Source organism: Muscardinus avellanarius (genome assembly GCF_963383645.1).
Source record: "Muscardinus avellanarius genome assembly, chromosome: 4".
Lineage (NCBI taxonomy): Eukaryota > Metazoa > Chordata > Mammalia > Rodentia > Gliridae > Muscardinus > Muscardinus avellanarius.
In genome coordinates, this window is record NC_137789.1 from 249,907 (window position 1) to 370,885 (window position 120,979).

The window sequence follows — 120,979 nt, forward strand, 5'->3', positions numbered from 1 at the left end:
AGTAGCTGAGGCTGGCCACAAACCTGTGATCCTCCTGTCTCGGATTCTGAGGTACTGGGATTACAAGCATGTGACACCACGCCTGGCACCCAGCCCTGTTTTATTTTTTATTATTTATTTATTTATTTATTTATTTATTTATTTATTTATTTGTAGTATTAGGGATGGAACCCAGGGTCATTCTACCTCTGAGCTACAATCCCAGCTCTATTTTTTATTCTTTATTTTGAAACACGGTCTCACTGAGTTGCAAAGGGCCTCACTAAGTAGTAGCTGAGGTTGTCTGTGAACCATGATCTTCCTGTCTCAGCCTCCAAGTGTGTGCCACCACGCCCGGCTTATTTTTTATGTTATTTATTTATTTATTTTGGTGGTACTAGGAGGGGTGGAACCCAGAGGCTTTCTACCTCCGAGCTATACTCCCAGACCTTTTTTATATTTTATTTGGAAACAGTGTCTCGCTAAGTTGCTGAAAGCCTCACTAAGTAGCTGAGGCTGGCTTCAAACCTGTGCGATCCTCCTGTCTCAGCCTCCCAAGCGCGGGGATTACAAGCGTGCGCCACCACGCCCAGCCCTTATTTTTTTATTTTGAAACAGGGTCTAGCTAAGTTTCAGAGGGCCTCACAAGTTGCTGAGGCTAGATGCAAACCTACAATCCTCCTGGTTCATCCTCCCAAGTACTGGGATTACAAGCATGCACTACCATCCATGTTTAAGATTTTTAGCTTTCTCAGAAACTTGGGTGTGACTGCTAAAGGAAAAAACAGGCCTCGTGAGTAAGCCTGGCTTTAGGGCTTTTAGATATACAGCTGAAGCCTCTGTTTTCTCTCCTTCTGTCTCCTTTCTGCCTCTCTCTATCTTTTCTGTTCTACCTGAGTGCAGTGCTTGTTTGCTCTTTACCAGAGGGCAGAGGAAGCTATCTAGTTCCATTCTGACAGAATACAAGTGTCAATCCAAAAGCATTTATTTTATTTATTTTTATTTTTGCGGGTTTGGGGGTAGAACCCCTTATTATTATTAATAGTAGTAGTCTGGGATGGAACCCGAGTGCATTTGGAACTACACCCCTGCCCTATTTTTTATTCTTTATTTTGAAACTGGGTCTCACTGTGTTGGAGAGGGCCTCACTAAGTAGCTGAGGCTGTCTACGAACCGCCGCGATCCTCCAGTCTCAGCCTCCCGAATGCTGGGATTACAGGCGTGCGCCACCACGCCCGGCTTATCCAAAAGCATTTACTCCTGGCTAGGCTGGTCTCTAGGCTGAATGCAGTGTGGCTCCTCGCCAGGGCTGACTTCTGTCCTGGAGGATCCATCTCTGGACACAGCCCTTTCAGTGCCTCCCAGTGGGTTGTGGTAGAGTTCTAGCATTTCTCCAAGTCTCCTCAGCTTCTGTTACTTCATGTGATTCAACTTGGACTGGCCTACAGGCTTCATGGAAGAATGCCTCTCAACAGGGGGGCTTCTGAGAGTGAGGTTCCCTGTGGGTTGTAAAGACACATCTCAAGTCCATTTAGCCATTTTCTGGAACCGCCATCGAGTGACTGGAAATGAAGGCCCAGAGGCAGCATGGCAATGAAGGCCCAGAGGCAGCATGGCATGGGTCCCTGGCCCCGGGGACCCTGGGAGGAGGCAGCTACAGGTGTGTGGCTGGAGCTCACGGGCCTCTGTCTTATCATCATCTGTGGTCTGTGCTGTAATATAAAGTTTCTTCTTTCTTTTACTTTTCCCGCGGAGTTGATTATTTCTTTGATGCCCCTTAATGTTACATCATATACTGTCAGTCCTCCTGACCAAATAGTCCTAATTCAGGACTCCTAAGAAGCCGGGCGTGGTGGCGCACGCTTGTAATCCCAGCATTCTGGAGGCTGAAACCTGGAGGATCACGGTTCGCAGACAGCCTCAGCTACTTAGTGAGGCCCTCTGCAACTCAGTGAGACCCGGTTTCAAAATAAAGAATAAAAAATAGGGCAGGGGGTGTAGCTCAGAGGTCAAATGCCCCTGGGTTCCATCCCCAGACCCGCAAAAAAAAAAAAAAAAAGGACTCCTAAGAAGGGCTAGAGCACACTGGTCCATTCCCTGAATTCACCCTGCCATGATTTTACCTAAGACTATATGTTTTTCCCTTGTGCGAAATAAAAATGAGTTTTCAGCTGATTGTCAGTCACATTTACCCAGGACATCTTCCAGTGTCGGGGGCCTGCTGAGGGCCTGTGGCTGGAGGTCTGCTATTACTTGTGTGCCCAAAGATGACTGATCTCTCTCCCACATTTGTGCGTGGGGGGGGGCGCTGGGGATTGAACCAGGGTGGTTCAACCTCTGAGCTACGTGCCTAGCCCTCTTGAATTATTCTGTGTGTCTGGTACCGGAGAGTGAACCCAGGGGCATTTTACCTATGACCTACACCCAGACCAGCCCTTTTTTCTTTTTTTTTTTTTTTGGGGGGGGTGGTACTGAAGGAACCCAGAGGCTTTCTACCTCCGGGCTATAGACTTTTTTTTATATATTTTTTGGAAACAGGGTCTCACTAAGTTGCTGAAAGCCTCACTAAGTAGCTGAGGCTGGCTTCGAACCCGTGTGATCCTCCTGTCTCAGCCTCCCAAGCGCGGGGATTACAAGCGTGCGCCACCACGCCCGGTCACCAGCCCGATTTTCTTTTCTTTTCTTTCTTTCTTTCTTTCTTTCTTTTTCTTTCTTTCTTTCTTTCTTTCTTTTTCTCTTCTTTTCTTTTCTTTCCTTTTTTTTTTTTTTTTTGTGTGTGTGTGTGTGTTACTGAGGGTGGAACCCAAGGGCTTTTCTACCTCCGGGCTATACTCCCAGACCTATTTTACACTTTATTTGGAAACAGGGTCTCACTAAGTTGCTGAGAGCCTAAGTAGCTGAGGCTGGCTTCGAACCTGTGCGATCCTCCTGTCTCAGCCTCCCAAGCATAGGGATTATAAGCGTGTGCCACCATGCCCAGCTTCTATTTTCATTTTTAAACAGTGTCTCACTAGGTTAATGAGACTACTTACTGTGACTGCTCAAACCTGCTCAAATCCTCCTGTCTCCGCCTCCCAAATACTAGGATTGCAAGTGTGCACCACCATACCCAGCCTAATTTTTTTTTTTTTTCAAACCGGTCTCACTAAGTTGCAGAGGCTGTCCTTGAACCTGTGATTCTTCTTTCTCAGCCTCCCAAGTACTGGTATTATAGCATATGCCACCATGCCTGCTCGATCTCTTCCCTTTTTGAAAGCAGTCTGGCTAACCTTGGAATTCTCATGGTAGCTGTTTTCTCTTGGTGCCTGTCTCTGGTGTCCTCCCCAAGGTGACATGCATGGGTTTTTCTGCTTCTGGGAATTGGAGAATTTTGCAGTTGAGAAACCGTTGGCTCTGAGCCCTGGGGACACAGAGGCACTTGGAGGTGGTCGTTCCTATTGGAGAGTGGGGAGAGGCCGACTAGGGAGACATGGGCACGATGTGGCCCTACCTAGCGCCATGTTTAGATGCACTGCAGGCTCCTGCTTGAAGGCAGGAAGGCTGTGCCGAGGGTACCACAGAGCAGGCTGCCCAGGTGGTGGGACCCAGGGCATCATGGGGAAAGGGACAGCCAGTAGGGGCTTTTGGTAGCAAGTCGGCTCCTCCTCTGACTATACAAAGCAGGCCTGAATGCTCTGGATGGAGTTTCCTTGGGGTGGCATTTTCAGGTGCTGTTCAGTTTCCCAGGTTCTCCCCTGGAGAGTGGAAAGGGCCGCAGCAGTGGCCTTGTTTTTGTTGTGGCCTCCTCCTGGCTCGGGGTCACAGGGCTTCCTGCTGGTCAATACCAGGGCTCTTTTCTTCTCCTTATAGTCACCACTCAGAGTCCACCTCTTCTGTACAGCACCTGTGAGAGTCAGTGCTGGAAGGTGTGTATGGTGCAAGGGGAGTGGGCTGCAGCTGGGGGCCAGCCTGGCCTGAATCTGCTAAGATGCATGGCTTGCCCTGTGGTGGGCGCCTTCACAGTGGTGTTTCAAACCCACATGCTTAGACACGCATGCACATGCACTTACATGTGCTTATAAATGGCCCTCCAGCCCTGGAGACAGACTGGGAAATGCTCAGGTTTGTTACTGGGAAATGCTCAAGTTTGTTGCGTGAAGGGCCCAGTCTGCATGAGGGTGCTGCCAGCAGCAGAAGCAGATTGTTGTTTCCTGGGGCTAAGGCTCTAAACAGACCCCATCAGGAGCCAGCACAGAGCGTCCTCTGTTCCAGAACTCTGCGTAGGAAGTTGGAATCAAGAACCTTCTCACCCACTCATGACCGGAACCTAACTGCACTGAGGGGTAGGATGAGGAGCAGCCATGGGGGGGTGGCAGGACACTCTGGTGACATCATACATGGCACCTGTGCTGCTTCCTGTGTGTCTTAGGCCCTGGTTTGTACTGTGGTCCAGCCTGTCCTGCACCTAGAAATTAGACCAGTGTGGCTGTGGGCAGTACCCTCCTGGGTCAAGCCCCAGCCCTGGGTGTGGCTTGTTGCTGGCTGCCAGCTGTCTTGGCATCCACACAGGCCAATGATGCTGGCTGCCCTCTTTGTTCATCTGTGAGCTGGGGACAGAGTAGGTCTGCTCTAGGACCATGCCCTGCACAGTTATGCACAATGTGACAGCCACCCATCTGAGGGCAGCCATGTCACATTGGTACAAATTGTCTCTGCCTATGTGTTACCCTTGCTGTGTGCCAGCTGCCCTCTAAGAAGCTGTGTATCGGGGAGCAGCAAGACACAGGCATTGCCTTCTTGGGCAGGCGTCCATGCATTATGGGGAGGCCCAAACCAGTAAACGAAAGATAGCATGCTGGGCGCTGGGGCCTGGGATTTCCCTCTGAGTAAGCTCCCTGTTCCTTCTAACAGGAAACGAGAGTCAGGGTTCTTTGGCCACTGCCCACCCTGATAGGTACCAGTCACTGAAGGGCTTCACCTCTGCAGTGTCTATCTTTGTCTCTGCCGAGTAAGGCACAGCCATCTGCAGATGTGAAGCAAAGTGGAGGGGCCAGTCCCCAGGTGATGCTGACGGGGTGCTTCCAGCCTTGCTCAGGGCAGGGCCACTGAGTAGTCAGGCCCAGGGAGGCCTTAGCTTGTGCTAAAGTTAATCCCTGTATTGCCACAGGGTATCTGTCTGCACTTCCCTGAGGTGGCACAGGTAACAGATCCCATTCCAGGGCTGGGCTGGGTGGAGCATTTTGGTGGAAATCTGTGAGGACAAAGTCAGTGGTGCTTCCCATAGGGTACATCTACTTCTTTCCAACCTCCCAGTATATTTCCCATGAAGAGAGGCAAAGAGCAGAATCCACATCAGTAGTCTAAAGTAGATGCTTGTTTTGTTTCTTTTGTAATGCTGGGAATTGAACTCAGGAGTACTTCACCACTGAACTATATCTCTAGTCTTTGTTATTTTATTTTGAGACGGGTCTTCCTAATTTACTCAGGCTGGCCTGGCACTTGCCATCTTTCTGCCTCAATCTCCCAAGCACTGGGATCACAGGCATGTGTCACCATTCTCATGAAGACTAGACAGAAAATAAGGGGCAGGAAAAGGGGAAATGGTAGTGCCAGACTCTTCCCAGTGTGAGTGGGAACTGACCTTTCTCTGGCGGCTTCTACACTATTCCCCAAGAAGAGCCCCCATAGGGACTATAGCCGAATGGGAGAGGGAATGTGCTAAGGCTGGACCCTGAGCCTCACTTCCCAGACCAGTAGGTGAGAAGCTCCTTAGAGGTCAGGTGAGAAGGGATGAACCCAGTAGTCAGAGAATTTGAGAAATGTCATAACCACTAATAAAATTAACACATTTCATTCTGTTGAAAACAGTCTTAAACAAGACAAGAGCAGAGGACAAAACTGAACAGAAAGGAATAAACCGTATGGTAAGATTTCAGCCTGAGTGTGTGAGAGAAATCTTCAAATTCTATCAAGAAAACAAGGAGTCAGCTAGGTGCACCCATGATGCTTGCCTGTAATCTGAGTACCTGAGAGGCCAAAACAGGAGGAACGCAGGTTCAAGGCCAGCCTCAGTAATTTAGTGAGACCCGGTTTTCCCTTCCTCCCCCTCCTTCCCTTCCTTCCTTTCTTTTGTGGTACTGGGGATGGAATCTAGGGGCATTCTATCTCTGAGCTACATACACCTCCAGCCCTGTTTTTATTCTTTATTTTAAAACAGGGTCAGCCGGGTGTGGTGGCGAACGCTTATAATCCCAACACTTGGGAGGCTGAGACAGGAGGATCGCACAGGTTCAAACCCAGCCTCAGCCACTTAGGCTCTCAGCAACTTAGCGAGACCCTGTTTCCAAATAAAATATAAATAAAAAATAAAATAAAACAGGGTCTCACTAAGATGCAGAGGGCTTCACTAAGTAGCTGAGGCAGGGTACAAACTGGTGATCCTCCTGCTTCAGCCTCCCAAATACTGGGATTACAAGTATATGCCACCATGCCTGGCTGAGGCCCTGTTTCAAAATAATTTTTTTTTTTTTTGGGGTATTACTGGGGATGGAACCCAGGGGCATTCTACCTCCTAGTTACACTCCCAGCCCAATTTTTTTTTTAATTCTTTATTTTGAAACAGGGTCTCATTGAGTTGCAAAGGGCTTCACTAAATAGCCAAGGCTGTTCGCAAACTGCGATCCTCTGGTCTCAGCCTCCCAAATACTGGGATTATAAGAGTGCCACCACGCCTGGCAGCTTTTTTTTTTTTTTTTCAGGCTTGGGGATGGAACCCAGGGGCATTTGATCTCTGAGCTACACCCCCTGCCCTATTTTTTATTCTTTATTTTGAAACAGGGTCTCTCACTAAGTTGCCGAGGGCCTCACTAAGTAGCTGAGGCTGTCTGCAAATGCTGGGATTATAAGGGTGAGCTCCCACGCCCAGCTTCTTCTTCTTTTTTTTTTTTTTTAATTCTTTATTTTGAAACAGGATCTCAGTTGCAAAGGGCCTCACTAAGTAGCCAAGGTTACCTGTGAACTGAGATCCTCCTGTCTTGGCCTCCCAAATGCTGAGATTACAAGATTACAGGCATGGTGGCCCACACTTGTAATACCAGCATTCAGGAGGTGGAGACCGAAGGATCAGTTTCCCTACAGCTTCAGCTACTTAGTGAGGCTCTTTGCAACTCAGTGAGACTCTGTTTCAAAAATAAAAAGACTGAAAAATAGGATTGGGGTGTAGCTCAGAGGTAAAATGCTCCTGGGTTCTATACCCAGTACCACACACACACACACACACACACACACACACACACCCAAAAAAATAAATAAATAAAAAATAAAAAGGGCCGAGCCAGGCGTGGTGATGCACGCTTGTAATCCCAGCATTCTGGAGGCTGAGACTGGAGGATTACACAGGTTCGAAGCCAGCCACGCTGGCTTAAGAGACCCTGTTTCCAAATAAAAATACAAAAATAGGTCTGGGAGTGTAGCCCGGAGGTAGAAGAGCTTCCAGGAACCCCAGTACCACCAAAAAAGAAAAAAGAAAAAAGAAAAATTTGTACACTGTAATGAGGAAGCTACCAAACACATTTCTCTCTGTGTGAGGGGTGGCAGGACGTCCCCCTTTATCCTTCCTAGTTTTATTTATTTATTTATTTATTTATTTATTTATTTATTTATTTTTAGTGGTACTGGGGTCCCTGGAAACCCTTCACCTCCGGGCTATACTCCCTGACCTATTTTTATACTTTTTTAAAATTTGGAAAGAGGGTCTCTTAAGCCAGCACGGCTGGCTTCGAACCTGCGTCATCCTCCTGTCTCTACCTCCCAAGCGCGGGGATTACAAGCGTGAGCCACCACGCCCGGCTTCCTAGTAGTTTTAAAGGCTGGTCCTGACCTACAATGTTTTCATGATGTGCTGACTTGCTGGATCACAAGTTGTAAAACTGTGTGTTGTCCACAGTTAGGGCTGGGTAGAGCAGCTGCCGTAGGCAGTGGACACTAGGAGCGCAAAGCTCCTTCTTGGGCTGCACTGGGCCAGAGCCAGTTGCAGGCTCAGCCTGGGAGAATAGGGTATTGTACCCTACACACAGTCACTCTTTAAGAATGTGAACAGTTCGTTGTGCAGGATTCAGAAACCATCTTATAGACGGCCTTGAGAATGGAACTTAGGCCTTTTGGAAACACTGGCTGAGCAATGACTTCTTCATCCTAATTCCTGCTTGAAGCTCACTGAAAAAAGCAAACAGAATGAAGAGCAGGAAACAAGATCTCATCTTACAGTGGGCTTGAGAGCAGCCACAGTGCTTTAAGGATGCCAGATAGACAAGAAGAGCGTGGCTAGCGGGTCGTACAGGGCTGGGTTCTTGTTGTGCAGGAATGATCGCAAGGACAGCACTGGTGAACAATAGCCTAGAAGAAAGAGGTTTTGGTTCTGGTGGGTGTACACTAGGCGGTGGTGTTTAGTGAACAAGGGAGGCTGAGATGCTCCGCCTAACAGAAGGGAATGGGGGAAAATAGGAGTGGATTGCCAATGGCCATGGAGCTGCCCATCTGGGCACCTATATACCCGCACTGTGGGCCAAGAAGAGTCATCTTCTCCTGGGCCTGGGCTGCCTTGAGCCACAGGAGCTGATAAGCAGTCACCAGCTGGCAAGCGTTATCACTCTAAAGTGAAGCTGTCAGTCCCGTCACCTGCAGCTGAAGAGGAGGCTTCATGCAGCCCATCCCCTTCCCCTGGTAACAGGAGCCCATTCTTCATGGTCTGCGTGGATTTGTGTCTGTGCTGTATCAGGTGAGGACAGGGGCTATGTGTTATAGGAGGGGATGGCGGCTTAGAAGTCTTCTTTAGCTTTCTTGCTGTAACCATTGGAAAGAAGCTTCTTGGTGTGGCCGCAGTGTTGCTATGCAGCAGGTTTAAGTCTCAAGCTGCTAATGGCACACAGAGTCCGCCTAAAAGTGCGGCTAACTCTGAGCAAGGACAAGCCCTGACAAGAGGGTCCTGAAACCCTCCCAAGGGTCCCTCCACACAGTTTGTGGAGCCCAGGCAGCTGTGGGCAAGACTGCAGGTAAGTCTCTTGGTCCAAGTTGGAGGCCTGTGACTTGCCACCCAAACACCTACTAATACCAGAAACTCACTTCCAGACAAAGCCTGTAAGAAAGTTGGGTAGAAAGTTCTTGGATGATGCCCAATTTGAGTCCACCCCACCCCTGCCTTTTTGGTACTGGGAATTAAAGGCAGGCAGGGGCGGTCTAACTCCAAGCTATACCCTCAGCCCTTTTTATCTTTGAGATAAAGGTCTTGCTAACTTGTTGAGGGTCTTGTCATGTTGCTGAAGCTGTCCACAAACTCACCTTCCTCCTATCTTAGCCTCCCTAGTACTAGGATTATATCTGGCTGGTCCTGTCCTTTCCTTGTTTAACAATATGGGGGCTAGGGAAGTGGCTCAGTGGTAGAGCACTTGCCTAAAATATGTGAGGTCCTGGTTTGATCCCTAGCCCCACAAAAGGAAAGATGGAAAGAAGAAAAAGGAAGGATGATAAGAAAACAAGGGCTAACCCAGAGCCCTCATGTAGACACTAGTGGTGGAGGAAGAGTAAGGGAAAGGGCACAGTTAGCTGAAGAAGAAAAACCACCAACCCAGGAAGCAGAAGGAGATTTTAGATGGAATCCTATCCATACTAAAAAACAAAACACAACAAAATTTAAAATACATAGATAGGAGCTGGGTCTGGTGCCACATGCTTGGGTGCATTGGGGAGACAGGAGGATCCGGGTTCGGGACAGCCTCAGCTACACAGTGAGGTCCTTTGCAACTCCATGAGAACCTGTTTCAAAATAGAGATAAAAAATAGGACTGGGGGTGTAGCTCGGAGGTAGAATGTCCCTGGGTTCCATCCCCAACACCGCTACATACATACATACATACATACATACATACATACATACATACGGAAAAAAGAGCAAAACAATAAAACAACGCAGTTGGTGTGGCGGTGCATTCCTGTAATCCCAGCACTTGGGAGCCTGAGACAGGAGGATCACAAATTTGTTGACAGCCTCAGCAATTAGCAAGACCCTCTGCAACTTGGTGAGACCCTGTTTCAAAATAATAAAGCCAGGCATGGTGGCACACACTTGCAATCCCAGCATTTGGGAGGCTGAGACAGGATCACGGTTCGCGGACAGCCTCAGCTACGTAGTGAGGCCCTTTGCAACTCAGACCCTATTTCAAAAGAAAGAATAAAAAATAGGGCTGGAGTTGTAACTCGGAGGTAGAATGCCCCTAGGTTCCATCCCCAGTACTGCAAAATAAAGTAAAATAAAACAGGACTGAGAGTGTAGCTTGGAGGTAGAATGCCCCTAGGTTCCATCCCCAGTACTGCAAAATAAAGTAAAATAAAACAGGACTGAGAGTGTAGCTTGGAGGTAGAATGCCCCTAGGTTCCATCCCCAGTACTACAAAATAAAGTAAAATAAAACAGGACTGAGAGTGTAGCTTGGAGGTAGAATGCCCCTAGGTTCCATCCCCAGTACTACAAAATAAAGTAAAATAAAACAGGACTGAGAGTGTAGCTTGGAGGTAGAATGCCCCTAGGTTCCATCCCCAGTACTGCAAAATAAAGTAAAATAAAACAGGACTGAGAGTGTAGCTTGGAGGTAGAATGCCCCTAGGTTCCATCCCCAGTACTGCAAAATAAAGTAAAATAAATCAGGACTGAGAGTGTAGCTTGGAGGTAGAATGCCCCTAGGTTCCATCCCCAGTACTGCAAAATAAAGTAAAATAAAACAGGACTGAGAGTGTAGCTTGGAGGTAGAATGCCCCTAGGTTCCATCCCCAGTACTGCAAAATAAAGTAAAATAAATCAGGACTGAGAGTGTAGCTTGGAGGTAGAATGCCCCTAGGTTCCATCCCCAGTACTGCAAAATAAAGTAAAATAAAACAGGACTGAGAGTGTAGCTTGGAGGTAGAATGCCCCTAGGTTCCATCCCCAGTACTGCAAAATAAAGTAAAATAAATCAGGACTGAGAGTGTAGCTTGGAGGTAGAATGCCCCTAGGTTCCATCCCCAGTACTGCAAAATAAAGTAAAATAAAACAGGACTGAGAGTGTAGCTTGGAGGTAGAATGCCCCTAGGTTCCATCCCCAGTACTGCAAAATAAAGTAAAATAAAACAGGACTGAGAGTGTAGCTTGGAGGTAGAATGCCCCTAGGTTCCATCCCCAGTACTGCCCAAAAAAGAGAGAGTGAGCCAACAAGCACACAGTAAAACCATTAAAATAGAACTCCCCACCCCATTAGCAAGAGCAAGAAGCAGATGGTGCCTTGGAAGAAGAATTAGCCCCCTGGAGAAGAGCTGTGGGGGAAACATGCCACGGGGGGGGGGGGGGGGGGGGTTGGAAAGAATGTGGGGCGGAAGGGCTGGCAGGAAGCACTGGGTTGCAGCCAGGCATTCCTGTCCAGGTGCAGAGCTGAGATGCGAGAAAGGGAAAGCAAGAGCTCTCTGGTGACATAAGGGGAGAGCTGGAAAGGCGGATCCTATCCCTGGAGGGACCAGGGCTGACTTAAGCTGGTATGTCCTGCGTATTGAAGAAGGGTCCTCCGTGCAAACCATCTCACTCACAGCCCTCGGTTTGTTCCAGGAGGCTGTAGAGCAAACCCACATAGTTCTGAGGGGAAAGTGTCATTTCAGAATTCATATGGAGCGCCAGGCGTGGTGGTGCACACTTGTAATCCCCGTGCTTGGGGGGCAGAGACAGGAGGATCGCGCAGGTTCGAAACCAGCCGCGCGCGCTGGCTTAGGAGACCCTGTTTCCAAATAAAAATGTAAAAATGGGTCTGGGAGTGTAGCCCGGAGGTAGAAGGGCTTCCAGGAACCCCAGCACCACCAAAAAAAAAAAAAAAAAAAAAAAAAAAAAAAAAAATTCATATGGAGCCAAGACCATTTGTGGACACAATGAACTCAGGACAGTGCCTGCAGGGCCAGTATAGAAAACTACCAAAGACCCCCATGTTTGAAGACAGCAAACACTGGGTTCCAAGGCTGAACAACTAAAAGCTGTGTTTACAGAAGAGAATGTGATAATTCAAGACACTGATAATGTAAAAGTAAAACAAATTGATGTTAGTAATGGAAGCCAGGCGTGGTGGCGCACGCTTGTAATCCCAGTATTTGGGCGGCGGAGACAGGAGGATCATGGGTTCACAGACAGTCTCAGCTACTTAGTGAGGCCCTTTGCAACTCAGTGAGACCCTGTTTCAAAATAAAGAATAAAAATAGGGCTGGGGGTGTGGCTCAGAGGTAGAATGCCCCTGGGTTCCATCCCCAGTACTGCAAAAAAAAAGAAAAAAAGAAAAAAAGAAATGGAAGTAAGTGTAAGTATACTGACCTCAATTTTTTATTATTTATTTATTTACTTATTTTTACCGTGATCCTCTGGTCTCAGCCTCCCGAATGCTGGGAATACAAGCATGCGCCATCACGCCCAGCTCCACTGACCTCAGTTTTCAAAGTCATGCATTTGTGGATAAATATATAAAGTGAATAAAATGGAAATAAAACAAAGACTAGGCAGTAGTCATTTTGACTAAAATGGGAAACAAAACACTACCTACTATTTTGATTTTAGTGTCATACTTTTTTTTTTTTTTTTTTTTTTTTGTGGGTCTGGGGATGGAACCCAGGGGCATTTGACCTCCGAGCCACATCCCCTGTCCTAATTTTATTCTTTATTTTGAAACTAGGATCTCACTGAGTTGCAGAGGCCTCACTAAGTAGCTGAGGCTGTCCGCGAACTGCGATCCTCTGGTCTCAGCCTCCCGAATGCTGGGATTACAAGCTGCACCACCACACCTGGCTAGTGTCATTCTTAACATTTTTGTCATGCATTTAAGTATGAAGCAGCAATAACGGTTATAAATGTGAGAAAATTTTCCCGGCAAAATAAACTGCGCATAAGTGATAACCTGCGTTGTTAAAGTTGATTCCCATGGGAGTGGGATCAGCCTGCTTGAGGGTAAGGTGCCTTGGCTCATGTGGTGGGTCAGTGTTGGAGACAGCAATATGAACTCACCTGTGGCATAATACAGATACAGGTCGCTGCACCAGAAATAGTTGGGGATATATATGTGTGTGTGTATATTTTATATATGTACATATATATACATACACACATACATACATATACTCAGGTTAACTTACAAAAACATATGGCAACTCTGTTACCTACAGTCCATGGGAACAAACAAATGTCCAGAACCTTGGTTTAAAACTGTTCCACAAGCCGGGCGTGGTGGCGCAGCTTGTAATCCCAGCATTCGGGAGGCTGAGACTGGAGGATCGCGGTTCGCGGACAGCCTCAGCTACTTAGTGAGGCCCTCTGCAACTCAGTGAGGCCCGGTTTCAAAATAAAGAATAAAAAATTGGGCAGGGGGTGTAGCTCAGAGGTCGAATGCCCCTGGGTTCCATCCCCAGAGCTGCAAACACACACACACACACACACACACACACACACACTAAAGGGGAACCAGTCCTTGGGGAAATGGTGGAAGTGATGGGGGCAAGAAATGCTCAAGATGAGCCTGGAGCATCTTGCAGAAGCAGAAAATCAGGAAAAGCTAAAAATGCAAAACATTTTAATGACAGGGGACCGTCATTAGAATCCCGGCCATCGCTGGAGCGATGTGAGCAGGAACAGTCACACTGGATTATAACCCACGTGGTGGTGCATGCCTGTGATCCCTGTACTGGGGAGGCTGAGACAGGAGGACTGCAGGTTTGCAATCAGCCTCAGCAACTTAGCAAGACCCTCTGCAAATTAGTGAGACCTCGCTTCAAACTAAAAATAGGGCTGGAGCTTTAGCTCAGTGGTAGAATGCCCCTGTTCCAAAACAAACAACAACAAAAAAAACTTGTAGCAGAGTGAGGGAAATGATACATGTATAGAAATATTTGAGGAAAAGGCCAGCAGAAGAGAAACGATAACCTCCTATCTGAAGTGGTGTAATTTCACGTGAAGGATGAATGTGATAGATATGAACTACAAACCCAAAGGCATTTACTGAGAGAACAAAGGAATGACTGACTGCTGATGACATGGAGACTCAGCTGATCACATGAAACGTGGATCCGAGTCAGCAGTGAGAGGAACGGAGACCAAGAACAGCTGAGGCGGAGCTGGGTATTATGATGGAGCTGGTTGCACACCTTTAATTCCAGTACTGAGACTGAGGCAGGAGGATCTCAAGTTTGTGGTCAGCTTCAGCCACTTAGTGAGGTCTTCCTCAACTTAGTTATTTTATATTAAACAAAATATAAAATAGGTTTGGGAGTATAGCCTGGAGTTAGAAAGCCTCTGGGTTCCGCCCCCAGTACCACAAAAAAATAAAAAATTTAAAGGCATAAATCAATATGCCAGGCATGGTGGCGCAGGCCTGTAATCTCAGTACTTTTTTTGTTTGTTTGGTACTTGGGATTGAACCCAGGGGCAGTCTACCTCCAAGCTAAACCCTAGCTCTATTTTATTTTTATTTTGAAGCAAAATCTCTCTTGGTTGTTGAGAGTCTCACTATTTGCTAAGGCTGGCTGAGAAACTATGATCCTCCTGTCTCAGCCTCCCATGTACTGGGATTTCAAGTGTGTGTCACCATGACTGGCTAATAATCTCAGGATTTGAGAGGCTGAGACAGGAGGATTGGAGTTTCTTAGCCAGCCTCAGCAATTTAGCAAAGCCTTCCACAACTTAGTGAGATCCTGTTACAAGATAAAAAATAAAGATAGGCCTGGGGGTGGAGCTCAGAGGTAGAATTTGAGTTCATTCTCTACACACACACACACACACACACACACACACACACACACACAGGCATAAGCAGGCTAACAGTGAAGGGATAAAAGACACACCATTCTAACACTAGTGGAAAGCAAGCTGGAATTGCTCTAATAACATCCAACATACTGATTTCAAAGCAAAGAAAACTACCAGGATAATATTTCATAGCAATAAAGGGGTTAATTTGTCAGTGAGACACCATAAATGTCCATGCACCTAAATAACAGAGATGGGAACATGAAGCAAAACCTGATAAACTGGGCATGGTGGCACACACTTGTAATCCCAGTACTTGGGAGGCTGAGACAGGAGGATTGGAGTTTTGAGGACAGCCTCAACAACTTAGGCTCATAGCAACATAGTGAGACCCTGTTTCCAAATAAAAATTAAAACAGGGCTAGGAGTATGCCCCAGAGGTAGAATGCCCCCGAGGTCCGCCCCCAGTACCACACATCACACTCAATAGAACTGCAAGGAGAAATGGACAAGACACACTTATGTTGTTGGAGCTCACAGTACTCCCTCAGTGATGGAAGAACAAGAGGCAGAAAACCTGTATCACGGGGAGGGGGGGGGGCTCGTATCAGTACTAAACCAGCTTGAACTAACCGACTTGGTAATGATCTCCACCCAACAACACATTCATCCCAGTGCATATGGGAAAGAATACGGATATTCTTGTGCATATGAATATTCAACGAGTATTTACCAAAATAGATTTTCTGTAAACTTGAATAAATTGATTTAGAATAAGTTTTCTGACAAAATGGAATTAAACTGGAAACCAATAAAAATATCTAGAAAATTGGCAGTTATGTATTGGATAACATTTCTATATAATCCATGAGTCAAAGAAAAAAAATGAAAAGAAAATCAGAATGCTTTCTGGACTGAATAAAAATGAAAATACAACACATGGAAATTTATAGGTCTTCTAAAAGCTGTACCCAGTGGAAACTTTATTTTTTTATTTTTTTGTGCGGTACTAGGGATGGAACCCAAGAGGCATTTTACTCTGAGCTACATTCCCAGGCCTATTTTTTATTTTTATTTTAAATTTTTTGCAATCCGGGGATGGAACCCAGGGGCATCTGACCTCCGAGCTACACCCCTTGCCCTATTTTTATTCTTTATTTTGAAACAGGGTCTCACTAAATTACGGAGTGCCACACTAAGTAACTGAGGCTGTCTGTGAACTGAGATCCTCCTGTCTCAGCCTCCCATATGCTGGGATTATAACCATGTCCAGCTTTACAAGGTATCTTTTTGAGCTTTGAAAAATGAGCTTCTAGCAGCAGTGATGAGGAAAGAGAGTGAGCGGATGTAAGTTCCCGTCCCTGCAGAGTGTGGACGGTGTGGATAGCGAGGGCTAAACAGCAGCTCTGGACCAGGCACAGTGACGACCTGTGTGAAATGGACAGGTTCCTTGAGAGACATGACCACTGCAGCTCAGGGAGAAGAAATGTAAAAGCCTGCCTATCACTTGTTATACTTTGGATTTAAATGTTCTCCCAAGCCTCATGTATGAGCAGGACGGCCTTGCTGGGAGTCAGGGCTGGAGGAGGTGGGTCTCCATGGGCAAGGCTAGGCACTGTATCTGTTTCTGGATGCTTCCTCTCGGTACCAGAGGCAGGAGCTGAGGGCGGCTTTTCCCCCTCCACCCGCTCCGAAAGCGCTCCCCTGCAGTCGCTTCTGCCACCAGCGGGCTGAGAAGAAGCTGGCCTCTGAAGTCATGGGCCCTAAAGGGAACCTTTCTTTCTCCAACTCATGCTTCCTAGCTATTTTGGTCATAGAGATTTTTAAAAAAGCTAAAACCGCAACATTTATTAAATTCAATTTGTGATAGAATCCTTCCCACATAGAACACTATATGCTCAGGTGGCTTGGCTGCTACAGTCTCCCAAACACTTAAGGAAGAAATAGTTGAAATAGTTATACACACACTCTCCAAGGAAGTTGATGAGAAGGGCTACTTTCTTTCTTTTTTTTTCCTTTGGTGGTACTGGGTTCCTGGAACCCCTTCAACCTCCGGGCTGCACTCCCAGACCTATTTTGTATTTTTGATTTGGAAACAGGGTCTCCTAAGCCAGCACGTGCGGCTGGCTTCTTCGAACCTGCGCGATCCTCCTGTCTCTGCCTCCCAAGTGCTGGGATCACAAGCGTGCGTCACCACGCCTGGCCTACTTGTTCTTATTTCTTTATTTTCACAGTACTGGGGATTGAACCCAGGGGCATTCTACCTCTGAGCTTCACCCTAGCCCTATTTTTTTATTCTTTTTTTTTTTTTTTTTTTTTTTTTTGGTGGTACTGGGGGTGGCACCCAGGGGCTTTTCTACCTCCGGGCTGTATTCCCAAAACTTTTTTTTATACCTTATTTGGAAACAGGGTCTCACTAAGTTGCTGAGAGCTTCACTAAGTAGTTGAGGCTGGCTTCAAACCTGCGCGATCCTCCTATCTCAGCCTCCCAAGCGCTGGGATTACAAGCGTGCGCCACCATGCCTGGTTTAAACATGGATATAAATATATCACTACAGTACTCCAACTTTATTTCTTTGTAAAGATACTGAGCTGGATGTGGTGATGCATACGTTCTCGTACATGGGAGGTTGATACAGGGGATTGCAGGTTCGAGGTCAGCCTTTGCAAATTAATGAGACTCTTAGCAACCTAATACCCTGTTTTGAAAAAAAAAATAGGGCAGAAGTTTAGCTCAAAGGAAAGAAACCAAGGAGTGCACACCTGAGTCATATGGTGGTTTTCTAGTCTTTTAAGGAACTTCCAGGCTGAGATAATACTGACTGTTCAATCCCACCAACAGCATTTAAGAGTTCCTATTTCCCCATAGCCTCACCACCATTTGTTATTCTTTGTATTTTGTGTGTGTGTGTAGGGGGGGGGGGTACTTGGGGTTCCTGGAAACCCTTCTACCTCCGGGCTACCCTCCCAGACCTATTTTATATTTTTATTTGGAAACAGGGTCTCTTAAATCAGTGAGGCTGGCTTTGAACCTGCTTGATCCTCCTGTCTCCGCCTCCCAAGCACGAGGGATTACAAGCTTGCGCCACCACACCCGGCTTCTTTGCATTCTTGATGAATTTTTTTGGAACTGGGGATCGAGTCGAGGGGTGTTCTATCTCTGAGCTACACCTCCAGACTTGTTTTGCTTTTTGTTTTGAAATAGATTCTCTTCAGGCATTGTGGCACATAACTTTAATTCCAGCATTTGGGATCGCAGGTTCAAGGACAGCCTCAGCAAGTAGTGAGACTGTCAGCAACCTAACAAGAACTTGTTTCAAAAATAAAAATAAAGCCGGGCGTGGTGGTGCATGCATGCTTGTAATCCCCGCGCTTGGGAGGCAGAGACAGGAGGATCGCGCAGGTTCGAAGCCAGCCGCGCGCTGGCTTAGGAGACCCTGTTTCCAAATAAAAATGTAAACATAGGTCTGGGAGTGTAGCCCGGAGGTAGAAGGGCTTCCAGGAACCCCAGTACCACCAAAAAATAAAATAAAATAAAATAAAAAATAAAAATAAAGCCGGGTGTGGTGGCTCACACTTGTAATCCCAGCTTTTGGGAGGCTGAGACTGGAGGATTGTGGTTCTCGGACAGCCTCAGCTACTTAGGCCCTCCGCAACTTAGTGAGACCCTGTTTGAAAATAATACATAATACATAATACATAATAGGGCATGGGGTGTAGCTCAGAGATTAAATGCCCTTAGGTACCATCCCAAGACCCGTAAAAAAAAAAAAAATATATATATATATATATATATATATATATATATATATATATATAAATAAAAAAGAATAAAAATATGCCGGGCATGGTGGCCCACGCTTGTAATCCCCGTGTTTGGGAGGTGGAGACCGGAGGATCGTGCAGGTTCGAAGCCAGTCGCACTGGCCTAAGAGACCCTGTTTCCAAATAAAAAAGTATATAAAAATAGGTCTGGGAGTGTAGCCCAGAAGTAGAAGGGTTTGTAGGAACCCCAGTACCACCAAAAAAGAATTAAAATAAGCTGGGCATGGTGGCACACACTTGTAAACCCAGCATTCGGGAGGCTGAGACAGGAGGACTGCAATTTACGGAGAGCCTCAGCTACTCAGTGAGGCCCTCTGCGACTCAGACTGTTTCAAAATAATAAGCCGGGTGTAGTGGCCGACACATGCTTGTAATCTCAGCATTTGAGAGGCTGAGACGGGAGGATCACTGATCACGGTTCACTGACAGCCTCAGCTACTTAGGCCCTTTGCAGTGAGACTCTGTTTCAAAATGAAGAACAAAAAATAGGACTAGGGGTGTAGTTCAGAGGTAGAATGCCCCTGGGTTCCATTCTCAGTACCGGAAAATAAATAAATAAATAAATAAATAAATAAATAAATAAATAATAGGGCCGTGGGTTTAACTTGGAGGTAGAATACCTCTATTTTCCATCCCCAGTACTGCAAAAAATAAATACATAAATAATAAATATAAAATAGGGCTGGAGTGTAGCTTGGAGGTAGATTCAATCCATAGTACTGTGTGTGTGTGTGTGCGCGCGCACACATAAGCACACACAGAAAAAGAAATAGGGTTTCTTTTGTTTTTTTTCTTTGCGGGTCTGGGGTCTGGAACCCAGGGGCATTAGACCTCCGAACTACACCCCCTGCCTGATTTTTTATTCTTTATTTTGAAACCAGGTCTCACTGAGTTGCAGAGGGCCTCACTAAGTAGCTGAGGCTGTCTGTGAACCACTATCCTCTGGTCTCATCCTCCCAAATGCTGGGATTACAAACATGCACCACCACGCCCGGCTTGAAGTAGGGTTTCTAATATACCCTAACCTCAAACATGCAATCCTACGGTCTGCGTCTCCCAAGTACTGGGATTACAGGCATTGTGGCTTCTGGCTGCTAGTTCTGGTTTTTTTTTTTTTTTCCGGTACTGGGGATTGAACCCATGGTCATTTGACCTCCGAGCTACACCCCCTGCCCTATTTTTTTATTCTTTATTTTGAAACCGGGTCTCACTGAGTTGCAGAGGGCCTCGCTAAGTAGCTGAGGCTGTCCGTGAACCACGATCCTCTGGTCTCAGCCTCCCGAATGCTGGGATTACAAGCATGCGCCACCATGCCCGGCCCCCAGCCCTATTTTTTATTCTTTATTTTGAAGTAGAGTTTTGCTAAGTAGTGGAGGGCCTCACTAAGTAGCTGAGACTGGCTGGGAACCTGTGATCCTCCTGTCTCCGTCTTCCAAATACTGGGATTACAAGTGTGTGCCACGCGCCCAGCTGCTAGTTCTGGTTTCTAATTGTGGTGGTGGCTTTGTGTATGATTGTATGCGGATGATTGTAAACTTTATGAAAGGGGACCACATAGTGTGTGTTGTATTGCATCTGACTCCCTTCTCTCCCTCTGGGAGTCATGGCAGTCGTGGGTGGGCTGGTGGTACTCAGTGCTCAATCATAGACAGGGCATGCGCCCTCCATAACAAGGGATTCTGGGGGGGGGGGGCAGGTGGGTTCAGCTTCGGGAAATACTGCCAGGCCTCCTCTGGAGACGTGAGCAGAGTACAAGTGCTCTTTTCCTTGTCAGCACTTGGTAGTTTTTGTCTTTTCCATTTTAGCTATTTTGTTGGGTGTATTAATAACACATTACATATTTAGTATCTCCATGATGACGAGTAACATTTGGTGTCTCCTTGACTTTTGTCTGGTAGGTGTTCTGGATGGTTCTCTATCAGATTCCACATGCCTAGCATGCCCATGGCCACATGTGTTTTTGTTGTTGTGTTTTGCTGTACTTGGGATGGAACCCAGGGGCATTCTCCCTCTGAGCTACACCCCCGCCCTATTTTTTATTCTTCATTTTGAAACATGGTCTCACTGAGTTGCAGAGGGCTTCACTAAGCTGAAGCTGCCTGAGAACCACGATCCTGAGACCCAATCCCAGCCCCCAAATGCTGGGATTCCAAGCGTGCGCCACCACGCCCGGCTGCCACATGTGCTCTGTGTAGCAAATGCTTCCCGCTTTGTCCATTTTACTCCCAGTGGTTCCTCCTCCTCCTCCTCCTCCTCTTCTCTTCTTTCTTCCTTCTCCTTCACGTGTGTATATGTGTGATACTCTGAGTTACACCTCCATCCTATTTTATTTTTTGGTGTGAAACAAGGTCTCCCTGAGTTGCTGAGGCTGGCTTAGTCTCTCAATTACTGGAATTACAAATGTGCACCACATGCCCAGCTTGTCAAGAGTTTTTTTTGTTTTTTTTTTTTTGTTTTGTTTTCAGGTCCGGGGATGGAACCCAGGGACATTTGACCTCTGAGCTACACCCACTGCCCTATTTTTTTTTTTTAATTCTTTATTTTGAAACAGGACCTCACTAAGTAGCTGAGACTGTCCGTGAACCGCCATCCTACGATCTCAGCCTCCTGAATGCTATTCAATAGTTTTTTGATAAATAGATATTTTATATTTTATTATAGTCCAGTTCATTAATTTCTCTTTTGTGTGCTATTTTTTCCGATTCACATACTGCAACACCAGAAGATTTTCTCTTTTTTTTCTAAAAGCTGTATTTTTACCTAAGTGCACACTCTCAGCTTCTGGAGAGGCTGAAGCAAGAGAATCATGAGTGTTGGGCCAGCCTGGGCATCTTGAGGGGACACTGCCTCAGAAAGAAAATAAAAGGGCTGAGGATGCAGTTCAGATGTAGAATGCCTCTGGGTTTGATCCCCAGTACCTACCTACCTACCTATCTATCTATATATTTATTTATATATTGGTGTTTTTGTTGTCGTTGTTTTTGTTGTTGTTGTTGTTTTGGTGGTAATGGGAGTGGAACCCAAAGGCTTTCTACCTCCAGGCTATAGTCCCAGACCTATGTTATATTTTATTTGGAAACAGGGTCTCACTAAGTTGCTGAGAGCCTCACTAAGTAGCTGAGGCTGGCTTCCAACCTGCGCGATCCTCCTGTCTCAGCCTCCCAAGCGCGGGGATTACAAGCATGCACCACCACGCCCGGCCTTATATTGGGGTTTTTTGTTTGTTTGTTTGTTTTTCAGTACTGGGGATTGGACCTGGGGGCATTCTACCTCCAAGCTACATCCCCCCAGTCCTACACCCCCCTGGCCCTATTTTTCTTTTTCTTTTTTTTTTTTTTTTTTTTTTTTTTTGTGTGTGTGTGTGGTACTGTGGTTCCTAGAAATCCTTCTACCTCCAGGCTACACTTCCAGACGTATTTTATATTTTTTTTATTTGGAAACAGGGTCTCTTAAACCAGTGAGGCTGGCTTCGAACCTACGCCATCCTCCTGTCTCCACCTCCCAAGCGCAGGGATTACAAGCGTGCGCCACCACACCCAGCTTTTATTCTTTATTTTGAAACAGGACCTCATTAAATTGCAGAGGGCCTCACTATATAGCTGAGGCTGGCTGCAAACATGCAATCCTCCTGTCTCAGCCTCTTGAGTACTGGGATTACAAGTGTGTGCCAAGGCTGAGACAGGAGGATCATGCAGGTTCGAAGCCAGCCTCACCTATATAATGAGTCCCTTTGCAACTCAGTGAGACCCTGTTTCAAAATAAAGAATAAAAAATAGGGCTGGGGGGTGTCACTCAGAGATAGAATGCCCCTGGGTTCCATCACCAGTACCACAAAAAAAAAAAGTGTAAGCCGGGCGTGGTGGCACACACTTGTAATCCCAGCATTGGGGAGGCTGAGACTGGAGGATCGTGGTTTGCGGACAGCCTCAGCTACTTAGTGAGGACCTCTGCAACTCAGTGAGACCCAGTTTCAAAATAAAGAAAAATAGGGCAGGGGGTATAGCTCGGAGGTTGAATGCCCCTGGGTTCCATCCCCAGACCCGCAAAAAAAAAAAAAAAAAGTGTGTGCTACCATTCAGTCTGAATATTTATTTTGCTTTTAACGTTCCTATTTACTATTTATCCAGAGTGGGTTTTGTATCTTGGATGAGTGCAGGTTAAAGACTCCCATTTTGCATGTCTATCTGCCCACAGAGTACTGTGAGAGATATTTCTTCATCACAAACCAGAGCTCTGTGTGTGCCTGGCACACTTGTGAGTGCCACCGTGTTCAGAAGTAGGCTGTGTGCTTTGCGCATGCTGTCTTGTTCTGTCTGCGAGGTGGCTGCCAGAGGAGCGGTGGATTTCATATTGACAACTGCAGACACCAAAGCTTCGGCATACTGCAAGCCATGCGCCCTGGCCCCAGTGCAGCATTGGGAGTCGTCTTGGGGCCACACAGGAGGAGCCGGCACAAGAAGGGCCCCAAGGAGTTGGCTGCTGGGGAGCTCAGGGCTCTGGGGCTAGGCTGGGCTGTTACTGTGATCCAGTATTTTTTATATCAGTGCTTAGAAGTTTCTCTCTTATAGTGTGGCCTCTTCCCTTCTGATGCTGGAGAAAGCTCCTGATGACCATCTGACATCTGCCCACCTTACTTTCGACACAACACGATGTCCCAGACACAGGACTACGAGTGCCGGAGCCACCATGTCGACGCGCAGGAGTCCAGGATTCCAGGATCAAGCACCAGGTAAGAAGGCACCATCCACACCAAGCCTAGGGAAGGTGGGAGGGAGGACTCTTGGGAGACAGGTGCGCCAAAGCAGGACGTGCATGAGGAACAGCTTCCTTTGGAAGTACCTGTTCTCTGCCTCCCCCATTGCCGTGGAGCTCGCTAGGTTTGCTGCCGAGGCAGCACGCCCTCACGTGAGCGTTCGTGCAGCCCAGTTCTCCAGCCCTCAGTCCAGTTCACGCCAGTGCACACAGCCACAGCTTTCTGTGGTGGTGGTGGTGGTACTGGGGATTGAACCCAGAGGTACACTACCTCTGAGCTACACCCCCAGCCCTTTTTTTTTTTTGGTCTGGGGATGGAACCCAGGGGCATTCAACCTCTGATCTATACCCCCTGCCCTGTTTTTTTTTATTCTTTTTTAAAATTTTTTATTGGTGCATTATATTCATACATCATATTGGGGTAAAAAATGTGTGTGGACATACATGTACACATCACCCAGTTAGCCCTACCCAATTCCCAGCCCATTCCCTCCCCATCCCTCCTTCCCATGCTGGGCTTAGTGGTTGACTTCAATATGTTTAAGTACATTGTGTATTTTAGAGAATTCCCCCCCCCCATCCTCTCATTTAGGTTGTCATGTTTGCTTATTCTTTATTTTGAAATCGGGTCTCACTAAGTTGCAGAGGTCCTAAGTAGCTGAGTTCGTCCGCAAACCGCGATCCTCTCGTCTCAGCCTCCTGAATACTGGGATTACAAGTGTGCGCCACCACACCCGGCTGCCTAACCCTTCTTTATTTTCTATTTTTTATTTTATTTTATCTTGTTTGTTTTTGTTTGTTTATTATGGTACTGGGAATTGAACCTAGAACCGTGCTACCTCTGAGCTACATTCCCAGTCCTATTTTTTTATTCTTTACTTTGAAACAGAGTCTCACTAAGTTGCAAAGGGACTAAGTAGTTAAGACTGGCTGTGAACCTGTGATCCTCCTGTCTCAGCCTCCCAAATACTGAGATTACAAGCATGCACCACCATGCCTGGCTTATTTTTTATTTTTATTTAATTAATTAATTTATTTATTTATTTATTTTATGGGTCTAGGAGATGGAACCCAGGGGCATTCGACCTCCGAGCTACACCCCCTGCCCTATTTCTTATTCTTTATTTTTTGAAACTGGGTCTCACTGATTTGCAGAGGGCCTCACTAAGTAGCTGAGGCTGTCCACAAACCGCGATCCTCCAGTCTCAGCCTCACCAATGCTGGGATTACAAGCGTGCGCCACCACACTTATTTATTTATTTTTTTTTTTTTTTTATTTTTTATTTTTTTTTTTATTTGGTGGTACTGGGGTTCCTGGAAGCCCTTCTACCTCCGGGCTACACTCCCAGACCTATTTTTACATTTTTATTTGGAAACAGGGTCTCTTAAGCCAGCTCGCGCGGCTGGCTTCAAACCTGCGTGATCCTCCTGTCTCTGCCTCCCAAGAGCTGGGATTACAAGCGTGCGCCACCACACCCGGCTATTTTTTTGAAACAGAATCTTGCTAGGATTCTTACTAGAAACACAAACATGTGCTTCATTATTTTTTTTCCTAATATTTGACTTTTTTAAGAAAATGTTTATTGGTGCATTATACTCATACATCATACAGGGGGAAAAACTTTTGTGTACGTACATGTACACATCACTGATTTAGCCCCAATTTTTGACTTTTTATTCAGAAATAATTTTACACTTTAAGAAAGGGTACAAGAATAAGAACACTCGTGTCCCATTGCCCAGCTTCACCTGCTGTTAGCATCAGTCATTCAATTCCTTTCCTGACCATTGTGGAACAGGTTACATATGTCCTGTCATAACCCCTGACCCCTGAGTGTGTATCTGTCAGGCAAGCTCCCCTGTAACCAGGAGACTCGTCAGGATAAGTAGATTCGGCGCTGAGGCAGAGCTTTGGCCTTCCACTACCTTTCCCAGTCGTGCTAACCAGTCCTCGGCCTTCCACAGCCCTGGATCTCTCAGCCAGCACTGCCTGCCTAAAGGGTGATGCTCCACGTGTCCTTCAGCCTGCCTGCCTTTTTTCAGTGGTCTGTGGATTGAACGGGGGGTGGGGGGGTTGTACCACTGAGTTTTAACACCAACCCCCCCTTTTTTTGTAGTACTAGGGATGGAACCCAGGGGCATTCTACCTCCGAGCTACACCCCCAGCCTTGTCTTATATTCTTTATTTTGAAATAGGGTCTTACTGAGTTGCAGAGAGCCTCACTAAGTAGATGAGGTTGCCCGGAACCGTGATCCTCTGGTGTCAGACTTCCAAATGCTGGGATTACAAGCGTGCACCACCTTGCTTGGCTTATTTTTTATTTTTGCCCAAGCCCCACCCCTATTTTTTTAATCCGTGTGTGTGTGTGTGTGTGTGTGTGTGTGTGTGTGTGTGTATGTGTGTTACTGGGGGTTGAACCCAGGGACATTCTACTTTCGAGTTATATCCTTAGTTCTATTTTTAATTCTTGATTTTGAAACGGGGTTTCACTGAGTTATAGAGGGCCTAAGTAGCTTAGGCTGGCCTCAAACCTGCAATCCTCCCGTTTCGGCCTCCCAGGTACTGAGATTATAGGTGTGTGCCAGCACACCCAGCTTCTTTGCAGTTTATTTTAAATACTATAATCAAATAAATTTTCCTCAAACCTAGTAGAGTCATCAGGAAGCTGCCAAACCTCAGCAACTCCCCACTTCCTGCAGGGTCAAGTCCCAGTTGGTAGCAAAGCCCCACAGGCAGTTCTCAGCTGCCAGCTGCCTCTCACTTGCCCGATGTAGCATAGCTTATCTGGCTCAGGTCTGGTCATGGTTCCCTGGGAGACTAGTAGCCCCCACTTTTGGGGTGCTCAGTCTGACAGATTCCAGCCCCTGGGGTGCCGTGTGCTCTCCTCCACGGCGCTGACCCCTCGTGAGGAGGGCTGGGGCCAGGCCAGACACCATGAGGGTCTCACCCATGCCTGGCTCTGGGCAGCAGCTCCTGGGGCTCAGCACTCCTAGGGCTCAGCACTCCTAGGGCTCAGCACTCCTAGGGCTCAGCAGCTCCTAGGGCTCAGCAGCTCCTAGGGCTCAGCAGCTCCTAGGGCTCAGCAGCTCCTAGGGCTCAGCAGCTCCTAGGGCTCAGCAGCTCCTAGGGCTCAGCAGCTCCTAGGGCTCAGCACTCCTAGGGCTCAGCAGCTCCTAGGGCTCAGCAGCTCCTAGGGCTCAGCAGCTCCTAGGGCTCAGCAGCTCCTAGGGCTCAGCAGCTCCTAGGGCTCAGCACTCCTAGGGCTCAGCAGCTCCTAGGGCTCAGCACTCCTAGGGCTCAGCAGCTCCTAGGGCTCAGCAGCTCCTAGGGCTCAGCAGCTCCTAGGGCTCAGCAGCTCCTAGGGCTCAGCAGCTCCTAGGGCTCAGCACTCCTAGGGCTCAGCACTCCTAGGGCTCAGCACTCCTAGGGCTCAGCAGCTCCTAGGGCTCAGCAGCTCCTAGGGCTCAGCAGCTCCTAGGGCTCAGCAGCTCCTAGGGCTCAGCAGCTCCTAGGGCTCAGCAGCTCCTAGGGCTCAGCAGCTCCTAGGGCTCAGCAGCTCCTAGGGCTCAGCAGCTCCTAGGGCTCAGCAGCTCCTAGGGCTCAGCAGCTCCTAGGGCTCAGCAGCTCCTAGGGCTCAGCACTCCTAGGGCTCAGCACTCCTAGGGCTCAGCACTCCTAGGGCTCAGCAGCTCCTAGGGCTCAGCAGCTCCTAGGGCTCAGCAGCTCCTAGGGCTCAGCGTCCTCCATACCCTTGTCTGCCCTCTGTATTCTGAGGGTCCTGGTTGAATGCCATCCTCCAGGAGGTGCCAAGGACATTCTCAAAAGGCTGGGCTCCTGCCCACATGCACACAGGAGTGTGCTAAAAAGGGAACAAGACCCTATTCTTTGTTGAGTGAGAATTATCGCATTACATTCTTTTGAAAGTACATTTTAAACAGAAATAAGAATTGGTTTTGCTTCTTTTAGGACTCGGAATGTTTAGTTCTGTGCTTTTTAAGCTTTTCTGTGCCCAGCTTCTCTGGGAGCATCTGAATGTTGTTCTCTGCCATTAGCTAGGAGAAAAGGTAAGAGCAGTGGCCCTAAAAGCAATGTGACCAGGGCATGGCTTAGCGCAGGCTGGAGGAACCACATCCTGTGGTGGGCACCCCGTCCCCATAGATGTTCCCTCAGTTCATGTCCACAGTGTATACTCTAAGTGCTGGCCCCAGACCCTTGCTCTCCTGCCACCTGCAAATGCTCAGGCCAGCAGCCTGGCTTCCCCCATACCCCCTCACCTCTGGCCTCTTCTCTCCTGAAAACATTTTACCCATCCTCTTCAGACCAGCCAAGAGGATCCAGTCACCTGGGTAAGATCAGGTCAGCCATGTTGCCAGGGTGACCCTGGCTCCCTTCAGAGCTGTGCCACAGATAGCCTAGAGCGCTGCTGTACCTGTCTTCACACCGACACTCTGGTATTCCTTTTTATTGCTTGCTCAGTTAGTCTGCCATGCTGGCTAGTGCTGGCGGGGCAGAGGGCAGCTATCTCACGTAGCCTCTGCAGGGGAAGAAGACATCTGGGTGGCAGGAGGTGACCAGTGACGGCCGGATGACTCTGCACCCTGGGCACACCACCTGTGTCAGGTGCTCAGAGAGGCTGAGGAAGCAGATGTACACAAAGCCCCTGATGGAGGAGCGAGCAAACGGGAGCTTGGCTGGAGTTTGCCCTGGGTCCTGGCCCCCTGAGGAGGGCAGTTTCCTCCATCTCTGTGTAGAGAACAACAGGGACACGTGAGGTGAGGAGAGCAGCCAGAAGCTGCACCCTTCATGCTGCTGGCCAGGAGTCTTGGAGGCTCCATCACCACTCAGTGCTGGGCAGCAGGGCTGTGGTCACTGTGGCCCGTGAGTATCCAGAGGCAAAGAGTACCCCAGTGGGCATGCTAGGACTCTGCACATTAACCACTTCCACCTCAGCCTTTGGCAAAATTGGCCTTGTGATCCAAGTGATTGGAAAACTTGAATGACCTATCAAAGCCACCACTTGAGTAAAGGTCACAGGAGATAGCCCTGCCTTGATGGCATTTCTTGGTGGCATCTTTTACCACTGACCTGTCTTGCAGTCAGGAAGGCCTCCCCCCATTCTATGTTTTGCACCATGGCCAGTGACAGAGGCCCTCAGTGGCCTCACTGGATAGTTAGGGACACTGAAGGGGGACACATGATGTGCAGGGTAGGGCCTCATGGACAGTGGCCAACATGTGTGGACACCAAGTGAATGCAGTTTGCAGGCAGGACAAAGAAAAGGCAGGTGGTCAGTGGTAATGGGGACTAGCCTGTTAGGAAGAGCTCCAGCACGTCCTGGCCTCTCTGGGCTCTGCATGCGTCTCCATCCACAGCACCTATTCTTTTCAGGATTTCAAGTTCATACTACCAACTGGGGGAACCAGCCAGTGTGACCCCTGCTCCAGATGGAAATTGAAGCAGATTGTCCTCGTTATATAATTCACAGGATATAAAAGTTTTTAAAGTTTTAAAGTATGGAGACAGCCAGATGTGGTGGCACATGCCTGTAATCCCAATATTTGGGAGGCTGAGACAAGCAGATTGGAGGTATGAGAACAGCCTAAGCAATTAGGACTCTCAGCAACCTGTTGAGACCCTGAGACCCTGTTTCCAAACAAAAAATAGCTTGGAGGCAAAATGCCCCTGGGTTCAATCCCTAGTAAAACACACACACACACACACACACACACACACACACACACACACACGCACGCACGCACACACACACACACACAGTCGTGCACATGGAGACTGCTTACTTTTGGTTTTTTATTTACTTATTTATTTTTGCAGTGTTAGGGATTGAACTCAGGGGAATTGTACCTCTGAGCTATACCCCCAGTCCTACTTTTTATTCTTTATTTTGAAACAAGGTCTTACTACCTTGTAAAGGACCTCACTAAGTAGTTGCGGCTGGCCTCAAACCTGTGATACTCCTGTCTCAGCCTCCCAAGTTACTGGGATTATAAGTGTGTACCACCATTCCCAGCTGACTGCTTACTTTTAAAAGTAGGCCTTTTATTTTAGAAGTTCTAGATCTAGCAGCATTTGCAGAGGTGTGCAGAGGGACCTTTGTACCCTGCGCTACCCTGACTGCCTGCCTCTTTGTGGGTGTGCTGCCTCGTGGCAGACCCTCAGCTCAACTCAGCCTGTTATCTAACTGAAACTCATACTCTGTTCAGTTTTCCTAGTTCTCACCCAACATCCCTTTTGTCTCAGGATCCTACATAACATATACTCATCTTGTCTCTTTGGACCTTTTGGGCTGTTACAATTCCGTGGACTTTCTGGGTTTTTTGTTGTGTTTATTTGTTTTGCCCTACTGGGAATTGGTCTCAAGGGTGCTCCACCACTGAGCTACACCCTCAGCCCTTCTTATTTTATCTATTTAGTGGTTTTGGGGATCAAACCCAGGGGCATTATATCCAAGTTATACCCCAGCCCAATTTTATTATTTGGAAATAGGGTCTCACTAAGCTGTGGAGGGCATTGCTAAACTACTGAGGCTGGCATGGAACCTGCGATCCTCCTCTCAGCCTTCCAAAGACTGGGATTACAAGCATACGCCACTATTTCCAGCTTTAATTTTTTTTTTTTTTAAATAGGGTGTGGCTAGATTGATGAGTGTCTCACTACTTGCTGGACTGTCCTCCTGCCTCAGCCCAAGTATTGGGATTACAGGCATGTGCTGCCACACCTGTCTTATTTTATTCTTTGTTTTGAAACAGGTTCTAACTAAGTTGTGTCAGGTCTCACTAACTTGTGGAGGCTGGCCACAAATCTGCAATCCTCCTGTCTTGGTCTCCCAAATACTAGGATTTGCCACCATGCTCAGCTCCTGACCATGGGAGCTGATCTTAATGGGCTAGCTGAGATACTGTTGTCAGATGTCTCTGCTGCTAATCCCCTCACCTTGATACTGCATATTTGGGAAGGAGCCCACATTTCAGGGGTGGGGACTGATAAAGGAGGACAGGCCCAGTGCATGTATTACCTGGTATTCCTCTGCAAGATTGGCCTGTCTATTTATTTATTTATTTATTTATTTATTTAATTTATTTTTGTGCGTTTGGGGATGGAACCCAGAGGCATTTGACCTCCAAGCTACACCCCCTGCCCTATTTTTTATACTTTATTTTGAAATAGGGTCTCACTAAGTTGCACAGGGCCTCACTAAATAGCTGAGGCTGTCCATGAACCGCGATCCTCCAATCTCAGCCTCCCGAATGCTGGGATTACAAGTGTGCACCACCATGCCCGTCATTCCATCTTTACTTAAATATTTATTTATTTATTTGTTGGTTGGTTGGTTGGTTGGTTGGTGGTGCTATTGACTGAACCCAGGGGCATTCTTCCTCTGAGCTACACCCCTATGACCAATTTTTATTTTTATTTTTTAGAAACAGGGTCTCGATAAGTTTCTGAGAGCCTTGCTAAGTTGGTGAGGCCAGCTTGGAACCTATGGTCCTCCTGTCTCAGCCCCCAAGTACTGGGATTATAGGCATATGCCACCACATCCAGCCCTGTCTCCATCTTTCCATGACTCTACTCTGACTCTTCTGCCTCTAGAGGTCCTCCTATATCTTGACTCAGGCCTCTGGGGCTCCCGTGACCTGGGCATGCCCCTTCTCTGGGGTACACACCCACTTTCTGGTGCCAGCACTCCTTTGCATTTCTCACTCCAGTCTTGGAAGGGTCTAATTCTCTGAGGAGCACTGGCCCTCCATAGGAGGAACCCTGCTTAGATGAAGGCTGTGTGCGCCCTCTGTGGTCCAGGCCTCTCATTCAAGACCCTCCCACCTGGAATCTACTTGGCCCAGTGTGTGATTCATAGCTGATTTTGAAGCGAGGCTTGCAGAGCTGAGTGCCTCACAGAGCCGCCTGGGTTCTGCACTGGGTGTAGGCACTCCTGGGGTGAGCATGGCTCTGCCTCCACCCTCTCTGGCTGTAGTTGATGAGAGTCTCACCTCCTGCTAGGTGGTATCCCAACAGAGGGCAGTTGGCTTGGGTACCGTAGCCAGCCCTACTGGAAGGGTCGTGCTTGCCTCTTCCCCCTGCGTGGATGGGCCCTGGAGCACTCACTATGCCCTGCATACAGAGCATCCTGTGGCCCTCCATCCTGGATCCTCACAGCCCTTCTCATGGCTGCCGACCCTGAAGGCGAAGACTGCTCTTCAAACCTGTTATCCTCCTGTCTCGGTTCCAAATACTGGGGTCACAGGCCTGTGCCACTACACAGCTTGCAGCTCCCTTATGGTGCGCAGTGCATTTTCCTGGCTCTGCCCTGATGGCCAGGAGCATTTTTTACCTCAAGGGACTGTGCAGTGCTTGTAGTCTGTGGCACTTCTTCCCAGTCATTGTGTGAATACAGCAGTTTACCCTCTCTTCCTCCGTAGACAGTGACTTTTGTGCAGGTCCCAAGTCCCAGCTGCTCACCTCTGCTCTCAGGTTCCCTCTATCTGCTTTTCCTCTTTGTGCTGAGTCAGAGCATCACATTCCTCTATTGATTTGCCTTTAGCCCTATGCAGCACGTTAATTTCAGTGATTTTTTTTCCTTTGTGGTACATGGGATTGAACCGTGAAGCATTCTACCTCTGAGCCACACCGCCAGTCCTTTTTATTTTCTTTTTGTTTTGAAACAGGGTCTTGTTAGGTTGCTGAGAACCTCACTAAGTTGCTGAAGCTGTTCTCGAACCTGCAATCTTCCTGTCTCAGCCTCCTAAGAACTGGGGTTACAGGCATTCACCACCATGCCCACCTAATTTCAGTAATTTATTTATTTATTTATTTATTTTTGTCATATGTTCCAGTTAATCCTCTCTACATTTTCCTTCTCAGTGAACATCCCCATCTCTGGGTGGTTTCTCACAAAGTCAGTGTCGGATCCCTGATGAGAATGCCTGTGGGTCTGTTCTATACTGATTCCTTCCTTCCCTCCTGGTTTTCATTTTTGTTTTGTGGCACCTGGGATTGAGCCCAGGGGCATTCTACCACTGAGCTATGTCTCCAGCTCTTTTTATTTCCTTATCTTGAGATAAGGTCTTACTAGGTTGCCCATACTGGCCTTGAACTTGAGGCCCTCTTGCCTTAGCTTGGATTATGGGCCTATACCACAGTGCCAGGCTCCTCCAGGTTTGTTTTGTTGTTGTTATTTTTGTTTGTTTTTGGTGGTATTGGAGATTGAACCAAGAGGCATTCTACCTCCAAGCTATCCCCAACCCTGTTTTTTATTCTTTATTTTGAAACAGGGTCTCACTAAGCTGCCAAGGGCCTCACAAAGTAGCTAAAGCTGTCTGCAAACCTGTGATTCTCCTGTCTTGGCCTCCCAAGTACTGGGATTACAAGCGTGCACCACCACACCCAGCTTTTTATTCTTTATTTTGAAACAGGGTCTCACTAAGTTGTAAAGGGCCTCACAATGTAGCTGGAGCTGGCTGCGAACCTGCGATTCTTCTGCCTAAGCCTCACAAGTACTGGGATCACAATTGTGTGCCGCCATGCCCGGGTTTCCTCCAGGTTTTTGGTCAGCTGTTACCTTCCACGTGCCTGGTTATGATGTTGTCGAATGCCTATCCATAGAGAGAAGCAGCAGCGCTGACTGCAGCTGTCTTAGTAGGGACCTACTCAGGGTCACTGTCTGCTCTGCCACGAGAGGGCCATCTGTTCTCCTTGCTCTTACTCGGAGTTGTTACTCAGAACCTTTCCATGGTAAGCTCTGAACTATATTCCTCTCGCCTGTGTGTCAAGGAGGAACCGGGCTCCTGGAACAAGCTCAGTGTGAGGGAATTGGTTTCACGAGGGGGCATTGTCATCAGTGTCAGTGAGAATTTTTCAGGCTGTCGTCTGTTGAAGGAACAGTGCTCCAGGTCTGGAAAACCCTGTCTGCTGTGGCCCAGGGTGAGGGCCAACAGCCATGCTCTGCACGGGAAGCTGTGGTGGCCTCACCCTGTGAGCAGGGGAGGCCAGGACTCCACATGGGCTCTAGGCTTCTGGTGAGAGCAGCATCTCCCACACTGTGGCCACAGGCGGGGCGTCTGAGTGATACATGTGGCAGGGTGGGCCAAGGAGCTCCTGTGGTGGGGAGGAAGGCATTGACCTGGGCTCTCTATGCAGATGCTTATGGGATGTGCTTGGAGGGAGGATGGGAGGCAAAGAGATGGCAGCACTCCCCAAGAATGGTGGGCATTGTGTTGTGTTTGCAGTGTGCAGCAGAGAGGGACATGGAACACTGCAGGGACTGAACACATAAGGAGAAGAGGCATCATGAGTGGCTCCCAGAAATGGGCACACAGAAATGCCTGCGTCTGAATGCCAGGCACAAATAGCTACATTCAAGAAATGTGGCCGCTGTGCGTGGTGGCACACGCTTGTAATCCCAGCATTCAGGTGGCTGAGACCGGAGGAGCGCGGTTCACTAACAGCCTCAGCTACTTAGTGAGGCCTCCCGCAACTCAGTGAGACCCGGTTTCAACATAAAGAATAAAAATTAGGGCAGGGGGTGTAGCTTGGAGGTCGAATGCCCCGGGTTCCATCCCCAGACCTGAAATAAAGAAACAAACAAACAAACAAACAAATGTGGCAGTACTGGGCATGGTGGCGCACGCTTGTAATCCCAGCATTCAGGAGTCTGAGATGGGAGGATCACAGTTCGTGGATAGCTTCAGCTACTACTTAGTGAGGCCCTTTGCAACTCAGTGAGACCCTGTTTCAAAAATAGACTTAAAAAAAAAAAAAGAAGCCGGATGTGGTGGCGCACACTTGTAATCCCCATGCTTGGGAGACAGAGACAGGAGGATCGCTCAGGTTCAAAGCGAGCTGCGCTGGCTTAAGAGACCTTGTTTCCAAATAAAAAGTATAAAATAGGTTTGGGAGTATAGCCCAGAGATAGAAGGGCTTCCAGGAACCCCAGTACCACCAAAAAAAAGACTAAAAAATAGGGCTGGGATGTAGTTCAGAGGTAGAATGACCCTGGCTTTCGTCCCCAGTACTGCAAAAAAAAAAAAAAAAAGAGAGAGAGAGAGAGAAAGAAAAGACATGTGGCAGGTGTACAAATGTGACCAGAGGACAGGGGCTTCTTTTTTTTTTTTTGGTGGTACAGGGGGTGGAACCCAGAGGCTTTCTACCTCTGGGCTATACTCCCAGACCTTTTTTATATTTTATTTGGAAACAGGGTCTCACTAAGTTGCTGGAAGCCTCAATGAGTAGCTGAGGCTGGCTTCGAACCCGTGCGATCCTCCTGTTTTAGCCTCCCAAGCGCGGTGATTACAAGCGTGCGCCACCACGCCCGGCGAGGACAGGGGCTTCTAAGAATGACCACGGAGATTTGGACAGGCACCAGCAGGTGGGCTAGAGCCAAAGAGAGGTGTGCTAAAAGCACACAGTGCTCACATCCTTAGACCAGGATGGTGGGAGATGAGAGCACCACTGAGTGCCTCTGCTCTTTCTTCCTGACGATTGACAGACTTGAGGCAGATCTGACACAGATGCTAAAGGGCTGTGTATGGATACACAAGAGCCAGGAGCCAGAATGCACCCGTGGTCCCTGCTTCTCATGAGGCTGAGGCAGGAGTATCACAATTCAAAGCTAGCCCAGGCACCCTGTCTCTTAAGATATATATATATATATGCCAGGTGTGGAGTGGAGGCATATGCCTCTAATAATCCCAGTACTTGGAGTACTCGGGAGGCTTAGACAGTAGGGTCACAGGCTTAAGGCCAGCCTCAGCAACTTAATGAGGCCCTCTGTAACTTTGTGAGACCCTATTTCAAAAGACAAAATAGAACAGGGCTGGGGTATGGTTCTGAGGCAGAATGACCCTGGGTTCAATCCCCAGTACCACACACACAAAAAAAAGTAGGGAATAGAGATGTGGCTCAGTGGTCAGTCATTTACATGGCTTGCACATAGCCCTACTAGGTGCCATTCTTAGCACGCACACACACACACAAAGTCAAGAAATATCTGAAGGAGCTGGGCGTGGTAGCGCACACTTGTAATCCCAGCATTTGGGAGGGTGAGACTGTAGGATCGTGGTTCGCAGACAGCCTCACCTACTTAGTGGGGCCCTTTGCAACTCACTGAGACCCTGTCTCTACTCTCCTGGCAGCACTGTAGGCAGGCCTCCCCACAGGCCAGCCTCTAGCCTCCCATCATGCCTCCCCTTTTCTCCTAAGCCCTTTCCCTGGAAACTCACCAGCCATGATGGAGAGACAGCCACCAAAGGTGATGGAAGAGCCCAGATGCAATGAGGCAGTGACCACAGGAGAGGTTGTTCTCAAGCAGTCTAAAAATTTCCAGATATTACCCCGAGCACCCTGATGTCAAACATATCTGCATTCAAATTGTCTTGTCCTGCTGGGCGTGGTGGTGCACGTTTATAATCCCCACGCTTGGGAGGCAAAGACAGGAGGATCGCGCAGGTTTGAAGCCAGCCGCGCTGGCTTCAGAGACCCTCTTTCAAAAAAAAAAAAAAAATATATATATATATAGTAGGTCTGGGAGTATAGCCCATAGGTAGAAGGGCTTCCAGGAATCCCAGTACCACCAAAAAAAAAAAAAAAAAAAAAAACAAATTATCTTGTCCTGTGCCAGGCGTGGTGGCGCACACTTGTAATCCCAGCATTTGGGAGGCTGAGACTGGAGGATCGCGGTTCATGGACAGCCTCAGCTACTTAGTGAGGCCCTCTGCAACTTAATGAGATCTGTTTCAAAATAAAGAATAAAAAATAGGGCGGGGGGTGTAGCTCAGAAGTCAAATGTCCCTGGGTTCCATTCCCAAACCCGAAAAAAAAAATTGTCTGGTCCTGGATGCTTTAATTTACATTGACTTCCAAGTTATCTTTTTTTTCCCAGTCCTGGGGATTGACCCAGGGGCATTCTACTTCCAATCTACACCCCCAGCCTTATTTTTTATTCTTTATTTTGAAACAGGGTCTCACTGAGTTGCAAAGGGCCTCGCTAAATAGCTGAGGCTATCCTCAAACCTCCATCCTCCTGTCTTAGCCTCCCAAATGCTGGGATCATAAGCATGTATCACCATGCCTGGCTTGACTTCCAGGTTATCTTTTTAATAATAAAAAAAAAGTGTTATAAGCCAGGTGCAGTGGCCAGTTGCATTCCTGTAATCCCAGTACTTGTGAGGCTGAGACAGGAGTAAGCAGGTTTGAGGCCAGTGTGTGGCAACTTGGCGAGACCCCCATCCCCAGCAACTTAGACCCTGCTTCAAAATGAAAAAAAAGCCTGGCGTGGTGGCACAGGCTTGTAATCCCCATGCTTGGGAGGCAGAGACAGGAGGATCCACAGGTTTGAAGCCAGCCTCTCTGGCTTAAGAGACCCTGTTTCTAAATAAAAAATATAAAATAGGTCTGAGAGTGTAGCCCGGAGGTAGAAGGGTTTCCAGGAACCCCAGTACCACAAAAAAGAAAAAAAAAGAAATTTAAAAGGCTGGGGCCAGCGCTTAGGTAGAATGCCCCTGGGATCAATCCCCAGTACCAAAAGAGCATTGCAAGGCTGGAGGCTGTAGTCCCCAGATGGGGTTAGGGGCCATCTGGGTTGGTATTTCTGCAGGTCACCAGGTGCCAAAAGCTACAGACCCAGAAGCCTGATCCAGCCCAAGCCCCTGCCCTCATCCTGCAGCACAGAAGGGGCTCAGAGTGGCTCTCGGAATGCCACCAGGGCCCTGGCTGACTTATGTGTTCCCGCAGGTTGGAATGGGTGGAGATCATCGAGCCCCGCACTCGGGAGCGAATGTACGCCAACCTGGTCACCGGCGAGTGCGTGTGGGACCCCCCGGCGGGTGTGCGCATCAAGCGCACCAGTGAGGACCAGTGGTGGGAGCTCTTCGACCCCAACACGTCGCGCTTCTACTACTACAGCGCCGCCTCGCAGCGCACCGTGTGGCACCGCCCGCAGAACTGCGACATCATCCCGCTGGCCAAGCTGCAGACACTGAAGCAGAACACGGAGTCCCCTCGCGCCTCGGCAGACAGCAGCCCCGGGCGCGGTAGCCGCGACGGCAGCACTGGCTCCTCACTGGAGCCCGAGCCGGATGCTGCCGAGCGGGGGCAGGACCTGCAGGCCAGGGCTGGGCGTCCCGCGGCGCTGGGCACCACCAAGGAGGAGAGCTGCAGGTGAGGGGTGCAACCGAGGTGGCCGTGTGCGGCGCTGGTCCCAGCACAGGCTCTGCTGCCTCTGCTGTGTCTACTAATAAAGAGGATTTCAGGTCTTTGTTGGGCTCTGCCCTTGCAGCTGGGCAGCCTCTGGTGGGAAAGGGGACAGCCCTGACCCAGCTGGTTTGTGAGACTGGGCTCTCCTCCCTCTACCCAGGAGCTGTTCCTTGTTGACCCTGTCATCAGTCACCTGGATTCCTAGGACTAGATGCTCATTAAGAGAATTGTACCTGAGCCGGGCATGGTGGCGCACGCTTGGAATCCCAGCATTTGGGCGGCTGAGACTGGAGGATCGCGGTTCGATGACAGCCTCAGCTACTTAGTGAGGCCCTCCACAACTTAGTGAGACCCTGTTTCAAAATAAAGAATAAAGCCGGGTGTGGTGGCGCACGCTTGTAATCCCAGTACTTGGGAGGTTGAGACAGGAGGATCACACAGGTTTGAAGCCAGTGTCAGCTAATTAGTGAGGCCCTCAGCAACTTAGTGAGATTCTGTTTCCAAATAAAATACAAAATAGGTCTGGGAATGTAGCCCAAAGGTAGAAAGCCTCTGGGTTTCATCCCCAGCACCACAAAAAAATAATAATAATAAAAAACAGGCAGGGGTGTAGCTTGGAGGTTGAATGCCCTGAGTTTCATCCCCAGACCCACAATTAAAAAAAAAAAAAAATTGTACCTGCTGAGACACATGAGAGAACTGGGCATTCAGGGGGTGCCTCCAGCAGGGGTTTTCTGGTTTAAGAGCCCTGACTTTGGTGCTTGTATGGTTCCATCTGTTTATGGGGAACAAAGAGGAGTCCTTACACTCTTTACAGAAAGTGCCAGGGACAGAAGGGTTACCTCCCTGGGCAACGCCTGGGGTCCACAGGGTCATGGTATGGCTGGCACTGCCTATGTCCGAGCTGCCCTCACTCCTGGATCTCAAAAGTGAGTTGCTGCGGTTAGCCTCATTATGGGAGTGATGAAACTGAGGCTCTGCCCAGGCCACCAGCAAGGTGAGGCGCCAGGCTGCAGTAGGAGCCTGTGGGCAGCCGGCTGCCAGGTGCAGGGGAACTGAATGTGTCTGCTCAGTCACGGATATCTCTGCAGTGTCTGTGTGCAGGGCCACATCCTTGTATCCCTGGTGACAGTAGGGCTGATGTGCACCTGGCCTTGGCTCTCTGCTTCATCCTGGTGTGATTGGGGGTCTTCCTGTGGAGTCGGTACAGAGAGCCTGATTGTTTCAGTGGCAGGATCTGGCCTGTCACTGAGGGTAGTGTGTCTGAGCACCTGTGTGGAGACGGGAGGGAGGGGCTCAGGGAGTCCTGGTGAAAACCAAGCATGCAGGAGATGGAAAATGAGTCCAGGAAAATGCAGTGACAGTACTGAGCTGGTATCAAATGTGGTGGCACACATTTATAATCCCAGTACTTGGGAGGCTTGAGATAGGAGGATCACAGGTTGGAGGGCAACTCAGTGAGGCCCTCAGCAACTTAGTAAGAGCCTGTTTCAAAGTAAAAAATAAAGCCTGAGGGCCAGGCGTGGTGGCGCACGCTTGTAATCCCCGTGCTTGGGAGGCTGAGACAGGAGGATCGCACAGGTTTGAAGCCAGCCTCCACTGGCTTTAGAGACCCTGTTTCCAAGTAAAAAAAAATATAAAATAGGTCTGGGAGTGTAGCCCAGAGGTAGAAGGCCCCTGGGTTCCATCACCAATACCACCAAAAAAATAAATGAATAAAAAATAAAGCCTGAGGGTATAACTCAGAGGTAGAATGCTCCTGGGTTGTTCAATCTCCAGTATCCCTCACCAAAAAAAAAAAAAAAAAAAAATACACACACACACACACACACACACACACACACGAGGAGCTGTCCTGCGGAGGAGCTTCCTAGGAACGCCACTGCGTGTTAGGGTTCCTGAAGGTGCCCGGTGGTGGGGTCATTTTGTCCAGTTGTAGTGGGAACTCTGAAAGTGACTGAACCTGATTCACACCTTTGGGTTCATTCTTTTCCTGCTGAGAACAATGGGCAAGGGGCCCAAAGGGTGAGCGGACGAGTTGAGTGGCACTATGGGTGTGGGAGTGGCTGTTCTGTGCAGTACAGTGGGGTTGGGCAGGCAGATTTGGGTCACTCCTGCACAGGGTGGGTTCCATGTCTGCAGAGGGTAGAGCAGTTGTTGGTGGGAGCTGAACCCAGGAGCATTCTGCCTCTGAGCTATACCCCTGGCCCTATTTCATCTTTTTTTTTTTTTTTTTTTTTTCAGTACTGGGATGGAATCTGGAGGCATTCTATCTCCAAGCGACACCCCCAGCCCTATATTTTATTTTTTATTTTTTGAAACAGGGTCTCACTGAATTGCAAAGGGCCTCGCTAAGTAGCTAAGCCTGGCTTCAAACCTGTGCAATCCTCCTGTCTCAGCCTCCCAAGTGCTGGGATTAAAAGTATGTGCCACCACATCTAGCTCTGCTTATATTAATATGGGCTCTCTGGTTTTGTTTCTTTTCTTTTTTTGGTACTGGGGATTATACTCAGGGACATTTTACCTCCAAGCTACATCCCCAGCCCTTTGTTTTGTTTAATTTTGTTTTGAAACATGGTCTCACTAGGTTCCTGAGAGTCCCCTGCATTGCTGAGGCCGACCTTCAGCCTATGAACTTCCTTGTCTCAGCCTCCCAAGTGCTAGGATTACAAGTGTATGCCACCACGCCCAGCTTCCCTGGTTTTCTTTTTATCAGTGTTAGAATGGTTAACTCCTTTTCCTTTTTTTTCTTTTCTTTTCTTTTTTTTTTTGGTCCGGTACTGGGGGTGGAACCCAGAGGCATTCTACCTCTCAGCTACACCCCCAGCCCTGATTTTAGTCTTTATTTTGAAACAGGGCTGGGGGGTGTAGCTCAGAGGTAGAATGCCTGAGTTCAATCCCCAGTACCGCTCTCACACACACAAAAGGGCTGGGGTATAGGTTGGAGGGTCTCACTAAGTAGCTGAGGCTGGCTTTGAACCTGTGCAATCCTCCTGTCTCAGCCTCCTGAATGCTGGGATTACAAGCTTGCTCCACCATGCCCGGCTTCTTTCCCTTTTATAAAAACAGAACTGTTTCGTAATCAGCCCTATCGATCCTTTCGCAGTGCTCCTCTTACATAGATACAGACATCCATCCGGCCTCACTGCCTCCCCTGGAACGGCCATGGTGACATCTCTTACATAGATACAGATATCCATCCGGCCTCATTGCCTCCCCTGGAACGGCCATGGTGACATTCTTAAAATGTAAATGCTGGTCATTCGGGAGGCTGAGACTGGAGGACAGCCTCAGCTACTTAGTGAGGCCCTCTGCAACTCAGTGAGACCTGGTTTCAAAATAAAGAATAAAAACCAGAGCAAGGGGTATAGCTTGGAGGTTGAATGCCCCTGGGTTCCATCCTCAGACCCGCAAAAAAAAAAAAAAAAAAAAAAAAAGTAAATGCTGGTGATGACGTGTTTCCTTTTTGTATTTTTGAGAAAGTCTTTATCCTTTTTCTTTCTTTTTTGGTACCAGGGGGTTGAACATTCTACCTCCAACCTACACCCCAGCCCCTTTTTGTGTATGAGAGTGGTACTGGGGATTGAATTCAGAAATTCTACCTCCGAGCTATACCCCCAGCCCTATTTTTCATTTTTTATTTTGAAACAAAGTCTCACTAAGTTAAGGAGGGCCTCAAAAGTTGCTCAGGATAACCCATGATGCTCCTGTCTCCGCCTCCCAGGTACTGGGGTTGTAAAGCACGCAGCCCCATGCCCAGCTACCCCCAGCCCTTTTTATGAGACAGTCTTGCTGAGTTGCTGAGGGTCTTCCTAAATTTCTGAGACTGGCATCAAACCTGCAATCCTGTGTTTCAACCTCCCAATTACTGGAATTATAAGCCTGTGCCCCTGCTCCAGCCCCAACGTTTTTTATTTTGGCATAAGGTCTAAGTTGCCCAGCCTGGCCTCAATCTTGCATCTTCCTGTTTCAGCCTCTCCCATAGCTAGGATTATGTGTGTGCATCACCACACCTGCTTCATCTTAAATTTTTTCTTTTCTTTTTCCTTTCCCACTTATTTATTTATTTATTTATTTATTTATTTATTTATTTTGGCACTGGGGATTGAATGCAAGGGTATTCTATCTCTGAATTACCCCTCAGCCCTTTTTATTTTTTATTTTGACATAGGTTTTCACTAAATTGCCCAGGCTGGCCTTAAACCTATCTCAGCCTCCCAGGTGCATTACAGGCATGCATCACCGTGAGTGTATGATTTTAATTGAGCATATTCATCACTTGGAGGGCATTTATCAAGTTCTGTTAGATTCTTCTTATGATATTTGTCTGCCAGTAAGCCATTACCTTGTAAGTTGATCATACTTAACTGAAAGTTAGGTAGAAGCTTCTCAGCTGCAATGAAATGGGTCTTGAAATAAAAGTTTCCTTGGCACTTTCATCAGGTCTGAAAAAGTCTGCTAAGAGTAGTTGAACTCAGAATATATACCTGCTAGCCAGTAGTGGTGATGCATGCTTGTAATCCCAGTATTTAGGAGGCTGAAACAGGAGGATCACAGATTCAAGGACAGCATGTAGTGAAGCTCTCATCAACCTAGTGAGACCTTGTTTCAAAATAAAATAAAATAGGGGTTGGGAGTATCTTGGAGATAGAATGCCCCTAGGTTCAATTCCTAGTACCACACAAAAAATAAATAAAATAAATTTTTTAAAGACTACATACCTGCTGCAAATGTATGTAGCAATGGCGATCTTGCCTCTTGTCATTTTGATGCCAAGGGAAATAGATCAGGCAGCTTGACACGGCTCGTGACCCAGACATGAGCTATCTCTGAAATGAGTCTGCTGCCTATTTCACATATAGGCACTGTTTACCTTGTAATTTTAGGTTGGATTCATTATGAAACATTATCAAGTCTGCAACAAAAATTATATTCCAAATCATTCGGTATTTCATAGTGCTTGAAAGGTTTTTCTTATTCAGAAACTTTCAGTATTGGCCCTAAGTTTTACAAAATTATAATAAAATATCACTAAGCCAGGTGTGATAACACATGCTTATAATCCCAGTACTTGGAAGACTGAAATAGAAGGATCACAAGTTCACAGCCAGCCTCTGCAACTTTATTTCAAAATAAAAAATAAGATAGAGCTCGAAGTGTAGCTCAGAGATAGAATGTCCCTAGGTTCAATTCCCATTACCAAGAGAAAGAAAGAAAGAAGAAAGAAAGAAAGAAAGAAAGAAAGAAAGAAAGAAAGAAAGAAAGGAAAAAAAGTATGGCTGCTCAGCTGTTGAATTGCTGTGTGTTGTGTTAGATTTGGTCAGGATGTTCAATTCAGCTCCTATTCTTCTGGGATTCCTGGAAGCCCATCTACTTCCGGGCTACACTCCCAGACCTATTTTATATTTTTATTTGGAAACAGGGTCTCTTAAGCCAGCATGGCTGGCTTCGAACCTGCGCGATCCTCCTGTCTCCGCCTCCCAAGCATGAGGATTACAAGCGTGCACCCAGCTGCTGCTTCCTCCTCCTCCTCCTCCTCCTCCTCCTCCTCCTCCTCCTCCTCCTCCTCCTTTTCTTATATTTTTATGTGTGTGTGTGTGTGTGTGTGTGTGTGCACATGTGTGTGTGTGTGTTTGCGTATGTGTTACTGGAGATTGAACCCAGGGCCATTCTACCACTGAGTTACACCCATAGCCGTGTGTGTGTGTGTGTGTGTGTGTGTGTGTGTTTGCATATGTGTTACTAGAGATTGAATCCAGGTCCATTCTACCTCTAAGCTACACCTATAACCCTTTGGTGTTTGTTTGTTTGTTTGTTTGTTTGTTTGTTTGTTTGATTGCAGTACTGCGGATGGAACCCTGGGGCATTCTACCTCCAAGCTACACCCCCAGCCCTATTTTTAAATCTTTTTATAAAGTTTTGAAACAGGGTCTCACTGAGTTTTGAAGGGCCTCGCTAAGTAGCTGAGGCTGTCTGTGAGCTGTGATCCTCTGGTCTCTGCCTCCCAAATACCAGGATTACAAGCATGCACCACCATGCCTGGCTATTTTTTATTCTTTATTTTGAAACAGAGTCTGAGTTGCAAAGAGCCTTACCAAGTAACTGAAGCTGTCCTCCAACTGTGATCCTCCTGTCTCAGCCTCCCAAATGCTGGATTATAAGCGTGCACCAACACACCTGCTCTGGATATTTTATTCTTTTTTTTTTTCAATACTGATGATGGAACCCAAGGGCATTCTATCTCCAAGCTATACTCCAGCCCTATTTTTTTTTTTTTAATTCTGTATTTTGAAACAAAGTCTTACTAAGTTACAGAGGGCCTCATTAAGTAGCTGAGGCTGTCTCCAAACTACAATCCTCCTGTCTAAGCCTCCCAAGTACTGGGATTATAAGCATGCACCTTCATGCCCAGCTCAACAAGAGTTCTTTTTAATCATAAGTAGTTATTAGTTTGATCACATGGCCTTTGAATTTCCATCAAGATAATGGCCTACTCATGCACCTCCTCAATTATCAATGAGTGTCTGTGCATTCCAAGCCTGGGCTTCAGACAGTTACTTCTCCCTGAGGCTCTCTCTCCAGCTGTACTCCTGCTGAGCCCATCCTGTGAAAGCTGTGACTCTCACTAACCCATCTCTGGCCCTAAGAATACCAGCTCCTGTCCCATCGTCCCTAAACACAGGATAAGACTGGTTTCCTGCCTACCCCATGGCTGGGCAAGCAGCCTGGAGGAGGTGGGTGCAGGGCAGACGAAATGCCTGCTGGACTCAGGGCAGAAAACCCTTCTGGGCAGTGACTGAGCAGGCCGCCCACATTTACACCTAAATTACTGCACTTACGTTCATATCCTTTTCATTCTGCTCTTTCAGTTCATCACCACCAGGCGTGCTACTGGAGAAGGACTATGAAATCTACCGGGATTACAGTGTGGAGGGCCAGCTCCTTCACTACAGGTAGGGCCTCCGCATACCAGCACTTAGCCCCTGGGTCGACGCCTAGGTGGTCCAGCCCTGGGGCCTGGAGAAGAGTCTGGGTCAGCAGGAAGCAGGGGAATAGCACAGAGGAGGCCACCAGCATCCATGTAGAGGCTACTCACTGTGCAGCTCCCACCCTAGAAGACATTCAGCCTGGTGTGGTGGTCCACACCCATAACCCCAGTACTCAGGAGCCTGAGACGGGAGGATCTCAGGTCAAGGCTAGCATGTTGTAATTTAAAAAGACACTATCTCAAAAATGCCTGCAGGTATAACTTAGGGATAGAAAGCCCCTGGGTTCAATCCTCAGAACCACACACACACACCTACAACAACATCACAACCCCTTGTCAAGGCCCAACTGAGGCAGCTAAGGGCCTCTGGTGCTGCCTCTAACCCTGGCAGAAGACTGAGGTTTGGGGTCCTCAGCATGTGGTCCACCTGGGCAGCACTGGCCACTCACATCAGAGTGCCTACCTGGCTCAGTCAAGAAGACTGTGGTAGTCATTGGGAAGCAGGTGGGTTTTTATCACTTGGCCCTGGGTCATCTGAGAGAAACTGAGGGTCCAGAGACCACTCTCAGAAGCCAGGGGGCATCCCTCAGCCAGCTGAATTTTCCTTCCTTGTGACTCATTTGATGTGGGGATGCAGGGCCAGAATGGAGTGCTCTTCCTGGAGGTAGCCAGGAGCCTCATCATGGGCCACCTGGGAGTAGCATTGGTGTCGGAAGGCTGGAAAACGGGAGAAGCCTTGGTGTTTGCTCACACAGTTGCCTGGTGCTTCACAATCTGTGTTATGTGGCATGAGAGCCAAGCCTACCCTGGCCTCACGGAGCGGCATGTCATCTGGGCCTGCCCTAGCCCCACTGAGTGATGTGTGACTGTACTGTAGTCTGTGCCTCTGGTCATCCTTTCCCTCAGTGAGACAGGTCTGGCACTGGCCTTGTGGTCACAGAGACCTGAGAGGGCTTGAGGTAGAGGTTCATTTGAGGCAAGCTGGATTTCGGCTCTGTCTACTAGGTTTGGAGTTCCCTGTGAAAGCCTGTGGTAGTCAGCTTTTGTGTCGCCGTGACCAGAACAAATACACACTTAGAGGAGGGAATGTGTAATTGGGCTCATGGTGTCAGAGCTTCAGCCTATGGTTGGCTGGACACAAGGCAGAAACATCGTGGTGGTAGGACGTGGTAGTGGCATATTCTCAGCAGCTGGAAGGAGAGAATGAGAGAAAGGTACAGATAAAGTCCCCAAGGCCCTACCCCAGTTACCTTCATCCTCCAGCCATGTTCCACATGCCTGCAGTTTCTACTCAGTAAATCCATTCAATTTATTAAGCCATCAGTGCATTTGTCCATGGATGAAATTGGGCCCTGATTCAGTTATTTCAACTCCGAACATTTTTACATTGCCAATACATGAGTTTTTCTGGGGGGTTATTTTATATCCAAACCATTAATATCCCTACAGTGCTTTAGTGGGCCAAGGAGCCACACCCTTTGTGGTGAACATTCCTTCCTGGCCTTTGGTGGCTCAGAGTTGCCACAACACTGCAACCCCTGGAGAGACTGGCTCCCTGAAACACCCCCCATTATCATCATGGGCACCTGCAATTCTTTAGGGAAACAGGTACCCCTCATAGTTACAGGTCCCAGGAGGGCCAAACAGGATTTTCTGGGCCTTTTAGGCATCACAGGGCTGGGTGGCTCACACAGAAGTGAACCTCTGGCAGCTCAGCCACTCTCAGCCCCATGGAACTTCCCCCAGCCACACAAGCTGGCATGCTTGGTCTCTGTAGAGACTCCAGGTCCCCAGAGCCCCTTGTCCCCAGGCTTCCACCCTCTGGTGGCTCTTTCTGCAGCCTCTGCTCCATGACACCTGTGCCCTCCTGGCAGCTCACTGCCTCTCACCATGCTAACCTACTGCCTGCCAGAGGCCCTACCCAGATCTCTGGTCAGTAGCTGCATTTCTGGTCATCCAGCAACTGGAGGAGGAAACCATTGCCTGTATTGAGCTCTGCCTGGGACACGGCGGAGACTCTCTGGGTTTAGATGGCTGCAGAAGCCACTCAGCACATCTGCCTCGATGGTGCTGCCTCCTGGGTGCCCTATCCCTTGGCCAGTATGGCACCATCATCTGGCATTATCTGTAACATAGTGGGGATTGCTCCAGGAATCCAGCCATACCCTCTTGCTTCCTCTGTTATTAATTCCCACATTATTTAGACCTGGGGCAGAGGCCTAGTGATCTCTGAGAGAAAAGACAGGTCCATGGGCTTGCCTCAGTGGGGTCTCTGTGTCCTGGAGTTTTGTGTGTTTTACCAGGAGGGATGGAGCAGGTTGGGAGGAGGATGGTCAGACACCATCCTGAGGCATCCTACATTCTTTCCTCTGATAATCTGTAATCTCTATGTCACCTGAGCAGGCCTCAGACTGGCAGTCACAAATCCTAATCTGCTCGACAGCAGGCCTGTGTGCACCTGTGCTGATCCTTCCTGTCACCTACATCCCATTGTCCTGGCTTCTGGAGAGATGGGAGACTTGTTTACCTGGGGGAATAGAGCTATGGGGTGACACACAGTGTGGGCCAAGCCAAGCTCGGTTTAGAAGGTAAGGAGAGCTCCCACCAGGAGGAGCCTTATCCCTGTCAGACACCCTGGACGCTGTGTGAGCTTCCATGGTCATTCCATGGGAGTGCTTCCATACCCTGAGGGACAAGGGTAGCATCCAGCCCACTACCAGCCCCCACTTGCCAGGGAGTCACTGTGGAGGGAGGCCAGCACTTCCTCTCTCAAGCCGTCCTCAGTGGTATAGACAGCAGACATTTAATGGGACAAAAATCACAGTTCTGTGAAACAGGTCATAAAAGGAAGCCAGGGCCAGGCATGGTGGCACACATTTGTGATCCCAGTACTTGGGAGACTGAGACAGGAGGATCACAGGTTCACAGCCAGCCTCAGCAACTTAGTATGACCCTGTTTAAACATAAAAAATAAAATATGACTAGGGTTGTAGCTCAGAGGTAGAATCTTCCTCGGTTCAATTTCCACTACCACAGACGGGCGTGGTGGTGCACACTTGTAATCCCCGCGCTTGGGAGGCGGAGACAGGAGGATCGCACAGGTTCAAAGCCAGCCTCAGCTACTTAGTGAGGCTCTGAGCAACTGAGACCCTGTTTCCAAATAAAATATAAAATAGGTCTGGGAGTGCCACCCAGAGGTAGAAAGCCCCTGGGCTCCATCCCCAGTACCACACACACACACAAAAAAAAAAAAAAATCAATTTCTAGTACCACAAACAAACCCAAAGGAAGCCCAAGCCCACCAAGCCATGAGGCAGAGTACAGCTCTGCTGCCATCCCAGCCTGCTGGGAGGAAGCACTCTCGTGTTTCCTGCTTCCTGGAAGACAAAAGACCTGCCAACTTGATCCCATCTGGAGGAACTGCCTGTGCACAGCACCACCTTGGTCTCTTTACAGCCGTATGTCTTGTGTGGTGCTGGTGTTCAGAGTTCCTACGCTGAGACCAGCTTTGATTTTGTGTGGAGAAGGGAAGTTTCAATAGCAGAGCCCAGGAGAACCTACTCAGGCCTGGGTTGGGGATGTTCTTGGAGAGAAGAATAGCAATCCAAGGAAGACCTGGAAGGTAAGGTTGGCAGTACGTGGGGAAAGTGTGGGGCCTAGACCTCTGTCCAGCAAGAGCATCCAGACAGGGTGATGGGCGGTGGCACAGCTGGAGCTCAGCCTCCAGCAGGATCGCTAGCTGCCTCTGCATCGGATGCATTCCCCAGAGAGCAGAGAAAACAGGAGCCGCTACTGCTGCAGACAGGGCTGAGGAAGAGGGGAAGGAGGAAGGAACTGGTCCAGGACCAGGCTTGGGGCACTGCCGAGGTTGTATGCCAAGCGGAACCCTCATCAGAGCAAAAACTCTGCTTGGTGAGGCGGCTCTGTCCCTAAAACACATTAGTCTGGCCACTGTCAGGGAACTGAAGTTGTTCTCTCCCTTGCCCTTTCCAGGCACTCACACACAGCACACCCATTGCCCTGAGCTTGGCAGTGAAGAGGCTTTGGTTTTGTTTCTGCTTTGGTTTTGTGCAGGGCTCTCAATTCTTCCTTTGAAATAGGCCCTAGGGAAAATGCCCTGCAGGACCCTGAACAGAATGAGCCCTTTGTCAGGGTCTGCCTGCCTGCCTGTGCCTTCTGGCATTTCTTAGGCAGTGGCCCTGCCAGGGTTTCCTGCTGCCTCATGGTTCAAACGATGTTGTGCAGAGAGAGGGGCCTTTCTGCCCTGGTGTGTCCACCCCACTGAGTTGTCACAGGCAGGAAAGAGTTCAGAAGGATGTGAGGAGAGAGAAGAGAGTTCACCCACCACCAGAGAGATGGGGACCGATGGGATTCAAGGGGAACAGCTGTGATGCACCCCAGGGGGATGGGCTGCAAAGTGGCCCCAGGGAGGGGGAGGCAAGGTCAGGAGACATGAACATCACAGTTGAAGTTGGCAGGGCCTGGAAACTGGGCATGAGGCTGGCAGCTACAGAGAGCAGAGTTGGGGTAGGGTGCAGGGCGGAGGGCTGTGGAGAAGACTGGCTAGTCTTGGGAACCACTGTGGGGTGGGCTTAGAGCTGCTTGGACAGTGGGGGAGGCCTGAAGGAAGTCGGGCTGAGTCTCCTCAGAACAAGATAAGCTGGATACCCGCAGGGTGGTCTTCATCTCTCCTGTACTTCCAAGGGAGGCCTCCCCGTCTGTGCCATGGAACCTGCAGCCAGGCACCTGTGAGGATCCAGCAAGGCTCTGTGGAGGTGTTCAGCCCAGATGCAGTGCTTGCTGCCTGCCCCCTTGGCCTGGCTGTGCCCCTGAGTTGGCAGAGGGCAGGTCACAAGGTCCACCTGCCTCATTCTCTCCCACTCTTGCCCTAACTGGACAGAACTAATCCCAGTTCCTGAAACAAAGCATATTTTCAACCAGTAGCCCTTTTTCATGTCCCTGCCTCTCCAGGTACCTGCTCCTACCTGTAGCAATCAGGAGCAGAAACCCCAGGAATGGGAATCTTCTCACTAGGAGGGCCTACAGGGCTGAACTGTGGATGTGCTGAGTGGGCCCACGCCTGGCACTCCGGAGCAGGCCAGGCCCCATCTCCCCTGCCCCAGGGAATTGGGCATCATGGCCTTGCCCAGAAGGGCCCACATCAGAGGGACAGAGCCTGAACCAGATTCACAGCTGGTTCTCAATGATGCTTCAGGCTTTACTTTCCCAGCTTTTCCAGGACAGCTGAAAAAGCTGACAAAACGACAGACTCACTCTGAAGTCTTTAGAGATGTGCTGAGCAATGAGGTTTGGAGACCTGGCCTCAGCACATGTGTGCACTATCTCTTGGGCAATCTCCAAGGCCAAAAACTAAGCAGACCCTTGGTAGCTCCTAGGGCAGAAGTTCCATGTAGCCAATCTAGTTAACGATCCTCGCTTTCTCTTGGACTCATCAAGGGCCACAGGAAGAGGAGGTAGACCATGAGTATGAGCCTGGCCTCCAGTCGACTCAGTTTCAGGTGGGACTCAGGTCACTTGCCCTTTTTCCTGCCTGCCAGAAACTAAAATAATCCCAAAACTCAAATTACCTCTACAGTTTTTTATACACAGCAACCAGAATTTAGCCTGAAATATCAGCATCGATCAAAAAACAGAAATAGATCCATAGATCTTATGTGCTGAAGTTACCAGAAAATAATTCTGATAAGTACTCAAATGTGCAAGATATTAAATGGTCACGTATTTGTGGCACTGGGTATAGAATGCAGGAGTTTTCTACCTCAGAGCTAAATCCCCAGCCCTATTTTTTTTCTCCAGTACTGGGGATTGAACCCAGGGGCATTCTCCCTCTGAGTTTCATCCCCAGCCCTATTTCTTATTCTTTATTTTGAAAGAGTCTCCCTGAGTTGCAGAGGGCCTCACTAAGTAGCTGAGGTTGTTTGTGAACCTACAATCCTCCTGTGTCTGCCTCCCAAGTACTGGAATTACACGTGTACACCACCTTGTCCAGTTTAAGAGGCATTTTAAAGCCAGGCATGATGGTGCAAACATGTAATCCCAGCATTTGGGAGGTGGAGGTTGGAGGATTGTGGTTCGAGAACAGCCTCAGCTACTTAGTGAGGCCCTTGGCAACTCATTAAGACCCTCTTTCAAAAATTAAAAAACTAAAAAATAGAGCTGGGGGTGTAGCTCATGGGTTCTATCCTCAGTGCTGGGGGGAAAAAAAGCAAATTAAAAGAATCAAAGGCTAGGCGTGGTGGCACATGCTTGTAATCCCTATACTTGGGAGGCTGAGACAGGAGGATCACACAGGTTCAAGCCAGCCTCAGCTACTTAGTGAGGCTCTCAGCAACTTAGTGTGACCCTGTTTCCAAATAAAATAAGAAAGAGGTCTGTATAGCCCGGAGGTAGAAAGCCCCTGAATTCCACCCTCAGTACCACAAAAATAAATAAATAAATAAATAAATAAATAAATAAATAAATAAATAATAAAATAGCTGGGCACAGTGGCAGATGCCTGTAGTCCCAGTATTTGAGTGGCTATGACAGGAGAATTGCAGGTTTGCGACCAGCCTCAGCATTTTAACAAGGCCCTCAGCAACTTAGTGATCCTGTATAAAATAAAGAATCCAGGCATGGTAGCACACTTGTAATCCCAGCTCTTGGGAGGCTGAGACAGGAGGATCATGATTCAATGACAGCCTCAGCTACTTACTGAGGCCCTTTGCAACTCAATGAGACCTTATTTCAAAGTAAAGAATAAAAAACATAGGGCTGGAAGTGTAGCTCAGAGGTAGAATGCCCCTGGGTTCTTATCCCCAGTACCACAAAAAAATAAATAAATAAATAAATAAATAAAGAAGAATAAGGTTAGGAGTGTAGCTCAGAGGTAGAATGTCCCTGGTTCCATCCCCAATACAGGAAGGTAGGCAGATATGTGTGGTGACGCACACTTGTAATCCCAGGACTTGGGAGGCTGAAACCGGAGGAGAGCAGGTTCATGCCAGCTGCAGCTATTTAGGTCCTCTACAATTCAGTGAGATCCTGTTTCAAAATAAAGGATAAAGCCGGGCGTGGTGGCGCACGCTTGCAATCCCCGCACTTGGGAGGCTGAGACAGGAGGATCGCACAGGTTCGAAGCCAGCCTCAGCTACTTAGTGAGGCTCTCAGCAACTTAGTGAGACCCTGTTTCCAAATAAAATATAAAATAGGTCTGGGAGTATAGCCCAGAAGTAGAAAGCCTCTGGGTTCCACCCCCAGTATCACCAATAAATAAATAAATAAATAAATAAATGATAAAAAAATAGACCTGGGGTATAGCTTGGAAGGAGAATGCCCCTGAGTTCAATCCCCAATAGCATAAAAAAACAAGAAAGATAGAAAAAAAGTGGGCCCTGAGATGCTGGCCTAATATTGTTCTGGCCTCCCCTGGATGCCTGGGTCCATTGGCATCTCCCAGAACCTCTACGGGGGCTCTTGTGCTCAACTGAGAGGTCCCTGGCAAGAACTCCTCTTCTCAGTCAGAGCAGCAGGTCTGCCCCTGAGGAAGGCCACACAGATTGTCCACAGGAGCACCCTCCTGGCAGAGGGCATGCTGGGAAGCCACCAGACTTCCATCTCCAGTAACTGCCTGTCTCTTCTCTCTCACAGGACCTCCTCACTCCGGTGGAACTCTGGCTCCAAGGAACGCATGCTCATCAAGGTTGCAGACAGGGAGCCCAGCTTCCTTGCCCCCCAGGGCAATGGCTACTCCCCTGATGGCCAGCCTGGGGGCCGTCCCCGCAGACCCTCTGGCAGCCAACACTCACCCAACCTGCAGACATTCACACCCGACACAGATGGCACTGTCTTCTTCCCGGAGAGGCGGCCCTCGCCCTTTCTGAGGAGGACAGAGCTCTCTGGGAGCTGCTCACCACTGTTGGCCCAGCCCCGAAAGCCCTCCAGTGACTCTCAACCCTCCTCCCCGCGCTACGGCTACGAGCCCCCACTCTATGAGGAACCCCCTGTGGAGTATCAGGCCCCTATCTATGACGAACCCCCCATGGATGTGCAGTTTGAGGCCAGCGGCTCCTACCAGGCAGGCTCTCCGCAGAGGTCCCCCAGCCGCAAGCCCCGCCCATTCCTGCCTGCTACCAAGCAGACCCCCACCTCTCCCTGTCAGCAGCTGGTACGTACCAAGCAGAAGTGCCCAGAGCGCTTCATGAGCCTGGAGTACAGCCCCGCGGGCAAAGAGTATGTGCGGCAGTTGGTGTATGTGGAACAGGCGGGCTCAGGCCCCAAGCTACACACAGGACCCCGGCACAAGTACACTCCTAATCCTGGCGGTGGCTCCTACTCACTGCAGCCCAGCCCCTGCCTGCTGAGGGACCAGCGCCTGGGGGTCAGGTCAGGAGACTACAGCACCATGGAGGGACCTGAGCCACGGCACAGCCAGCCGCCCACACCACTGCCCCAGGCCCAGGAGGACGCCATGTCTTGGTCCAGCCAGCAGGACACCATGTCTTCCACAGGTTACTCCCCAGGCACGCGCAAGAGGAAGAGCAGAAAACCTTCTCTGTGCCAAGTCCCCAGCGCTTCCTCCACTGATGCCCCGGCAGATCTGCCAGGCGAGCAGCCCCTGGTGGAAGAGCGATCCCCGTGTGGGCCCAGCCTCACACAGATGAAGCGTGCAGAGGCAGACGTGGACACCGTGCGGGGCATGGCAGAGCCTTTCCTGGCACAGGCGCGCCTGGCTTGGGAGGCACAGCAGGCCCACTTCCACATGAAGCAGAGGGGCAGCTGGGACTCACAGCAGGATGGCTCGGGCTATGAGAGTGATGGCGCCGTTCCGCTGCCCATGCCTGGGCCCGTGGTGCGTGCCTTCAGCGAAGACGAGGCACTGGCCCAGCAGAATGGCAAGCACTGGAAACGGAGCACTTTCGAGAAGCTGGGCTTTCCCCAGATCCTGCTGGAGAAGAGCGTCTCTGTGCAGACTAACCTGGCCTCGCCAGAGCCTTACCTCCACCCCTCACAGGTGAGCAAACAGTGGAGTGATGGGGTCCCTGGGTCCGGCAGCCCCCAGGCTCAGTCCAAGAGTCTGGGGTCAGCAAGCAGGCAGAGTGGTCAGGGTGTGGCTGGTACCCACAATGTGAGTACAACACTTAGTGTTCAAATGTAGGCCTCAAAGCTCAGGCACACCAGTGGGCAGAGGGTACAGCTGAGGGATGCCACAGTGAGGCCTTCTCCAAGCATGTGGCTTCCTTGGCCTTGTGCCATTTGAGAGCTGGATACTGCACCCTGACACCAGGCCATAGCAACTGTGGGCAGCCCCCACCAACACAGTGACCAGGGTGCCTCTGAGGAGCTGGACTGGTACTCTGTGCTGGCTCTCAGAGTGGTCCCCAGTTGAGGCTCCCTTGGGCAAAAGAGCTTCTGTGAGGCAGTGGCCTGGTGGTTCTCAGATGTTACAACCATAGCTGAAGCCCAAGCCAAGGCCCCACCTGCTGTGTTCTCTCCATGTAGGGCCAGGTGCATGCCTGTTGGTCCCTGTAGACCCCATGTACACCTCTGTCCAAAAGTTTGATACCTGAGCATTCTGCCTAGACCTCCCCTCTGGAGACTCGGTCCCCCAGATTCCAGGGCTCCAATGTCCTTATCCCCACTTCCCAGCCCCTGCCTCGCATGCTCTCCACTGCAGACACAGCAAGCCCAGGCTGAGGGTAGCCTGTCGTCTCTGGTTGGCCCAGGGAGGATACAGTGAGAACCTAAATGTCTCTTGGAGACAGCTTGGCAGGTCGATTTCTGCCATGCTGAGAAGGCCTCAGTGAACCTGGCAGCTAGCATCCTGGACCCTCTGTGCCACCTGTGACACCCCTCCTAGGCTGGTGAGCTCAGAGCCACTCCCATCCAGTGTTTCTACCCACTCCTCAAATGAAGAAGGATAACAGGACAGATGGAAGAGGCCACTTGGGAAACACAGATGAAAAGACAGAAAGGTGCCCCTAGTGGGGTTAGGGACACAGGGTCAGGTCCCAGAGCAATTCAGAGGGAGGGGTCTGCAGGGTCCAGGCTTGCAGGAGCCTCTCTGGGTCCCCTATCCCTGAGCCATCACTGGGGTATCTCAGAAATTAATACAGGGACAGAGCACCTCATTTGGGGGGTTGGAACATTAGTGCTTCCTTGGAGGCAGCAGAATGAGTCAGGTGCCCCACCTGGGACTGTGCTTGCCTTTCCTCACCCCAGCCAGGTAGCCTGGGCACTGATTGTGGCTGTTACCTGGCTTCTCGTCCAGGAATGCAGACTCAGCTGCTTGGTGTATCTGCTGGGCTGGCCTCGCCTTGCCTGGCTGGCTCACATTTCCTGGGGCTGTAATCCAGGTGGGACCAGCTACCCATCCCACCCCTACCTCTTGATGGCCCGTCCTTCTGTTCTTCCCAGTCTGAGGACCTCGGTGCCTGTGCCCAGTTTGAAAGCAGCCGGCAAAACCGCAGTGCAGTGCCCGGCTCCAGCTGTGTGTTCCCTACCTTCACGCTACGCAAGCCCTCCTCAGAGACGGACATCGAGAACTGGGCCTCCAAGCACTTCAACAAGCACACCCAGGGCCTCTTCCGGCGGAAGGTATCCATTGCCAACATGCTGGCCTGGAGCAGCGAGTCCATCAAGAAACCCATGATCGTGACCAATGACCGGCATGTGAAGAAGGAGGCTTGTGAGATCTTCAAACTGATCCAGATGTACATGGGTGATCGGCGGGCCAAGGCAGACCCACTGCATGTGGCTCTGGAGATTGCCACCAAAGGCTGGAGCGTGCAGGGCCTGCGAGATGAGCTGTACATCCAGCTCTGCCGGCAGACCACGGAGAACTTCCGCCTCGAGAGCCTGGCCCGTGGCTGGGAGCTCATGGCCATCTGCCTGGCCTTCTTCCCACCCACACCCAAGTTCCACTCCTACCTGGAGGGCTACATCTACCGGCATATGGACCCTGTCAATGACACCAAAGGTAAGGCCCAGTGTGCAGGGCCGTTGGCACTCTTGGGCCCTGCTGCAGCAAGGTAAAGGCCACAGAGATGGTTCCCAGCCACATGGGATAGCACCTGCTCAGTAGTTCACAGGCCATATGCCTACCAGGCCTGGCACTGCAAAGCAGTGCCACCTTCAAGGAAGGTTCCTGAAAGTGACCCCAGCTTTATCCGGGAGGTGGGTACCCTTAGGGACTCCCACCTTGGTCCTGAGGCAGTCCCTCTCCTGGCCCTGAGATGAGCCACAGGCATTCCTGGCAGATGAGGCTCATGTCTCAGCCAGTTGGTGTCTACTGTGCTGATTACCCTCCCTAACAAAGGAAGTCATGGTCAGGCCCCTGACTGCTTATTGCCTTTGGTTTCTTCATCCTGTAGTCCAAGGGAGCTGAACAGGGAGGAACACAGTGCGACAGCTGTGCCCTCCACTCACAATTTCTCGTGTACAAGCCTAGCAAGACCAGCCAGACTCTGGGCACTGTAGAAGCTGCCCGAGAAGCCAGAAGGTGGGGCCAACAAGGCAGTCAGTTGCTGAGGGCCGCCTGGAGTCAAACACAAGGCCCTCAGAGGTGATGTGCAGGTCTGTCTGGGCCCAGGCTATGGTCCTCTCAGCCAGGCAGCGCCCATGTGGTCAATCTAGCAACCAGCCTGACCCCTGGGCTGGGCAGAGTGAACACAGGGCCAGGGCATAGCCAGCCCTGAGTGCAGCAGGCCATCCTCCCCGAGACAGTCCTGAGCTCATGAGTTGACATGTACAAATGTGTTCAGATATATGCACACATGCATGCACATGTGCACCTACCAGGTCAGACACATAAAGGACACACCGCAGGAATGAGAATCCAGCCTAGTCTGTTCTGGCCTTTGCCTGTGTGGAACCTGAGCTCCTGTCAGGGCGTCCTAGGCCTTGCCCCCAGCTCAGCTGCCGGGGAGGCAACTCTCATGCTGCCATGGCCAGAGCGTGTACACACAAAGATTAGGTGGAGGCTGTAGTACAGAGGTGGGTTCCCGGGGACAGGATCAGACACGGGCACCTCCCAACACTGCAGACGCCCGTGGGGCATATGGGAAGGCCTGAGACTTCTGCCCAGGCTTGCTCTTTCAGCACACATTCCGGTGGATGCCAAGCCTGGCCTGGGGCCTGGGCTCTGCCTTCACCAAAGACCACAGCCTGGAACAAGCTGCCTGGGGCTGGTCCTGTGCCTCAGTGGGGTCAGGACCCTAGTCGCTGGTCTTCTTGGACTTTTCTAGCAGCAGGTGGAGTGCCTGTTGGCTTCATGGGTTAGCTCCTTACATTTTCCCAGGGGGGCCTTGAAATCTGCCTTGAGCTGGGGTCTGTGGAGTGCATCTCCAGTGCTCAACACAGCACTTGTCCTCTGGTGGGCACCTGAGAGTGTGCTGAGTGGAAATGTAGCAAGCAAGGGACTAGTTGGGAGACAGTCAGGGACTGATGTCCCCCGGCCCAACCTGAGCCAGCTGACCAGCAAGTATATGGTTAAGCCCTTAGATTCCCAGGGAGTTTGTGCTCCAGACCCCAAAGAGGCTGCCAGGACACGGCCCTTCTCACAAAGGTCTGTGCTTTTTCCTAGCATCTCACACCCACAGGGTCCTTTCTCTCATGCACAAGGAAAATGGGTTCAGCCTGGGGACCGTGGCTTCAAGCTCCCCCACGTAAGGCCCACGAAGTCTCAGAGCACCACATAGACCATAGTAGGGGCAAAGGCCCTTTGTGGTTCTGCCAGCAGGTGCTTGACTACCTCACAGCTAGACCCCAGCCCCAGCCCCAGGACCCAATCCTAGATTTGCACACCTGATGCTCTGCTCAGACTTGAGCCTGGAAAACACCTCAGGATGCTAGGTGGCCATCCCCTCTTCTACAGGCCTCATGCTCATTCCAACCAGCTCACAGTTGCTGGAAAGTGCCACCTTTCATGTGCAAGGAACACCGATCGAATTTGGGTGTTGACTGCTGGCCAGGAAGACAGGCCTGGCCACCAGGAAGATAGAGTGAGTCTGTGCTCTGGAGGACCAGGTGGTCAGCTATCTATCACTTAAGTAAAGGAAACTAAGAGGAACAAGATCCCTGTTGAGGGGCACATGATGAGGACAGAGTTCTGCCTGGCTTTGTGCTTGATGCATCGCCCTAAGCTGCCCGCCTTGGCCTCCGGCGCCTTTAGTTGATTCATGTACCAGCAACTGTGTGACCTCCACTGTGCAGTCACCGCCTCAGGACCAAGGCACGAGGTGATCCAGCTTAGCCCTGTTCCTTGCATCATAGTACTTTCACTCCAGGCACTAGCAAGTGTCTTCTGGATGACCCCCTGGGCCCTCTCAAATGGGCTGAGACATCAAGGGGCACTTGACCTGGGATACAAAAAGGTGGCACACACTTGTAATTCCAGCACTTGGGAGGCTGAGTCAGCAGGATCACAGGTTTGAGGCCAGCCTCAGCAACTTAGTGAGCCCTATGTAACTTAGTTTCAAAATGAAAAAAAAAAAATAGGGCTGGGGGTATACCTCAGAGGTAGAGTGCCCCTGGGTTCAATCCCCAGTATTGAGGGGAAAAAAAGTTACTGGAGAAGTCCCACAGGGGCTCCCTGGAAGACACAGCCCTAGGGGCTCACTGCTGCTCAAGTTTCATGCTTTCAGCATCCAGTTAAGGATGGGAGACTGAACACCTGTATTACTGTATTTGCTTCAACTCTACCTTAAACACTAAGAAAACAGTGAAGAAAATTTTAAGAAGCTAAAACAAACAAACACACAGAGAGAGAAAACAACATGACAATTCCTCAGATAATTAAAAATAGAATGATTTTTTTTTTTTTTGTAGTACTGGGGATGGAACCCTTCTACCTCCGGGCTACACTATCAGACCTATTTTATATTTTATTTGGAAACAGAGTCTCTTAAGCCAGCAAGGCTGGCTTCAAACCTGCACAATACTCCTGTCTCCACCTCCCAAGCGCACAAGCGCAGGGATTACAAACGTGTGCCACCACGCCCGGCTATTTTTAATTATTTTTAATTAATTTATTTTAAATGAGATCAGCATTTCTACTTCTGGGTCTGTACCCAAAAAATGAAAGGACCCAAGCAGATGTACAGTACATCTATGTTCATAATGACCAAAAGACAGGAATACTACAAGTATATACAGACATATGGATGGATAACAATATATGGTATCAAAATACAGTGAGATATTATTGAACCATTTTTTTATTCGGTACTGGGGGTGGAACCTAAGGGCATTCTACCTCTGAGCTATACTGCCACCCTATGTTTTATTGGGTCTAAGTTGCCAAGGGCCTCACTAAGTAGCTGAGGCTGTCTGCAAAACCAGATCTTCTAGTCTCAACCTCCCAAATGCTGGGATTACAAGCGTGCACCATCATGCCAGGTTTCACCCTTTTTTTAAATTAATCAATTAATTGATTAACTTTTTTGTGGTACTGAGGGTGGAACCCAGGGGCTTTCTAGCTCTGGGCTATAATCCCAGACCTGTTTTATATTTTATTTGGAAACAGGGTCTCACTAAGTTGTTGAGATTCAACTTTTTTTTTTTTTTTTTTTTTTTTGGTGGTACTGGGGGTGGAACCCAGGGGCCTTCTACCTCTGGGCTACACTCCCAGACCTATTTTTTTTTATATTTTATTTGGAAATGGTCTCTTAAGCCAGCATGGCTGGCTTCGAACATGTGCAGTCCTTCTGTCTCCGCCTCCCAAGCGCGGGGATTACAAGCATGAGCCACCACGCCCAGCTCCCAGACTTTTTTTTTTAAACAGTGTTTCAGCCGGGCGTGGTGGCGCACGCTTGTAATCCCCGCGCTTGAGAGGCAGAGACAGGAGGATCGCGCAGGTTCGAAGCCAGCCGTGCGCGCTGGCTTAGGAGACCCTGTTTCCAAATAAAAATATATAAAAAATAGGTCTGGGAGTGTAGCCTGGAGGTAGAAGGGCTTCCAGGAACCCCAGTACCACCAAAAATATAAAAATACAAAATAATAAAAAATAAATAAAACAGGGTTTCACTAAATTGCTGAGAGCCTCACTTAGTTGCTAAGGCTGGCTTTGAACCTGTGATCCTCCTGTCTCAGCCTCCCAAGCACTAGGATTACAAGTGTGTGCCACCATGCCCAGCTTGTTTGTTATTTTTTAAATAGAGTCTTGTTAGGTTGTTAAGCAGGTTCTCACTAAGTTCTTTTGGGTGTTCTGAAACCTCTGACCCTCCTGTCTTGGCCTCAGAAGTACTGGGATTACAGTTGCGCGCTGCTGCCCCGCTGGTACTCAGCCTTTCATTCTGATGACACACGCTACAAGTGTGGATGAGCCTGGGAGGCGTCATGCTAAGTAGAAGTCAGTAGCAGAAGAACAGAGACCGTACGATTCTACTTCTGTGCCATCTCTAGAGTTGTTATATCATAAAGCCAGAGAATAGAATACTGGGTGCCAAGAGCTGGGGAGAGGATGGAGAATTAGTGTTTAGTAAGGATAGCTTCAGTCTGGAAGGTGAGAAAGTCTTCCAGAAGCTGGGCGTGGTGGTTCACACTTTTGTAATCCCAGGATTTGGGAGGCTGAGATGGGAGGATTGCAGTTTCGAGGCCAGCCTCAGGTTCTTAGTGAAGCCCTTTGCAACTTAGTGACATCCGATTTCAAAATAAAGAATTGAGGCCGGACATGGTGTCACGCGCTTGTAAATCCCAGCATTTGGGAGGCTGAGACAGAAAGATTCCAAGTCACGGACAGCCTCAGCTACTTAATAAGGTCCCTCAGAGGTAGAATTCCCCTGTGTTCCATTCCCAGTACAAAAAAAAGGGAATGAAATAATGAAATATAGGGCTGGAGCCGGGCAAAGTAGTACACGCTTGTCATCCCAGCATTTGGGAGGCTGAGACCAGAGGATCGTGGTTCATGGACGGCCTCAGCTACTTAGGCCTTACGCAAGTTAGTGAGACGCTGTTTCAAAAATAAAGAATAAAAAATTGGGCTAGGGGTGTAGCTCGGAGGTAGAATGCCCCTGGGTTCTATCCCCAGACCCTGAAAAAAAAATAGTGCTGGGAGTATAGCTTGGAGTTAGAATGCCCCTGGAGTTCAACCCCTATACCACACATATACAAAAAAATTAAAATGGCAAAGTTTAAGCCGGGCGTGGTGGCGCACGCTTGTAATCCCTGCGCTTGGCAGGCTGAGACAGGAGGATCGCACAGGTTCGAAGCCAGCCTCAGCTACTTAGTGAGGCTCTCGGCAACTTAGTGAGACCCTGTTTCCAAATAAAATATAAAAAAGGTCTGGGAGTATAGCTCAGAGGTAGAAAGCCCCTGGGTTCCACCCCCAGTACCACAAAAATATATATATAAAATGGCAAATTTTATGTCATATATATTTTACTCTGTGTGTGTGTGTGTGTGTGTGTGTGTGTGTGTGTGTGTGTGTGTGTATTACTGAGGATTGAACCCAGGGTCATTCCACATCTGAGCTATACCTCCAACCCTGTTTTTTTTTTTTTGAAGCAGGGTCTCACTAAGTTGCAGAGTACCTTGCTGAATTGCTAAGACTAGCCATGAACCTGTGATTCTACTCTCTCACCCTCCCAAGTACTGGGATTACAGGCATGTGCCACCATGCCGGGATTCAATACAATGTGTTAAAAACTTACAAACAAGCCAGGCGTGGTGGTGCACACTTATAATCCTAGCATTTGGGAGGCTGATACAGGAGGATTGCAGTTCGTGGACAGTCTCAGCTACTAAATGATGCCCTTTGCAACTCAGTGAGACCCTGTTTCAAAATAAAGAATAAAAAAAAATAGGGCTGGGGGTGTAGCTCGGAGGTAGAATGCCCCTGGGTTCCATCCTCGGTACCAAAAAAAAAAAAAAATGCTGGGAAGCTGGGTGTGGTGCTGCAGGATTGTAATCCCAGTATTTGGGAAGCTGAGACAGAAAGATCACAGGTTCAAGGACAGCCTCAGCAAGTAGTGAGTCTCATCAACCTACTGAGACCCTGTTTCCAAATAAATAAAAAATCAGAGCCGGGCATGGTGGCGCACGCTTGTAATCCCAGCATTCGGGAGGCTGAGACAGGAGGATCGCGGTTCATGGACAGCCTCAGCTACTTAGTGAGGCCCTCCACAACTTAGTGAGACCCTGTTTCAAAATAAGGAATAAAAAATAGGGCAGGGGTGTAGCTCAGAGGATGAATGGATTTCATCCCCAGACACGCCAAAATAAAAATAAATAAAAGGATAAAAAAAATAGGGCTGGGGGTGTATCTCGGAGGTCTCCAGTACTGAAAAAAAAAAAAAAAATCAAACTAGGAGTGTAGCTTGAAGGTAGAATGCCTCTGAGTTCAATCCACAATACCATAAAAAAAAAAAAATGTAATGCTGGGTATGGTGGTACATGCCTGCAATCCCTGTTCTGGGGAGGCTAAGAGAAGAATATTTCAGGTTCAAAGCCAGCCTCAGCAACTTAGCAAGACCCTGTTTCCAAATTTAAAAATAAAATAAAATTGAGCTGGGGTATAACTCAGAGGCAGAATGCCACTGGTTTCAATCCCCAGTACCACCAGAAAGAGAGAGAGAGAGAGAGAGAGAGAGAGAGAGAGAAGAAGAAGAAGAAGAAGAAGAAGAAGAAGAAGAAGAAGAAGAAGAAGAAGAAGAAGAAGAAGAAGAAGAAGAAGGAAGAAGAAGAAGAAGAAGAAGAAGAAGAAGAAGAAGAAGAAGAAGAAGAAGAAGAAGGAGGAGAAGGAGAAGAAGAAGAAGGAGGAGGAAGAATGAATGAGCTGGAGGCGTTGCTCCAGTGCTAAAGCACATGAGGCCCTGAGTCATAGTGGATTGAAGTTGAATTTATCAGTATTAACTCATAGTTAGCTTAATATAGATAGATGGATACATACAGAAATATTCACAGATGTGTGTTCTTATAGGAGTTAGTAGCCACATAGCTCTTGTTCTGTCAGTTGAGAGGACCTAGCAGCAGACATACCTCTAGTAGCAACAAGCATACTGGACCCCTGGATCATGGCTTCTAAATACCATGGTCCGTTAAGAGGAAACATAGCAGCTAGGCAAGGTGGCACACACTTATAATCCCAGTACTTGGGAGGCTGAGGTGGATTACAGGTTCACAGCCTTGGATACTTAGTGAGGCCCTCCATCCCAGCAAAACTTAGTGAGAACTGGGCGTGGTGGTGCAGGCTTGTAATCCCAGCATTTGGGCGGCTAAGACAAGAGTATCACGGTTCAAAGACAGCCTCAGCTACTTAGCAAAGCCCTTCACAAGTCAGTGAGACCCTTTTTCAAAAAAGTAAAAGATAGCCGGGCGTGGTGGTGCACACTTGTAATCCCTGCACTTGGGAGCCTGAGACAGGAGGATCGTGCAGGTTCGAAGCCAGCCATGCTGGCTTAAAAGACCCTGTTTCCAAATAAAAAAGTATAAAAATAGGTCTGGGAGTGTAGCCCGGAGGTAGAAGGGTTTCCAGGAACCCCAGTACAGCCTCAGCTAGTGAGCCTCTCGGCAACTTAGTGAGACCCTGTTTCCAAATAAAATATAAAATAGATTGCCAGGCGTGGTGGCACACACTTGTAATACCCCCGCTTGGGAGGCGGAGACAGGAGGATCACGCAGGTTCGAAGCCAGCCATGCTGGCTTAAGAGACCCTGTTTCCAAATAAAAAAGTATAAAAATAGGTCTGGGAGTATAGCTCGGAGGTAGAAAGCCTCTGGGTTCGGGTTCCACTCCCAGTACCACCAAAAATAAAAAAATAAAAGACTAAAAAATAGGGCTGAGAGTGTAGCTTGGAGGTAGAATGTCCCTGGGTTCCATCCCCAGTACTGAGAGGAAAAAAAAACTTAGTGAGGCCCTTTTTCCCAAAGGGGGGAAAAAAAAGATCTGGGGTAGCTCAGGTAGAATGCCCCTGGGTTCACTAAAAAAAAAAGGCCAGGCGTGGTGGCACATGCTTGTAATCTCAGTACTTGAGAGGCTGAGACAGGAGGATCGCAGGTTCACAGCCACCCTTAGCTACTTGGGCCCTCTGCAACTTAGCGAGACCCTATTTCAAAATAAAGAATAAGCCGGGCGTGGTGGCGCACGCTTGTAATCCCAGCATTTGTGAGGCTGACACTGGAGGATCACGGTTCGCGGACAGCCTCAGCTACTTAGTGTGGCCCTCTGCAACTTAGTGAAACCCTGTTTCAAAAATAAAGAATAAAAAATAGGGCAGGAGGTGTGGCTCAGAGTCGAATGCCCCTGGGTTCTATCCTCAGACCAGCAAAATAAAATAAAATACCGGGTTGAGGGTATAGCTCAGCTCCTTGGGGAAATGACTGATTTTAGGTGCAGAGAATATACAAAATTAGCATGGATGGGCCTGTCAAGGGACCCAGGAGCCAAGTAAGAGCAACAAAGTCAGACTGCATTAAAATAAAATGTAAATAAATAGCCCTAACCCTACCTGAGTGACTTCCTTCCAGTGAGTGTATGGCAGGAAGGGGTCACTTTACAGTGCAGACACTTGTCAGGCATGCCTTCGACCAGTGGCAAGGTCAGTGCCAACAGCAGGAGTCTGTGCTGGCAGCGCTGTGCGGGCAGCTCGATTCCTCCTGGTTTTCTGGCCAGTGAGCACGGGCTGAGCATCTCCTACTAGCTCCAGAGCCCAGGCCTACACCACGGAGCCTCGCCATCAGCCAGAGGCGCAAGATGAAGTCTCTGCTGCTGGGCCTTCCCTGCACCTTCCTGCCCACCTGTGACACGGAAGAAGCCACCTTCTGGTCACACAGGACTAAAAGGGCCCGGCACCTCAGCCCTGTGTGTACACGCACCTGCACACGGCCACCCACCCACAGCCACCTCAGTCTCCACCTGGACGGGGACAGCCCAGCAGGCCCAGGGCCTCCGCGCCACCACGTGTGGGAACCACGTGGGCATTGGCTGCCGGCTTGTGTTCTCTGGTCCTCATGGTTCTGTTTGCTCCCCAGTGACACAGCACATAAAAGAGCTCCTGGAAAGGAACACTAAGAAGAAGTCCAAATTGAGAAAGAAACCCAAGCCTTATGTTGAAGAGCCTGATGGTAGGGCCTCCTGCAGCCCTGGCTGCTGCCTCTGCACAGCTCTGCTCTCCAGCCACGGCCGCCTGGCCTGCTCTCCTCTAACCACTTCTGGGCCAGGGGTGGGACACTAACCTCACATCCAGGCCTCTGGGCCATGCTGGAGGCCCCTGGTGACTGACAGGACACTGAGAGGTTGTGTCTTCCCTGCACCTCTCTTGGTGATACAATTCCCAACTTGTTTGCTGGTTATTAGTGGGCAGGGGGCATGAGGACTAGCCCGCCAGAGCCTGGAGGCCACCCCAGGTGAGTGGAAGTGGGCCTGATCCAGGGTGAGGCTGGTGTGGGCGGGACAAGGCTGCCCCTGACAAGCTTCGTCCCCCTGGGGCCAGTGAGCCAAGCCTGGCATTCAGAAGTCAGCAGAAAATCTTCCCTCTTCATGTGGGCCCATTACGACTACCTGAAGCTCTGGGACCTGCTTGCTCTCCTCTGCCAGCGCCCTTCCTGCCCCTCCGCTGGGAGCTCCAGAGGTGTGTGTGATTCCAGGTCAGCTTCCCTCTGCCCCGCACCAGCAGCTCTGGTCCTCCTGCACCTCCTCTGGGCAGAGCTGTTTCCACTAGGACTGGCTTGCCTGGAGCCAAGTCTGTCTGGATGCCCTGTCTCCTCTTTGCTCCACTCCCTTCCTCTGGAAAGCCCTCCCTGATCACAAGAGCAGGCTCTCGGGGAACTGGGCGTGGGGCTGAGTAAGACATTGCAGCCCAAGGTATGTCAGGTGCGGAGCAGGGAGCAGGCCAGCACCTATAGCCGCAGGCCCAAGCCACACTTGAGGCCTTTGAAAGCTTATAGCTGGGGCCTGGGCAACACAACAGGGATTCTGGAGAGCGGCTTTTGTCCTCCCTGGGTGGACAGCTGTCTTCCCACCTGAGAAGCTCAGCTTGCTGCAGCCAGGTAGATGGAGGTGCTGGCTGAGGTCCGGGCAGCACAGATGGGCCCAGCAAGGCCAGATCAGAGCAAGAGCAGAGCATCTCACAAGAGAAGATCTTCCCAGGCTGACTGTGGACATTTCCTATCCCACCCTGGGTACTCAGCAGACAGCAAAAGTCACCCCAGCTTCCTACATCCTAGGGTTTACAGGGTCAGGCTCAGTCCCTGCCCCCCCCCCCCCAGCTACAATGCCGGAAAATCTTCTGAATATTCACTGGGTGCTAGAATCCCAGCTTAGCCCTTCACTCACACCCATGTCCCCATCCTGCAGAGGAAGACCCAGGCAGGCTCCCCATGCTCCCCATCACCAGCTGTATGCTAGTGGCCCCAGGAAGGTACCCTGAGGCCTGGGGTTTTGCCACAGAGACAGGGAGCTGCAGTCAGCCCTTTCTGCTCAGTGACCACCCACCAGTCCACCAGTCACCAGTGCTGGGTGGAGCCAGGGCAGGAAGTGTCCTGGGCTTCTCTACCTGCCACTCCAGGTGACGCTCACTCCCTCTGGGCTCTGAATAGTACAGATGTGGCCTGGGTCCCAGTGCTTAAGCACAGTCTGTTCTTGCAAAACAAGTGTACCTCAGAGAAGTCCAAAATGGCTTGTGGTAGAAGGTCTAGGCAGTGTCCCAAGGTGGCTAAGGTCAAAACCAACATCTGCCAAGGTCAGTGGGTCTCCAGGGACTGAGACAGATTGTCCAGGGCTAGAAAATCTATGACAAAATAATTGTTTTCATATCGGTTAAAGAATCTGCCGGGCATGTTGGCACACGCTTGTAATACCAGTATTCGGGAGGCTAAGACCAGAGGATCGTGGTTCACGGACAGTCTCAGCTACTACTTAGTGAGGCCCTCTGCAACTTAGTGAGACCCTGTTTCAAAATAAAGAATAAAATATAGGGCAGGGGGTGTAGCTCAGAGGTCAAATGCCCCTGGGTTCCATCCCTAGACCTGCAGAAAAAAAAAAAAGGAAAAAAAAAAACTTTCACAGAATGATAAACCATTCTAGGATATCTAGAAACAAAATGTTTTCATGAATAATTTTTTATTTTTCAAACTGGGTTTCAAGGACCTCAGTTCCTCAGACATCCTTAAAAATACTGCTTCCTTTCAAAGGCTAAGGTTTCTTTGTGCAAGGTTTCTTTGGATCTAAGTCCTTTCTCACTCCAGCAGGTGGCAGGTATGGGCAGTGTGGGCAGTGCCTTCCAGAGGAGGGGGTCCTATTCCCAGAAGCACACAGCCCAGGCCATCTGCCTGTGTGTCCCTAAGGGCTTCTCATCTGCCTTCAGTCCCCTTTCCTGCCTGGGGCAGCACTGTCCAGACTCCCAGGGGAGAGGCCACCATTTCCTCTCTCTTGCCTGCTAACCCTCCAGGACCACCAGTTGGAACCTCTGCTGTAGCTGGGTGCAGTGGTGCATGTCTATAATTCCAGTACTTGGGAGGCTGAGACAGGTTTACAGCCAGCCTCAGCAACCTTGTGAGGCCCTCTGCAACTTAGACCAAGTTTCCAAATAAATAAAATTGGGCTGGAGGTATAGCTTGGAGGTAGAATGCTTCTGGGTTCAATCCCCAGTACCCCCCAAAAAAGGGTCTGCTGTTCCAGAAGACCCTTCCCTTGAGAAAGGCCACTTTGCCCTCCTGTGGAAGGAAGTGTGCTCCTTAGAGTACTGGCAGCTGCTCCACATGGTGCTGTCCACTGCAGGCCAAGCCTGAAGGCTCCTTCACTCTGACTCCTCTGTGCTGTCAGGACCCCTGGAGGCTACAGGAGAGCTGGGCCTGCCCACAGCTCTGGGTGCCTTACTCAGGAGATACTGGCCAGGGAAGACCAAGGAGCTTCCTAGGGCCAGCTGGAGGGAGAAGGTAGGTCTGGAGGCCCTGGGAGCCAGGAAATGCCCTGTCCTGCCTGTGTCTCCTCACCAGGAAGCCTGAGGAGATGCCTGTTCCTGGGTGGCCATAGGAGGGCAGGCACAGGAGTTCCTCCCCTAGCTTGGCCCCTGGGAAATACCCCAGTGCCTCTCCACTTTGGTTTTGCTCTAAGGGATACTACTTGACAGAGGAAGGGTTGTCCTGGTCAGGGGTAGGCAGGAACCTGGCCAGGCTAGCTGTACCCTAAGGTCCCTGCGGGGGCTGCCCCCCTTGCCCTCAGCCCTTGCACAACCCACATGTCCATCCCAGGCTGACTGACACTCGTTTTTTTTCTAGGGGTAGCAATAAGCACCTATGCCAAGTACTGTTACCACAAGCTGCAGAAGGCAGCCCTGACAGGGGCTAAGAAGGTACAAGTACTTTGGGAGAATCAGGTGGGGTGGCAGCCCCCTCAGCCCAGTCTAAAGTGTGGTGGGGTTGTGCAAACCTGGGAATTCTGGCTGGCAGAGCCCCACTGGTGGCTTGCCAGAAAAACCTCTGGGCACCCTGTCGTCCTGTACCAGGTCACCTTCCTCCTTAGGGGACTCCTGCTTCCAGTTCAGGAGCAGGCAAAGGGGCAATGGGCTGATCCAGGGCGTTAGGCAAAGTCTCAGTGTGCTTCATGGCTTCCCCAACCTGAGCCCGAGCTGGTGTGGCCACAGGGAGACCACCACCCTTGGCAGGGAACCCTTGCTCTGGATCGGATCAGGCTACAGGCTGGGCCCAGAAAAGCACCTGCCTTTGCGATCCCGCCAGCACCCCTCCACCCACCAAGACCCCTTCACCTCTGTCCTCTCCTTTAGAAGATTCCAAGGCTGCAGTCAAAACACACAGCTGGACTTTGTTCCGTGGTTTCGCTCCTCCTTCCTACAGGCCACCGTTGCCCAGGAAGCCCCTTGGCACCCCTGGACCTTTCCCAAACCCTGCCCTCCTTTCCCCACTTCCTCTTCCTTCTGATGTATGCATGGGCTCCTCTGGCCCATTTCCAGCGCTCTCAGTGCTACCAGCCAGGCTTCCAGAACCATCACGGATGAGTGAGTCTGGCCCCACTGTGTGCCTGACAGCCCATCCAGGAGCAGCTTCCACCCTCCTGCAGGGACTACTGGCCCCCTTGGTGGCTCAGTGGCCAGTGAGCAGGGGCTCCTAGCTCTGGTTAGCCTAATGAGAAGGCAGGCTGAGCCAGGCAGCCCTTTAGAGGTTTGAGGAGAAGGGCTGGAAGCAGGGAGACTGGGCCAGACCAGGACAAGAGGGCCTGTTGTCTTCACAGGGGCTGAAGAAGCCCAATGTGGAGGAGATTCGGCATGCCAAGAATGCTGTGTTCAGCCCATCCATGTTCGGCAGTGCACTGCAGGAGGTCATGAGCATGCAGAAGGAGCGTTACCCTGACCGGCAGCTGCCCTGGGTACAGACCAGGCTCTCGGAGGAGGTGCTGGCACTCAACGGCGACCAGACGGAAGGCATCTTCAGGTGCCATGCCTACCCCAGGCCCTGGATGTGGGGGCAAGCTTGTGTCCGCCCTGCCTCAGAGCAGATGGAGGGTGGGCCATCTTGTGGAAGCAGCTGTGGCAGTGCAGCTGAGAGGCAAAGGCAGGGTCCATCCTTACAAGACAGGTGGGCTGTGTCCTCCCCGAGTCCAGCCAGGGCCAGCGCCCAGATGTGAACCGAGTCCAGCCAGCATAGCAGCCCTGGATTGGGATCTGTAAGCAACAATGTGAGAGCCCCGGCCCCAGGATAGACTATGCGATGTCTACCACTGTCAGGACCAGGTATGCCCAAGCCCCAAAAGGAAACATTTCCCCAGGATGGAAAAACTGAGGCTGTGAGTTTGGCCTTCTGAGTCTGCAAAGGGAGTCAGCTACACCAGGGAACCAGTAGAAGGTCCGGAAGGGATGGAGGCCTGGGGAAAACCCCACCCTGACTCAAGTGCATGGGCAGGGGCACACAGGAAGGCAAGGCCCTGAGCAATACACATACCCTTCTAGAGCGATGGGCCCTGAGGCTCTGCGCCCATGCGGGGCGGGCCAAGCTCCTCCAGTCAGACCTACCTGTGCTCTGCAGGGTCCCCGGGGACATTGACGAGGTGAACGCCCTGAAGCTACAGGTGGATCAGTGGAAGGTGCCTACTGGCCTGGAGGACCCCCACGTCCCTGGTGAGCCCCCAGTCCACTCGACAGCGGGGCAGACCTGGCCCTCATGCACTGCCCACATGGCCCTTCAGGCCAAGTCCTCTGTCCACTCCTCCCAGGTTGCCCATCACTATCCTTCCGTTCAGTCCCACTATGGCTGAATCTCGTGGCTCTCCACCTCTGGGACCTACCCCGGCTCACTCTCCCCAGTGCTGTGAGGTCTCCCAGCACTTCAGACATCTTCCTGGAGCACCTCAGGTCAGCCTTTGCAGAGCTGCCCAGCCAGCCCCCCAGTCAGCTCTGACAGCAGCTGCGCAACACTGGAGAAATCAGTTTTGCGCGCTCAGGGATATTCCCTCATGCCTTCAAGGACTGAGTCCAGACCCTGGGGCCCAGCCCAGCCCATTTTGATCAGGGAGGGGGGCTTTCCAGACAGCCACTCCCGCACTGAGCCGAGCCTGTCCGCAGCCTCGCTGCTCAAGCTGTGGTACCGGGAGCTGGAGGAGCCTCTGATCCCGCATGAGTTCTACGAACAGTGCATCGCACACTACGAGAGCCCCGAGGCCGCCGTGGCGGTGGTGCACGCGCTGCCCCGGATCAACCGTATGGTGCTGTGCTACCTCATCCGCTTCCTCCAGGTAAGTGAGTCCTGTCCCGCTCGACTTCCCTGTGCCGCGCCCACCCCAGCCCACGCCACGGGCAGCACTCCCTCCACTCCACGCAGGTGTTCGTGCAGCCCGCCAATGTGGCCATCACCAAGATGGACGTCAGCAACCTGGCCATGGTGATGGCGCCCAACTGCCTGCGCTGCCAGTCGGACGACCCCCGCATCATCTTCGAGAACACGCGCAAGGAGATGTCCTTCCTGCGCGTGCTCATCCAGCACCTGGACACCAGCTTCATGGAAGGCGTGCTATAGCGGGCTGGGCGGCAGCATGCAGGCCCCACCGCGCCCCGAGAAGTGCCTTCTGTTCCCCGGGGCGAGCGACACTGCCCTCCCTGCGGCTGGCGGCGGCCACCTCGAGGACCAGGCCAGAGGCCTCGTGCGGGCCCGCTTGGGGCGGGGCAGGGACCAGGGTACTTTCTTCCTCCGTGTACCTGAGCCCAGAATGCAGCCCACACCAGCCCACCTGTGCGTAGAGATGTACATAGAGCGACCGCGGTCGGGACCCACCCTGCTAGGGACGCGGTTCTGCTCAGAGGCTGCTGCTCTGAGCGGAGCAAGTGGCACGACCCTCCCGACCCTCCCCTCCCGGGCCTCGTCCTGCCCAAACCCAGCCCCGCGGCCACGGGCCGGACTCGTCAGCGTTCCCATTCCAGAATCAGTTCCGCGGTTGTCAAACTTAATTTCTCCCCAGTTTTTACATATATATTTTTTAGAGTTGAGTTTTTATTTATTATGAAAACAAAACTGCCCAGCCCCGCCGAGGCTGCCCGGGGGCGGGCGGGCGGGCGGGCGGGCGCAGACCTCGCTCTGTCGCCGGATCGAAGGGCGGCTTCGTATGAATAAAGTTGGTGTGGACACTCGCGCGGCCCGTCGCCTCCGGTTCCTCCGCCGCGGGATTCGCGGGGCTCGCGGGATTCGCGGGGCGGGCGGGGCGGGGCGGGGCGAGCTCCCCCGGCGGAACGCAGAGAGCCGGGCCGCGGCGCTGGGGGCGTGCTCCCGCGGCGCCGTCCCCCGCGTGACCTTCCGGGCACGGCCAGAGCGGCAGGATGTGGCGGGCTGGCGGGGCGCTGCGGGCCCGAGCCGTGGTCTGGGCGCGGGCGCCGGGAGCCCGGGCCTGGAGCGGGAGCGGGGGCGTCTCCTACACCCAGGGCCAGAGCCCCGAGCCCCGGATGCGCGAGTACTTCTACTACGTGGATCACCAGGGGCAGGTGGGCCGGGGCGCGGGCGGAGAGACCAGGGCTAGCCCCCCAAATGGGCTCCACATACCCATCCAGCCGGCAGGCCCTTGGCCCCGCAACTGCAGAAAAGACCAGGCAGCCTCGCTTGCTTTGAGAGACCTGTCTAGGGCATCCAGCAGGCCCGCGGAGGAGGCCGCACAACTGATGGGGCGCAGTGGCGCACGCCTGTGCTCTCCGTACTCGGGAGGCTGAGACAGGAGGATCAAAGGGTTTTGGCTAGCTTCGGCAACTTAGTAAGGCCCTCTTCAACTTAGTGAGAAATAAAACACGGCTGGGGGTATAGCTCTGATGTAAAATGCCCCTGGATTTAATCCGCAGTTAAAAAAAAAAGAAAAAGAAAAAGCTTAAAAAGATGAAAAGAACCAGTGCGGTGGCGCACATCTATAATCCCAGTACTTGGGAGGCTGAGACAGGAGGATCGCAGGTTCAAGGCCAGTCTCAGATATTGTGTGTGTGTGTGTGTGTGTGTGTGTGTGTGTGTGTGTGTGTATCTGGGGATGGAACCCAGGGTCATTCGACCCCCGAGCTACATCCCCTGCCCTATTTTTCATTCTTTATTTGGAAACAGGGTCTCACTAAATTGTGGAGGGCCTCACTATGTAGTAGTTGAGGCTGTTCTCAACTGCGATCCTCCGGTCTCAGCCTCCTGAATGCTGGGATTACAGGCGTGCGCCACCATGCCCCCCTACAATGAGACACTTCAAAATGGAATAAACAGGTTGGGAAGCTGGTCATGGTGGCGCAGGAGGGTCGCGGTTTGCTCAGCTACTAAGTGAGTCCCTTTGCAACTCAGTGAGACCCTGTTTCCAAATAAACAATAGGGCTGGGGGTGTAGCTCAAAGGTAGAATGCCCCTGGGTTCCATCCCCAGTACTGAAAAACAAACATGATGGGGATATAAACTGGGAGGTAGAATATCCCCGAGTTCAATCCCCAGTACCAGGAGGATAAAATCAGAGGACTTTCAAGCCAGGGAACCTGTGTGCCAGGAAACACTGCCTCGGGTGCCCATAGATGCAAAGATGTAAAGTCTGTGGGGCCCCGGGGGTGTGCACAGAGAGCAAGAACAGCGGATATAGGCCTGGGCCGAGGACCTCCCAGCCCTCCCTATCCACTGAGACTCAATGGCCACGGCCTGTCCCTCTTTCTGCAGCTTTTCCTAGATGATTCCAAAATGAAGAACTTCATCACCTGCTTCAAAGGTACTACTGCACCCTCCCTTCGCCTTCCAGGGCGACCCGGGCGCGCTGTGCGCCCTACCCTACAGGCAGGTCTGGCCTGCAACAGGTACCCTGCGGTCTTGGTCAGCGGTGGCCTTTGGCATGGTCCAGGGTGAGTTGCCTGCCTGGGGAACAAGGTGCCTGCAAGGTGAGCAGCTGTGCCCTTGCTCCCCCAGACCTGCAGTTCCTGGTCACCTTCTTCTCCCGCCTGCGACCCAACCGCAGCGGACGCTACGAGACCTCCTTTCCATTCCTCTCGCCTTGCGGCAGAGAGCGCAACTTCCTGCGCTGCGAGGACCGGCCCGTGGTCTTCACACACCTGCTGGACACCGACCCCGGACCCCCGCGCCTCTCCTACTGCGGCGGCGGCGCGGCCCTGGCCGTGCCCTTCGAGCCCGCGCGCCTGCTGCCCCTGGCGGCCAACGGGCGCCTGTACCACCCGGCGCCGGAGCGCGCGGGCGGCGTGGGCCTGGTGCGCTCGGCGCTGGCCTTCGAGCTCAGCGCCTGCTTCGAGTACGGGCCCGGCGCGCCCGCGCTGCCCTCGCACGTGCGCTGGCAGGGCCGCCGCCTGGCGCTGACGATGGACCTGGCCCCGCTGCTGCTCCAGGCCCCGCTGCCCTAGCGCGCGGCCCTCGGCGGGGGGCGGGCGGGCGGGCGGCCCAAGGGCCGCGCGACCGGCGCGGGTGCTCAAGTGCGCATGCGCGCCCCTCGCCCCGCCCCGCGGCCGGGCGCCCTCCGGATTGGCCGCGCTCCGACGTCAGGCGGTGCCCCGGTGCGCGCGCGTCCCGCCCTCCCCGCCCGGCCGCCCAGGCCCGCTAGCGGGCACGGCGGGGAGCCGCTCGCCGCGGAGCGCCAGGTGAGGGGGCGTCAGGCCCAAGGTCATCCGGCTGGGCGAGGCCGGCGCCGCCGGCTCAGAAGCCGGGCGACCCCACGGGGGAGCGCGGCCCGGCGGAGGGAGGGGGCTTGGCGGCCACGCCCTCGGTGAGACCGGCCGGGACCGCCAGCGCGGGAGGGGCGGGCAGGGAGGTAGGCGGGATGGAGACGCCCGTTCTCTTGGACCGCGGGCCCGGGCTTGGCCTCTCGCCGCGCCCGCCCGGGGGAGGACGCGGGACACCCCTCGGTCCCCGAGCGCCGAGGGCGCCCTGGAGGTCGAGGCTCCGCCCCTGCCCTGCCGGATTAGGGGTTGTCCGCGGGTTGGAGGGCCTCTGAGCTCTTCTGGCCTGCGGGCCTCGAATGCTGTCGGGCCATCCTTCCTCACTGACGAGCATCTGGGGAATCCGCGTGAGCTGCAGCGACGAGCCTTCAGGAGGAGACCAAGGCCTTGCTGCTGGGGGTTGGGCGGGCGGGCGAGGCCAGGAGCCAGAGGCCAACTCTTCCTGCTCAGGAGGTGAGCCTCTGAAACCTGCCTCAGCCTGGGCCAAAGTTATTCCATTAAAACTTTGTTGTGTTTGCTCATCTCTAGTGCCTTTTAAGTAATCGTGAGCTACAGCTTAGGGCAAAACTGAAAGGAACACCAAGGCCACTTGGCACCTTTCATCATGACACAGACAATAGGGAGACCTAGAGAACAGGTGGTGTTCAGAGGGGAGACAGTGCTTGGTATACACTTGGCCCTATCCTCCCTGCATCATGATGAGCTGACTTCTCAGCCCCAGACCTACTTTATTTTATTTTATTTTATTTGTAGTGGAGATGTAATCCAGGGGCATTCGACCTCGAGCTACACCCCCTGCCCTTTTCCTCACTAAGTAGCTGAGGCTGTCCACAAACCGTGATCCTCAGGCCTCCCGAATACAAGCGTGGGCCCCCACTCCCGGCTGTAGGCCTACCTTTAAAACTGCTCATCCAGGCTTGGTGGTACATGCCTCTGATCCCAGTACTTGGAAGGTTGAGACAGGAGGATCGCAGGTTTAAGGACAGCCTCAGCAAGTAAAGAGATTCATTAACCTAGTAAGACTTTGTTTCAAAATAAGAATGAAATAGGGCTGGGAGTATAGCTCGGCGGTGGAATGCCCCTGGGTTCAGGTCCCAATGCCACAAAAAATAAATAGGTAAAAAAATAATATGGGGCTCATTATGCCTGAAACTAGACCTCAGCCTTCTTGTCCTTAGGGCCACAGTTGCATGCACAGAAACTCCTTCAAAATATACCCTCCTTCCTAGTCTTAGGCCATTGTTCTCAGAGCCCACTTAAGCCCCACTAGAAACTCAGTTGGAGTAGCTGGGGGAGTAGCTCAGTGGTAGAGCAAGTGCACAGGCCTTGTTTGGCATGTGTAAGGCTGTGGTATCAACTCCCAGCACATAAAGAAAAACAGTTGTTGGCTTAAGACTCCTTTTTGAACACCCCAGTCTTCCTAGGACTCTACCTACGAAGTCTCCTTTTTGGGAGCCAGCCTGGGGAGCACAGACTCATGAGCTTTCCTATTGTTTGCCTCATCCCCCAATTCGCTAGATTGCCAAGAAAAGGAAAGGAAAAAGAAAAAAGAAAAAAAACTCTAAGCCAACCACTGCCTCTATCCTCAGGAAGACAGGAGCTGGCTATACCAAGCTGTGCCAAATCTGCGACCAAGGGTCGCTCTCCCCAAGCCTCCCCTCAGGTCATGACAAATGAATGAACCACAAGGAGGGTACAGCACAAGTGCTGGGACTTGCAGTTTGCTCTGAGTTAAGGGCCTAGAAACACAGACTGGACCTCTGCTCCAGATTAAGCCTCAGGTCCATACCCCACAGAGAACATGTCTGACCAGAACTTTTTTGGCACATGTTTGGGTAATTTGCTGCCAGGAAGTCCTGAAGCCCACACCTTGTAAGTGTCTTGCACCTCAGAGCCAAGGAGCACAGTTGCCAGGGTGCAGAGGTTGCATGAGCCCGCAGCACCATGCATAAGCAAGCTCTCAGGATGGGCATGGGAAGGGGTCTGGGGACGGCTGGCTCTTCCCACATGGCCACATCCTGAGGATACCAGATTTTTTTTTTTTTTTTTTTGCGGTACTGGGGGTGGGACCCAGGGGCATTCTACCTCCAGGCTATACCCCCAGCCCTATTTTTATCATTTATTTGGAAAAAGGATCTCACTAAGTTGCTGAGAGCCTCACTAAGTAGCTGACGCTTGCTTCAAACTTGTGCGATCCTCCTCTCAGCCTCCCAAGCGCTGGGATTACAAGCATGCACCACTACGCCTGGCTAGAAATTTTCAATTTGAACCTCATGCATTAGGTGTTTGTACCAAGGAAGGAAACTGGGGGCTTTTATGCATCTGTTTCTTGAACTGATTTGTAATTTTTCAAGTTAGACAGATTGTGGGCCTCCATTTCTGCTCCTGTGCTGGCTCTGGAATGCCAACCTGTATCAGGAAGCGCATCCCATCTGGGCCAGAACCTGCGGAGGCCCACAGCGCTGCAAGCCCAGGCCGTTCTCTAGGGAGATGGCCACGGGGGCTGCTGTACTACTGCTTCTGCTGCTGCTGCCACCACTGCCTGCGCTTCCACCCCACGCTGCAGGCTGTCCCCCTGCCTGCCGCTGCTACAGTGCCACAGTGGAGTGTGGCGCTCTGCGACTGCGGGTGGTCCCGCCAGGGATCCCCCCAGGGACGCAGGTGGGCACCATGTGGGGCCCCTGGGACTCCAGCTGGAGCAGTGGGCTGTAAGTGCCCGCAGGATGGAGGGAGGCTTATGTGAGCATTCGGGCGGATGGATGGGGCACCCCAAAGGAGTGAGACCCTCCCGCAATGGGACAAATGTGCCCCTTTCCTGGCCCGCAGACGCTGTTCCTGCAGGACAACAGCATTGCACGCTTGGAGCCAGGCACTCTGGCACCACTAGCAGCCCTACGCCATCTCTACCTACATAACAACAGCTTGCGAGCCCTGGAGTCCGGCGCCTTCCGCGCACAGCCACGTCTGCTGGAGCTGGCACTCACTGGCAACAGGCTGCGTGGTTTGCGCGGAGGCGCCTTTGTGGGCCTGGCCCAGTTGCGTGTACTCTACCTGGCCGGCAACCAGCTAACCCAGCTGCTGGATTTCACCTTTTTACACCTGCCGGTGAGCGCCAACAACAAAAAAGCAGGCTCTTCCTAGTCGCCAGTCACCCTGCTTGCCTTGGAGTAGTTTAAGGGGGGAAAAAAAACTGTATAGCTTCCCAGGGCCCCTTTTCCTGATGATCTGCTGTCCCTACTTCAGCGACTACAGGAGCTGCACCTGCAAGAAAACAGCATTGAGCTGCTAGAGGACCAGGCCCTGGCTGGGCTTTCCTCCCTGGCCCTGCTGGACCTTAGCAAGAACCAGCTGGGCACCATCAGCCGTGAGGCCCTACAGCCCCTGGCCAGCCTGCAAGTCCTGCGCCTCACAGGTAACACTTTTTTCAGGCAAGGGTCTTTGCCTCCGCCATAGTAGCAGCAGGGAGGAGTCCAGGTGTGGTGGAGGCTCCTATGGCAGACCCTTGGCAGCACTTTGGAGGGCCACGCCGACCTGTAGCCCTGGTAGAGGACTGCTAGGAATAAGGGTGCTAGTAGACAAAGCTTAAGTACTTGCCAAGGGAGATGTAAAAGGTAGGAGATTCAGAGTGACTTTAACAGAATGAGGAGCTTCTTTCACATGTTGGCACCAACAGAGGCCAGACAAGCAAAACTTGGGAGAGATGGCCAGTATGGGGGGGAGGGGCATTTCCAGGAGAGACCATCTGAAAATAAAGGTTTTGGCGCTAGCATATCTATGAGAACACTGAGATTCTCCTGAAATTTGTTTGGGTGGACTCAGAAGAATAAGTGCTTTCTTAGGGACAAAGCATCATTGAGCTTAAAGGGGGTAAAAGGCCAAAGAGCTTGGGGTGGAAGGTGAAAAATGAGCTTCTGTAAGGACCAGCAGAATCCCAACTGCAAGTTTGTGTTCTGCTCCACCCACAGAGAATCCCTGGCGCTGCGACTGCGCCCTTCACTGGCTGGGCGCTTGGATCAAGGACGGGGGTCAGCGATTGCTCAGCTCCAGAGACAAGAAGATTACATGTGCAGAGCCCCCACGCCTGGCACTGCAAAGTCTCCTGGAGGTATCTGGCAGTAGCCTCATCTGCATTCCACCCTCTGTGCATGTGGAGCCTCTGGAGCTCACAGCCAACCTGGGGGAAGACCTGAGGGTGGCCTGCCAGGCCTCAGGCTACCCGCAGCCCCAGGTGACGTGGAGGAAGGTGCCCCAGCCACGTGACGGCCGGCCCCTGGCCCAGACCCAGCTGGAAAGTGGGACACCAGGCCTGGGCGGGTATGCGGCACCCGACACTGGCAGCGGTATGCTCTTCCTCACTAACATCACGTTGGCGCATGCGGGCAAGTACGAGTGCGAGGCTGCCAACGCTGGCGGCGCGGCACGCGTGCCTTTCCGCCTCCTAGTCAATGCGTCCGGGCAGCAACCACCGCCAGCCCCGCCGGCCTCGACCGCACGCCCCGCCGGCCGCGCGCCGCGGCACGAAGTGGGCAGCATGGCCTTCCGCGCGCTGGGCCTAGCCACACAGACGGCCATTGCGGCGGCCATCGCGCTTCTGGCGCTCACGGCGTTGCTGCTGGTGGCCATGATCTGTCGCCGTCGACGCCGGCGGAAAAAGGCCCGCACACCGCTGGGGGAAGGCACGCTGTTCGTAAACGACTATTCGGACGGGCCCTGCACCTTCGCGCAGCTTGAGGAGCTCCGCGACGAGCGTGGCAATGAAATGTTCGTCATCGATCGCTCCAAGCCCCTGTTTACCGAGGGGCCGGCAGAAGCTCCGGCCACCCGCGGACTGACGGAAGGGCTGCCCCCCGAGCTCCGCCTCCCGCCGCGTGTCGCCTACGAGATCCACTGCTGAGCTCGCGGTGCAGGACAATGACGTAGACGCTGGTGATTGACCGCCGTGGCCCCGCGCATGCCCGTCAGTAAATGTGGAAGCCGCGCAAACACGCTGAGCTGTGTGTGGGGCGCCGCCCTCGAGAGTTGGGGCTGCAGAAACCGGGGCCAGGGAGGCACCCAACGCCCCAGCATGCTCATACTAGATCTTCAGGGACCACGAACAGCAGAGGTGTGGACCAGCACTCCAGCCAGTTAGGACAGGAAAAAATAGCTACAGATTCAACATCCAGACACACTGCACTTCTGTACCTTGATACCAACCTAAGCCAGGGACAAGGTAGTTTGGGTGCTAGGACAAGAAACAGTGCAGGCCCCAAGCTGCATGGGCCCCAAGCCTCCCTTGAAGCAGACCCCACCCCACCATGTCTCTCAGTTCACAGCTGAGACGCCAGAAGCATCTGCAGAACAGCCAAGTACAGCCATATGGAAGAGGGTAGTGCAGGCTTGAAGGTCAGCCAATTAGGGAGTGAGTGCAGGGCACTAAAGGAAGCAAGGAACCCTTGACCCTGCACAGGAGTAAGGCAGATCCTGCAGGAACCCTGAGAGTAGTGCCTTTGTGTCAGGCTTCTAGCAGAGTTCCCAGCAAAGGCTCCTAGCCTGTCTCTCACCTAGAGCCTGGAGATCACAGACTGAAATAGTCTGCAGCCAGGCGCCCATAGATATCTGTGGTCCAGAGCACATGGGCACGGCCTGAGGCCAGCAGCAGCTGGTGCAACTCAGCTTCTACACGAGCAAACTTCTCCTCATTGATGGAAGCTTCCAAGAGTACAGATGCAGGTGGTGGCCAGGGCAGACCCTCATAACAGTCCACAGGGAAAGGGTGCACCACAGTGCGTAGCTCAGCCTGGGCTGCCGAATCCCGCAACAGCTCCTTGAGGCCAGCCATGGATAGTGGATTGCCATAGAGGCCGAGGTAGCGAAGACTGGCACAATGGGTCAAAGTGGGCAGCATGGCCAGCAGTTGGGCATCGGCAAGCTGGCACTCAGTCAGCTCAAGATGCAGCAGTGTGGCTGCTGCTGCCTGCAACAGACCCTGGAAGGGCACGAGCTGGCTGCCTGAGAGGTCATTACCACTCAGGTCCAGCTTCTTGAGATGGGAAGCATGGGAGCTCCGAGCCAGGAAGCGCAGGTCCTCAGGCAGCAGAGCACAGAAAGCCAGCTCCAAGCTCTCCAGAGGGCTTTGCAGGGTGCTGTAGGGACAAAGGGGTCATGGACAGGTCCAGGGGATGGTCCCAGTGAAGGGGAGGGGTGAAGCAATGATGGGGCCCACTCACCTGAGCAGCTGGTCCAGCCTGCCTGAAAGGAGAGAAGATCCCATGCTGAGCTCCCGAAGACAGGTGAAACGGCCCATCTGGGCCAGGAAGTAACGGAAGTTGTCCTCACCATCCACAGAGGGCTGCCTTGAGTCTCCATGCACATAGTGCAGCCTTAGGCTGGCCAGGTTCTGGAAGCGGGCCACATGTGGGATAATGACAGACAGGCCACGCAGGCCCAGATTGTTGAAGCGCAGGTCCACACGGCGCAGACAGCCTGCATCCAGAAGCTGCAGAAGGGCTACAGTGTTTCGCATGGGCAAGTCCTCAGCCCTGAGGTCTCGGCAGCAGAGCCGCAAGGGGCTGCCCACACTGCTTCGGAGTGCCTCGCGTAGGAATGCATAGGAGGCCCGGTTCACTCGTAAGTCCACACGAACCTCCACAGGGACAGGGGCTGGTTCCATTTCAGCAGTCCCACCCTGCTGCTGGGCGATGCATGTGCGGGCCACGGCTGCTGTGCAGTCCCACATGCTCATAGTGCCAGGATCCTGCTCCACACCATCATCCAAGAGACCAGTCATGTCCAGCACCCGCAGTGTGTGCTTCCTGAAACAGGGATAGCCTGAGGCAGGGGATGAGGAGGCATGGCCCACAACCTCTCCCAGCCACCTTCAGATAAGAACAACATGCCTGCTCCCATGGGACTTTTGCCAACCTCAGAGTCCCAGCCTACAACCTCCTCAAGGAACATTCTTTGCACCCCCAGACCTGAGAGCCACTCAGGTAAGTCCATACCTGCAGAGGGGTTGCGTGCCAGCCTCAGCCTCTGTAGCGTGAAGCCGGGCAGTCAGTCCCAGGATCACGGCCTGCATGCTCTCCGTGCTAGGCCGCTCCTGCAGCAGGGCGCGGCTGCAGTGAGCACACTCCTGCAGCAGCTGCTGGAAGCTGAGTAGGGGGAAGGGCCATGTGTGCACCAGCTCACGAAGTACCACTGTCTTCTTGTCCATGAAGGCCACCTTGAACAACAAGGGGAAGAGCTCTCGGGGTATCAGGGGCAGGGCCTGGCAGGCAGCTGACTGGCACTGGAGCACCTGCCGCGTGCTCAGGAACACAAGGGTATGCATGGCGCTGGGCCGGGCAGGCAGCCACCTGCAAGAGAGAGGTCTTCAGTGCAGAAGATAAACCCTGGGTCACTACCAAGTGACCCCAGTGGTGAGAAAGCCCAACTCTGTGCTTGGCATGGAGTCAGCAGTTAGTGAAGCACAGGGTCACAGAGGAACATCTCTTACGTGCCTAGCACTGAGGTGAGAAGTGTGAATTGGGGGGGGGGGATAAGGACACACCCCAGGACCCAGAAGCATGGGGCTTCCTTAGGAAATTGAAGCTTCAAGCAGTACATAAACGCTGTAACACCATCAGTAACCTGCCTGTTTGTGTGTGCTTACCCAGAGTACAAAGCTGCTTCAGAAAACTTTCCTCAAATATAAAGACCAGACTCCTCCCTATAACCCTTCATCAGCCCTAGAGCAGACAGTGTTCCCAGCGGGCCAGCAGCCACATCACGGTTCCCTCCCTCAAGGGAAACCTTGGATTCCATGAAGCATAGACCACAAACACCAAGGCTAGTAAAGAAAGAGAAAAGAAGAGAGGGAAGGACCTATGAGATGAAGGCCCTCAACATGAGCTCCAGGGGTAACTACTACTTTCTGAGATGTTACCAGGCGCACGAGCATACGCGTGTTCTCTCTCTCTCTCTCTCTCTCTCTCTCTCTCTCTCTCTCACACACACACACACACACACACACACACACACACACACACCCTGAGGAAAAAGAAACTCACCTTCCATGATCCTTGCCACCTATCTAAGCATCTCCCTCTTCTCTGGGGAACCACCGTGGAAAGAAACCATGGGATTCTGAAGTAGTCCAGCCAGTGTCGCTAAGAGGAGGCAGAGAAGGCTGCCTAAACACCACCCAAGCTAAGACAGCTCAAAAGAGCCCTGGGCCCAACGAATATCTGTGACACAGGGTCACCCATGTGATGATTTTAGCAGACTGCCTGGGTGGCGGACACCCCACCTTCGTCCCCCTCCAACAGATTGGAAAACTAAAGGCTAGGCCTTGGCCAAGGTCACAACCCGGGAAAGGGGGCGGGAAGCGGTATGGCCGTGGGGTCCTGTGTTTGCTAGCCTCTCCATGCACAGATGAGTCCTTAAGATGCCAGTTCCAGGGAAACCCCAGCGCCCTCCCTGGGCCTGGTTCTGCCCGTGGGCAAATCTGGCGAGGCCAATGCATACCTCACTGACAGGACAGACTGACTGAACACCTGTCACCAGAAGAAACGAAAGCAGCCAGGTTGGCCACCCAGGGAGCCGCCTCTGGAGGATGCCCCCCACCCGGCCGGCTCCTGCAGGAAACGCTGCGGTCCGAGAGCTGCTACTTTCCAGGATCCTCCGGGCCTCAACCTGACGCCCCACTGCCGCGCTGGCGGACCCGCGCCTCCAGGCCCGGCGCGTTCCCGCTGGCACTGAGGCTGCTCTCCCGGGGCCGCAGACTCCAGGCCGTCCCGACGCCCCCGAGGCACCAGCCCCCGCCTTCCCGGCCCGAGCGCCGCGCGCCCGGCGTCTGGCGGCCAAACTGGCAGGAGAAACGCCGCTCGGCCTCGACGCCAGCCCAGCCACCGCGCTCACCGGCCTCACCGCCGCCTCCCGCCCTGCCCAGCGGCGCGGCGCGCCGTGATGACGCGACGCTTCTCATTGGCTGCCCCTCCAGGACCCGACGGATAGGCAGCCTGTCCTCGAGGCCCCGCTGCGCGTCCCCATTGGCTGGTGGCTTGACGTCACCAGCGCGGGAGATTCGCTGGGCGCGGGACCGGGACCCATGGAGCAGCTGCGGGAGGTTCGGGCGCGCCTGCAGGCCTGGGAGCGCGCCTTCAGGAAGCAACACAGGCGGCGGCCCGGCCAGGTGCGGGCTACCCCAAGGTCAGGGTGGGGGCTGAGGACACAGCGTGCAGCTGACGCGTTCCCTTCACAGGAGGATGTGGCAGCGGCGCCAGAGGAGACCCGCGGTGAGGGCAGCGGGACGGTGGGGTGCGACAAGGCGTAGGGGACGCGGGCCCGGCCCTGACCCCCAACTCCCGCCCACTCTCCCAGCGCTCTACCGAAAGTACCGCGCCTTGAAGCAGGCGGTGGGCCAGGCCGGCGATGGGCCCCGCAGCCCTGAGCAGTCGCTCCCAGCGGTGGCCAAAGAGGTACCCAGGCCCCTAACCCAAGCCTCCTTGTCAGCTTACTGTATGGCCGAGAGTCAGGAGCCCAGAGCAATCTCAGCCAAACCTCCATGGGTTGTAGAAGTTGGGAGGAAGACAGAGCAGACTAGGAAAAGGTCAGGCCCTCCTGCAAGAGTGGTTGTTGGAAGCACCTCTAGACCCGCAAGCCATTCTTTCTCTTGTGTAGACCCCTGCTGTCTCCTGCAGGCACCGGGGCCCAGCTGCTGGGGATCCCACCTAAATCGGGCTGTGACCCAGAGTCCACAACCTACACCACAGCGGAGCCCTAGGGAATCTGTGCAGGACTATGGGAAGAGGCTCAAGGCCAATTTGAAAGTCATCGTACAGGTGAGGGGGTGAAGGTGGGCTAACAGTATACTCAAGCTGGACCCAGAGCAAGTTCACTAGGTGCTCGTTCAACATGTACACAAGAGATAGCACAGGCTCCTGTGTTACCTGAGACCTGACTCCTGAGAGGTTCTCAGGAACAACCTTTGCACTGAGCCTCCTTTCAGGGCTAGGCTTGTGCTTCTTACCCTGCTCTGCCATTGAGAATGGGACCCAGATGGGTCTCTGATTCTCCAACAGCCCAGAGGCCTGAGCTCCCTCTTGCTGTTCTGTTCCCTTCCCAGGCTGGGCCAGCCCTAGGCAGCAGCCTCCAACCTCCACGAAGACCTGTACCGAAGATGCCCAACCCAAGACCACCAGGCCCAGGGACTGCCCCCACCTCTTCAAAAGAAGTCAGTAATGTGCTTCCCCTGCATTCTGAGCCAAGGCCAGGCCGGCTTCAGCAACTTCGGGCATCCCTGCGCCTGAGGCTGGGCTCCCTAGACCCTGGTTGGCTACAACGGTGTCACAGCAGAGCTGCCCTGGATGCAGAAGGGTCACAGTCTCTGACTTCAGGGGACGTGGCTGTCTTTAATCCTGACACTTTTTCTGAGGAGTTTTCACAGGGCCCAGAAGCTCCAGCCCCACAGGCAACCCAGGTTGGTACAGGGAGCCCCCAGCCTGGCAGCCATCGAGGCAAGAAACGGAAAAGGAGTGAGAAGGAGGGGAGCCCTGCACAGGCCCAGCAAGACATCAGCCAAACAGGACTCCTGTGTGAGGGGGCTGGGGTAACAGCACTTGAGGAAGACCTTCCAGGGGAGCCTGTACAGGCCCAGGCCCCTCAGCCCTACAGCAGCTTCTCACTCCCAGCCACCATAGAGAAGGCCGACAGTACAGCTCGCCTGCACGTCTCCCCTGGGCCATCTGTCCGGGACAGGGGTAACTACGTTCGGCTTAACATGAAGCAAAAACACTATGTGCGGGGTGGTGCCCTTCGAGGCAAGCTCCTCCGCAAGCAGGTGAGACAGGTAGGGGAGGACAGGGCAGGCATGCTTCTTACCCTTTTCCTGCCTCCCTCCCACACGATTCTCTCTGTGGACTCTCTCCAGGCACGGAGACAAAAGTGGAAGAAGAAAGGGGAGCATTTTGGGAGTGGTGGGTCCAGAGCCACAGTCGATAATTCTTGTTTCCGGTGCGGGCAGCTTGGCCACTGGGCATCACAGTGCTCTCACCCAGGTGAGGCCTCAGCTGGGGAATGGGCCAGGGGTCAATGCTATACAGAGCAGAGCAAGGCATGGTGGCCCAGGCCTGTAATCTCAGTATTAGGAAGTCTGAGACAGGAAGATCTCAGATTTGTGGCCAGTCTTTGCAGCCTCATGAAGCTTCAGCAACTTGGTGACACTCTGTTTCATGATAAGAAAATAGTGCTGGGGGTGTTGTTCAGAGATAGAATGCCTCTGGGTTCAATCTCAAGTACCCCCCACGTGCACACATGGTATACGGAAAATGTTATGTTTTTCTGAGGGGTACTTCTTCCCAAATGAAAGGCGCTATCAAGATGGGCATGGTGGCTGAGCATGGTGGCGCACCAGAGGATCGCAGTTCGCGGACAGCCTCAGCTACTTAGGCCCTTTGCAACACAGTGAGACCTGGTTTCAGAATAAAGAATAAAAAATAGGGCAGGAGATGTAGCTTGGAGGTCGAATGCCCCTGGGTTCCATCCTCAAACACGCAAAAACATAAAACAAGATGGGCATGGTGGCATACACTTGTAATCCCAGTACTTGGGAGGGTGGGACGGGAGGATCACCAGCCTTAGCTACTTAATGAGGCCCTCTGAAACTTAGTGAAACCCTGTTCCCAGGATAAAAATAAACTAGGACTAGGGCTGTAGCTTAGAGGTAGAATGCCCCTGGATTCAATCCCCATTACCATGAATAAAAGCCCTATCAATTCCCCACCCCTGGCCCAGGCCCTACCCTGGCACTCCAGATGGAGAGTAGTGAGGCTGAGAATGACATGCAGCCCTTTTCCACTTCAGAGGAAGCATCCCAGAGGACGAGCACTGTTTATGGTGAGTGAAGAAGAAGGTGGCTGCAGCCAGTGGCCAACATGCCAGGTAGTCTCAGGCTAACCACGTTATCCTCTCTCCTCTGCTTCAGCAGGCAAAGACACAGAGCCTGCTGCACCTGAGCTACAGCTGCCCCTGCCACACACCCCAGTGCTGCCACTCTATCCACCAGGGCCCTTGGGACAAGTGACCGGTGAGCAGAAACCTACTAGTACAGAGCTCTGAACCAGGGTTGGAGAGATTTAAGGGGTTGTGGTGATTATCACCTGTGTCCACAGAGACACCAGCTGAGGTGTTCCAAGCCCTGGAGCAGCTAGGGCACAGAGCCTTCCGCCCTGGACAGGAGCATACCATCATGCGGATCCTGTCTGGTGAGCATGGCAGCCTGGGGACTGAGCCAGACCACAGGACACAGAGCCTTGCAGCTGCCTCTCATCCTATCCAGGCATCTCCACACTGCTGGTGCTGCCCACAGGTGCTGGCAAGTCCCTGTGCTACCAGATTCCCGCATTGCTGTATGCCCGGCGCAGCCCTTGCCTCACCCTGGTGATCTCGCCCCTCCTTTCACTCATGGATGACCAGGTGTGTGAATTGGGCCCTTGGCGCCTGTGAACTGCTGGGAATCGATGCCTTTGATGCCCCTTGGCTACTGCTTGTTTCCTGAACCTCCTGGGAGCTTCAGGGTCCTCAGCTGATTGCTGCCTGAGGATGACATGACCCTAACACCTAGGCCCTTAGCTTCAGAGCTTCCAGATCCAGGCCTAGGAATGACTTTGACTCTTCATCCTAGTACCAGAATCTGGTGCTTCTCCCAGAAAGCCCATTGGGTTGAACAACTCCAGGAAAACTCAGAGGAAGACCAAGGCAGGGCCAGCCTGTAACAGCATTGCCCTCACATCTGCAGGTGTCTGGCTTACCCCCATGTCTCAAGGTGGCCTGCCTCCATTCAGGCATGACTAGGAAGCAGCGGGAGTCTGTCCTCCAGAAGGTCAGAGGGTATCCCAAAATAGGGGGCTGTGGGAAGCACCAGGTAGTGCCCCTGACTCTGCTACCTTCAGGTGCAGGCAGCCCAGGTGCATGTGCTGATGCTGTCCCCCGAGACACTGGTTGGGGCTGGGGCCCGGGGCCCTGCCAGCATTCCCCAAGCCACCCAGCTGCCCCCAGTGGCCTTCGCCTGCATTGATGAGGCTCACTGCCTCTCTCAGTGGTCGCACAACTTTCGGCCCTGCTACCTGCGCGTCTGCAAAGTAAGCCACGTAGGGGTCAGGGTAGGTGGCTGAGCCAAGGCCCTGGCAGGGTGGGTGTCCTCAGCATCATCCTCCCTTGTGGTGCAGGTGCTCCGGGAGCACCTGGGCGTGCACTGCTTGCTGGGTCTCACGGCCACAGCCACTCGTGGCACTATTCGTGATGTGGTCCAGCACCTGGGTGTAGCTGGAGAGCTTGACCTCTGTGGGCCAGCTGCCATCCCTGCCAACCTGCATCTCTCTGTATCTGTGGACAGAGACCCAGATCAGGTAGGTGTGCACATGCTAGAGGTAGGACAGAGGCCTACTTCCTGACTGCCCCTGACTACCACTGTTCCTGCCAGGCTCTGGTGACACTGCTGCAGGGTGACCGTTTCTGTGCCCTGGATTCCATCATCGTTTACTGCAACCGACGTGAGGACACAGAGCGTGTTGCTGCACGCCTCCGAACTTGCCTCTCTGCGGTGCAGGACCCAGGGCCTGGAGGTGTGGTGGAGGCAGGGCTGGGCACCAGGACCCATCTCAGCACATGTACCCTGGTGCTGCCAACCATCTCTCTCTCTTCCTCAAAGGTCGTGCCCCCAAGGCTGTGGCTGAAGCTTACCATGCTGGCATGTGCAACCGGGAGCGGCAGCAAGTGCAGCGGGCCTTCATGCAGGGCCAGCTGAGGGTGGTGGTGGCCACAGTGGCCTTTGGGATGGGGCTGGACCGGCCAGACGTGCGGGCTGTGCTGCACTTGGGGCTGCCCCCAAGCTTCGAGAGCTATGTGCAAGCCATTGGCCGTGCTGGGCGTGACGGGCAGCCGGCCCATTGCCACCTCTTCCTGCAGCCCCAGGTTGGCATCCCCACTGTCCCTGCACCATTTTCAGTCCCTGATGCCCTGGCTACACACTCACTCTGTTCCACTGCAGGGGGAGGACCTGCGGGAGCTACGCAGACACGTGCGTGCTGACAGCACCGACTTCCTGGCCCTGAAGAAACTGGTGCAACGGGTGTTCCCGCCCTGCGCCTGCATCCAGGCATCCACAGGGCAGGAGGGCAGCAGCAGCAGCAGGGTGAGGTCTGTAGCTGAGGGCCCTCCTCGAGAGAGCAAGCAGAACAGCGGCCACCATGCAGCCCCAGTGCAGCGACAAGCTTGCCCAGGACACGTGCGGGCACTCCCAGTGGAGCAGACGGTGCAGGCCCTGGACCTGCCAGAAGAGGGTGAGGGCAGGGGAGGGTGCCGACTGGGTGGGGGCTGTGCCCACATGTCCTGAGCCGTTTCTCCCCTCAGCCATCGAGACCCTGCTTTGCTACTTGGAGCTGCACCCACAGCACTGGCTGGAGCTGCTGCCGGCCACCTATGCCCGCTGCCGCCTACGCTGCCCCAGGGGCCCCGCCCAGCTCCAGGCCCTGGCCAGCAGGTGGGTACACTCCATCCCAGATGGGGACAGAAACAGAGAACCAGATCTACTAGCCACATGTCCCTTCCTGGGAACAGGTGCCCCCCTGTGGCTGCATGCTTGGCCAGGTGGCCACCAAAGGACACAAGGCAGGGCAGCAGCTCCGTGGAGTTTGATGTGGTGGAGCTGGTAGATTCGATGGGCTGGGAGCTGACTTCTGTGCGACGAGCCCTCCACCAGCTGCAGTGGAGCCGAGAGCCCAGGACAGGTGTGCCCACCTCTGCCCCTCCCCACCTTGGTCTCTGCTTGCTGCCTGCCCGTGTCTGATGGACTTCCCGGCAGGTGTGCAGCGAGGCACAGGTGTGCTTGTGGAGTTTGGGGAGCTGGCTTTTCACCTGCGTAGCCCTGGAGATCTGACAGCTGAGGAGAGGGATGAGGTCTGCGACTTCCTGTATAGCCGCACGCAGGCCCGAGAGCGCGAGGCCTTGGCCCATCTGCGCCGAATGTTCAAGGCCTTTCACAGGTGGGGAGGAGGTGGGCAGGGCCTGGAGCCATCCTGACCCATGGGCAGCTCTGATGGGCATTCCCACCCTCAGTGTAGCCTTCCCCAACTGTGGCCCCTGCCTGGAAAAGTCTGATGAGGAACGCAGCAGCCAGCTAAAAGCTCTGATCAACCACTACTTTGAAGAGGAGGTAGAAGAGGAGGGGGGCGGCATGGAGGAACAGGGTCCAGAGCCTGGACAGGTCCAGGTGAGTGACTGGGCCCAGTGCCATACCCACACACATCTAACTGCACAGTTGGGCCCATGCCCAGCCTGGCTGCAGGCTTCCTGGGGCTTGGCTCTGTGGGACACACTTCCGTGAAAGTTCAGGAGAAGTCTGACGTGCTCGCCCACTTGCAGCTCCAGGATTGGGAGGACCAGGTCCGCCGTGACATCCGCCAGCTCCTGTCTCTGCGGCCAGAGGAGAAGTTCTCAGGCAGGGCTGTGGCCCGCATCTTTCACGGCATTGGTGAGGGTCCCAGGGAGCTGCCTTATGCAGGCAGGGGCTGGGGCTAGGAACTAGCCAGTCCTCAGGCCTGTCTTTCTGCTTCACTGTAGGAAGCCCCTGCTACCCAGCCCAAGTATATGGGCAGGACAGGCGCTTCTGGAGAAAGTATCTACACCTGAACTTCCACGCTCTGATACGCCTGGCCACAGAGGAGCTCCTGCTGGTGGGCCCCTGACTGCCCTGCTCAGGAGGATGCTACCTACCAAGTTGTATGGTCACAACATGGAAGTCAGGTGTGGCTGCTCATAAAGGCAACAGTATGAACATCAGCAGTCAGGACGCTGACTGACCACTCTTGGTAAAGCCCACCAGCAATGGTATGGTGACTGGAAGACTCCAACATTCAGAATAAAAGGTGTTCACATTGTTTTCATGGGCTCTCTTTTTATCAAGGCAGCCTGAGGCCAGCTGCCCCTCACATACTGCAGACAGGCGCCCAGGCCACAGGCTCGCTCAGCTTTATTGATAGGCCCGTTGCCCAGCTTAGGTCAGGGTGCTGGGTGCCAGGCCCAGGTCCAGAAGGGGCAGAGCTGAGAGTGCCAAGAAAACAGCAAAGCAGGGATGTGGACCCAATCCATCAGCCAGGATTCCAGCCAGGGCGCCCAACAGCAGCTTGCCCAGCAGCTCCAGGGTGGCCAGAAGGCTGTAGTGTGTTGCCTAGGGGTGGGGTGGGGTGGGCAGTCAGAGGTAGTGGCTCAGGCCGGGCGTGGTGGCGCACGCTTGTCATCCCCACGCTTGGGAGGCAGAGACAGGAGGATTGCGCAGGTTCGAAGCCAGCCACGCGCTGGCTTAGGAGACCCTGTTTCCAAATAAAAATGTAAAAAGAGGTCTGGGAGTGTAGCCCGGAGGTAGAAGGGCGTCCAGGAACCCCAGTACCACCAAAAAAAAAAAAAAAAAAACAGAGGTAGGGGCTCCCCAGCCCCTGGGGTTCCCTGCCATGCCCCTCACCTGCAGGGCCCTGGGTGCCAGCTGGCTGCAACGCATCATCAGAGTGAAGGTGACGGTAGTGAGCAGGCCGCCCAGGAAGTGCTGCAGACACAGGCTCAGCAAGGCTGCTCCTGGGAGAGCAGAGATCAGCAGAGATCAGCAGGGCCCAGGGCTCCTGGCCCCTCCCTCCTCAGGACCAGTCTCACCTCTCAGGACTGTGCCAGGCTCCAGGCTGGCCGCTGGGGTATCCAGGTGGAAGAGTAGGGCAGTCTGGCAGGCCAGGCCCCAGAGGCGGAGCCACAGTACTGACCTCAACAGGGGCAGGGACTGCCTGGTGGGGGCAGAGGGGGGCTGAGCTGGTCACAGAGTCCTGGGCAGTGCTTAGGGTAAGGAGGGGCAGGATGGGTTGGGGTGTGCTCACCAGTGCCTGGCCAGTAGAGCTCCCCCCAGGGAGGAGCCAGTGATGGAGCAGGCCACAGCACCCACACCATTCCACAGCCCCAGGTCTGGAGCAGAAGCGCCATGGTCCAGCAGGAAGAGTGGAAACAGGCCGCTGGCGCCCTGCTCACCTGCAGGCAATCATGACAGCGGGAGTTTCCATACCTGCCCTGCCACCCTGTCCCCACCTGGGACCCCAGTCCTCCAACCAGCTCTCTGTCTTTCTGGGTCCCAGGGGCAGGAAAAGAGATGACACTGGGCATGGACTGAGCCCAGGGCCAACCCAAAACAGCAAGCCAAGCAGCGGAGGGAGGGTAAGAGGCATAGCCAGGCTGCAGAACCGTGGGTGCTGGGACCAGGCTGGGCTCCAGCCTGCAAGCTATGTCCAATTGAGGGTGGCCCCTTGAGTCAGCTTCAGAGCTCCTGGGGACCCACGAGGAGCTGCCCCTGAGGCCCCAGCCCTGCTGTTCCCTGGCTTGAGGCCTCACTCACCTAGCTTGTAAGTGAGCACAAAGCCTGCTGTCCACAGAGTTCCAGGAGCAGCCAGCAAATCCTGCAGCTGGGTTCGGCGGGTGTGCTCGGAGGGTGGAGGCCATGGCAACTGTCGCAGCATCGGCGCCACCCAGGCCAAAGTAGCTGCTAGCCAGTAGGTGGCAGCCAGGAGCAGAAAGAGCAGTGGCCAAGTGAGGGTGGGCAAGAGGGCCAGCAGCCCCCCTCCAGCCAGTGCTGCCCCCAACTTGTAAGCTACCACCTGCACGGTGTTGCCTGGTCCCAGCTCAGCGGGCTCCAGGAGCTGCACAGCCACGGTGTCCAGAGCTACGTCCTGCACAGCTGCACCCAGGTTCAGCAGCAGTAGCAGCCCCACTACCGTGGCGGGGAGCCCCGCCTGGCCACCTTGAGCGGGAGGCAGCGCGGCCAGCAGCCCACACACCAGGCCCAGAGCCGCCGTGCTGAGCGCCAGCCAGGCCCGCGGGGAGCCCCGCCTGTCCACCAGCGGGGCCCACACCAGCTTTAACAGCCACGGTGCATACAGCCCCTTGGCTAGCCCTACACGCGTCAGGGAGAGGCCGCGGGCCCGCAGCAAGATGGGCAGCAGCCCGGACTGCAGCCCATAGGGCAAGCCCTGCACCAGGTAGAGGCCGGCCAGCGGCAACAGCTTCCCGTGCATGGCCAGCGTCCGGTGGCACGGACGGCTCAGGCCAGGAGGTCAGGCTCCAGGTAGGGTCCGACGGGGCATGGCCCCATCCACGCCGGGTCAGGGAACGGCGGGCTGGGGCGCGGACTCGCGAGCTGGGGTCCTGGGGGTGTCGATACCGCAGAAGAACCAAAGCCGGAGACAACCTGGAACTAGCGGTAGGCTCTCCGCCAGGAGGGCGCTGCGGACGCCCGCGGCTTCCAGCACCCAGCACGCTTTGCGCGGGGCGGGCGGGGCTCCCGGCGGGGCGGGGCCTGCGGGGGCGGGGCTCCCGGCGGGGCGGGGCCGGTGGGGGCGGGGCTCCCGTCGGGGCGGGCCCTTCGGGGGCGGGGCCTGCGGGGGCGGGGCGGGGCTCCCGGCGGGGCGGGGCCTCGCCCAGCTCAGCGGGCCGCGGGGCCGAGCGCGCGCCGACCCAGCAACGGAAGGTCGCGTGAGCCGGGACCTGGCGGGCCGGAGAGGGAGCGTGTCGGCGCTGGGCGCCCCGGGGACCAGGCGGCCCGTCTACTCCTGGGTGTTTTTTCCACGGGTCACCCACCCTGCTGGACTTGTGACTTCAGCCCTTCCCAGTGCAGCTGCCCAAGACGGCCACGGAAGGCGGGATGTGTGTGAAACTCAGGGCCAGGCACCGCCGCGACCCCCTCCACGCCCAGCGCTCCGAGGCACGGGGGTGGGGGGCCGGCCACAGCCCCACCTGTGCGCTCAGGGACCACCAGGCCGGATGAGGTGTGAAGTGAGGCTGCGTGATGGCTCACGCCTGTAACGGTATTTGGGAGGCTAAAACAGGAAATTGCAGGTTCGAGGCCGTTTCGGCATCTTTAGTGAGACTTGTTTCAAAATAAAAGCCGGGTGTGGTGACTCAGGCTTGGAGGAACACCGGTCACAGCCAAACTCAGCTATTCCTGAGGCCCTCCCCAACTTAGTAAGACCCTGCTTCAAAATAAAGGATAAAAAAACAGAGCTAGGAGGCAGAGTGCCGGTGGATTCAATCCCCAGTGCTAAAAATAAATGAATACATAAAAAAAAAAAAATTCAGACTAGGGTTGTAGCTCAGAGGTAGAATTTACCTGGGTTCAATCCCCCTACCCCTTGTACCTAAATAATAATAAATAATAAGTAATTTTTTTGTGTGGTACCGGGGTTCCTGGAAGCCCTTCTACCTCCGGGCTACACTCCCAGACCTATTTTTACATTTTTATTTGAAAACAGGGTCTCCTAAGCCAGCGCGCGCGGCTGGCTTCGAACCTGCGCCATCCTCCTGTCTCTGCCTCCCAAGCGCGGGGATTACAAGCGTGCGCCACAACGCCCAGCGTATAAGTAATTTTTAAAAGGGCTAGGGATGTAGTTCAGAGGTAGAATGCCCCTGGGTTCCATCCCCAGTACCAAAATATAGAATAAATTAGAAAATATGAGCTGGGCGTGGTGGCACACACTTATAATCCCAGCATTTGGGAGGCTAAGACAAGAGTATCACGGTTCAAAGACAGCCTCAGCTATGATTTAGCGTGGCCCTTTGCAATGCAGTGAGACCCTGTTTCAAAATTGAACCTGCGCAATCCTCCTGTCTCAGCCTCCCAAGCGCGGGGATTACAAGCGTGCGCCACCACGCCCGGCTTCAAAATTGAAAATAGCCGGGCGTGGTGGCGCACCCTTGTAATCCCAGCATTGGGGGGCTGAGACAGGAGGATGGAGGTTCAAGGACAGCCTCAGCTTCTTAGTGAGGCCCTCTGCAATTTAGTGAAACTCTGTTTCAAAATAAAGACTAGCTGGGCATGGTGGCCCACGCTTGTCATCCCTGGGCTTGGGAGGCAGAGACAGGAGGTTCAAACCCAGCCTCTCTGGTTTAAGAGACCCCGTTTCCAAATAAAAATATAAAATAGGTCTGGGAGTGTAGCCCGGAGGTAGAAGGGTTTCCAGGAACCCCAGTACCACCAAATATAAATAAATAAAAATAAAAAATAGGGCAGAGGGTGTAACTTGGAGGTCAAATGCTCCTGGATTCCATCTCCAAAGCTAAAAAAAAAAAAAAAAAAAAAAAAAGAATAAAAAATAGGGCTGGGAGTGTAGCTCAGAGGTAGAATGCCCCTGGATTCAATCCCTAAAATAATAATAATGAAATAATAATAATATAAAAAGGGTTGGGAGCCGGGCGTGGTGGTACACACTTGTAATCCCTGCACTTGTAATCCCCGCGCTATGGAGACGAGACAGGAGGATGCCGCAGGTTCGAGGCCAGCTTTGCTGGCTTAAGAGACCCTGTTTTCAAATAAAAGTATAAAATAGGTCTGGGAGTATATCCCGGAGGTAGAAGGGTTTCCAGGAACCCAAGTACCACCAAAAAAAAAAAAAAAATACATAGCCAGGCGTGGTGGCGCACACTTATAATCCCAGCATTCGGGAAGCTGAGACCGGAGGATCGTGGTTCACGGACAGCCTCGGCTACTTAGGGAGGCCCTCTGCAACTCAGTGAGACCCAGTTTCAAAATAAAGAATAAAAAAACAAGGCAGGGGGTGTAGCTCAGATGTCGAATGCCCCTGGGTTCCATCCCCACACCCGCAAAAAAAAAAAAAAAAAAAAAGGTTGGGGATGCAGCTCAGTGGTAGAGTGACCTTGGGTTCACTTTTCAGTACCACTTTAAAAAAAATCTCTGGTACTTTGGCCAGTCCTGTCTCCAATCTCCAAGTCCCTGTATCCCTTCAAGCTATCTCCTTGGCTGCTAAATCACTTTGAGTAGTGTCCTGTCATCCAGATGTTCCGGGGCCCAAGTTTTGTCATCTATAAGATGGAGACTATCATGGCTACCACAGAGGAGCACCAGGCAGAGAAAGCAAATGACCCCCAAGAGTACTGCCAGGTACACAGGAGGTGCTCAGACCCATGTTCTGGATGTGCTCTTCTCTGCCTCCAGGCCTCCAGCCAGAGGACTGCATTTGCACTAGGGTCCCCCCTTCCCCCCAGAGCAGATTCACCCCACAGTCAAGATGAGGTGACAGTGCCTGCCTTCGTGTGACTCATAGGTGTCTGTCCCCTGGCCACAGACCACAGTGGAGACCCAGCCGACTGGCTGGAAGGGCTCTTCTCTGAGAGCCCTCCTTGAGCACTGCTCCTGAAGGTACCCGAGTCTGCATGAAGGCAGCTGGAAAAGCAAAAGCTGAGTCACCCATGAAGCCATGACTGCCACCTCCACAGTCAGACCCACACCAGCTTTTATTAGGGACCCACAGACACAGGTGCCCAGCCTCCAGGCAGTGTCGGGCTCTGAGGGCTCCAGATGCCCAGGGCCCTGGGCTGTCAGTCCAGGTGGCCACGCTGGGCCCAGCGGTGGTTTCAGGAGTACTCCTGGGTGAACTTGGCATGGAAACTGCTCAGCTTCTCCAGCAGCAGCTGCAGCTTCTCCATGGGGGGCAGAATGGTCATCCTGAAAGGGGCAAGTGGTAAGCCCAGGAGGACGGTGAGACAGGGAGGGCAGCACCGGGCGCCTGCAGGGGCTGTCGGGGCCTGCCTCACCGGAAATGGTAGGTGCCTTCCCGTTGCCCAAAGCCGCTCCCTGGCACCACACAGATGCCAGTCTCCTCCAGGAGGCACAGACAAAAGAACATATCTGGGGCCAAGCCAAGCTCCTGAGGGAAGGTAGGGGTCAGGGCCCAGTGCCCAGGCCCTGGCCCCGCCCACACGGCCCCACCCACCCTGCCTGACCTGAGCTCGCTGCACAGCTCGCTGAGGCAGCTGCACTTGGGGGAAGGAGTACATGGCCCCCTGCACGGGGTTGCATCGGATGCCTGGGGCCTTGTTGAAGACCTGCTCCGTGAGCTTGGCCTTGGCCGCCAGCTCAGCAAGCACCGCCTGCCTCTCCTGTGGTCAAGAAGAGAACAGACAGGGCGGCTACAGGCCCTGCTGCCTCCAGTCCCTACCCCAGCTCCTCGCTGACACCCTCAACCCCACTGGCTCACCGCCTGGAACTGTGCAAAGGAGGGGTCTGAGGGCGATGGGGGGCTGACCACCATGTCCAGCAGGGCCTGACCCGGCACAGGAGGGCACAGCCGCACACTCATCAGCTTCAGCATCTGCCGCTGCACCTCAGCGTCCATGTTCACCACCTCTACGTAGCCACCACGGAACCCACACCTGCCAGGCAGAGCAGGAGTGGCTATTGGCTGGGAAGAAGGGCCAGGCCGTGGGGGGGGGCAGACTTCCACTCCTGCACGCACTCGCCCATGTAGCCCTTGGAGGCTGAGTGAAAGGAGGCCAGCTCCTGCTGGGTTGCATATGGCGGTCCCATCTCTGTGAGCACCTTCTTGAACGAATGGAACTGGGAGCCTTCGGCATACACGTTATCCTGGTACACCTGCAGGGCAGCGTCAGCGTGAGAGCCTGCTGTCTCACTGCCCCCCCCCGCAGGCGCCCCTGCCCGCACCTCATCAGCCATCAGGAAAAGCCCCTCTTCAAAGGCGAAGCGGATCACGTCCTCGATGCACTCGCGGGTCTGCACCTGCCCTGGGGTGTGGAGACAGCAGCACAGCCAGGGTCAGCCGCAGGTGCCGCGCTGACCGATGGACGGGGGGCAGGCTGAGCTACACGAAGGGCCCAGGTGCACGCCGCAGCTGGCAGAGGTGGGCAGCGTACCAGTGGGGTTGCCTGGGTTGATGACGCAAAGTGCCCGCGGGCAGCAGTGGTCCCGTGCCTGGTGCAGCGCGCGCCGCAGCTCGGCCACATCGAGTGCCCAGGCATGCTCCTCATCCAGGTAGTAGTCCACCTGCACAGCGCCCAGCTCGGCCAGCGTGGCTGAGTACAGCGGGTATTGCGGGATCGGGATAAGCACGCCAGTGCGTGTGCGGCCCTCGCCAGCTACCAGCAGCTTCAGCACCGTCTGCGGGCAGGATGGGGAGTGCACCATGGTGAGCTGGGGCTGTACCTCCCCCATCCCCCATGGAATACTGAGCATAAATCCAGGAGGTTCTCCTGCCCGGCCTTACTACAATGGCGTCACTGGCCCCCGTGGACAGGAAGATATTGTTGGGGTCCGCAGGAATACCTCCATCTCTCCTCTCAATGTACTGCGCCACATCTTCCCGGATCAGCTGGATGCCAGAGCTGATGCTGTAGGCCCCTGGCCTCGGATGGAGAGAGGAGTAGGCCATGTGGATGGCTAGGCCCCTGCAGCCCTCCCAAGCGACCTACTATTCTTTTTTTTTTTTTTTTTTGGTGGTACTGGGTGTGGAACCCAGAGGCTTTCTACCTCCGGGCTATACTCCCAGACCTATTTGATACTTTATTTGGAAACAGGGTCTCACTAAGTTGCTGAGAGCCTCACTCAGTAGCTGAGGCTGGCTTCGAACCCGTGCGATCCTCCTGTCTCCGCCTCCCGAGCGCGGGGATTACAGCGTGCCCACCGCGCTGGCTACTGACCTACTCTTCTGCTCTCTTCTCTTTGGAGCTTGTGCCCAGTCTGTCACCAGGACTCACCCAAGCTGTGGCCCCCACATGCTTGCAAAATGCGCTTGGCTCTTCTCTTGGTATCCTCTGGGAAGTCAGGACTGTTCAGGAGCTCCGGGTGGACACAGAGGGCCAGGACCTGGGGGACAAGCACTAATGCCAGGGCACACTTCCCTGGGGGCAGGGGCACCACAGGCAGAGCAGGAGCCTCACCTGACGCAGGAAAGTGATGGGCCTCTGCCCCATGGCCTGCGCGTCCCCAATGTTGGCACGAATGACCTCAGTGAAGGGCTTCTTCACGCCCTGGGAGTAAGGGGGCAGGCAGTGAGGCTGGCCACCTCCCCCACCATCCTTGTCCCAAGTGCCGCCAGGCCGGGGCCAATTCAGCAAAGCAAAGGCAGCGGGAAGGCAGCGGGCCCAGGCCGTACCTGGTGCAGCTCCTGCTCCAGCTCCAAGGCGCGGAGCACTATGGGGCCGCGCACGGCGTACTCCACTCTCCGCACGCGAGGGTTCATGGTATCCGCTGTCAGCACCTTCTCCTTCAGTCCACTCCTCGCAGCCTGGCGCTGACATCCAGCTCTCAGGGCCATGACTCTGCTCAGGCCAGGCAGGAAGGAGGCTTAGGAAGGGGCAGGCCCAGGAGTGGCGATGGCGCGGCCAGGCCCAGGCTTAGGGTCAGGGCAGGAGCAGGAGCCCAGGTCTAGGAGCTCAAGGTAAGAGCACCTTCCCCACTGCAGCCTGCTGGCCCCACTGAGAGGGACAGAAAGGGCTGGCTGAAGGAGCTGGGGCCGCCTAGGCCCCACCCCAGTCTGGGCACAGCTCTGCCCCAGGGAGCCAGAGGGAGTGGGTGAGGCAGCAGGCGGGGCTTGGGCTGAGGCCCAGTGCCAGCCCCGTGTCCCCATGACATAACAGGGGCGTAAGAGACCCGGGGGGTAGGGAGAGGCAGATTGGGTGCCTGGGCTGAACAGCCCAGAAGGGTTGGCAGAGCTGAGTAGGGGCGACCAGGGTGGCCCACCACGGTGAGACTGGAACCAGGGGCCACTGTAGTTACCCCAGTAGGACAGGACTGAGGCCTAGCCCTCTTAGCAGCCCCATCTTTCTATGGGCTAGCAGACCTGTCACCTAGGTAACAACCAGGCCTTAGGAATGCTGAGGCTTTGGGGGGAGGGGAGGGAGAAGTTGAGGCTGGACTCCACAAGACCAGTGGCCACGGACCAGATACTGCAAGAGCGCTGTCTGGACCTTTGTCCCTGTAAGGGGCTGGGGCCGGGGAGGGGACCGGACCAGGGAAGGCCAGTCCTGGACCCTTGGACACCTTGCCCAGGCTGCTCTGGACTGCCCTCAAGCCCTTTCAACACACTTCAGCCTGGGTTGCCCTTAGGGCCACACCCAGGGGTGGAACCTAATGCCCCTTCCCTCTTGCTCCCGATTGGCGGAGAGCACAGGAAGTTAGCTGTCATAGGCCCTCAGGGCCCCACCTCTGCAGGCCCTACAGGGAACTCAAAGGCCTTGCCCAGGGTCAGGCCATGCCTGAACCCTGGTCAGGGAGCCAGCCCTGAGCTGGGTGGACCCAAGGGGAACCTTGGCCCCTCGCCTGCTGCAGGCTCAGGGAGAAGCCAGAAGCCTCGGGCGGACACACATGCACACACACACCTCTTGCCTTGCACCTCAGCTCTGCTGCCACAACAGCCTCCCAGCTGCGGCTTTCTCCTCTGGCCCCCGGGGCCACAGGAAAGGCTACCACGGGCTGGTCCCAGGCAGAGCCGGCCACTGCATGAACCCTGGCAGGCGGCAGCGCTCAAGTCGCAGCCGTGGTAGCAGGTGGACCTTAGGCAGCTGTACCGCCCTCCTCACTAAATTTAACCAGTGGCCAGCTGCTGGCCCTCCCCCAGCTGCTCAGGACACCAGCCCTCCAACCACACACGCTAGAGGAAGGGCGGACACGGGGCTGCCCAGGTTAGTGCCCAGGAGGGGGAGGGGGACCTGAACCCATGCCACTGGCATAGTGTCCATGCTAGCTGCCTCCTGTGAACAATCTGCCCCTGAGGCTGAGGCCCTAAGGGCCCCCTCACCCGGATGTACTGTGCCCAGCCAGTTTGGAGCCTGAGTGACCAACTGCTGTCACCTATACCAGGGCTGGCAGGCAGCCAGACCCCAGGCCCAGGGCTGCAAGCCAGGAGCCAAGGAACTGCGGCCCCAGGTTGCCCCTGGTGCCAGCCCTATCTGGTTCCACTCCACTGGCTCTGGCCCCAGAGCCCTGGGAAGACTGCTCCTTTCCAGGGCCCCAGCCCCTCTAGTGGGGACTCTCAAGCCTGGCCTCTTGAGAGCCTCCTCAGCCAGGCATGATGGCACACATTTATAATCCCAGAACTTGGGAGGCTGAGAAAGGGTTGCAGGTTTGAGGACAGTCTCAACAAATAGTGAGGCTCTCATTAACCTAGCAAGACCCTGTATCCAAAAAAAATTTTTTTTGGTGGTACTGGGGTTCTTGGAAGCCCTTCTACTTCCGGGCTACACTCCCAGACCTATTTTTATATTTGTTTTATTTGGAAACAGGGTCTCTTAAGCCAGTACGGCTGGCTTCGAATCTGCGCGATCCTCCTGTCTCCGCCTCCCAAGCGTGGGGATTACAAGTGTGCGCCATCATGCCCAGCAAAAAAATTTTTTTTCCCCGGTGGTACTGGGGTTCCTGGAAACCCTTCTGCTCAGGGCTACACTCCCAGACCTATTTTATACATTTGCTTTTTGGGTGGTACTGGGGTTCCTGGAAGCCCTTCTACCTCCGGGCTACACTCCCAGACCTATTTTATATTTTTGAAACAGGGTCTCTTATGCCAGCGCGGCTGGCTTCGAACCTGTCTCCACCTCCCAAGCGCAGGGATTAAAAGCGTGCGCCATCTGTATCAAAATTAAAAAAAAAAAAAAAGCCAGGAGTGGTGGCACACGCCTGTAATCACCACGTTTGGGAGGCTGAGACAGGAGGATTGTACAGGTTTGAAGCCAGCCTATCTACTTAGTGAAGCTGTCAGCAATTTAGTGAGACCCTGTTTCCAAATAAAATATAAAACAGGTCTGGGAGTATAGGCTGGAGGTAGAAAGCCCCTGGGTTCCACCCTCAGTACCACCAAAAACGGAAAAAAAAATTTTTTTTAAATAGGGCTAGTGCCAGGCGTAGTGGCGCATGCTTGTAATCCCGGCGCTTGGGAGCCGGACACTTAAGAGACCCTGTTTCCAAATAAAAAAAAGTATAAAGTAGGTCTGGGAATGTGACCCGGAGGTAGAAGGGTTTCCAGGAACCCCAGTACCGCCCCCCCCCCAAAAAAAATAGGGCTAGGGGTGTAGCTCAGAAGTAGAATGCCCCTGAGTTCAAACCCCAGTAACACACACACACGCAAAGATCTATTCCGTGTGTTGGGGGGATCCCAGGGATTACACCCAAGGGCATCCTACCTCTGAGCCATACCTCCAGCCCTGTTTTCTTTTTCTTTTATTTATTTTTGTGTGTGTAGTACTAGGGATAGAACCCAGGGCATTCTACTTCCAAGCTACATCCCCAGTCCTAGTCTACTCTTTTATTTTGAAATAAGGTCTCTCTAGGTTGAAGAGTCTCGTTCAGTTGCTGAGGCTGGCTGCGAATCTTTGACCCTCCTGTCTCAGCCTCCCAAGTACTGGGATCACAAGTGTGAGACTCCTTCTAAAGCATCCTGCTACCTCGGGAAAGCAAAGAGTTACAAAGGTGCCTCGAGGGGGCCGAACACAGCAAAGGTCAGCAAAGGCAGTGTGGGTAAAGGCCAGGCTTCTTGCCCCATGGCCACAGGCCTCCCTCCCACACAGGGACTAGGGCTGCCACATAAGAGCCCCAGCGTGCACCTACAGGCCTGGTGCTTCTGGGCATGGGCGGCACCTGATCCAGCAATACTGCCTGCCCCTCCCCAGCTGACACACACAGGAAAGCTTGGAGGCAAACAGCCCTTTATCAAGAGTTACAGGATGAACAGTCTTTACAGCTTGAGGCCTGCAGATATGACTCTGCCACAGGTCCTTCCCTGAGAGAGCAGGCCAGAGACCTGGGCGGTGGGCCACTCTATACAAGCTGCCCGTCTACAGCACCAGGGCAGGGCCACGAGGTAGCCTCCGGCAGGGCCTGGGGCATCTCGAGCAAGGGCCCCTCACATGAGCTGGCAGCACGGCCTCTTCTCCACAGGGGCCTCTTCTGAGGGGGCTGTGAGCTTGAGCAGGGGTGGGTCCCCGCCTGTGCCGAAGCCACAGTCCGGCTGGGAGGTCTCCGAGGCCCCAGGCAGGCTGGGCTCTGGGGCCTCAGGGCCCTCGGGAGGGGGTCGCAGAAGCTTGGCAGCAGCCCGCTGGCGCTTGAGCTCTGCCAGGGTGTGGTGGGCCTTGTCCCGGACGAGGGTGTCAGAGGTGGAGTGCTCGAGGGGGCTCAGCTGGTAGGAGACTCTCCGGTCCAACCGCTTGGAGTACAGGTGCCGCCCTAGGGGGCCCCCTACTTGGCCATTGTGTGGGCTGGCCACCTCAGGGTCGTCCTCCTGTGGGCAGAGCCAGGGTCCAGGGTTGTCAGGAGACACCGCTCCTGCCTGGCCCAGCCTGGGCCCCAGGCTGGTGAATGTGGGTGGGGGGCCGCAGCCTGCTGCTGAGGGGCCCGGGGCCGGGCTCCTATCAGCCCCTCAGGGACGTGCAGAGCAGGCACCTGGGAGGTGGGCACGTAGGCTGACGCTCACCTCTGGGGGTGGCAGCCGGAGCTCTGCATCTGTCTGGCGGTCCTCATCATCCTCCAGCGGCTCTGGGCTCGTGGGTGGCTGCTGCTGCCACACGATGGCCTCTTGGGCATGCTCCTTGCGGTACAGGCTCGTGCGCTGGGTCAGGCTCGCCCGCCTAACCACCTTCCTGGAGGAGCAAGGGGGAGTCAAGGCGGGCGCTGCCTGTTGGATGACATCGGGGGCAAAGCCTGGGTTGGGGCCACACGGGGTGGTCTGTGGTCGGAGGCTCACCCACGGCTGCCTGCACTGGAGGTGCGGCGGCGCAGCAGGGAGCGCTGGCGGCCCTGGGCTCGCAGGAGTGCATCGTGTTTGTGCTTCAGCTCCAGCAGCTTGGCCCGCACCTCCTCGTCCCCACACAGGTCTGAAGAGGGATGGGCAAGGGCATCAGAGGTGCCCTCCCTGTTGGTCCTTTGCGCCAGGTGAAGAAGCCCCGCCCCAACTCACCGAGGGGCGTCTCATCCATCAGGGATTTCCCGTTCAGGTCAGCCCCATGTGCTACAAGCAGCTCTACCAGGTGCACCTGCAGGCCAGCCAGGGGAGCTGCTGAGCGCTCAGATTGGGCCAGGAGTCCACCCAACAGCGAGCCCCTGCCACTCACCTGGCCCCAGTAGGCAGCGGCATGCAGCGGCTCCCAGCCATCCGGATCCTTGGCGCTCAGGCTGGCTCCGTGCTCTAGCAGCAGGGTCGCTGCCTCACTGAACCCACTGGCGGCGGCGATGTGCAGCTGCAGGTAGCCACCCAGCCCTGAATCCTGGTCCATGCATGGCCTTCCAGCAACAAGACCCCAGCCCTGCTGCAGACCCCTGCCCCAACGTGGCCAGGCCTTACCAGGGTCGCTCCGTGGTCCAGCGGGTCATTGAGGTCAGCCCCGACACGCAGCAGGCTCTGGAGGTCACCCAGCATGCGAAGCTCTGGCTCGGCTCGGGCCTCCTCAATACGGTCCTGGGTGATGCCTGAGGAGCAGGTGGGCTCAGAGAGAGCAAGCCCTGCCCCCCACAGGCAGGCAGGCTCACTCACCACGGTCCGCCATGGCAGTCTCCAGACAGTCCAGGGTCTGCTCATCGTCACACAGGTCATAGGGCATGTTCCCATCGGTGTTGACTGCCAGGAGATCAGCACCACTGCAGGATGGACAGGGCCACTGGCCTCAGGCCCCTCCATCACACACCAGGCACACACCTAGGGAGTCCCCACCCCTTCCAACAGGCCCTCCCTCCGCATGGGCCTTCAACATAAGACTGCCCGTAGGAAGCAGCAGCAGGCGCAGGGAGGAGGCCCTGGCTCCAGCTGTGGTGGCAGGAGGTGGCCTCGGGCTCATCCGTAGCCCTGATCCTGTCCTTAAGCCAGGTAAGCCTGCTGTCTTCCTGTCTGGGCTCCGGGTTCACGTCACCCACCTGCCCCATAAATACAGAGGGCACATCTTCAGGGTGGGCAGAGACCCTAGGGGCCTCCAGGAAGCAGAGGGGCAGGAGGACCAGGCAGCCACAGAGCAGGGGAATAGGCCTGGGGGAGTGGAGCTGAGAGGAACAGAACACAGAAGGGGAACCCTGTGCACGGTGCAGGAGCAGGACCAGGAACCACCCGGGGTTTGCAGTCCACCAAAAGCTCCAAGAGGAGCCCCAGGGGCCTGCCAGGCACACGCCCCGTCCTACTAAGGGAAGGCATATGTAACAGGGACTTGCTAGCCACCCAAACTCCTACCCACTCATCTACCAGAGAGGCCTGGTGTTTGTAAGAAGGACGGGGAGACTTCAAGCCCTGAAGCCACCAACCTCCCTGATCTAACTCCTCCATCCTTTTTTCTTATGGTACTGGAGACTGAACCCAGGGGTGCGTTACCAGCAGGCTACATCCCCATCTCATCCCCACTTTATAGAGACAGTATCGCTAGGTTGCTCAGGCTGGCCTCGAACTTACGACTCTCCTGCCTCAGCCCACCACGTAAGTGGGGTTACAGACTCACCACTGCACCCAGTTCCGCCTTCCTTCCCGTTAGAGGTATGGGGCTCACGTGTGCCAAGTCCTCCCATGGCCACCTGGCCTCTTTATCAATCCTACCCTCAACACTAACCAAAATGGCATGCTGTCCACGCAGGCCCCAGAGAGGTCAAGCCTACCAAGCAAGCCCAAGATGGTCCCCCGGGGTCCCAGGTAGGGTCACCAGAGGAGGTGGGGATGCAGGAAGCCAGACAACCATCTGTGGTGTGAAGAGCCAGGTGCGCTACCACCCATGAGGAAGGCCCCTCCTGACAGAGGCCCGGGGCACTACCGGGAAATAAGGAGCTCCACCAGGTGCAGGTGGCCACAGGTGGCTGCGGCATGCAGAGGCGTCCAGCACTCGCTGTCACGGGCGTTGACATCAGCCCCGGCCTCCAGGAGCTGCTGCACCATCTCTCGGAAGTCGTCAATGCAGCACTGCAAACGCGCAGCCTGAGTGCCCAGCCCACCTCTGCCCGGCCTGGCCAACGCGCAGCCTGGGTGCCCAACCCCACCTCTGCCCGGCCTGGCCAACGCGCAGCCTGGGTGCCCAGCCCACCTCTGCCCGGCCTGGCCAACGCGCAGCCTGGGTGCCCAGTACCACCTCTGCCCGGCCTGGCCAACGCGCAGCCTGGGTGCCCAGCCCACCTCTGCCCGGCCTGGCCAAAGCGCAGCCTGGGTGCCCAGCCCCACCTCTGCCTGGCCTGGCCAACGCGCAGCCTGGGTGCCCAGCCCACCTCTGCCCGGCCTGGCCAACGCGCAGCCTGGGTGCCCAGCCCCACCTCTGCCCGGCCTGGCCAACGCGCAGCCTGGGTGCCCAGCCCACCTCTGCCGGCCTGGCCAACGCGCAGCCTGGGTGCCCAGCCCCACCTCTGCCCGGCCTGGCCAACGCGCAGCCTGGGTGCCCAGCCCCACCTCTGCCCGGCCTGGCCAACGCGCAGCCTGGGTGCCCAGCCCACCTCTGCCGGCCTGGCCAACGCGCAGCCTGGGTGCCCAGCCCACCTCTGCCCGGCCTGGCCAACGCGCAGCCTGGGTGCCCAGCCCCACCTCTGCCCGGCCTGGCCAACGCGCAGCCTGGGTGCCCAGCCCACCTCCGCACCGCCTGACCTGGTGCAGAGCCGTCAGGCCATCCTCGTTGGCCAGGTCTGGGCTGACTCCACTCCTGAGGAACTGGCGGACTGTGAAGAAGGGGAAGGCGAGGCTGGGGTGAGGCCGAGGCCGCCTGGCCCACTGTGCTGCGGCCCAGAGCAAGCGTAAGGACGAGGACTGGCACAGATGGTAGAAGGCACATACCCTCAGGAGCAGGGGGCATCTGTGCCCCAAACAGGCCCACACACAGCAGCCCAGCACTCCCACCTCTCAGACCCCAAATGAGGTCCCTGCTAAGCAGCTCACCAGTAGCCCTACGCCTTGCTCCCAGCCCCACAGCCACAAGTCAGGAGTGTTTGTGTGGAAAGCGGTGGGCCCCCCAAGGGTGCACCCAGCCCAGCACAGGGTCCGTCCACTCCTGCTCTCCCCCAACGAAAGGCCCAGCCCCATGAGCAGCACCTTGCTCCCCTTCCGAAGTTCCAGCTCAGGTTCTGGCTCTTGCCAAGATCCCTGGTGTCCTCCACGGCTGTGCAGCAGGAGGGCCCCAAGCCTGAGGCGCACAATGGCGCACCCTCCTCTGCTCCCCTGCAGGGGCTCCTGCTCAGGCACTGCCCGCTCTTCTTCAGCCTCTTTCTCAAAAGGAGGCAGAAAGGGGTCTCAAGAGCCGGGCGTGGTGGCGCACGCCTGTCATCCCCGCGCTTGGGAGGCAGAGACAGGAGGATCGCGCGGGTTCGAAGCCAGCCGCGTGCGCTGGCTTAGGAGACCCTGTTTCCAAATAAAAATGTAAAAATAGGTCTGGGAGTGTAGCCCGGAGGTAGAAGGGCTTCCAGGAACCCAGTACCACCAAAAAAAAAAAAAAAGAAAGAAAAAAAAAGAAAGGGGTCTCAAGAGAAACGGAGGTGCCTCTTCTCCCAGACCCCAGGGGCCCGCACACAATGGCGCTGCAGGTTGGGACACAGGAGGGTCGGGGTTCTCCTGAAAGATCAGGCCTGTCATCAAGCTGTGAAGGTTCTGATGGGGGGAAGGAATCAACAGCAGGGGTGAGGAGATGAGAGGGGCCCATGCATGCTGTGGGCCAGGCTGGCCTGTTCTCCACCCCACTCACTCTATGAACCCAAGGGGCAGGACGCTGGAGGTCCTTGAGCCCTCTCCGCACTGCCTCACAACAGGGCTCCTGTGTGGCCCTGCTGAAGGAGGACACCTATCAGCATGGGTGTTCTAATAGCAACCTGGAGGCCCAGTTGGGGCCACGGCCAAGCAGAGGGGAGGACAGTGCACCACCAGGGACTCGAGCACTCACCCTCCTCTAGGTCGTTTCTGGCAGCGGCTTCTAGAAGGGCAACGCTGGAGGGGAAGAGGACCTGCTTCCGGGGCCCTTGGCCGGATGCCTCTCTCCGTGGCCTGTCCCTGGGGCCCTTCTTGCCCTGCGCCTCCTTCTCAGCCTGGGCCCACATCTTCACCTGCTGAGCCCGTCGCTTCTGTGCGTGCTTCAGCCGCTCCTGGGTGCTCATCCTGCCTACCATGGGCATTTCTGCCACCAGCTCCTGGTGCTCGGCCATGGTGGGAGGGGTCTGCCCACAGGACAATGCAGGGCACCACAGTGGGGGCCTCAGGGGCCAGGACAGGCCTGAGGGGTGGGGCAGCTATCTGGACTGGCACCCTTGGGGGCATCCCCTTCTCAAGGTTGGGTGCCCTCTACCCCAGCAAGCTGGGTCAGGAGGGCCCCACGCTATGACTAGACCAGACAGCCCTGAGGGGCACGGCGCAGCAGGGAGAGCAGCGTGGGGCGCCACAGCCACTCCCAGGCAGGCGGGCACCTCTCTGCTCAGCCAGGGCCTCACCTCCCTCTAGGGGTCAGGGTGCACAGCTGTGGGAAGTAGCCCTGAGACCTGGCCGGCCTCAGTCCAGGGTCTGAAGCTAATTGCCCAGATAACGACGAAGTTCCAGCTTCCTGGCACCTTGCCTTGGGGAAGGGCCAATCAGCAGCAGGTCTGAGTCTCTGTGTCCTTCTGGGGCTCAGGAGCCTGAGGGGGGCACAGGAGCAGCCATGGTCTGGTCCTGCAGCCCCTCCTGATGGCCTTCCAGTCGCACTCAGGACTAAAGCAGTATGGCTTCAGAGGCAGGCAGAGCTGTGCCAGTCCTGAGGTCTGCTCCCAGCACCTAGGGGCGAGGATCTCTAAGCAGCCAGGGCGCAGAGGGCGCGGGGAGCTGTGGGCGTCTTCAGGGGAGCCTCCCCTCCTGGCAGCCACACACACCTGAGGAGCAAATAAGGAAGCGCATCAAGGCCAGCTCATAGGGCGAGGCAGGCAGGCTCAGAGGAAGCCAGGCTCCCCAGTCCTTGAGGTCCTGCTAGATGGGGCCCACCCTCTGCTCGCAGAGCACACTGCAGGGCAATAATCCTTGAGGGGGAGCTTGCTCTGTGTGCGTAAGTGTGTGCAGGGGTTGGACCCGGGGCATTCTACCTCCAAACTATACCCAGCCCTATTTTATCTTGTGGGTTTGGGGATGGAACCCAGGGGCATTCTACCTCCGAGCTACACCCCCAGCCCTATTTTCTAGTCTTTATTTTGAAACATGGTCTCACTAAGTTGCAGAGGGCCTCACAAAGTAGCTGAGGCTGTCCACAAACCTTGAGCCTCCAGTCTCAGCCTCCCAAATGCTGGGATTACAATTACAAGTGTGTGCCACCATGCCCAGCTACATTTTATTCTTTATTTGAAAAGAGTCTCACTGAGACTATCCAGGAACCCATGATCCTCCTCTTTCAGCCTCCCAAGTACTGGGATTACAAGCGTGCACCACCAGTCCTGGACCCTATTTTTTAATTTTAATTTTAATTTTTTTTAGTACTGGGGATAGAACCCAGTGGCATTTTACCTCCAAGCTATACTCCCAGCCCAATTTTTTTTTTTTTTTTTGGTAGTATGAGGGATAGACCTAGGGGGCATTTTACCTCGAAGCTACACTGCCCCCTATTTTTTATTTTTATTTTTTTTATTTTTTTTTGGTACTGGGCATGGAACCCAGAGGCCTTCTACCTCCAAAGTACACTCCCAGACCTATTTTATGTTTTATTTAGAAACAGGGTCTCAGTAAGTTGCTGAGAGTCTAAAGAGCTGAGGCTGGACTCAAACCTGTGCGATCCTCCTGTCTCAGCCTCCCAAGTACTGAGACTAAGTGTGCAGCACCACACCTGGCAAATTATTTTCGTGTGTGTGTGTGTGTGTGTGTGTGTGTGTGTGTGTGTGTGTATGCTTGCGGTACTAAAGATGGAACCCAGGGGCATTTGACCTCCAAGCTACACCTCCAGCCCTATTTTTTATTCTCTATTTGGAAATAGGGTTTCACTGAGTTGCAAAGGGCCTCACTAAATAGTAGCTAAGGCTGCCCTTGAACCATGAGCCTCCTGTCTCAGCTTCCCAAATGCTGGGATTACAAGTGTGCACCAAGCTATACCCCCAGCCCTTTTTTTTTTTTTTTTTTTCCTTGCAGTACTGTGGATGGAACCCAGGGTCATTCTACCTCCAAGCGACACCTCCAGACCTATTTTTTTATTCTTTATTTTGAAACGGGGTCTCACTGAGTTGCAGAGGACCTCACTAAGTAGCTGAGGCTGTCCGCGAGCCCGGATCTTGCTGTCTCATCCTCCCAAATGCTGGGATTACAAGAGTACGCCACCACGCCTGGCTCAGCTCTATTTTTTATCCTTTATTTTTTTGAAACAGGGTTTCACTGAGTTGCAAAGGGCCTCACTAAGTAGGAGCTGAGGCTGTCTTCGAACTGTAATCCTCCTGTCTCAGCCTCCCAAATGCTGGGATTACAAGAGTGGGCCACCACAACCAGCAAATTTTTATCTTTTGAAACAGGGTCATGCTAGGTTGACTAGAATGTCACTACTTGCTGAGGCTGTCTTTGAACCTGCAATCCTAATCCCTCAGCATCTAGTAGGATCCTATTCCAGGCTCTCTGCTCTCATTTTGCCCACGCATCTAGGGAAGGACCAGACAAGGGACAACTCAGGGTGTTCCATCTACTAGTTCCCAACAGGTCTACTTGGATTGCACAGTTGAGAGTAGAGCCAGGAGGACTGCCCACCCCAGCTAGCCACTCCTCTGGGCTGTCCCTGGCTAGAAGCTGCCCCGGGCAGGTGACTCTCCTCCCTGAGCTCTCTGGGATAGCCCAAGGGATAGGCAAGCCCTTCCTCCTGGGCCTTCCTGTTCTGACCAGCTCCCCAGGCCCTTGCCACCTAGAACTGGAATCAACAGCTTGAGCTGGGGCCCAGCCCTGCTGGAGCACAGCCATGCTCCTCAGAAGGCACACCACACCCCTGCCCAGAAGGGGCCCACCCAGAACCCTGCTCTCCTCAAGGCTCAGTGAATGCCCTTCTGCCAGCAAGGGGACGGTCTGGACGGCCACACTCAGCTGGACAGGTCCCTCTTGAGGCCTGGAGCCTCACATCACAAATCTAACCTCCTCAACGCGTAGCCCACGAGCCTGCGGAGGCCCACTGCTGACACCCAGCAGGTCTATCAGCTCCGCCAAGCCTGTTCTATGCCAGCTCGACAACCTCCCCGCAGCACTCTGCTCCTGAGGTGGCCACCTCTGTAGACTGCTGGATCAGGGTCGGTGTGAGCTGGCCTGACACCCTGCCAGCTCGCAGTCCAGCTCTTAGCCCTAGGATCCAGCATCCCCCTCAAAGACAGGCCAGGCTGCTCCCGTGTGAGGACTGGGCTCCAGATACTGCCATCCGGTAGGGCCTCACTCCTGCTGCCACCCAACAGGGCTGACAAGGTGGGACCTGCACCTCCCCAGCATCAGCATCCTGCCTAGGAGGTCAGAGCGCAGTGAAGAATGCTGTCCCTGCCCACCGGGCCTCCAGGCGAGGAAGGAAAAGAAAGGTTTAAGAGATGCCAGGGCCGGGCGTGGGGCGCATGCTTGTAATCCCAGCATTTGGGGGCTGAGACAGGAGGATCACAGGTTTGAAGCCAGCCTCAGCAACTTGGTAAGACCCTTAGCACCTTAGCAAGATTGTCTATAAATAAATAAATAGACAAAGTAATAAATATGTAAATAAAGGCTGTGGGAGTCAGACATAGTGGTGTACGCTTCTAATCTCAGTACTTGGGAAGCTGAGATAGGAGAATCACAAATTCATAGCAAACCTCAGCAATTTAATAAGGACCTCAGCAATTTAGTGAGATTTCAAAATAAAAAGGGCTGGGGGAGGAGGGAGAGCCGGCGTGGTGGCACACCCTTATAATGCCAGTATTCGGGAGGTTGAGACTAGAGGATCGAGGTTCTCAGACAGCCTCAGCTACTTAGTGAGGCCCTTTGCAACTTAGTGAGACCCTGTTTCAAAATAAAGAATAAAAACAGGGCAGGGGGTGTAGCTTGGAGGTCAAATGCCCCTGGGTTCCATCTCCAGACCCACACACACAAAAAATAAAGTAAAATAAAATAATAAAAAATGAAAACATGCACTTGAGAGGCAGAGACAGGAGGATCGCGCAGGTTTGAAGCCAGCCTCACTGGCTTAAGAGACTGTTTCCAAATTAAAAATGTAAAACAGGTCTGGGCATGTAGCACAGAGGTAGAAGGGTTCCGTCCCCAGTACCACCAAAAATAAATAAATAAATAAATTAATTAATTAATAATAATAATTATAATAAATAGGGCAGAGGGTGTAGAATGCCCCTGGTTTCTATCCCCAGTACCACAAAAAAAAAAAAAGAAAAAAAAAAGAAAAAGAAGAAAAGGGGCTCCAGGAGATGGGTGTGGTGGTGTAGGTCTGTAATCCCAGTACTTGGGAGTCTGAACAAGAGGTTCACACGTTCAAGTAGTGAGATTCTCATCAACCTAGCAAGACCCTTTTTTTTTTTTTTTTTTTTGGTGGTACTGGGAATGGAATCCAGGGCCCTTCTACCTCCGGGCTACACTCTCAGACCTATTTTATATTTTTCTTTGGTAACAGGGTCCCTTAAGGCAGCTGAGGCTGGCTTCCAACTAGCATGATCCTCCTGTCTCCGCCTCCCAAGTGCGGGGATTACAAGCGTGCACCACCACGCCCGGCAGCAAGACCCTATTTTGAAAAGAAAAAGAAAACAGAGCCAGGCATGACAGCCCAGTACTTGGGAGGCTGAGATAGGAGGATCACAGATTTGCAGCCAGTCCCAGCTACTTAGTGAGACCCTCCAAAACTTAGTTGAGCCCCTGTATCAAAATAAAGTATAAAAAATAGTGCTGAGGATGTAGCTCAGAGGTAGAATGCCCCTGGGTTCAATCTTCCAGTACCACAAAAAAAGTAGGGGCTGGTCCAATCCCCAAATAAAACATAAGAACAGGCCATGTTTGGTAGTACATGCTTGTAATTTGTAATTTCAGTACTTTGAGAGGCTGAAACAAGGAGGATCACAGGTTCGCAACCAGCCTCAGCAACTTAGTGAGGCGCTTGTAACTTAGTGAGGTCCTGTTTAAAAATGAAAACAAGCCGGGCGTGGTGGCGCACGCTTGTAATCCCTGCACTTGGGAGGCTGAGACAGGAGGATCACACAGTTTCGAAGCCAGCCTCAACTACTGAGTGAGGCTCTCAGCAACTTAGTGAGACCCTGTTTCCAAATAAAGTGTGTGTGTGTGTGTGTGTGTGTGTGTGTGTGTGTGTGTATGTATGTATATATACATATGTATGTATGTATATATATATATGTGTGTGTGTGTGTGTGTGTGTGTCTGGGTATAGCCCGATGGTAGAAAAGCCCCTGGGGTTCCACCCCCAGGACCACACACACACACACACACACACACACACACACACAGAATAAAAGTGAAAATAAAATAGGGCTGGAGGGAGCCAGGCATGGTGGCGCACGCTTGTAATTCCCGCGCTTGGGAGGCTGAGACAGGAGGATCACACAGGTTCAAAGCCAGCCTCAGCTATTTAGTGAGGCTCTCAGCAACTTAGTGAGACTCTGTTTCCAAATAAAATATAAAATGGGTCTGGGAGAATAGCCCGGAGGTAGAAAGCCTCTGGGTTCCACCCCCAGTACCACCAAAAAAAAAAAAAAAATAGGGCTGGAGGTGTAGCTCAGAGGTAGAATGCCCCTGGATTCAATTCCTAGTATTACACACAACCCAACAACAAAAATACACAGAAAACCCCCATAGAGATAAAAAACATCAGGCCTACCCATATCATTCGATAGAAGGAAAGGTATCCCGAAGCCCTTGTCCTACACAAAAGAACCTGAGGACAGCAACTCTTTTTTTTTTTTTTTTTTTTTTTTGGTGGTACTGGGGTTCCTGGAAACCCTTCTACCTCCAGGCTACACTCCCAGAACTATTTGTTTTTTATATTTTTATTTGGAAACAGGGTCTCTTAAGCCAGCATGGCTGGCTTCGAACCTGCGTGATCTTCCTGTCTCTGCCTCCCAAGCGCGGGGATTACAAGCGTGTGCCACCACGCCAGCGTCAGCAACTCTTTTCAAATGGAACATATCCTGGCTTCTGACTTCGGGCTTTCTCACTGAGGCACCTCACAGCTCAGCCTGGCCCCTCTGGCTACAATGGGAAGTGTGAGCATGGGCCTGGGGGCTGCCTCAGGCTGCAGGGAGGCTCTTGTCTTTCCTACCACTGAGCTCCCTGGATACACAGCCCCCAACCATGGTGGGCCTACCTTCCTGAACTCTGCTGGACACTGCCTGAGGATTGCTCCCACGTATGCTCGGGCAAGTCCCTGCCCTGTTACCTGCATCCTCTGAGAGAGAAGAGGTGCCCAACAAGCCCAGAGGATACAGGCCCACCACACAGGCAGCCCATCCCAGACAGTGCTCCTTCCAAGGTGTTCCAGTGCCCACTCGCCCCCAGCCAGAGCCCTAAGATTCCAGCCCCTGAGTCCTCCAGACACTGTCTGCCCAGCCTCCTTTCAGAAGCCAGCCCGTCACAGAGAGGATGGGCTAGCCCAAGGGTAGTACAGCAAGTCTTCAACTCCAGAAGGGGGCCACCTCCTGCCTACCTGGGTCAGGGCTGCCACAACCACACTCACTAAGGTGCAGCCCTTTTCCCAGTCCAAGACACATCAGCCCAAGAGCCACGAAGGCTCAGCTAAGCCACAGAGGCTTGGTGGCTGGCGTCACAGTTCTACCAAATGGCCACCACACCACACCCAGGCCAAAAGGAAGCTGACGAGGCGGCTCCCACCCCAGTCCACAACCCTCCCCCAAGCCTCTCTGGAATGTCAAACAGAGATAATCTGGCTGATTTATTCTAGTTCTCAGCTCTGAGGCCTGAGCCCACAAGCTGTGCAGGATTACTGGGCGGTGGGGAGGAGGCTCTGGGAAGGACACTGGCCATTGCGCCATCCCCCCTTCGCAGCCTACACACCACTGGTGCAGAGAGCTCCTCTGGGCAACCGGCCTTTGGCATGGGGAGCCGGGACCAAGACTCCTGCCCAGGCTCCAGCAGATGCAGGCTGACCTACTTCCCAGCCCACCCTGCCCCCACTGCCACAGCTCTCCCCTGGCAGGTCCCTGCCATCATCCCCAACTCTTACACGGGGAAACCAAGGTCACATGTAAACCCACAGCTGCCCATTAGCCAGTCCACCTTGGTACATTTCACACTCACCCCGGCCTCCATGGACTCCAGCAGCCCAGAGGCTGACAGCTGCCTGTGAAGTGTGTTACTTTCCTTACCCAGAGCCAGGGTCTGGGCTACGTAGGTTAGGGCTAGTAAGAAGAGCTGAGGGGCAGGGAGTGAAGCCTTGCAAAGAAACACCAAGGAGGTGGACAGGAGGCAGGCACCACTGCAGGGCGAGCTCACCAGTCTGTAGGTACGTGCCTGTTAGTCAGCTCCACATCTGAACATGCCCTGACACCCCTCCCTAGGGAAGCCCCCATAGGGGTCGGGTCAGGGGCAAGCCTGTGGAGGCAGAGAGAAAAGAGCCCCCTAACTCCAGCAGCAGTCAGGAGGAGAGCTCGCACTGCATGCAGCAGGGTAGAGAAGAAGGAGCACACAGGGCCTGGCCCACATGCCCTCAGTCTGGTTTTGGGTTCTGGGAGTTTACATTCCTGTGGCCCTTAAAGCCCATTAAAGCCAGTTCCTGAGCCGGGCAAGGTGGTGCGCGCTTGTAATCCCAGTATTGGGAGGCTAAAACAAGAGGATCGCAGGCTCACAGCCAGCCGTAGCAGCTTAGTAAGGACCTCCACAATTTAGTGAGGCCCTGTTTTTGTTTTGTTTTGTTTTGTTTTGTTTGGTGGTGGTACTGGGGTTCCTGGAAACCCATCTACCTCCAGGCTACACTCCCAGACCTATTTTATACTTTTTTATTTGGAAATAGGGTCTCGTAAACCAGTGCAGCTGGCTTCAAACCTGTGCGATCCTCCTGTCTCCGCCTCCCGAGCAAGGGGATTATAAGCGTGCACCACCACGCCCGGCCTAAAATGAAAATAAGCTGGGCGTGATGGCACATGCTTGTAATCCCAGCATTCAGGAAGGGAAGACCAGAGGATTGTGGTTCACAGACAGCCTCAGCTACTTAGCAAGGCCCTTCGCAATTTAGCGAGACCCTGTTTCAAAAACTAAAAAAAAAAAAACAACAAACAAACAAAAGCCGGGCATGGTGGCGCACACTTGTAATCCCAGCACTTGGGAGGCTGAGACAGGAGGATCATGCAGGTTCGAGGCCAGCCTCAGCTGCTTAGTAAGGCTCTCAGCAACTTAGTGAGACTCTGTTTCCAAATAAAATATAAAATAGGTCTGCGAATGTAGCCTGGAGGTAGAAACCCCCTCGGTTCCATCCCCAGTACCATACACACACACAAAAAAATAATTAAAAAAAATAGGGATGGGGGTGTAGCTCAGAGGTACAATGCCCCTGGGTTCCATCTCCAGTACTGCAAAAAAAGAAAGAAAGAAAAAGAAAGAAAGAAAGAAAGAAAGAAAGAAAGAAAGAAAGAAAGAAAGAGAGAAAGAAAGAAAGGATAAAGTAGGGCTGGGGATGTAGATCAGAGGTAGAATGTCCCTGGGTTCAACCCCCAGTACCACACACACACCAAAAAAAAAGTAATTTCCTATAACCCACAACCTGAAGATTTGATTTTGTTTGTAGCAATATCAATCATGGCAAAAATGAGAGACTACCTGGACGCCCATCATTCTGGTAAAAGTAAACCACACATAGCCATTCCGTAAGATAACGTAGAGCCAGCCAGGTGTGGTGGCTCACACTTGTAATCCCAGTACTTGGGAGCAGAGGCAGGAGGATCGCGCAGGTTAGAAGCCAGCCTCAGATACTCAGTGAGGCTCTCAGCAACTTAGTGAGACCCTGTTTCCAAATGAATTATAAAATAGGGCTGGGGTGTAGCCCAGAGGTAGAAAGCCCCTGGGTTCCACCCCCAGTACCACAAAAATAATAAATAAATAAATAAATAAAATAAAAAATAGGGCTGGGGGTGTAGCTCAGGGTAGAATGCCCCTGGGTTCCATCCTCAGTACTGCAAAATAAATACATAAATAAGTAAAAATACATAAATAAATAGGGCTGGGGGTACAATTCTTTGGAGATAAAATTTCTCTGGGTTCAGTCTCAAGTACCAAATAAATAAAACAAACTAAAGAGCTAGGGGTGGAGTGGGTAGTATGTCCCTCGAGTCAATCCACAGTACCAAAAATTAAATCAATAAATAAGAAACAATAGGAGTTGGGTATGGCGGCACATACCTACAATCCCAGTACTTGGGACGCTGAGACAGGAGGATTGCAGGTTCAAGCACAGCCTCAACAAGTAATGAGGCTCTCCCCAATTTAGTGATACTGTTTCAAAATTAAAAATAAAATAGGGCTGGTGATATAGCTCCTAGGTAGAACCTCCTGAGTTTAATCCTCAGATCACACACACATACCACACACACACACACACACACACACACATTCTCTCTCTGAATTGAAATTGGACTCTAGACACATTTCTGTCCTGCCTTGTTCACATACCAAAGGTGTCCGATGCTTGGCTTTGAAGGCAGAAGGAGCCACCTGGATCTCATTGCCAAACTGTGGGAAGGTTCCAGTGGTCACAGAACCCTGCTGTATACAACATTGTTATCAGAAGATACCTTTATGGGGACCTGGCTTTGTGGCGCATGCTTATAATCCCAGCATTTGGGAGGCTGAGACAGGAGAACTGTGGTTTGCAGACAGCCTCAGCTACTTAGTGAGGCCCTCTGCAACTCAGTGAGACCCTGTTTAAAATAAACAATAAAGCCGGGCGTGGTGGCGCACGCTTGTAATCCCTGCGCTTGGGAGGCAGAGACAGGAGGATCACGCAGGTTCGAAGCCAGCCGCGCGCGCTGGCTTAGGAGACCCTGTTTCCAAATAAAAAAATTGAAAAATAGGTCTGGGAGTGTAGCCCAGAGGTAGAAGGGCTTCCAGGAACCCCAGTAGTACCACCAAAATAAATAAATAAATAAATAAATAAAAATAAAAATAAAGAATAAAAATTAGGGCAGCCGGGCGTGGTGGCGCACACTTGTAATCCCAGCACTTGGGAACTTGGGAGGCAGAGACAAGAAGATCGCGCTGGTTCGGAGCCAGCCTTACTGGCTTAAGAGACCCTGTTTCCAAATAAAAAACTATAAAAAATAGGTCTGGGAGTGTAGCCCAGAGGTAGAAGGGCTTCCAGGAACCCCAGTACCACCAAAAAAAAAAAAAAAAAAAGGACAGCTTCAGCAAGTAGTGAGCATCTCATTAACCTCATGAGACCCTGTTTAAGCCGGGAGCCAGGCGTGGTGGCGCAAGCCTGTAATCCCCGTGCTTGGGAGGCTGAGACAGGAGGATCACACGGGTTCGAAGCCAGCCTCAGCTACTTAGTGAGGCTCTCAGCAACTTAGTGAGACCCTGTTTCCAAATAAAATATAGAAAAGGTCTGGGAGTATAGCCTGGAGGTAGAAAGCCTCTGGGTTCCACCCCCAGTACCACCCCAAAATAAATAAATAAATAAAACTAAAAATAAAACACTGCCGGGCATGGTGGAGCATGCTTGTAATCCCCATGCTTGGGAGGCTGAGACAGGAGGATCACACAGGTTTGAAGCCAGCGTCAGCTACTTAGTGAGGCTCTCAGCAACTTAGTGAGACCCTGTTTCCAAATAAAATATAAAAATAGGTCTGGGAGTATAGCCCGGAGGTAGAAAACCTCTGGGTTCCACCCTCAATACCACCAAAAACATAAAAATTAAAAAATTAAGCCAGGCATGGTGGCGCACGCTTGTAATCCCAGCATTCAGGAGGCTGAGACCGGAGGATCACGGTTCATGGACAGCCTCAGCTACTTAGTGAGACTTTCTGCAACTCAGTGAGACCTGGTTTCAAAATAAAGAATAAATAATAGGGCAGGGGGTGTAGCTTGGAGGTCGAATGCCCCTGGGTTCCATCCCCAGACCTGCACAAAAAAATAAATGAATTAATTAAAATTTTAAAAAAATTAAATGCTGGACATGGTGGCGCACACTTGTAATCTCAGCATTCTGGAGGCAGAGACCAAAGCCTCAGGTACTTAGTGAGGCCCTTTTTTTTTTTTTTTTTTTGCCCTACTGGGGATGGAACCCAGGGGCATTCGACCTCCGAGCTATACCTCACAGCCCTATTTCTTGGTATTTTTATTTTATTTTACTTATTTATCTATTTATTTATTTATTTATTTATTTTGTGGTACCAGGGATGGAACCCAGGTGCATTCTATCTCTGAGCTACACCTCCAGCCCTATTTTTTATTATTTTGAAACAGGGTCTCACAATTTGCAAAGGGCTTCACTAAGTATCTGAGGCTATCCATGAACCGCAATCCTCCTGTCTCAGATTCATCCAGATGTAGCTCTGGGTCCTTTAAGTGAACTAGTCGATGTTCTAGAGGTCCAGGGTAAAGCTGGGCATATGGGAGGCTGAGACAGGAGGATCACACTTCACAGCCTCAGCTACTTAGTGGAGGCTCTCAGCAATTTAGTGAGACCCTGTTTCAAAATAAAGAATAAAGCCGGGCGTGGTGGTGCACACTTGTAATCCCCAAGCTTGGGAGGATCGTGTAGGTTTGAAGCCAGCTGAGGCTGGCTTAAGAGACCTGTTTCCAAATAAAATATAAAATAGGTCTGAGAGTATAGCCCGGAGGTTGAATGCCCCTAGGTTCCATCCCCAGACCCACAGACACAAAAAAGGTCCAGGCTAGCTGGGCGTGGTGGCTCATGCTTGTAAACCCAGCATTTAGGAGGCTGAGACAGGAGGATCACAGTTAGCGGCCAGCCTCAGCTACTTAGTGAGGCGCTTTGCAACTCGGTGAGACCCTGTTTCAAAATAAAGAATAAAAAATAGGGCTGCGGGTGTAGCTTGGAGGTAGAATGTCCTCGGGTTCCATCTCCTGTAACACACACACACACGTCCAGGCTGCTGCAGGTAAGACAGCCTCTCAGGAAAATACCAACCTTCAGGGAACACCAGAAGAGCCAGGAGGGCTCATTGCTGGGCTCGAGGATTTGAGAAGAGCAGTATAGTACCCTCGCCTCCAAATGCATCCCAAGTTAAGGATCAGAAAAAAAGGAAGGCATACTGCTTTGGGGAGGGCTAGTTTTGCTCTGGCTTCCCTGAACTTGGGAGTGGCTCCATACACACCTCTCCTCTTTGCAAAGTGTAAATTAGTGCCACTAAGTCCTCGACTTCTACTTTGGTTCAGACCGGGCCCCAAATCAGCTCTAGCACTCTCCACAGGTTGATTATTACTTCTTGCCCGACCCCAATCTATAAAATGTAGCCCGAGCGCCCGCCTACAAGTGAGATCACCAGAATCCCTGAGAGGCTCAGGTTTCTCCTTCCTCCTGACTGCAAAGCCCACGCCCCAAGCCTCGGCAGACCCTTTTTCTCTGCGGCCTTAAAAGTCCTCATCTCAAAAGGAAAACGTTCCGGACCGCACAGCGAAAGCCACAACTCCTTCACATGGGGTAGACGAGACACGCCTACCCGCGGCCTCGGCCCGCAGCCCTTCCGGAAACCGTGCTGCGCGGCCGCCCGGCCCGCGGTCCGCAGAGGCGTGGCGCCTCCTCCGCCCGCCGCCCGGCCGCCCGCCTACCTGCCCGCCGCGGGCCGCGCACCCGGCCGCTCCCCGCGCGATCCCCGGGCGCCGCGGGGGCGGGCCTCGCCGGCCTCGCCATGGCAACGCGACACTTCCGGCCGGCGCGGCCGAGAGCGGAAGCCGCGGTGCCCGGCGGGAGCTGGGGGCGGGGCTGGGGAGCCGGCGGTGCCCCGCGGGTCAGAGCGCCGGGTGGGCGGCGCGGCCCGCGCGCCTCGCTGCCCGCGGTCGCGCAGACATCTCGGGCCCCGGGTGGGAAGGGGAGGGCAAGTGGCCAGATGCTCCTGGAAGGATGAGCATCTGTACTGTTCTTTGAAGGCAGGGTAGGAGTCCCCGGCTAAAAGCCGAGGCGGCCTAGCTGGGCGGAGGGAACAGTGCGTGCCCTGGCAGGAGAGCCGGACTGCACCAGAGAAATGGGCAACAGTTCAGGTGGTCGTGGGGCCCGGGAGAGTGTAGTCGGTGAAGAGCAGCCAGGAGGAGGGGCCTTGAGCGCCAGATCAAGGAACAGGGCCAACGGAGGGGGCACCATTAGACTTGCAAAAGATGAGGACATCTTTGCCCAGCTGGGCTAAGAGGCCAGAGTCCGGTGAGACACAGAACAAGAGCCCGGGAACAGAAGGGAAGAGAAGGCTTCGAGTGTGAGGGAGTGAGGACTCCAGAAAAGGCCTAAAGGGAAGTACCAGCAAGCAGGGGGAGGCGCACAACCCAGCCGAGGTTAGGGCGGGCCGCGATGTGGTACTCTACTTGCATCTCCATGGCTCCCTCCTTCAGCGTCCTCACACGGCTCCTCTCCCTCAGCACCTTAAGGTTCTGGAAACCACTTTATGCTGCAGGTTTTCAACCCTTTAAGGGTAAACTGGGAAGGGGCTACACAAGAAAATAGGAATTCTCAGAATAAAGTGTTTAGCCAGGCATGGTGGCGGATACCTGTAGTCCTAGTACTTGGGAGGCTGAGATAGAAGGATCATAGGTTTAAGACAACCTCAACTTAGTGAGGCTCTCAGCAACTTACAGAGACCTTGTTTCAAAGAAAAGACAAAATAGATTTAAAGGTATAGCCCGGAGGTAGAATGCCCCTGGGTTCCATCCCAAGTACAAAAAATAAAAAATAGAGCTGGGGGTGCTGGCACATGCTTGTCATCCCTGCATTTGGGAGGCTGGGACAGGAGGACTGTGGTTCATGGACAGCCTCAGCTGCTTAGTGAGGCCCTTTGCAACTCAGTGAGACCCTGTTTCAAAATAAAGAATAAAAAATAGGGCTGGGGATGTATCTCAGAGGTAGAATGCCCCTAGGCTCCATCCTCAGTACTGCAAAAAATATGAATAAATAAAAAAAGTAAAAAGCCTGTTTGAAATGCTCTTGCAGGTCTGGGGGTCCTCTGCTCTAGAACCATCTTGACCCGTTCCTACTGCTAGCATCCTGGTCCTAATGTCCTCTTGGGCAAACGTGGGCTTTAGGTCAGGGTACAGGTCTTCACTGACCCCAGGGGCAGAGCCCACATAACAGATGACCAGGGAAAAGAAGTTGAGGGCCACCTAGGACCTAGGTGAGGGCCACCTAGGTCCGAGTCCACTATATCCACTGCTTTTGGGATGGGTCCCTTCTGATCATATCTAGCCCCTAAATCCAGGTTCTACTGCTGTTCAATCTTGAACTCCAGGAGGCCCTATCTTGGCAGCTTGGCACAGGAAAGCCATTTCCCATCTATTAAATAGCCTGAGACCCGGCCCAGAAAGACAAAATAATTCTGGGTAGTAGGCCTCTTCCAAGGGCTATTCCTTCTGGCTCCTAGAAGATGCCCAGGCACCCAAAGACAACCTACCAAGGCAGACCCTGGCTTCAATTGTCACCTTCAGTCCCCACAAGAACTCTCTCAGCCCCTCCCTTCCAGATTA

The 120,979-nt window shown here is 53.0% G+C and overlaps 8 protein-coding genes across 9 annotated transcripts; 4 read left to right on the top strand and 4 right to left on the bottom strand.

The window, feature by feature from the left end:
* Positions 1-23,222: 23,222 nt before the first annotated feature.
* ARHGAP39 (Rho GTPase activating protein 39) lies at positions 23,223-70,480 on the top strand (the record flags this gene model as incomplete). Of its 2 annotated transcripts, XM_080695234.1 has the most annotated exons (11): positions 23,223-23,302; positions 37,070-37,495; positions 44,401-44,484; positions 52,170-53,532; positions 54,936-55,497; positions 64,487-64,579; positions 67,733-67,806; positions 68,703-68,902; positions 69,494-69,585; positions 70,030-70,199; positions 70,286-70,480. In XM_080695234.1, 11 exons carry the CDS (start codon positions 23,223-23,225, stop codon positions 70,478-70,480), a joined length of 3,339 nt encoding a protein of 1,112 aa, XP_080551360.1. The 2 variants fall into 2 exon arrangements, with proteins under 2 accessions (XP_080551360.1, XP_080551361.1); XM_080695235.1 differs by lacking the exon at positions 64,487-64,579.
* Positions 70,481-71,274: 794 nt separating this feature from the next.
* LOC308261675 (UPF0598 protein C8orf82) lies at positions 71,275-73,307 on the top strand (the record flags this gene model as incomplete). Its single annotated transcript, XM_080693747.1, has 3 exons — positions 71,275-71,436; positions 72,619-72,667; positions 72,862-73,307. 3 exons carry the CDS (start codon positions 71,275-71,277, stop codon positions 73,305-73,307), a joined length of 657 nt encoding a protein of 218 aa, XP_080549873.1.
* Positions 73,308-76,094: 2,787 nt separating this feature from the next.
* LRRC24 (leucine rich repeat containing 24) lies at positions 76,095-78,513 on the top strand (the record flags this gene model as incomplete). The annotated part of the gene is made up of 4 exons (XM_080693851.1): positions 76,095-76,280; positions 76,446-76,724; positions 76,863-77,031; positions 77,585-78,513. The coding sequence occupies exons 1-4, from the start codon at positions 76,110-76,112 to the stop codon at positions 78,511-78,513; spliced, it is 1,548 nt and encodes a 515-aa protein (XP_080549977.1). The 5' UTR covers positions 76,095-76,109.
* Positions 78,514-79,176: 663 nt separating this feature from the next.
* LRRC14 (leucine rich repeat containing 14) lies at positions 79,177-80,931 on the bottom strand (the record flags this gene model as incomplete). Its single annotated transcript, XM_080694049.1, has 3 exons — positions 79,177-79,744; positions 79,829-80,413; positions 80,603-80,931. The coding sequence occupies 3 exons, from the start codon at positions 80,929-80,931 to the stop codon at positions 79,177-79,179; spliced, it is 1,482 nt and encodes a 493-aa protein (XP_080550175.1).
* Positions 80,932-82,689: 1,758 nt separating this feature from the next.
* RECQL4 (RecQ like helicase 4) lies at positions 82,690-89,323 on the top strand (the record flags this gene model as incomplete). Its single annotated transcript, XM_080695255.1, has 21 exons — positions 82,690-82,773; positions 82,843-82,876; positions 82,962-83,059; positions 83,282-83,422; positions 83,707-84,420; positions 84,511-84,637; positions 85,567-85,665; positions 85,751-85,843; positions 85,918-86,054; positions 86,377-86,460; positions 86,531-86,719; positions 86,807-86,986; positions 87,061-87,202; positions 87,289-87,551; positions 87,628-87,919; positions 87,990-88,119; positions 88,197-88,366; positions 88,441-88,621; positions 88,695-88,848; positions 89,001-89,109; positions 89,199-89,323. 21 exons carry the CDS (start codon positions 82,690-82,692, stop codon positions 89,321-89,323), a joined length of 3,546 nt encoding a protein of 1,181 aa, XP_080551381.1.
* Positions 89,324-89,631: 308 nt separating this feature from the next.
* Positions 89,632-91,681, bottom strand: MFSD3 (major facilitator superfamily domain containing 3; the record flags this gene model as incomplete). Its single annotated transcript, XM_080695138.1, has 5 exons — positions 89,632-89,805; positions 90,097-90,206; positions 90,282-90,406; positions 90,497-90,644; positions 91,006-91,681. The coding sequence occupies 5 exons, from the start codon at positions 91,679-91,681 to the stop codon at positions 89,632-89,634; spliced, it is 1,233 nt and encodes a 410-aa protein (XP_080551264.1).
* Positions 91,682-95,033: 3,352 nt separating this feature from the next.
* On the bottom strand, positions 95,034-98,037 carry GPT (glutamic--pyruvic transaminase; the record flags this gene model as incomplete). Its single annotated transcript, XM_080693726.1, has 11 exons — positions 97,568-98,037; positions 97,353-97,442; positions 97,170-97,278; positions 96,680-96,813; positions 96,330-96,573; positions 96,121-96,200; positions 95,915-96,051; positions 95,657-95,831; positions 95,403-95,558; positions 95,214-95,326; positions 95,034-95,124 (listed from the first exon to the last, which is right to left on the bottom strand). The coding sequence occupies exons 1-11, from the start codon at positions 97,727-97,729 to the stop codon at positions 95,034-95,036; spliced, it is 1,491 nt and encodes a 496-aa protein (XP_080549852.1). The 5' UTR covers positions 97,730-98,037.
* A 3,271-nt stretch (positions 98,038-101,308) lies between these two features.
* PPP1R16A (protein phosphatase 1 regulatory subunit 16A) lies at positions 101,309-106,539 on the bottom strand (the record flags this gene model as incomplete). The annotated part of the gene is made up of 10 exons (XM_080694441.1): positions 101,309-101,683; positions 101,876-102,041; positions 102,146-102,275; positions 102,359-102,434; positions 102,513-102,638; positions 102,743-102,867; positions 102,932-103,035; positions 104,184-104,329; positions 104,999-105,069; positions 106,281-106,539. 10 exons carry the CDS (start codon positions 106,537-106,539, stop codon positions 101,309-101,311), a joined length of 1,578 nt encoding a protein of 525 aa, XP_080550567.1.
* Between the last annotated feature and the right edge of the window lie 14,440 nt (positions 106,540-120,979).